At 46.3% G+C, this 142,366-nt stretch overlaps 4 protein-coding genes and 1 non-coding gene across 6 annotated transcripts; 3 read left to right on the top strand and 2 right to left on the bottom strand.

Moving 5' to 3' along the window:
* Positions 1-1,366: 1,366 nt before the first annotated feature.
* Positions 1,367-47,213, top strand: Erich6 (glutamate rich 6). Its single transcript, XM_047565209.1, has 14 exons — positions 1,367-1,993; positions 2,754-2,811; positions 10,791-10,882; positions 14,503-14,565; positions 17,318-17,373; positions 17,470-17,586; positions 30,476-30,589; positions 33,005-33,162; positions 33,672-33,745; positions 34,359-34,504; positions 38,275-38,360; positions 41,749-41,904; positions 43,587-43,815; positions 45,684-47,213. Exons 1-14 carry the CDS (start codon positions 1,627-1,629, stop codon positions 45,945-45,947), a joined length of 1,980 nt encoding a protein of 659 aa, XP_047421165.1. The 5' UTR covers positions 1,367-1,626; the 3' UTR covers positions 45,948-47,213.
* A 16,766-nt stretch (positions 47,214-63,979) lies between these two features.
* On the bottom strand, positions 63,980-83,385 carry Selenot (selenoprotein T). Its single transcript, XM_047565072.1, has 6 exons — positions 83,161-83,385; positions 70,072-70,182; positions 69,304-69,430; positions 67,036-67,123; positions 65,168-65,321; positions 63,980-64,694 (listed from the first exon to the last, which is right to left on the bottom strand). Exons 1-5 carry the CDS (start codon positions 83,295-83,297, stop codon positions 65,197-65,199), a joined length of 588 nt encoding a protein of 195 aa, XP_047421028.1. The 5' UTR covers positions 83,298-83,385; the 3' UTR covers positions 63,980-64,694; positions 65,168-65,196.
* On the top strand, positions 71,652-71,725 carry Trnad-guc (transfer RNA aspartic acid (anticodon GUC)). Its single transcript has one exon. It is a non-coding gene; the product is annotated as a tRNA-Asp (tRNA).
* A 10,727-nt stretch (positions 83,386-94,112) lies between the features above and the next one.
* Eif2a (eukaryotic translation initiation factor 2A) lies at positions 94,113-124,885 on the bottom strand. Of its 2 annotated transcripts, none has more exons than XM_047564047.1 (14): positions 124,068-124,885; positions 116,511-116,580; positions 113,634-113,708; positions 110,725-110,843; positions 108,867-108,966; positions 108,457-108,539; positions 105,517-105,590; positions 105,234-105,378; positions 104,986-105,102; positions 101,826-102,397; positions 100,453-100,566; positions 96,142-96,270; positions 95,115-95,180; positions 94,113-94,503 (listed from the first exon to the last, which is right to left on the bottom strand). In XM_047564047.1, exons 1-14 carry the CDS (start codon positions 124,093-124,095, stop codon positions 94,438-94,440), a joined length of 1,758 nt encoding a protein of 585 aa, XP_047420003.1. In that variant the 5' UTR covers positions 124,096-124,885; the 3' UTR covers positions 94,113-94,437. The 2 variants fall into 2 exon arrangements, with proteins under 2 accessions (XP_047420003.1, XP_047420002.1); XM_047564046.1 differs by lacking the exon at positions 124,068-124,885 and adding an exon at positions 123,574-123,994.
* Serp1 (stress associated endoplasmic reticulum protein 1) lies at positions 124,352-127,940 on the top strand. The gene is made up of 3 exons (XM_047564048.1): positions 124,352-124,809; positions 124,881-124,956; positions 125,967-127,940. The coding sequence occupies exons 1-3, from the start codon at positions 124,726-124,728 to the stop codon at positions 126,005-126,007; spliced, it is 201 nt and encodes a 66-aa protein (XP_047420004.1). The 5' UTR covers positions 124,352-124,725; the 3' UTR covers positions 126,008-127,940.
* Positions 127,941-142,366: the final 14,426 nt, after the last annotated feature.

Raw genomic sequence — 142,366 nt, 5'->3', positions numbered from 1 at the left:
GCACCTGAAAGACCAGGAGCGCGGGGCAGCCGCAGCCAGGCCAGAGCGGCGGCAGAGCGCCAGGCACTGCCCTGCTCTCTCCGTGGGCCTGGCGGGCGGCGGCTGGGGAGCCAGGCAGCAGGAGCACGTGCCTCCTCCCGAGCCAGTCGCCGCTCGCTGGGCTCCATGTGGAAGAGCTTCCGGCAGGGGTGCTGGGGAGGCGCACTCCGGGCTGTTACCGACCACAGCAGGACGGGCTTCGCTTGCTGCGGCTCAGCACCCACGTGCCCTCCCCGTGCCAGCTCTCCCGTCCCCGTGTCCAGCCTCCTTCCCAAGCAGCCCAAAGGTCCCAACTGCCCCGCCAGCTGCAAGCCTCCTTCTTTCACAAGGGCCGTGTATGCCCTCTCTGCCCCAGGAGTGCGGGCAGCGTGCTGCCCCTCACTGCCCAGTCCTGCCCTTTGCCTGATGGCTCGCTGGACTCCTGCCGGATGCTCAGGTGCGGCCCTCAGTGAGGCCAGGGCTGGCTCTCCGTGCCCAGCACGTGGAGGCCTGGGTCAGGCCGTGCCTGGTAGAGTGTCTTCAGTGTGACGTCCCTGTCCCTCAGCCCTCTCAGCACCCTGTCCCCTGGGTGGGAAGCGGTGGTGGAAAGCGCCCTCTTGCTGCACCTCGTGACACAGGGCTGGACGCTGCACAGAAACCTCCCCAGGCAGTAACAGCTCCGAGAGGTGGCGTCCACCCTGGACACCCTGTCCGGAGGCACCTGCTCCGGCAGCGTCCTGCTGCCCAGCGCACTCCCACGCCATCCCAGGAACCCTGACTCCTCCGACGGGATCTCTCCCGCCCCTCCACCGAGACGCGGGGCTGCAACAGGGAAGCTCTCCCTGCGCCGGCTCGCAGGGCCTCTGGGTGAACGGCGCCGAGAGTCACAGGCGCCAGGCCGCGCTCCTCCGTATCCACACGTCGCTGTCCAATCTACACCCGGGACGCTGAGGCCGAGAGAGGTCCAGGGACCACCCGTCACCTAATGGAAGGTCAGCGACTGTCGGGCCACTCTCCTCCTGTCACCTGCGTGGACAAAGAGTTCACAGGCGGGGATGCGGCTGGGGTAGAGCTTTCCCAGCTGGTGAAAGGCCCCGCGTTCCATCCCAGAAAGAAAAGGAAAAAAAAGAGGAAGAAATGGAAAAGGTCGGTGAGCTGAAAGCCCAGGTGGGAGGAGGGTCCGGGTGCCCAGCGCCTCGGCCGTTTCCACCACCAGGAGGGACGGCACACGCGTGCGCGGGATCAGGACTCGCGCAAAAAGCAAGGGACGCCGAAAGAGCCCACGGCAAGATCACAGTTCAGGCGACATCTTAAAATACCAAATGGGCAAACGACGCCCGCGGGCCGCCACCTGTCTTCGTAAGCGGGGTTCCCCTGAAGCTCCCGCGCGCCTGTCCACTCAAACCAGGCTGCGCACGTGCGTCCCGACGCCGCCCCTGCACCTCCGCCCCAGAAAAGGAGAAAAAGAAAAGAAAAGAAGGCCGGGCTGCGGGGAGCGCGGGGCGGTCCTGCGCGCCCAGCCGGCTCGCGGGCGGCGCGGCCGTTGCCCCGGCGACGCGCACAGCAGCGGCGCCACCCCCGGCGGCCACCGCCGGCTCCCAGCGCGCCATGGCGGACATGCGCTCGCGTCGCAGACTGCGAAAGAGGAAGGAGGGCCCGGGGTCGAAGAGGGCCTCGGCGCCCGAGGAGGAGGAGCCGCAGGAGGAGCCGGAGGAGGAGCGGGTCCTGCTGGGCCCCTCCGCCGAGTTCTGCGACGACGACCTCTGGAAGGTCGTGGATCTCTTTGACAGCAAAGAAGGCTTCCTGGTCTCGCAGCCCCGCTTAGCCAGCGTGGTCAGCCCCAGTCTGGGCTCCACGTCCACGCTCACCCAGCAGTCGAGCGCCTCGGAGAGCCAGGCGTCCAGCTTCGGGACGCCGCCCAGCGAGAGCCGCACGCCGAGCCAGAGCCCGCTCTCCAGCACCTCCTCCCGGAAAAGTAACGCCCCGGCCGTCCTGCCCTGGGCCTGCCCCTGCCCCTGGCCCTGGGCTGCCTCTGCCCCTGGCCCTGGGCTGCCCCTGCCCCTGGCCCTGGGCTGCCCCTGCCCCTGGCCTTGCCCTGGCCCTGGCCTTGCCCCTGGCCTTGCCCCTGCCCCTGTCTCTGGCCCTGCCCTGGCCCTGGCCCTGGCCCTGCCTTGCCCCTGGGCTGGCCCTGGCCCTGGCCTTGCCCCTGGCCCTGCCCCTGCCTTGCCCCTGGGCTGTCCCTGCCCTGGCCCTGCCCCTGGCCCTGCCCCTCCCCACGGGTCGCCCCCGCCTTGCCCTCTGCTTTCAAACGCTGATGGCTCCCCGCACAACCAGCTGGCTCAGGTCCATAGGCCTGTTGTGAGGACTCAGGGTGTGGACAAGTCGCTTGGCCAGGGTGCAGCCAGGGTGCCGGGCTCCTCCATTCCCGGAGCCGTGCCGGAGGGCACCGCGCTGGCTCTCAGTGGCTTAAATTCCAGTACCAGAGGTGCTCCAGCCATTTCCTTTGTAAGAGGCGGAGCAGTTGCTCAGAAGAGGGGTCCCGAATGCCCAAAGTCGACATCTTGGCCAGGGTGACGCTCTGCTGGGCCAGTCCTGTGCATTCCAGGATGCGTGCTAGTAGAGCCAGGCCCACAAAGAAGTGTCTCCAGACAGTGCCAAGCGTCCCCTGGGGTAAAGCGCCCTTTCAGGAACCCCTGATTTAGAGTGGCTAAATTTTTAAATGTTTCATTCAACAGGTTTTCCTAAAATATTCGAAACATTTAAGAAAGACACATCTGAAATAAATTTAGATAGGTAAGAAAATGTTTTCAACCTTTATATTTTTAAGTCGATAATGTTTACCTTTTGGATAAATATGGTAGGTAGAGTAAAAGAACCCAGAGCACTTACAACTTATTCAAAACTTTTTTTTAAAATCTAGACACTTTGAAAGGGCTTGACAGTCCCTGCCTGTCTCCAACCGTAGGGCTGCCTCCTCACTTGCCTCTGTAAATGCAGTAAACATGTCGTGTACAGAGTAAGTGCCCTGGAACTTAGGACACAGGTCCCTCTTGGTTAAAGGAAAGAGTACCAAGGACGCCTGGTGGAATTTACAACTCTCTTGTCCTCTTTCTCTTTTAGACTTAAAGTGGTTTAACTATAATAGGGACGTGCAGAGAAACATCTTCAGAACATCCTTATAAAACGTCCCTAAAATTTGGCACCAAGGCTGGTCCATAATCTTCAATTACTGCTCACCTAACTTTGCTTTTATTAAGCAGCTTTGAAATTCTTAAGTGTAAGGAGAATTGTTCTGTCCCACTATGTTTTTTTTATTTATCCTTTTAGTTCCGTTTTTAAATGAAAGATAATATATGCATGGCTAAGAAAAGCATAAACCGGGTACAGTGGTGTGCTCCTGTAATCCCAGTGATTCAGGAGGCTGAGGCAGGAGGATCACAAGTTCGAGGCCAGTCTCAGCAGCTCTGGGAGGCCCTAAGCAACTTAGTGAGACCCTGTCTCAAAACAAAGCATAAAAAGGGCCAGGGATATGGTTCAATGGTTAAGCACCCTGGGTTCAATCCCTGGTACCATTAAAAAAAAAAATAGAATTAAAGTACACAAAGAAACAAAACTGAACCTCTCCACACCCCTTTGCCCCAGTTCCACTCCTCAGAGTTAGCACACTGTGAAGTTTGTTTCCATTACAATTTCAAATAACATTTTTATTCCTTGACTTATCCATTTCTTTTTTGGGGGTTGGGGGGTACTGAGGATTGCACTCAGCCACTGAGCCACCTCCCCAGCTCTATTTTGTATTTTATTTAGAGACAGGGTCTCCCTGAGTTACTAAGCGCCTCGCTTTTGCTGAGGCTGGCTCTGAACTCACGATCCTACTGCCTCAGACTCTGAACCGCTGGGATTACAGGTGTGCACCGTGGGGCCCAGCTGATTTATCAGTTTCTGATATGACTATTGGCTTCCTACCTCTTCATGTTTGGCAGTTATATTATTTTTAGTTTTTCTATGCTTAGAACTTTTAAGTATTTAAAACTTTTAAGTATCAGTTTTAGTATCTATCGAATGTATTATAAAAAATCAGTTCATTAATGAATTTCTGCTTCCCTCCCATCTCTCACCTCATTTCTTCTAATTACAAATTAAATAGTATGACAGATTATAGTAAAATACAAATTCATGTGAAATTATATTACTTTATTATGTTTGTAGGATATTTTTCTTTATTACAATTAACCCTTAGAGCTTTGGGGAACACCTTGATTCAAAAATTGGAAACCAATAGAGAGCTAGGCATGGGTGCACACCTGGAATCCTGGCGACTTGGGTCTGAGGCAGGAGGATCACAAGTTTGAGGCCCAGCTCAGCAATTTAAACCTGTCTCAAAAAATATAAGGGGCTTGGCATGAAGCTCAGGGTCAGAGTGCCCCTGGGTTCCAGCCCCAGGACCAAAAAACAAATACATAAACAAATGAAAAGAAAAAAGAAATGAACAATACTCAATTTCCTATTAAGAAAGCAATGTGATCAGACCTGTGCACAAGAAAATGTGACCCCCGCTCTACGATCTGCCTCCCGAGAAGGGGGATTTCTTTTTTCTTCCCCACATTTGGGCGTTGGTGCACTGCAGTTGCACATAGGTGGGATTTGCTGCTACCACGTGACGATACGATCTGGCCACTGCCGCTCCTTGCTCTTCCCCCCTCCATTCCTGTGACCCGGAAAGCAGGCTGGGGGTGTCCTTTCCTCTCGTCCTCTGACTTCCCTCTGATTTTCACTGGACTCCCCCCCTTCTCTTCTTTTCTCCTCTGTAGCTTCCACATGAGAGAAAATGCACGACCCTTGACTCTGAGTTTGGCGTCTTTCGCTTGTCATGTCTCGTGTTCCATCCATTTTCCTGCAAAGGACATGGTTTCATCTACCTCTGTGGCTGAGGAGAACCCCACCGTGTAGACGCACCCCATTCTCTTTATCCATTCGTCCCTGGTGGACACGGAGGCTGGCCCGGCGTCCGGCTGCTGAGATTGGGCTGCTGTACACATGGGTCGCGCATCGCTGTAGCACGGACTTTTTTTTTTTTTTTTTTTTTTTTTGGGTGCTGGGGATCGAACCCAGGGCCTTGTGCTTGCAAGGCAAGCCTCTACCGCCTGAGCTGTCTCCCAGCCCCATTCTTTAGGACAACTTCCAGGGAGCACTGTAGCGGGTCCTGCGGGGTTCCATGCCTGACTTCCATGCTGATTTCCACAGTGGTTGTACTGATTTACAGTCCCACAGCAGCGTGGAAGTGTTCCGTTTCCTTCGTTCCTTCCGCGGCATCTATTGTGTGTGTGTGTGTGTATGTGTGTGTGTGTGGTGCTGGGCATGCACTCTACCGCCTGAGCTGTCTCCCCAGCTCAACAGCCTCTATTATTGTCAGTGTTCTTGATGGCGGCCATTCCCACTGGAGTGAGATGAAAGCCCAGTGTGTTCTGACTTGCAGCTCCCTAATTGATGATGGCGTTGAACATTTTTTCTTGTATTTTTTGGCCATTTGTATTTTTTTCTTTTGAGAAGTGTCTGTTTGATTCATACATCCATTTATTAATTGGGTTACTTTTTATGTTGAGTTTTTTGAATTCTTTACATATTCTAGATAACAATCCTCTGTCAGAAAAGTAGCTAACAAAGATCTCTACTTTTCTGTAAGGCTCTGTCTTCCCATCTTTAATTGTTTCCTTTTCTGCGTAGCAACTTAAAAAGTGGAATTTTCAACTCAGTTGATTTCCGTTTATCTTTGTTTTGTTGTTTGTTTTCTTTTGGGTACTTGGGATTGAACCAGGAGCACTTAACCGCTTAGCCAAATTCCCAGACCTTTTTATCTTTTTATTTAAGACAGGGTCTTGCTAAGTTGCTGAGGCTGGCCTTGAACTTGAGATCCTCCTGCCTCAGCCTCCTGAGTGGCTGGGATTCCAGGCTTGCTCCTCCAAGTAATGAAGTCATATAACCTCAATTTTTTGTGCGTTGGGCTCAATTGTCACCTTTTCTTGATTCCCATCTTACTTTTTTTTTTTTTTTTTTGCGGTGCTGGGGTTGAACCCAGGCCTTGTGCTTCTGAGACAAGCACTCTACCACCTGAGCTACATCCCCAGCCCACTTTCTTTTATTCCATTTCCTTTGCTGGAGAAATCCCTCAGGTGACTTTTTCATATAGGTCTCACGGGGAGCCAAATCTCTGAGTTCCTGCCTGGAAGTTTCTCCATTCTGCCCTCATACCTTATTTATTAATGATATACCTTAGCAGAAAAGCAGAGGCTCAAAACTCCTTTCCCACGGCGCTCTGAGGACCTTGCTCCCTTCCCTCCCAGTGCCGAGTTGCTGACCGTCAGACCTTTCAGAGTTGGTGGCCAGCGCCCCGTCCGTCTTCTTCCCCTTTCTGGTGTTACTACGTAGCCCTTGTGCAGAGCGTTTTCCTTTAGTGACTCATACTTCCCTTTCTGAGAACCAGCTGTTCTCTGCTGATATTCAAAGTCGTTTTTCGAATCTCCTGGCGGGCACTGCTGCCCTGTGTATCAAGGGCGCCTGACGCTGTGCCCCGCGCTCCGGGTCAGCTGCTGTGGGAGCCCATTGCTCATCCCTCAGTCACTGGAGGCCCTTGGTCTTCCCGTCTCCTGTGGATGACCGGCGGTGGCTGAGAGGCCCGCCTGCCCGGCGGTTCTGTTGCCTCTCGGGGTTGCACGGGGTCTCGGGGTCTCGAGGCCGCTGGGCAGCTGGGGGGCGCTCCTGGAGTCCCATCCAGGGTGGAGTGTCCAGGCAGAGAGCGGTCAGGCTGAGGAGCCCCGCCTTTCCTGGCGTTGGACAGGGACGCCCTCCCTTCTGGCTGAAGTCGGGGGCGTCCTTAACGACCTCCTCTTGGGGCTGACACCTCCCCAGGCTCGCTAGCTGAGAAAGCTGCTCTGCGGTTCCTGTGGAAATAAGGGCTGCCAGTGGCCCTGCTGGAGGAAGGAGAAGGGGCTGCCTGGCCGGCTCCAGGCCACTCTCCGCGCAGCCCCTCTGGCCTGCCCTGCAGCTCGAGGGAGAGGCTTCTGCTCCCTGTCGGAAGACTTTCTCCACTAGCCTGGGGCTGCAGGAGTCTCTGCTCTGGTCTCCGGGCTCTGTAGGCATGTGTGGCCTTCCTCCTAAGCACTTCTTCAGCTTTACTTACCCACCCGTCAGGCCTTGCTTTCCAGGGGTGGTTTCAGTAAGATCCTGGGAGGGAAACAGGGCTCTGTACTCAGCTGCCATCTTGACCTGGGATTCCTATGCGTCATTTCAAGTCCATGTGAATCTCTCATTCCTGGGTCAGAATTTTAATTTCTCCTCATAAATATTCCTAAAAAGATGCTTTTAAAAATATATATTTTTTTTCCCAGAAGAAATCAAACCATTTGCTCATGACATGATTCTATATCTAGAAGACCCCAAAACCCCACCAGAAGACATCTAGAGCTTATAGATGCATTCAGCAAAGTAGCAGAATAAAAGATCAATACCCATAAATCAATAGCTTTCTTGTATTCCAACAGTGATTCAGTTGAGGAAGCAATCAGGAAAACCATCCCATTCACAATAACCTAAAAAAAAAAAAAAAAAAAAAACCACACCTTGGGAATTAATGTAACCCAGGAGGTAAAAGTGCTCTACAGTGAAGACCTCGGAAGATGGGAAGCCACCCTGCCTTGGGACAGGCAGAACCAACATGGTCAAAATGGCCGTGCTTCCAAAAGCAATGTGCAGATTCAATCCCCATCAAAATGCCCATGACATACTTCACAGAACTGGAAAAAACAATTCTTAAATTCATCTGGTAGAATAAGAGATCCAGAATAGCCAAAGGAATACTAAGCAAGAAATGTGAAGCAGCAGGCAGCAGAGCACCTGATCTGAAGTCACACGACACAGCGGGAGTAACCGGAACGGCAGGGTGTGCCACCAAAATGGACTGAAGACCAATGGCACAGAACAGAAAACAGACCCACAAACCTGTGGCCATCTGACACTTGATGAAGGTGACAAAGACGTATCTTGAAGAAAAGTCAGCCTCTTAAACTGGGAAAACTGAAGAGATAGATGTAGAAAATGAAACTCGACCCCTACCTCTCACCCTGCTCAAAACTCAAATTAAAATGGATCCAAAACAGGAATCTGACCAGAAATTTCACAACTGCCAGGAGAAAACATAGGGTCAGCACTCCATCATGTAGGAACTGTATGTACCCACGTGGCCTCCTTAACAAGACTCCTGAAGTGCAAGAATAAGACCAAGAACCCGTAAGCGGGAGGCCGTCCAGCTAGACACTGCTGCACAACAAGGAAGTGGTCAGAGCAGGGAGAGCCCACAGACGGGAGAGGGTCTACACCAGCCACTCCTCTGGCAGGACAGTAGGCAGCACATGTACAGAACTCACAAAGCAACAGCCAGGAACAAACAACCCAGTCAATAAGTGGCGAAAGAACTAAACAGAAACTTCTGAGAAGAAACACAAACGGCCAACAAATATATGAAGAAAAGGTTGCACATCTCTAGCAATCAGGGAAATGCAGATCAAAACTAAACGAAGAGCCAGGTGAGGTGGTGCACACCTATAATCCCAGCAGCTCGGGAATCTGAGGCAGGAGGATGGCAAGTTCCAAGCCAGCCTTAGCAAAAGTGAGGCACTAAGCAACTAGTTGAGATCCTGTCTCTAAATAAAATACAAAATAGGGCTGGGGATGTGGCTCAGTGGTCGAGTGCCCCTGAGTTCAATCCCCAGTACAAAAATAATAATAAGATTCCATCTGACTCCAGTCAGTATAGCAATCATTAAGAATACAGGTGGGGCTGGGGAGATAGCTCAGTTGGTAGAGTGCCTGCCTCGCAAGCACAAGGCCCTGGGTTCGACCCTCAGCACTACATATAAATAAATAAAATAAAAATTAAGAATACAGATGGCAACAGAAGCTGGTGAGGCTGTGGGGGAGAGGCACACTGATATGCTGGTGGGCTGCAGACCAGTGAGACCTACCTGGAAAGCAGTTTGGAGGTTTCTCACGAGAGTGGGCATGGGACCACCATGTGGCCAGCTCTCCCACTCCTAGTTATCTTCTCCCCAGAAGACCTAAAATCAGCTGGCTACAATAACACAGCCACCTCAGTGCTTATAGCAGCTCAATTCACAATAGCGGAACTATGGAATCAACCCAGAAGTCCCTCAGTCAATGAATGGACGAGGAAATTGTGATCAACATACATATATATTCATTCTACTTAGCCATTTAAAAGAACTGCTGGTAAATGGATGGAAATAAAGACTATCATCCAAGTGAAATAAGCCCACCCAGAACTCAGAGGTGGACAGTTTTCGCTCACATGCAGAAGTTAGGGTAAAATAAAGGAAGGGGAGGGGCCTTCCCGACGGGAAGTCAGTGATGGGAGGCCACCGTCCTGTGCCTGTGAGTGCACAGGCAATCCCACCTGCACGTGTGAGTATCAGGAAGCCACTGGACATAAGTGAAGAGGCCAGGCCAGCGGAAGGAGGGTGGTCAGGCAGGGGGAGGGACTGACCCGGTGAACAGCTGCGCTGTGGACTGCCGGACTCCGATCTGAGAAGTAGAATGTGTCCCCAGGGCACCCTCCGGCGGGCTGGACGAGGCTCCTAACGCTTTGTGGTTTGCTGTTTTCATTTTGTTTTTAAAGAAACGCAACCTGTCACCGAGCTCACGAGCAGAGGCCTGCAGGGAATCACGGCTCTGGGTGAGAGGTGCCCTCATGGCCTCGAGCCCCGGCTTCCTTGCCTCCCAAGTGTCCTCTGCGCTGGGCCGTGCTCTCGGGGACGCTGCCTCTGGCTCCGTCCTCCCTCTTCACAGAGTCCAGCAGCAGTCTTGGGACTTGGCTGAAGGGAGAGGGCTCTAAATGAGCGCTGGGCTGACTTCTGCTCACTGTCGACTGGAAGGAGACCCAGCACCACGCTCGCTGCACCTGGGGACTGTCCACCATGGCTCTCCTCCTGGTCCCCAGAGCCTGTCGCTCAGGAGGCAGGTAAACAGGGCGCCCCAGAGGCCTGCGCAGGTGGCCTCCGCAGAAGTCTTTGCCTGGAGCAGGGCACAGTCGGCTCAGAAGCGAACAACCCAGCACTTCCTGGTGCACTGGCCAAGGAACAAGCCATCAGAAAGGAGGGCGGAAGTGAACTTGAGACCTGGACAGGCAGGAAGGTGAACTTGACCACATTGTCCGAAAAAAGTTGTCGTGTTACTTTAAAAGATCTAGCAAGTTACTCTGTGAAACTGACAGTCAAAGAGGCGAAGGATCGCAACCTCGCAACAAGCAACCTTGCTCCTTGTTGCCAGTCGGGCCTTCTGTCCATGGGGCTCCAACGAGGGACCCCACGACTCGGGAAGAACAGTCTGCTCCCCTGGGGCACCTGGGCAGCCCCAGCCCTTCAAAGAGCTGGACGATGTTAAGCTATTGAAGATGACACCTTGTGTGTACCTCAGCTGGAGGAGGTGTTCACAGGCTCACAGCACCCCTGCCGCAAGCTCGGTGCACGCTCCACCGGACGCAGCGCTAGGGAAGCCACGGGGGGAGAAAGGAAGACCTTCCGCGGGATGGGCCTGATGGCCCCGGCCTGACCGGGGGAGCTTAGGAGTGGAGGAACACGTCCCAGGTGGAGTGAGTCAGGCTCTTGTCTGCATCTGTCGTTTGACCGTTGGGCATGCCGTATGCGGTGGACCTCCTGGCCTCCCGCAGCTAGACTCGACCCTGACATCCTATCTCATTTCAGGAGCATCTACCAAGATCTGTACTCGGGTATTCCGATGTCGGTGCAGACGGAAGAGAGCTGGCTGCAGGACATGTCCAGTGCAAAGGACGAGGGTGAGGAGCCGGGCGGGGGCGCGTGGGAGGCCACGCAGGGGAGACGGCCCGCTGGCCTTGAACCCGAACACTGCGGTGTTGGCAGGTCGCTGACCTCGGTGAGCTGTGTCCTCCTCTCTCCGTGACAGTCATACAGTCACAGGGTCGCTGAACGTTGAAGCACCTTGGCACTTAGCGCTCACAGATGGCAGCGTTTGTCCGCATTACGGCTTTTGATGTCTGCCTTCATCTTTTTGTTATAGAAGTGACATGCACCTGTTTTTAGATGTCACACCACGAAGCAACAGACAGTGCAAAACTGAAGTGGTGACTGTCCTTAGAAGGAGTCACGTGGAGAGCTCTTCCTTCAACTTCATGGGCGGGTCTCTGCCCTGTCACCTCCTCCTCTGAGGCCCACCGAGCAGCTGCCCCTTCCGAGCCCACCACGGGCCGAGCTCTGTTCTAGGAAACAACAGGGCAGGAGGCTCAGACCCCGTCCCGACCATCTGGTGCTGAAGCGTGGGAGGTGGAGGCGGTGGTGAGGTGAATCACCGATGAAACGGACACGTGCAGACAGCACACCAGGGTCGGGAGGGCCGGGGAGGAGGACCAGGTGGAGAGGGGAGGCCGGTGGGAGGCGCACCTGCGCAGACACCTGCCGGTGAGGCGCCCTGGCCTCTCCGAGGGAAGACTTCCCCGCAGAGGGAAGAGTGGACGCCACCTTTCTGGAGGAGGAGGCCAGAGTGACTGCAGGGAGAGGGCAAGGGGGCCCGGGGGACGGGGTCGGCTGGTTCTGGGGAGACCCGAGAGCCAGCCCGCAGGGAAGCCTCGCTCTTCTGAGAGGATGTCCAAGTGGTCACGATGTGTCACTGGACCATGAAGGAAAGCGCCCTGTTATAGGCACGACCCCGCGTGCCGTGGAACACAGAGCTGGAGCGGGGACATTGGGCGGTGCGGAGGAGCGGTGGGCTTCCTTTGAGGGCCCGCAGAGCGTGAGAAGGGAGGACCAACTCAGCTTCGTTAACGGGGAGGCAGAACTTGACATCCGGAAAACTCTGTCTCTCCACGCTGAAAAAGGAGCTCGCCTGCTCAGGAGGGCGAGGTGGCCAAGTCCAGGAGGGAGGTTCTGGACAGCGCAGGGGGCCTGGAAGAGAGCCGGGGCGTTTCCGAGCCGGCCAGGCCCGCCCTCCACAGCCCGCTGCCCTGGGCGGCGCAGGCCTGGCTCTGGCGGTGTGGTGCAGGGGGAGGCGGCTGCCCCTCTGGAAGGCACAGGTGGTCCCTCAGCAGTGTCCTCAGGGACACCAGCTTGCAGAGAGCGGAGGCAGGGGCTGGCTTCCCCACCTGGACCTCAGAGGCCAGAGCTGCAGGAACCCTGGCTTCCTGACCTCGGCCAGGAGCTTCCTGGAGGGCAGGACCACTCCCCGAAGGTCGGAGGGGAGCTCCACCCGGCAGGTTCACCCACAGGGTGGCCGTGTGTGCTCCCTCAGGTGGCAGGACTCAGACTTGCTGCTGAGGCAGAAGGGAGACAGGGTGGACCCTGGATGGGCAGAGCAGGCTTGGCTGCCTGCAGGCGTGGGCGAGATTCCGGGGCCTTCCCTTGGCAGTGGACCCTCTCCTGGGGCTCTCTCTATGGAGGGTCCTGGGCGGCACTTCAGCCTCCAGGGGGCTTAGGGTTAGACCTGGGCCACTGCCCCAGCTCTGCCTGCGGATAAGGGCGAGTTGTTGGCGCTGCTAGGAGGACACAGGTGGCACCCAGGTTGTGCCAGGGACACACCAGGGCCCATCGACTGCCCAGGACTGGCCAGCTCCTCCTTCCTGTGGTTGTCTGGAGAGCCTGGAGGGGCGTCCTGGCTGTGCCCATCCGTGGCTCCTCATGCCCAGTTGAGCGGCTGGGGTCGGGAGGCCCCTGGAATGTGGGGGCGGAGAGCACAGAGCGGCTGCCTGTCCACATCCACCGCAGCAGACTGTCTGTTGGCCCTGGTGGACGCCGGCCTTCCTGGGGACCTCACCCTTTACTCCTTCCCACTTGTTCCTTCTGGGATGGGGACATCTTTCCAGTGCAGCCTCACGGGTGTCTGGAGGCTGCGTGCTCCATCTCCCAGCTGGCCTCTGCATGGATCATGGCTTGGGACTCTGGTGTAGGTGACGTTTAGATGAGACTCCGCGCCGGGCTTTGCGTCGATGCTGGAAGAGCGGAGCCTGGGCTGCTGGGCGGGGTCTCTGTGAGGAGTGAGCACTGGTGCTGCTCGCGCCCCACTTCCTCTGCTCAGGGTGCTGCTACTTGACTTGGGAGTCGTTTGGTTCTCCCGAGTGGGAATCGGGCTCTTGTGGAAGCACTTCTCAACACGTGAGACCCTGGACTCGACCCCAGCCCCGGGGGGCACCCAGAGAGCGTCCCTCCCCTTCCACCACGTGAGGACGGGGCAGCTGGAAAGCCCATCTATGAACCAGGAAGCGGCCCTCAAGTACCGATCCCTCGGCACGGGCCTTGGCCTTCCCAGCCTCCGGCTCGGGGCTGTGCCACAGGTCGCTGTCCCATGGTGCTCTGTTCTGGTGGCCCAGTCGGGCTGAGGCCGCAGTGCGCCGGCCTCTCTCGCTTCGGAGCAACCCAGCTCATTCTCTGAGCCGACCGCACAGCACCCTCTTGTAGCGGCTATCAGGCAGGTGCGGTCTGGTGGCTAGACTTGTGCAGTTTTTCTTTTCTACCACTGGCTACGTCCCCAGTCCTTTGCATTTTATTTTGACCAGACTCTTGCGAAACTGCCTCAGACTCACGACCCTCCTGCCTCAGCCTCCAGGGCTGCTGGGCTCACAGGCACGCGCCCCTGCACCAGCAGGTTGCTGGACATAGTAAGGCTGGGTCTTTGTGGTTTTCTTTCTTTGTTGGGCCTTTTTGTTTCTAGTTTTTCTCTGTAACAAGTTATGCTCTCATGGGAATCTTCGTGCATGAATATCCGACCCTGTGCTGGCATTTCTACTGGACAAAATGCCTCAGAACATATTTAGCATTGGTCCAGACACCCCGCCGTGCCCCAGCCCAGACAGATGACCCTCTGAGCCCCTCTCTGCCCTCGCTCAGCAGCCCCCTGTGCTGCCTGCTGGAGGGGTCTCTGCACCTCAGTGCCCCTCGCTCCGCCTCGCGCCTGGGTAGGTTCTCTGGGTGGGTTTTCTGCATTCTGATCCTGGCTGCTTGAAGCCGTGTGGACCTTTGCTGAGCTGCTGGCAGGGTGACACCTTCCCTGCTCTGTGCCGCCCTGGAGTCCGCAGGGAAGGGACCTGGTGGTCAGTTCCCGTGTTGACCTGCACCCGACTCCCTCTCCCCTGGAAGACCCCCAGGAGAGCAGGCTCAGGTGACAGAGGCACTGCAAGCAAGCAGAGAGCCCAGGTCCTGCCCAGCCTGCTGACACCAAGGCAGAGCCAGCTCGCAGGCTGCCAGGCCTGAGGGCCGGGCAGGCGGTTCCGAGGCCAGCAAGGCGGGAGTCTGTCTGCGTTCCTCATTGTAGACACAGTGCTACTTGGAAAAAGACCAAAACAAAACAAAACACAAGGTGAAAGCAGACGGGGGTCCCAGGGGCTGGTACTTTCCACGGAGCGGCCCGTTTCTGCCTGTCGGCCGCTGCTGACACCTGCTTCTCTTCAAGGGGCAAAGACGGACCTGGACGCACAGGAAGCAGAGGCGGGGCTGCTGGCGTCCAGGGTTAGAGGTAATGCTGAGTGTGGGACTGCGTGTGTGTGACTGTGTGTGACTGTGTGACTGCCTGAATGTGACTGCCTGTGTGTGACTGTGTGACTGCGTGTGTGTGACTGTGTGACTGCGTGTGTGTGACTGCGTGTGTGTGACTGTGTGTGACTGTGTAACTGCGTGTGTGTCACTGTGTGTGACTGTGTGACTGCCTGTGTGTGACTGTGTGTGACTGTGTGACTGCCTGAATGTGACTGCCTGTGTGTGACTGTGGGACTGCGTGTGACTGCCTGTGTGTGACTGTGTGACTGCCTGTGTGTGACTGTGTGACTATGTGTGTGTGACTGTGTGACTGCGTGTGTGTGACTGCCTATGTGTGACTGTGTGACTGCCTGTGTGTGACTGTGTGACTATGTGTGTGTGACTGTGTGACTGCGTGTGTGTGACTGCCTATGTGTGACTGTGTGACTGCCTGAATGTGACTGCCTATGTGTGACTGTGTGACTGCCTGTGTGTGACTGTGTGTGACTGTGTAACTATGTGTGTGTGACTGCCTATGTGTGACTGTGTGACTGCCTATGTGTGACTGTGTGATTGCGTGTGTGTGACTGCCTATGTGTGACTGTGTGACTGCCTGAATGTGACTGCCTATGTGTGACTGTGTGACTGCCTGTGTGTGACTGTGTGTGACTGTGTGACTGCATGTATGTGACTGCCTGTGTGCGACTGTGTGACTGCCTATGTGTGACTGTGTGTGTGTGACTATGTGCCTGCGTGTGTGTGACTGCCTATGTGTGACTGTGTGACTGCGTATGTGTGACTGCCTATGTGTGACTGTGTGACTGCCTATGTGTGACTGTGTGTGACTGTGTGACTGCATGTGTGTGACTGTGTGACTGCATGTGTGTGAATGCCTATGTGTGACTGTGTGACAGTGTGTGTGTGACTGTGTGACTGCCTATGTGTGACTGTGTGTGACTGTGTCACTGCGTGTGTGTGACTGTGGGACTGCCTGTGTGTGACTGTGTGTGACTGTGTGACTGCGTGTGTGTGACTGCCTGTGTGCGACTGTGTGACTGCCTATGTGTGACTGTGTGTGTGTGACTATGTGCCTGCGTGTGTGTGACTGCCTATGTGTGACTGTGTGACTGCGTATGTGTGACTGCCTATGTGTGACTGTGTGACTGCCTATGTGTGACTGTGTGTGACTGTGTGACTGCATGTGTGTGACTGTGTGACTGCATGTGTGTGAATGCCTATGTGTGACTGTGTGACAGTGTGTGTGTGACTGTGTGACTGCCTATGTGTGACTGTGTGTGACTGTGTCACTGCGTGTGTGTGACTGTGGGACTGCCTGTGTGTGACTGTGTGTGACTGTGTGACTGCGTGTGTGTGACTGCCTATGTGTGACTGTGTGACTGCATGTGTGTGACTGTGTGACTGCGTGTGTGTGACTGCCTATGTGTGACTGTGTGACAGCGTGTGTGTGACTGTGTGACTGCCTATGTGTGACTGTGTGTGACTGTGTGACTGCCTATGTGTGACTGTGTGTGACTGTGTGACTGCCTGTGTGTGACTGCCTATGTGTGACTGTGTGACTGTCTATGTGTGACTGCCTGTGTGTGACCGTGTGACTGCGTGTGTGAGTGTGTGTGACTGTGTGACTGCCTGTGTGTGACTGTGTGACTGCGTGTGTGACTGCCTGTGTGTGACTGTGTGTGACTGTGTGACTGCGTGTGTGTGACTGCCTATGTGTGACTGTGTGACTGCGTGTGTGTGACTGTGTGACTGCCTATGTGTGACTGTGTGTGACTGTGTGACTGCGCGTATGTGAGTGCCTATGTGTGACTGTGTGACTGTGTGTGTGTGACTGTGTGACTGCCTATGTGTGACTGTGTGTGACTGTGTGACTGCATGTGTGTGACTGTGTGACTGCATGTGTGTGAATGCCTATGTGTGACTGTGTGACAGTGTGTGTGTGACTGTGTGACTGCCTATGTGTGACTGTGTGTGACTGTGTCACTGCGTGTGTGTGACTGTGGGACTGCCTGTGTGTGACTGTGTGTGACTGTGTGACTGCGTGTGTGTGACTGCCTATGTGTGACTGTGTGACTGCATGTGTGTGACTGTGTGACTGCGTGTGTGTGACTGCCTATGTGTGACTGTGTGACAGCGTGTGTGTGACTGTGTGACTGCCTATGTGTGACTGTGTGTGACTGTGTGACTGCCTATGTGTGACTGTGTGTGACTGTGTGACTGCCTGTGTGTGACTGCCTATGTGTGACTGTGTGACTGTCTATGTGTGACTGCCTGTGTGTGACCGTGTGACTGCGTGTGTGAGTGTGTGTGACTGTGTGACTGCCTGTGTGTGACTGTGTGACTGCGTGTGTGACTGCCTGTGTGTGACTGTGTGTGACTGTGTGACTGCGTGTGTGTGACTGCCTGTGTGTGACTGTGTGACTGCCTGTGTGTGACTGTGTGACTGCGTGTGTGTGACTGCCTGTGTGTGACTGTGTGACTGCCTGTGTGTGACTGTGTGACTGTGTGTGTGTGACTGCCTGTGTGTGACTATGTGACTGCCTGTGTGTGACTGTGTGACTGTGTGTGTGTGACTGTGACTGCGTGTGTGTGTGACTCTGCGTGTGTGTGACTCTGCGTGTGTGTGTGTGCGGGTGTGCGGGCGTCTGGGCACAGGCGTGCGGTGTGTGCCACGTGCCCGTGGCCGGGGAGGACGGGTCTGGGCAGCCTCCCGAGGCTGAACGCGCTGTCCGCAGATACGTGGGTCATCAACCCGGAAGAGACCGACCTGGGCGTGCTGTGCGAGCTGGAGGTGAGCGCTGGCCCGGCTGGCCTGCCCTGACCCTGACCCTGACCCTGACCCTGACCCGCCACAGCGGCACGGCCTCCCTCCTGCCTGTCTCCGCAGTTCGGGGAGGACTTCACCAAGCTCTTCCAGCCTCCCCTGAGGACGCTGCCCAGCGTGGGGCCGCCGGCCATCTTGGCCTACAAACAGGAGCATTCCAGCGTGGCCACTGACCTCAAGGTAATCCCGGATCACACTTCAGGACTGTCACAGTCAGCAGGGGCATGAAGGCCCGAGTGACCTGCACACCTGCAGGGGACACTCTGGGAACAGAACCGCAAGGGCCCCTTTCCTGGGCGTGGCTCCCACGTGGGCCCCGAGGCGGCCCGAGCCACACCCAGGCCTTGTTCTGTTTTATGCAGAGACAGGGTCTCCTGAGCTGCTTGGGTCTGCTGGGCTGCTGAGGCTGGCTGTGCGCTCGGGACCCTCCTGCCTCGGCCTCCCGAGCTGCTGGGACCCCAGGGATGTCCACTGCACCTGGCAGAAGGGCGCGACCTCAAGCCAGGGAAGCGCAGCCTGAGGTCGTGCAGGGCGGGGTCTGAGGTGGGGGCGCTGGGCCAGCTCGTGCTCTGGGTGGTGTGTCCAGCATGGCCGCCCAGCCTCCGCCAACTCTCTCTGGGCTCTCTGGGCTCTCTCTGGCTCTCTCTGCTCTCTCTGGGCTCTCTGAGCTCTCTCTGGGCTCTCTCTGGGCTCTCTGGTCTCTCTCTGGACTCTCTCTGCTCTCTCTGGGCTCTCTCTGGGCTCTCTGGTCTCTCTCTGGTCTCTCTCTGGACTCTCTCTGCTCTCTCTGGGCTCTCTGGTCTCTCTCTGGACTCTCTCTGCTCTCTCTGGGCTCTCTGGTCTCTCTCTGGACTCTCTCTGCTCTCTCTGGGCTCTCTCTGGGCTCTCTCTGGGCTCTCTGGACTCTCTCTGCTCTCTCTGGGCTCTCTCTGGGCTCTCTGAGCTCTCTCTGGGCTCTCTGGACTCTGCTCTCTCTGGGCTCTCTCTGGGCTCTCTCTGGGCTCTCTCTGCTCTCTCTGGGCTCTCTCTGGGCTCTCTCTGCTCTCTCTGGGCTCTCTCTGGGCTCTCTCTGGGCTCTCTCTGCTCTCTCTGGGCTCTCTCTGGGCTCTCTCTGCTCTCTCTGGGCTCTCTCTGGGCTCTCTCTGGGCTCTCTCTGCTCTCTCTGGGCTCTCTCTGGGCTCTCTCTGCTCTCTCTGGGCTCTCTCTGGGCTCTCTCTGCTCTCTCTGGGCTCTCTCTGCTCTCTCTGGGCTCTGGGCTCTCTCTGGGCTCTCTCTGCTCTCTCTGGGCTCTCTCTGGGCTCTCTCTGCTCTCTCTGGGCTCTCTCTGGGCTCTCTCTGCTCTCTCTGGGCTCTCTCTGGGCTCTCTCTGCTCTCTCTGGGCTCTCTGGGCTCTCTCTGCTCTCTCTGGGCTCTCTGGGCTCTCTCTGGGCTCTCTGGGCTCTCTCTGGGCTCTCTGGGCTCTCTCTGGGCTCTCTCTGGGCTCTCTCTGCTCTCTCTGGGCTCTCTCTGGGCTCTCTCTGCTCTCTCTGGGCTCTCTCTGGGCTCTCTGGGCTCTCTCTGGGCTCTCTCTGGGCTCTCTCTGCTCTCTCTGGGCTCTCTCTGGGCTCTCTCTGCTCTCTCTGGGCTCTCTCTGCTCTCTCTGGGCTCTCTCTGCTCTCTCTGGGCTCTCTCTGCTCTCTCTGGGCTCTCTCTGCTCTCTCTGGGCTCTCTCTGCTCTCTCTGGGCTCTCTCTGGGCTCTCTCTGCTCTCTCTGGGCTCTCTCTGCTCTCTCTGGGCTCTCTCTGCTCTCTCTGGGCTCTCTCTGCTCTCTCTGGGCTCTCTCTGCTCTCTCTGGGCTCTCTCTGGGCTCTCTCTGCTCTCTCTGGGCTCTCTCTGGGCTCTCTGGGCTCTCTCTGGGCTCTCTCTGGGCTCTCTCTGCTCTCTCTGGGCTCTCTCTGGGGCTCTCTCTGGCTCTCTCTGGGCTCTCTCTGCTCTCTCTGGGCTCTCTCTGGCTCTCTCTGCTCTCTCTGGGCTCTCTCTGCTCTCTCTGGGCTCTCTCTGCTCTCTCTGGGCTCTCTCTGGCTCTCTCTGGGCTCTCTCTGCTCTCTCTGGGCTCTCTCTGGGCTCTCTCTGGCTCTCTCTGGGCTCTCTCTGGCTCTCTCTGGGCTCTCTCTGGCTCTCTCTGGGCTCTCTCTGGGCTCTCTCTGGGCTCTCTCTGCTCTCTCTGGGCTCTCTCTGCTCTCTCTGGGCTCTCTCTGGCTCTCTCTGGGCTCTCTCTGGCTCTCTCTGGCTCTCTGGGCTCTCTGCTGCTCTCTTCTGGGCTCTCTCTGGGCTCTCTCTGGCTCTCTGCTCTCTCTGGCTCTCTCTGGGCTCTCTCTGGGCTCTCTCTGTGCTCTCTCTGTGCTCTCTCTGGCTCTCTCTGGGCTCTCTCTGGCTCTCTCTGGGCTCTCTCTGGGCTCTCTCTGGGCTCTCTCTGGGCTCTCTCTGGGCTCTCTCTGCTCTCTCTGGGCTCTCTCTGGGCTCTCTCTGGGCTCTCTCTGCTCTCTCTGGCTCTCTCTGGGCTCTCTCTGCTCTCTCTGGGCTCTCTCTGGGCTCTCTCTGGCTCTCTCTGGGCTCTCTCTGGCTCTCTCTGGGCTCTCTCTGGGCTCTCTCTGGGCTCTCTCTGGCTCTCTCTGCTCTCTCTGGGCTCTCTGAGCTCTCTCTGGGCTCTCTCTGGGCTCTCTGGTCTCTCTCTGGACTCTCTCTGCTCTCTCTGGGCTCTCTCTGGGCTCTCTCTGGCACTCTCTGGGCTCTCTCTCTCTGGACTCTCTCTGCTCTCTCTGGGCTCTCTCTGGGCTCTCTCTGGGCTCTCTGGTCTCTCTCTGGTCTCTCTCTGGACTCTCTCTGCTCTCTCTGGGCTCTCTGGTCTCTCTCTGGACTCTCTCTGCTCTCTCTGGGCTCTCTGGTCTCTCTCTGGACTCTCTCTGCTCTCTCTGGGCTCTCTCTGGGCTCTCTCTGGGCTCTCTGGACTCTCTCTGCTCTCTCTGGGCTCTCTCTGGGCTCTCTCTGGGCTCTCTGAGCTCTCTCTGGGCTCTCTGGACTCTGCTCTCTCTGGGCTCTCTCTGGGCTCTCTGGGCTCTCTCTGCTCTCTCTGGGCTCTCTGGGCTCTCTCTGGGCTCTCTGAGCTCTCTCTGGGCTCTCTGGACTCTGCTCTCTCTGGGCTCTCTGCTCTCTCTGGGCTCTCTGGGCTCTCTCTGGGCTCTCTCTGCTCTCTCTGGGCTCTCTGGGCTCTCTCTGGGCTCTCTCTGGGCTCTCTGGGCTCTCTCTGGGCTCTCTCTGGGCTCTCTCTGCTCTCTCTGGGCTCTCTCTGGGCTCTCTCTGGGCTCTCTCTGGACTCTCTCTGCTCTCTCTGGGCTCTCTCTGGGCTCTCTCTGGCACTCTCTGGGCTCTCTCTCTCTGGACTCTCTCTGCTCTCTCTGGGCTCTCTCTGGGCTCTCTCTGGGCTCTCTGGTCTCTCTCTGGTCTCTCTCTGGACTCTCTCTGCTCTCTCTGGGCTCTCTGGTCTCTCTCTGGACTCTCTCTGCTCTCTCTGGGCTCTCTGGTCTCTCTCTGGACTCTCTCTGCTCTCTCTGGGCTCTCTCTGGGCTCTCTCTGGGCTCTCTGGACTCTCTCTGCTCTCTCTGGGCTCTCTCTGGGCTCTCTCTGGGCTCTCTGAGCTCTCTCTGGGCTCTCTGGACTCTGCTCTCTCTGGGCTCTCTCTGGGCTCTCTGGGCTCTCTCTGCTCTCTCTGGGCTCTCTGGGCTCTCTCTGGGCTCTCTGAGCTCTCTCTGGGCTCTCTGGACTCTGCTCTCTCTGGGCTCTCTGCTCTCTCTGGGCTCTCTGGGCTCTCTCTGGGCTCTCTCTGCTCTCTCTGGGCTCTCTGGGCTCTCTCTGGGCTCTCTCTGGGCTCTCTCTGCTCTCTCTGGGCTCTCTCTGGGCTGTCTCTGCTCTCTCTGGGCTCTCTCTGGGCTCTCTCTGCTCTCTCTGGGCTCTCTCTGGGCTCTCTCTGGGCTCTCTCTGCTCTCTCTGGGCTCTCTCTGGGCTCTCTCTGCTCTCTCTGGGCTCTCTCTGGGCTCTCTCTGCTCTCTCTGGGCTCTCTCTGGGCTCTCTCTGCTCTCTCTGGGCTCTCTGGGCTCTCTCTGCTCTCTCTGGACTCTCTGGGCTCTCTCTGGGCTCTCTGGGCTCTCTCTGGGCTCTCTGGGCTCTCTCTGGGCTCTCTCTGGGCTCTCTCTGCTCTCTCTGGGCTCTCTCTGCTCTCTCTGGGCTCTCTGGGCTCTCTGTGCTCTTTCTGGGCTCTTTCTGGGCTCTCTGGGCTCTCTCTGGGCTCTCTCTGTGCTCTCTCTGGCTCTCTCTGGGCTCTCTCTGGCTCTCTCTGGGCTCTCTCTGGGCTCTCTCTGGGCTCTCTGTGCTCTCTCTGGCTCTCTCTGGGCTCTCTCTGGCTCTCTCTGGGCTCTCTCTGGGCTCTCTCTGGGCTCTCTCTGCTCTCTCTGTGCTCTCTCTGCTCTCTCTGGGCTCTCTCTGCTCTCTCTGGGCTCTCTCTGGCTCTCTCTGGGCTCTCTCTGCTCTCTCTGGGCTCTCTGGGCTCTCTGTGCTCTTTCTGGGCTCTCTCTGGGCTCTCTCTGGGCTCTCTCTGCTCTCTCTGGGCTCTCTCTGCTCTCTCTGGGCTCTCTGGGCTCTCTCTGCTCTCTCTGGGCTCTCTCTGGGCTCTCTGGGCTCTCTCTGGGCTCTCTCTGGGCTCTCTCTGGCTCTCTCTGGGCTCTCTCTGGGCTCTCTCTGGGCTCTCTCTGGGCTCTCTCTGCTCTCTCTGGGCTCTCTCTGCTCTCTCTGGGCTCTCTCTGGCTCTCTCTGGGCTCTCTCTGCTCTCTCTGGGCTCTCTGGGCTCTCTGTGCTCTTTCTGGGCTCTCTCTGGGCTCTCTCTGGGCTCTCTCTGCTCTCTCTGGGCTCTCTCTGCTCTCTCTGGGCTCTCTCTGTGCTCTCTCTGTGCTCTCTCTGGCTCTCTCTGGGCTCTCTCTGGCTCTCTCTGGGCTCTCTCTGGGCTCTCTCTGGGCTCTCTCTGGGCTCTCTCTGGGCTCTCTCTGCTCTCTCTGGGCTCTCTCTGCTCTCTCTGGGCTCTCTCTGGGCTCTCTCTGGGCTCTCTCTGCTCTCTCTGGCTCTCTCTGGGCTCTCTCTGCTCTCTCTGGGCTCTCTCTGGGCTCTCTCTGGCTCTCTCTGGGCTCTCTCTGGCTCTCTCTGGGCTCTCTCTGGGCTCTCTCTGGGCTCTCTCTGGCTCTCTCTGCTCTCTCTGGGCTCTCTGAGCTCTCTCTGGGCTCTCTCTGGGCTCTCTGGTCTCTCTCTGGACTCTCTCTGCTCTCTCTGGGCTCTCTCTGGGCTCTCTCTGGCACTCTCTGGGCTCTCTCTCTCTGGACTCTCTCTGCTCTCTCTGGGCTCTCTCTGGGCTCTCTCTGGGCTCTCTGGTCTCTCTCTGGTCTCTCTCTGGACTCTCTCTGCTCTCTCTGGGCTCTCTGGTCTCTCTCTGGACTCTCTCTGCTCTCTCTGGGCTCTCTGGTCTCTCTCTGGACTCTCTCTGCTCTCTCTGGGCTCTCTCTGGGCTCTCTCTGGGCTCTCTGGACTCTCTCTGCTCTCTCTGGGCTCTCTCTGGGCTCTCTCTGGGCTCTCTGAGCTCTCTCTGGGCTCTCTGGACTCTGCTCTCTCTGGGCTCTCTCTGGGCTCTCTGGGCTCTCTCTGCTCTCTCTGGGCTCTCTGGGCTCTCTCTGGGCTCTCTGAGCTCTCTCTGGGCTCTCTGGACTCTGCTCTCTCTGGGCTCTCTGCTCTCTCTGGGCTCTCTGGGCTCTCTCTGGGCTCTCTCTGCTCTCTCTGGGCTCTCTGGGCTCTCTCTGGGCTCTCTCTGGGCTCTCTCTGCTCTCTCTGGGCTCTCTCTGGGCTGTCTCTGCTCTCTCTGGGCTCTCTCTGGGCTCTCTCTGCTCTCTCTGGGCTCTCTCTGGGCTCTCTCTGGGCTCTCTCTGCTCTCTCTGGGCTCTCTCTGGGCTCTCTCTGCTCTCTCTGGGCTCTCTCTGGGCTCTCTCTGCTCTCTCTGGGCTCTCTCTGGGCTCTCTCTGCTCTCTCTGGGCTCTCTGGGCTCTCTCTGCTCTCTCTGGACTCTCTGGGCTCTCTCTGGGCTCTCTGGGCTCTCTCTGGGCTCTCTGGGCTCTCTCTGGGCTCTCTCTGGGCTCTCTCTGCTCTCTCTGGGCTCTCTCTGCTCTCTCTGGGCTCTCTGGGCTCTCTGTGCTCTTTCTGGGCTCTTTCTGGGCTCTCTGGGCTCTCTCTGGGCTCTCTCTGTGCTCTCTCTGGCTCTCTCTGGGCTCTCTCTGGCTCTCTCTGGGCTCTCTCTGGGCTCTCTCTGGGCTCTCTGTGCTCTCTCTGGCTCTCTCTGGGCTCTCTCTGGCTCTCTCTGGGCTCTCTCTGGGCTCTCTCTGGGCTCTCTCTGCTCTCTCTGTGCTCTCTCTGGCTCTCTCTGGGCTCTCTCTGGCTCTCTCTGGGCTCTCTCTGGGCTCTCTCTGGGCTCTCTCTGGGCTCTCTCTGGCTCTCTCTGGGCTCTCTCTGGGCTCTCTCTGGGCTCTCTCTGGCTCTCTCTGGGCTCTCTCTGTGCTCTCTCTGGCTCTCTCTGGGCTCTCTGGGCACTCTGGGCTCTCTCTGGGCTCTCTGGGCTCTCTCTGGCTCTCTCTGTGCTCTTTCTGAGCTCTCTCTGGGCTCTCTCTGCTCTCTCTGGGCTCTCTCTGGCTCTCTCTGCTCTCTCTGGGCTCTCTCTGGGCTCTCTCTGCTCTCTCTGGGCTCTCTCTGGCTCTCTCTGGGCTCTCTCTGGCTCTCTCTGGGCTCTCTCTGGGCTCTCTCTGGGCTCTCTGGGCTCTCTCTGGGCTCTCTCTGCTCTCTCTGGGCTCTCTCTGCTCTCTCTGGGCTCTCTGGGCTCTCTGGGCTCTCTCTGGGCTCTCTCTGGGCTCTCTCTGCTCTCTCTGGGCTCTCTCTGGGCTCTCTCTGCTCTCTCTGGGCTCTCTCTGCTCTCTCTGGGCTCTCTCTGGGCTCTCTCTGCTCTCTCTGGGCTCTCTGGGCTCTCTGGGCTCTCTCTGGGCTCTCTCTGGGCTCTCTCTGCTCTCTCTGGGCTCTCTCTGGGCTCTCTCTGCTCTCTCTGGGCTCTCTCTGCTCTCTCTGGGCTCTCTCTGCTCTCTCTGTGCTCTTTCTGGGCTCTCTCTGGGCTCTCTCTGGGCTCTCTCTGCTCTCTCTGGGCTCTCTCTGCTCTCTCTGGGCTCTCTCTGTGCTCTCTCTGTGCTCTCTCTGGCTCTCTCTGGGCTCTCTCTGGCTCTCTCTGGGCTCTCTCTGGGCTCTCTCTGGGCTCTCTCTGGGCTCTCTCTGGGCTCTCTCTGCTCTCTCTGGGCTCTCTCTGCTCTCTCTGGGCTCTCTCTGGGCTCTCTCTGGGCTCTCTCTGCTCTCTCTGGCTCTCTCTGGGCTCTCTCTGCTCTCTCTGGGCTCTCTCTGGGCTCTCTCTGGCTCTCTCTGGGCTCTCTCTGGCTCTCTCTGGGCTCTCTCTGGGCTCTCTCTGGGCTCTCTCTGGCTCTCTCTGCTCTCTCTGGGCTCTCTGAGCTCTCTCTGGGCTCTCTCTGGGCTCTCTGGTCTCTCTCTGGGCTCTCTCTGCTCTCTCTGGGCTCTCTCTGCTCTCTCTGGGCTCTCTGGGCTCTCTCTGGGCTCTCTCTGGGCTCTCTCTGCTCTCTCTGGGCTCTCTCTGCTCTCTCTGGGCTCTCTCTGGGCTCTCTCTGCTCTCTCTCTGCTCTCTCTGGGCTCTCTGGGCTCTCTCTGGGCTCTCTCTGGGCTCTCTCTGCTCTCTCTGGGCTCTCTCTGCTCTCTCTGGGCTCTCTCTGGGCTCTCTCTGGGCTCTCTGGTCTCTCTCTGGTCTCTCTCTGGACTCTCTCTGCTCTCTCTGGGCTCTCTGGTCTCTCTCTGGACTCTCTCTGCTCTCTCTGGGCTCTCTGGTCTCTCTCTGGACTCTCTCTGCTCTCTCTGGGCTCTCTCTGGGCTCTCTCTGGGCTCTCTGGACTCTCTCTGCTCTCTCTGGGCTCTCTCTGGGCTCTCTCTGGGCTCTCTGAGCTCTCTCTGGGCTCTCTGGACTCTGCTCTCTCTGGGCTCTCTCTGGGCTCTCTGGGCTCTCTCTGCTCTCTCTGGGCTCTCTGGGCTCTCTCTGGGCTCTCTCTGGCTCTCCCTGGGCTCTCTCTGGGCTCTCTCTCTGCTCTCTCTGGCTCTCTCTGGGCTCTCTCTGGCTCTCTCTGGGCTCTCTCTGGCTCTCTCTGGGCTCTCTCTGGCTCTCTCTGGGCTCTCTCTGGGCTCTCTCTCTGCTCTCTCTGGCTCTCTCTGGGCTCTCTCTGGCTCTCTCTGGGCTCTCTCTGGCTCTCTCTGGCTCTCTCTGGGCTCTCTCTCTGCTCTCTCTGGCTCTCTCTGGGCTCTCTCTGGCTCTCTCTGGGCTCTCTCTGGCTCTCTCTGGGCTCTCTCTGGCTCTCTCTGGGCTCTCTCTGGCTCTCTCTGGGCTCTCTCTGGGCTCTCTCTGGGCTCTCTCTGCTCTCTCTGTGCTCTCTCTCGCTCTCTCTGGGCTCTCTCTCTGCTCTCTCTGCCTCTCTCTGGGCTCTCTCTGGCTCTCTCTGGGCTCTCTCTGGGCTCTCTCTGGGCTCTCTCTGGGCTCTCTCTGGGCTCTCTCTGGCTCTCTCTGGGCTCTCTCTCTGCTCTCTCTGGGCTCTCTCTGGGCTCTCTCTGGCTCTCTCTGGGCTCTCTCTCTGCTCTCTCTGGCTCTCTCTGGGCTCTCTCTGGCTCTCTCTGGGCTCTCTCTGGCTCTCTCTGGGCTCTCTCTGGCTCTCTCTGGGCTCTCTCTGGCTCTCTCTGGGCTCTCTCTCTGCTCTCTCTGGCTCTCTCTGGGCTCTCTCTGGCTCTCTCTGGGCTCTCTCTGGCTCTCTCTGGGCTCTCTCTGGCTCTCTCTGGGCTCTCTCTCTGCTCTCTCTGGCTCTCTCTGGGCTCTCTCTGGCTCTCTCTGGGCTCTCTCTGGCTCTCTCTGGGCTCTCTCTGGCTCTCTCTGGGCTCTCTCTGGCTCTCTCTGGGCTCTCTCTGGGCTCTCTCTGGCTCTCTCTGGCTCTCTCTGGCTCTCTCTGGCTCTCTCTGGGCTCTCTCTGGCTCTCTCTGGGCTCTCTCTGGGCTCTCTCTGGGCTCTCTCTGGGCTCTCTCTGGGCTCTCTCTGGGCTCTCTCTGGCTCTCTCTGGGCTCTCTCTGGCTCTCTCTGGCTCTCTCTGGGCTCTCTCTGGCTCTCTCTGGCTCTCTCTGGGCTCTCTCTGCTCTCTGGCTCTCTCTGGCTCTCTCTGGGCTCTCTCTGGCTCTCTCTGGGCTCTCTCTGGCTCTCTCTGGGCTCTCTCTGGCTCTCTCTGGGCTCTCTCTGGCTCTCTCTGGGCTCTCTCTGGCTCTCTCTGGGCTCTCTCTGGCTCTCTCTGGCTCTCTCTCGGCTCTCTCTGGGCTCTCTCTGCTCTCTCTGGCTCTCTCTGGGCTCTCTCTGGCTCTCTCTGGGCTCTCTCTGGGCTCTCTCTGGGCTCTCTCTGGCTCTCTCTGGGCTCTCTCTGGGCTCTCTCTGGCTCTCTCTGGCTCTCTCTGGCTCTCTCTGGGCTCTCTCTGGCTCTCTCTGGCTCTCTCTGGCTCTCTCTGGCTCTCTCTGGGCTCTCTCTGGCTCTCTCTGGGCTCTCTCTGGCTCTCTCTGGCTCTCTCTGGGCTCTCTCTGGCTCTCTCTGGGCTCTCTCTGGCTCTCTCTGGCTCTCTCTGGCTCTCTCTGGCTCTCTCTGGGCTCTCTCTGGCTCTCTCTGGGCTCTCTCTGGCTCTCTCTGGCTCTCTCTGGGCTCTCTCTGGCTCTCTCTGGGCTCTCTCTGGCTCTCTCTGGGCTCTCTCTGGCTCTCTCTGGGCTCTCTCTCTGCTCTCTCTGGCTCTCTCTGGGCTCTCTCTGGCTCTCTCTGGGCTCTCTCTGGCTCTCTCTGGGCTCTCTCTGGCTCTCTCTGGGCTCTCTCTGGCTCTCTCTGGGCTCTCTCTGGGCTCTCTCTGGCTCTCTCTGGGCTCTCTCTGGCTCTCTCTGGGCTCTCTCTGGCTCTCTCTGGGCTCTCTCTGGCTCTCTCTGGGCTCTCTCTGGGCTCTCTCTGGGCTCTCTCTGGCTCTCTCTGGGCTCTCTCTGGGCTCTCTCTGGCTCTCTCTGGGCTCTCTCTGGCTCTCTCTGGGCTCTCTCTGGGCTCTCTCTGGGCTCTCTCTGGGCTCTCTCTGGCTCTCTCTGGGCTCTCTCTGGGCTCTCTCTGGCTCTCTCTGGCTCTCTCTGGGCTCTCTCTGGCTCTCTCTGGGCTCTCTCTGGCTCTCTCTGGGCTCTCTGGGCTCTCTCTGGGCTCTCTCTGGCTCTCTCTGGGCTCTCTCTGGGCTCTCTCTGGGCTCTCTCTGGGCTCTCTCTGGCTCTCTCTGGGCTCTCTCTGGGCTCTCTCTGGGCTCTCTCTGGCTCTCTCTGGGCTCTCTCTGGGCTCTCTCTGGCTCTCTCTGGGCTCTCTCTGGCTCTCTCTGGGCTCTCTCTGGCTCTCTCTGGGCTCTCTCTGGGCTCTCTCTGGCTCTCTCTGGGCTCTCTCTGGCTCTCTCTGGGCTCTCTCTGGCTCTCTCTGGGCTCTCTCTGCTCTCTCTGGGCTCTCTCTGGGCTCTCTCTGGCTCTCTCTGGGCTCTCTCTGGGCTCTCTCTGGCTCTCTCTGGGCTCTCTCTGGCTCTCTCTGGGCTCTCTCTGGCTCTCTCTGGGCTCTCTGGGCTCTCTCTGGGCTCTCTCTGGGCTCTCTCTGCTCTCTCTGGGCTCTCTCTGCTCTCTCTGGGCTCTCTGGGCTCTCTGTGCTCTTTCTGGGCTCTCTCTGGGCTCTCTCTGCTCTCTCTGGGCTCTCTCTGGCTCTCTCTGGGCTCTCTCTGCTCTCTCTGGGCTCTCTCTGGCTCTCTCTGTGCTCTCTCTGGCTCTCTCTGGGCTCTCTCTGGCTCTCTCTGGGCTCTCTCTGGGCTCTCTCTGCTCTCTCTGTGCTCTCTCTGGCTCTCTCTGGGCTCTCTCTGGCTCTCTCTGGGCTCCCTCTGGGCTCTCTCTGGGCTCTCTCTGCTCTCTCTGTGCTCTCTCTGGCTCTCTCTGGGCTCTCTCTGGCTCTCTCTGGGCTCTCTCTGGGCTCTCTCTGGGCTCTCTGGGCTCTCTCTGGGCTCTCTCTGCTCTCTCTGGGCTCTCTCTGCTCTCTCTGGGCTCTCTGGGCTCTCTGTGCTCTCTCTGGGCTCTCTCTGGGCTCTCTCTGCTGTCTCTGGGCTCTCTCTGCTCTCTCTGGGCTCTCTCTGCTCTCTCTGCGCTCTCTGGGCTCTCTCTGTGCTCTCTGGGCTCTCTCTGGGCTCTCCCTGGGCTCTCTCTGGGCTCTCTCTGTGCTCTCTGGGCTCTCTCTGGGCTCTCCCTGGGCTCTCTCTGGGCTCTCTGCGGGCCTGTGCGAGTCGCTCCAGCAACCTCGTCTTGATCACCTCTGGGAGGGCAGGTGAGTTCCCAGGGACCAGGGGTTGGGACTTCAGACCTTTGGGAGGCCAAGAGTTCACCCAGAGCAGTGGCCGTGATGCCCAGAAACAGCAGCAAACACTTGTCTGTTTGATTGCGTGAAGTGGCTGGTTCATGCCTGAGCCTGACCAGCGAGCCCAGGTCACACCAGCAATCCCACCAGGACAGTGGTCCCCAGGTCACACCGGCGATCCCACCAGGACAGTGGTCCCTCCCCCGAAGCAGTGCAGGAGGGAGGTGGGAGGAGGGGCTTCCCGGCCGGCTGGAGCGGCTCCTGGTCTGAATCCCCTGAGCACGTCCTCGGGGTCACGGAGGTGCAGGTGTGCGGGTGCCTAGGAGGCCCCTGCTCCCCATGCCGTCCTGGGGCTGAAACCCCCACCTTTTCCCCTGGAGCCTTTCTTGTATCCGGAGAAGTCGTGTGAGCTGGGGTCACGCTCTTCCTCCGGTGCCCCTCCAGGGGCCCAAAAGTGAGGACGGCATGGCCTCTCCTCCAGGGGCACCTGGACAGGCTGGCCCCTTGGCTCCTTGCCTGCTCCTCGGGCAGACCTTGACCCAAACCTACCTGAGGGCAGCCTCCTCTCCAGCCACCGCGGCCCCAGGTGCCACCCAGTGCCCATCCTGTTCCCCATACCGGGCAGGGGGAAGGATGGGGGGCCGAGACATCCACCGCCAAGCCCTTCTGTGGGCAGGCGGTGGGCGCCTGGCCTGGCTCCCTCTGCCCTGCTGGGTGGTGGGCTGCCCCCGAGTCTTCGCAGCCTCTCTCGCAGGCCTGACCTCTGACGCTGCCTTTGGCAGGTGGGGTGCGGGCTGTGCTGTGGCTGGAGACGCGGGGCTTCCCGGGGCCGGTGGAGCCCTGTCCCTGCAGCGCCAGCCTGCGCGTTCTTGCCATCTCGGAGGGCGGCTTTCAGGGCCCACGTAGGTGCCTGCCCGAGAGCCTCCGCGGCCCGTGGAGCCCCCAGAGCCCCACCGTCCCTCCTGAGTGCTGCCTCTGCTGTCCGCTCCCTCGCTCCGACCAGTGGCCCAGCAGTGAAGTCCACGTTGTCGGGATACCTGACACATTCCCACAGAGCCGAGTGCGTGGGCCGTGCCTGCAGGGTGCACTCGCACCTGCGCTCTCCCAGCCCTGCGAGGGCCTCGGGGCCACGGTCATTCCTGGAAACCTTCTCTTACTCTGGGGAGGCGCACCAAGGACCTGTGCAACTCCTGAGGTGCCAGCTCTGCTGGGGTCAACCGCACAGTGACCCTCAAGATGCGCCCGGCTCCCATCCTTGCCGGCCCCTAAGTAGGAGCCATGTCACACTTTGGAACACTCTCGCTGGCTCTGTGCTTGCCTGTGGCACCTCAGCCCCTGGGAAGTGCCCCCGCGAGTCTCTCTGGGAGCCCGGGTGGGCTGCGTTCTGGGGATAGTGCACAAGCACACAGTGCTCCTGCGGCTGCTGCCCGCTGGGCCTGCCCAGGGCGCTCCTGCACTCTGAGCCCGGGCCCCTCTCTCTGCAGGAGGAAGAGGAGGATCTCTCGCCCAAGTGTGAATTTTGTGGAAGTGACCTCCACTCGTTTTATTCGCGCGTGGACATTTGCTCTGACCACGTCTCCTTGGGCCCAGAAGGACAGGTGAGTTCTAGGAGGGCCAGGCCGGGGAGACGGCGTCACGTTCCTAGTCCTCCCCTCTGTCCTCTGCGTCGTCCCCGTGCAGGGGCCTTAGCTGTTGGGGAGCCAGATCTCAGCACGATGGCACGCCCTTGCCCTTCACCAGGGAGACCGTTGGCTGACCTGGGAGTTAGACCCCATCCACTGCGGTGGCCAGTGGTGCAGCCTGTTAGAAACCAGTCTGGCGGTTCCTTGAGGACCTGAGTGTACAGTCACCACAGGAGCCGGCAAATCCTCTCCTACGTTCACGCCTAAGAAAACGGACAGCTGGTGTCCACACTGAAACCTGTGCACCAGCGTCCAGAGCACAATCCTAGGCAAGTGCTCTGCACCGAGCCACATCCAAGCCTCCTGGTTTTTTATTTTAAGACAAGTCCTGCTAAGTTGTGGAGGCTGGCCTGGAACTTGAGATTCTCCTGACTCAGCCTCCTGAGTAGCTGCGATTACACTGCACCTAGTGGGCATGATTTTTTTTCGAGATGTTGCATGTTATTTTATTTTCTCACATTTATACATTTTTAATTTTTTTTATTTTTACAGACTGAATTTTTTTTTTTTTTTTTGTGGTGCTGGGGATTGAACCCAGGGCCTTATGCTTACAAGGCAAGCACTCTACCAACTGAGCTATCTCCCCAGCCCTACAGACTGAATTTTGATTCATTGTACACAAGTGGGGTACAACTTTTCATTTCTGTGGTTGTGCATGATGTAGATTCACACTCTTCATGTGATCATACGTGTACATAGGGTAATGATGTCTGTCTCAGTCCACCATCTTTCCTTCCCCTACCCTCTCCCTCCCCATTTCCCTCTACACAATCCAAAGTTCCTCCATTCTTACTGCCTGCCCTCCCCACTCCCCTCCCCCCTGCCCTTATGTGTCATCATCCACTGGCCACAGAAAACATTTGGCCCTTTGTTTTTTGGGCTTGGCTTATTTCACTTAGCATATTCCCCAACTTCATCCATTTACCTGCAAATGCCATAATGTTATTCTTTATGGCTGAATAATATTCCATTGTGTATATATAGCACAGGTTCTTTATCTGTTCCTCTATTGAAGGGCATCTAGGTTGGTTCCACAATCTGGCTATTGTGAATTGAACAGCTATAAACATTGATGTGGCTGTATCTCTGTAGTATGCTGATTTTAAGTCCTTTGGGTATAAACCAAGAAGTGGGAGAGCTGGATCAAAAGGGGGTTCCATTCCAAGCTTTCTGAGGAATCTCCATATTGCTTTCCAGAGTGGCTGCACCAATTTGCAACCCCACCAGCAATGTATAAGTGTGCCTTTTCCCCCGCATTCTCACCAACACTTATTATTGCTTGTATTTTTGATAATAGCCATTCTAATTGGAATTAGATGAACTCTTAGGGTAGTTTTGATTTGCATTTCTCTAATTACTAGAGATGATGAGCACTTTTTCATGTATTTGTTGATCACCTGTATAGCTTCTTCTGTGAAGTGTCTGCCCAGTTCCTTAGGCCATTTATTGATTGGGTTCTTTGCATTTTTGGTATAAAGGTTTTTAAGTTCTTTATAAATTTTGGAGATTAGTGCTCTGTCTGAAGTGTGTGTGGAAAAAGATTTTCTCCCACTCTGTAGTCTCTCTTTTTACATTATTGATGGTTCCCTTTGCTGATCATCATACTAGACAAAGGTGCCAGAAACATACAATGGAGAAAAACAGCCTCTTCAACAAATGGTGCTGGGAAAACTGGAAATCCATATGCAGTAAAATGAAATCAAACCCCTATCTCTCACCCTGCACAAAACTCAACTCAAAATGGATCAAGGATCTAGGAATTAGACCTGAGACCCTGCACCACATAGAAGAAAAAGTAGGCCCAATCTCCATCACATTGGCTTAGGGCCAGACTTCCTTAACAAGACTCCCATAGTGCAAGAAATCAAAGCAAGAATCAATAAATGGGATGGATTCAAACTAAAAAGCTGTTTCTCAGCAAAGGCATGATTCTTAATAGTCAAAAACAAGAAGCAACCCAACTGTCTGTCAGCTGATGAAAGAATAAACAAAGTGTGGCTTATCCATCCAATGGAATGTTATTTGGGCAGAAAAAGGAATAAGGGGCCCTGAAACGTCTTGGCGATGGCGGGGCACCACGGGCTGACGCTCCCACACACGGGCAGCGACAACCAGGGAGGCGGCAGAGAGCAGAGGCCTCCAGGGTTGGGCAGGGCAGGTGACTGCTGCCGGTGGGTTTCAGGGCAGGCGAGCTGTGCGGCCAGTGGGCGAGCAGCCCCTACTGGCCATGCGTGCTGGGTCTTTGGTAGAAAAGGAGGGTGCCCGGCGGCCAGCGAGCCCGGCTCCGCCCTCCAGGGCTGGGGAGAGGAACACGCCCTCCCTGCCTTCCAGACCCCCTGTTGTCTCCATTTCCAAAATCTCATCGACTACATCTACGAGGAGAGTCAGGAGGTCAAGGGCTCCGCGTCCGAGCTGATCAGGATCGAGCCGCACGCAGCCCACGGCCCCGAGGCCGAGCGCCTCAAGGCCAAGGAGAAGGCGCAGCGCAGGTAAGGCGGCCGGGTGCTGGGGCTCAGGTGGACGCCGCGCTGGCCTGGCCTTCCCGACGCGGGGCTTCCAAGATGCGCTTCCCGCGCCGAAGTCGGACTCGGCCAGAGGAGACCTGCCATGGTCCTTCCTGGCGGGTGGCGCGGGAGGCCAGTGAGCTGGCTGACGTGACGTCGGACTGGACGGGCCCGCTGGGAGGGCAGTGCAAGCTGCTGTCTGGAGAAGCCGCCGGCGGGCGGGCGAGGGAGGACATCCGGGAGGGAGGACGGCCGGCAGGAGGACGGCCGGGAGGGAGGGAGGATGACCGGGAGGGAGGGAGGACGGCTGGGAGGGAGGGAGGACGGCCAGGAGGGAGGACGGCTGGGAGGGAGGGAGGGAGAGAGGACGGCCGGCAGGGAGGGAGGACGGCCGGGAGGGAGGGAGGACGACCGGGAGGGAGGGAGGACGGCGGGGAGGGCGGTGCTGCCCAGCAGCCGCCACGTCCGCGCACACGCGGCGCGCTCTCTCCTAGGAAGCAGGAGCGGATGGCGGCCAGGCACTTGGCGATAATGGCCAGAACCGAGCAGACGAATATCTTCGAAGAAGGTGAGTCGGCGGCGCGTCCGGGCCTGCTGGGCGCCGCGGGAGGCTGGGTCCAGGAGGACAGCGAGGACGCTGGCTCCGAGGGTGCGGGGTGCAGAGAGCCTGCGTCTGGCCCCGACTCGGGGGACCCGGTCTGCGTCTCGCTGTCAGTGGCCGGAAGCTCGGTGACCCCTGTGGGCGCTGCCCTCGGCCCGGACCCCTGACCCCTCCAGGCCCCGGCTGGGGTGGCTTCCTCACCTCCCTGGGCATCGAGCCTCCTGTCACTCAGAACCATTGACAGGCACCAGGGAAGATGCCTCTTCTTTATGCTTCTGTAATTGAATAATTCTGCATGAAGTTTCTTGATCCCCAACTCTTTCTTACTGAAATAAGGACCAGAAAATTCCACTTCATGTTTTTCTTTTTTTAACAAAGAAATACTTTTCTTTTTTTTTTTTTTTTAACTAAAATGCTCCCTGACTGACTTAATTAATGAAGGCCCTCATTTTCCTTCTTTAAAGAAAAAAAGTCTAATAAATCAATGTTACTTGTAATGGGATTGGAATTTTATTTTAGAAGAATGGTTTTAGAAAATTTAAAATATGTAATTACTTTCATGTGTTTCTTCTCCCCTTAGATTCAAAGCGCTTAAAAACAATTTCTTATCAACTTTCTGTGGATGTTCCAAAACCAAAGCAGACTGAAGAGCCACTGTTTGATTTTTATCTAACACACAGCAATATATCCATTCTTTGTTGTGATTCTAGGAAAGCATGTGGAAAGGTAATTATCTTGTATTTTTTTTTCTATTTAAAAAATTAGTTTTACCTAAAATTATAAAAGCACTTTTGAAGCTTGGCTGCATGACACATTTAACTGTTGGTTTGGCATTTCAACTTCCGCTAGACTTTAAAACAATGTCTCCAAATTTTTTAGATAAAGCTTTTTTATCTTAAAATGTGAGGGTTGTACATTAAAGAAAATTAGAACCCTTGGAAAATTAAAAAGAGAGGGAGAAAATCGCCAGGCCTGCAGACCACTCCTCCAAATGGTGATCAGTATTCCAATATTTCTGAGGCTTGTGCTGCACCACGTGCACCAACCAGATAGCCTCAAGTACGATTAAGGGCAGCCTCCCCCAGGCCTGAGGCGACCCGGCCACTGCAGGGCAGGGCAGAGCTTCTTACTCCAGCCAGACTTTTCTTTCCTTTCATAGGTTTTTGTTAACATGATTGTAATTGTATCATATACTCAGTCTTCATCTCTTTAACCTTAATTGTAAGAACATTTTTCCATTATGTAGGTGACACAAACATCATTTGCAAAGCTAAGTGATTCTTCTTTTTTTGGTACCAGAGATTGAACCCATTGGCTATTAACCACTGAACCACATCCCCAGCCATTGTGTCTTATTTTGAGATGTTTCTTATTTTGTTTTTATGTTTTATTTATTCTTGCTAAGTTGCTTAGGACCTTGCTGAGTTGCTGAGGCTGGCTTTGAACTTGCAGTCCTCCTGCCTTGGCCTCCTGAGCCACTGGGACTCTGTGATTTTTCATACAGCAATTTAACCATCCTGTTATTAGACATAGATGTTATTAACCTTTTATTTGCTATTATAAGTAACATCACTTTGAATAGCTTTGTGTGTATTTGTATATCAGTAGAGTTCCTCAGAATAAATTCTCAGAGATTAAATTACTGAGAGCAAGTTTGTTTCTCTTGAATGATGTGGAACTCCAGGGGTGTCAATAAGCTCAGGAAAGCACATCCGAATCCTGCCTGGAGGCAGGTGATTCCTTCAACCTTCACATTCCTCCCACAGGATATTTTTCAAGTTCAGTTACCAGTATACAGTGAAAAGTAACCAAGAACAAAAGAAACTTCACAGCAAAACTCAAAATCCAAGAGGAACAGCATTCAATAAGAGAACCACAAAGATTTAGAAATCAAGCAACTTCCTGTGTTCATGACAATGAAAGATCAGATGAAAGACGCGGAGGGAGGAGAAAACTGTGCAGTGACACAGAAGAAATCAGTGAAAAAAAAAAAGACCGAAATGGAGGCTTATGAGTTAAAAAAACAGGTAGACCCAACTAAAAAAGAACTAATGGATAAAACAGAGGTAAAAAGAAAAAAATCAAAATTCACCATAAGGACAAAAAAGAGTGTATGATGCAAAAAGTAAAATGAAAGGTTCAAATTATATTTATCAAGATGCCTTAGAGAGTAGGAAAATGATAATTATGCAGAGGTAATATTTAAAGAAATGATGGATGGTAATTTTTCAGAACTGATACAAAAAGAGACCAATCCACAGATTTAAGGAGCCCAGTGAATCCCAAGCAGCATAAAAAAACAAAATCAAACAAATAAAAACCCAGACACATTACTGTAAAGAAAATCTTAAAATCAGTAGAGGAAAAAACTAAGTTGCATTCACAGTTAAGGGAGAAGAGACTGGCAGGTGACCTCCCAGGAGCAGCAATGGCAGTGAGAGGACAGTGGAGCGAGGCCAGCGTGTGCGAGAAAACAGCGGCCAGCCTGGAATTTCATATCCAGCTAAGGTGGTTCCCAATAGACCAGAAGGACGTTTTCTGGCAGAAACAGACCCAGCAGCCCCTCATGGAGGCTCTCTGGAGGCTGTGCTGTGGGTTAGATGGTCTGAGACTGCAGAGAAATGAGGGCAAAGGGGACGTGGCAGACAAGGAGGCTGCAGGCTGCTGGTGAGGCCGCACCGGTGGCGCGGGGTCTCTCGCAGGCCTGAGGAACAGAAGGCCAGACGTGGAGTGACCTGGAAGAAGGTCAGTGCCATCAGAGGCGACCCTCAGTGTTCGTGGGGACACGCCCCAGGCCCCGCAGAGAGCAAACTCTGGATGCTGAAGTCCTTCGCCACATGGTGCAGGTTGAACATCCCGTATCGGAAATGTTTGGGGCCAGAAACGTTTCAGGTTTGGTTTTTTTTTTTTTTTAATTTTGGAATATTTTCATATATATAATGAGATACCGTGGGCGTCGGGCCCACATCTAAACATGAAATTCATGTGTTTTTATATAGACTTCCTCCACAATAGCTAAAGGTGATTTTCTGTGATATTCTCAGTGAGCCTGCATTTTGACTGTGACCCACCACCTGAAGTCAGGCATGGGCATGGGATTTTCCTCTGGTGGCATAACGTTGGTGCTCAGAAAGCTTCAAACTTTGGAGCATTTCAGATTTCAAATTTCAGATTGGAGGTGCTCAGTCACAGTTGCCTGGAACACACATCCTCCTGTGAACGCTGACTCTCTAGGTTGCTTCTGATGCCTAATGCAATGTAAAAGCTGCGTAGACGGGTTCTTACTACATCAGTCAGCAGGAACAACAAGGGACAAGGTCGGCATGTGTCCAGTACGGACACATTTTTCCCCAAATACTTTGATTCTGTACTTGGGTGACTTCCAGGATGCAGAGACTGGCTGGGTCATGTCCTGAATCCTCGGTTCAGAAGTGACGCTACAGAACATTTGAACGACCCGTCTAACAAGTCTGCCCTCCTGGTCCGGGTCTTCCCTCAGTGACGCAATGCAATCTCAGACGAATTCTAATACGGTGGCGGGTTAGTGTACATTGGGGAGGGCAGTCTTGGTGACTTGATTGTAAGACTGTGTTAATGTGAAAGGCTGGAGCTGCCAGGACCCCCTTCAGGACCACGGGAGGAGAGCGCTCTCTACCCTATGCCAAGACCCACCACCGGAGAGCAGCTCGCAGAGCGCACTGTTGCTCAGTGAGGTGCAGGAAGGATCGTCTTTCCTTCTGCAGGTCTGGGGCCACCTCGGATCCCTGGGTTTTACTCATGGATCAGAACTACGACCTCACCCACGTGTAAAAGCCAATTTCAGGAGGATTCCAGACCCACACTGAAGTGCAAGCTACAGGAGTTTTTAAACACTGGAGAAGCGCTCCATGACCCAAAAGCAGGCTCCAGAGGATCCGACACTCTGGAACTGAAGACAAGCCCAGATCGGAGGGGCATCCGAATTGCATATGAGAACGAACTTCTTATGTCCTGAGCGTCAAAATCAACATGAAAAAGGTCAATCTTACAGAAAAATGGGCTCAAAAAACAAAACCTTGAACCCTTCTGAAAGGAGAAAACACAGGTGACCAATTAGCATATGAAAAGGTGCTCAGCCTCATTCTCCACTAAGAAATGGAACCTGAAACCACAGTTAGGGGCCAGCACATAAAATCATACTGGCAAAAGTGAAGCCTGAGCCTCGGGAGATCACCCTGGCACTCTCCAGGACCCGGGTCCGTCAGTCTCACCTCTGGATACCAGAAGACATGCCCAGCGCAGGGCACAGGGGCACCGCTCAGGAGGCTGAGGCAGGAGGATCACAAGCTCAAAGTCAGCCTCAGCAACTCAGGGAGTAATTTAGAGAGACCCTGTCTCAAAATAAATGAATGAATAATAATAATAATAAGGGCTGGGACGCCTCCGCACCTGCCCTAGCTGAGGCCGTTTCTACCTGAGCCACTGACCACGGGCCTCCCTTCTCTCCTGGGGTGCAGGTGGTGAGTGACGAGCTCCTGGAGAAGCACTACAAACATGGGGGCAAATTCCTGACTTCGTTTCCAGACGGGAGCACACAGATATTGTATCCTTTCCTTCCACAAGCCATTGCTATTTCATTCATTCATTCATTCATTCATTCATTCATTCATTCATTCATTTTCATTAACTTTGACAGTGATTTTTTAAAGGATTCTTTGAATTCTTTTCATACATGTATATAAGGTAATAATGTCTGTTTCACAATCTAACATCCTTCCCCTCCCCATCCACCCCATCCCTCCCTTCATTCCCCTCTGTACAAGCCAAAATTCCAATAGGTGTTGGCGAGGATGTGGTGAAAAAGGAACACTCATACATTGCTGGTGGGGTTGCAAATTAGTGCAACCACTCTGGAAAGCAGTGTGGAGATTCCTCAGAAAGCTTGGAATGGAAACACCATTTGACCCAGCTATCCCACTCCTTGGCCTATACCCAAAGGACTTAAAATCAGCATACTACAGAGATACAGCCACATCAATGTTCATTGCTGCTCAATTCACCATAGCCAGATTGTGGAACCAACCTAGATGCCCTTCAGTTGATGAATGGATAAAGAAACTGTGGCATATTTATACAATGGAATATTACTCCGCAATGAAGAATGATAAAATTATGGCATTTGTAGGCAAATGGTCGAAATTGGAGAATATCATGCTAAGTGAGATAAGCCAATCTCAAAAAACTAAAGGACAAATGATCTCGCTGATAAGCGGATGAGGACATATAATGGGGGGTGGGAGGGGCTAGCATTAGGTTTAGGGTTAGGTTTAGAGTTAGGCTAAGGAGAGCAGTAAGAATGAAGGAAAGAAGGACTGTGTAGAGGGAAAAGAGGGGTGGGAGGGGTGGGAGGGGTGGGAGGGGTGGGGGGGAGGGGAAAAATATAATAAACATCATTACCCTAAAAAAAAAAAAAAAAAAAGAGCAAAGTCAAGATTTAAAAAAAAAAAAAAAAAAGCCAAAATTCCTTCATTCTTCCCTGCCCACCCCCCACTATGGATCAGCATCCGCTTATCAGAGAACACATTCAGCTTTTGGGTTTTTGAGATTGGCTTACATCACTTAGCATGGTATTCTCCAGTTCCATTCATTTCATTCTTCTTTAAGGCTGAGTAATATTCCATTGTGTGTATGTACCACAGTTTCTTTATCCATTCATCTGTTGAAGGGTATCTAGATTGGTTCCATTGTTTCACTATTGTGAATTGAGCTTCTATAAACATTGGCGTGGCTGTGTCACTGTAGTATGCTGATTTTAAGTCCTTTGGGTTTAAACCAAAGAGTGGGATAGCTGGGTCAAATGGTGGTTCTGTTCCAGGTTTTCTGAGGAATCTCCACACTGCTTTCCAGAGTAGCTGCACCATCTGCAGTCCCACCAGCAAAGTATGAGTGAAAATTTTCCCCACATCCTCACTAACACTTATTATTGCTTGTATTCTTGATAACTGCCATTCTAATTAGAGTGAGATGAAATCTTAGAGCATCAACAAGTGATTTCTATTTCATTTTCAAAAAAAGAAAGATAAACACTGAAAAGTATAGAGAAAAAATATTACCCCCCATATCCACAACGCAGAAAAAACTGGCGACATTAGAGACAACTTTCTATACTTTTATTCTGCTTATACACATGTATATAGTTCTTTAAAATAAGTCATTCAACTACTGTATTCCATAACTGGCACCTTTACTTGGTGAAACTGCCATAAATAACGTCATGAATATATACTATGCAAGAAAGGTCGAGGCCCGAGGCCCCTTCCAGGACCAGGCAGCACTTCACTGTGCGTGCCCACTGTGTGTGCCCACCGTGTGTCAGTGTGCCCACCTTGGTGTCCTGCGCCACGGCGACGGGTCAGCTGTGGCACACACCTGCCACTCACCCCTTTGAATTTACTCCTCGGGGTAAATGAACTGGCCTCCAAATCTCAGCCTCCTACTTAGAGCCTGGACGGGTCCTGCTGCCCAGAACACGTGTGTGGTGACACACCTGTGAGTTCGTGTTTTGTTTTGTTTGGTTTGGTGCTGGGGATGGAACCCAGGCCTCGTGCTTGCAAGGCGAGCCCTCTACCGGCTGAGCTGTCTCCCAGCCCTCATGTTATTTTTAACGTCCAGATCCAGTGTCCGTTCCAGGGAACACCAAGCTGTTGATCACTTGGCCTGCCAGCCTGATGGCCCGGCCTCTGGTTATTTTTTGACATAAAAGCTGCTTGTTATCTCTAGGAAGGTTTTCTTTTTAATGAGGACTTTTTCATGAATAAGGAGTCTCCCTTTATAAAAGATAATCATTTTTAGTCATAGTTTCCCAAATGTTTAGCCAAATCCCAATGATAAACCAGAAAAATTACTTTCATAGCATGAAAATGATTCCATCATAATGAAGTCTTAGTCCCGTAGGTCCTGTGAGAGTAGGTTTTGTTTAATTATACCATTACATTTTAAACAACTTACCCGATACTTATTATTGTCATTTAATGCCCTGACTTTAATTCTTCTCAACTCTCTTGAGGACTGTGACTGATTTCCAGAATGATTCAGCATCAATCTTGTGTTCTCTTCATCTCTGGACTTCTGATTGACCTGGATGTGGACCCAGCATTCACACTTAGTGAACTGTCCTCAGCATGTCTCACCCTTTGATGCCACTGTAGATGGAATGGTTTATTCCACTTTCAGAATGTTCACTGCTCATGTACAGAAATGCAGCTATTTTCCTGTATTGATCTGGCAGCCTATGATTCCACTGAACTCCTTTATTACTGCTGATACTTTTAGGGTTTTCTATATACAAGGTTATGTCATCTGCAAACACAGTTTACTTCCCTTTCTAATCTGGATGCCTTTCATTTCTTTTCCCTTCCAAACTTTCCATGACCAGACCCTCTGGTGCAACACTGAGTGGAGAAGCGTGAGCAGAGTCCGTGTTAACTCTGGTCTTAGGGAGAGCATGCAGCACTCACGATTAAGCACGACTTCAGCTGGAGTGTTTCTGTAGATGCCTTTATCAGGTGGAAGATGTTCCCTACTATTTGAAGACGGTTGAGTCTTGTTATCATGAAAATGTGTTGCAGTTCGTTGACTCTATTTTCCTGTGCCTAGTGAGATGCTTGTGTGTATTTTGCTCTTTTTCTATTAATGTATATTACATTAATTGATTATTCAGATGTTAAACCAACCTTGCATTCCTGGATTAAGCGCCATTTCACCATGGTGCATAAATTTACATATATATTCTGTTGGCTAGGGATTTGTTGAGGAATTCTACACCGCGTAACTATTTTGATCCACATAAAAGGCATAAAATCCTTTGGTACTAACAGTAACTCCCATGTCAGAATGCTTTATCATTTTAAACAGCTCTTTCATAAACTGAACTTATTCCCAGAGTGGCCACAGACCATCAGAACAACTCACATGACCTTATCTGAGCTCAGCTATCCATCTGGAAATCTAGCCATCATCCAAGTGCCTAACAAGACCAATGGTTCCACTTGTATCATCCAAGAAGACGTACCCACGAACCCTGCCATCCTGGCGCTGCTGGATTCCTCGGGCAGAAGCTCCTGCTACCACCCCAATGGAAACGTCTGGTAGGCTTCTGGGTTCCTTCTGTCATCATTTTGGATCTGCAGTTGTTTGGTTGATTCTGTGACTTTTTACAGTGATCTCAGTTAGTGGTCTTTTGATGACAGTGTTCAGCACAGACCTTTTTTTGGTTTATGCTCTTCCATATGCTTCTTAGGAAAATCCCACCAACTATCAGAAACCGAGCTCGTCCTATTCTTTCTACCAAGACATGAACACAGGAACGACACGGTGTGGTCACCCTAGAGACTGGGGAGGGAACCTGGGCATCCTGGGCGCCCGTGCCTGAGGGTGGCGTGCTGCCCATCTGTGGAAGCGGCTGGTCAGCGGACAGTCGCTGCGGGCACTGCCGCTGCTCACCGGGTGCTTCTTACAGCACAGCCACCCAGAGGGACATGCGGGCGGTTCCCTGAAGGGCCAGGACCCTGACCCTGACACCAGAGTGCTTCGTTTAGCTGACACAGTGAAATCTGGGCTCTAACTTCAGATACAACTGAAACAGCCTGAGCTTTTCAGAGAGAACTATTCTCCTGAAATCATTCAGAGGCATGACGATCTCCTCTGGGAGGCTCTGCCTGTAACTGGCAAAGTACAGACGCTGCCGGTGCTTGGGGAGGTTCGAGCGTGAGGAGCCGTGTGTTTCCGGTGCACAGAGCAGCCCGTCCATCCCCACCAGGCCGGCTGGGAAACGTCTGCTCACCCCGAGGCTCTGATCGACAGTCTGTGACATTTGGTGGAGTGCTCTAGTAATCGGCACCACCTCAGCTGGCCCTGCAGTGCGCGGAGCCCCAGCCCGCCAGCTGGCTCCCTTGTGTGAGGCCTGGTCCTCTGTGCGCTTGGCCTGCCTACCTGAGGTTCCTCCAAGGCACATCCTGAATCTTTGCCATTATACATATCCGTTCAGAGTACAGACTCAAAGAATGTTTGCTAAGAAATAAAAGGACTGATTTATCCAGATATTACCAGCTGGATATTATTTTCACTCCCATTTCAAGATAAAACTAAATCTCCCCCTTTCCAGATCAAAAATGAGAATTGCCTCCATTTTTAATGTGTGCTAGGCACTAGATTACCCCAGTAAGTGCTGTGGGAATGACAGGTTAGTTGCCTTGCCCCTTTGGAGGCCTCATGGGCAATTCATAAGAGTTTCGAAAAAAATAAGTGACTGAGTAGAGTGGCATGGTAGTCAGTGCCACCAGATCTGAGACTGCACGTGGTCAGACGTGGGCGCTGCTGATGGCAGAGGGCAGAGAGGCTCAGCACTCTGAGACTGGAGAGGTGAAGCCCATCTCTGTTTTTTGGCACTGCAGAGATCTCTGGGCGTTCCCTGAGCCTGACCAGACGTCCCCAGAGGGACACCTGGCTCTTAGTTGGTGGGCACTGTGAGAAACCAGCTTTCTCACACTGATCAGACCTTCCCCTGGTCTTCATTTGCTGTGCCCTTCAGGAAGCGCCTCCTCTCCTGCACCCGCTCTCTAGACCATCCTCCCGGCTCCATCTCCACCCCTTGCCCCTTGGGACCCTCGTCAGACCAGCACTGGTCATCCGTGGAGGCATCCGTTCGAGTGTGGCTGCTCCCACCGCCGCGCCACCCGCAAGCAGAGTGCACGGCATGGTCAGCAAGGGGCAGGGCCAATTCCAGCCCTGACTCTAGTGTGACCAGCGATGGCTTTTCGTTTCCTCCCAGGGTGTGCATCAACCTTTTGGGAGGTCAGTATTCAGATCAAGCTGGCAACAGGACAAGAGTCTGGACCTGGTCAAGTTCCCTCACGGCCTCGCCCTTGGTTTCATTCAAGCCTGTCTTTCTGGCTTTGAATCATCACGTTGGAATTCGAATCTTAGAACAAGACAAGATCACCATCACCTTTCTAGCAATGGGACAACAGGCAAGAATCAGCATGGGAACCAGAGTGAAGGTAGGCACGTCTCTGAAGATGGTCTCAGCGTTCCGACCTACAAGAGTGATAGATCACACTCGTGCATGATCCACCGTCCCCACGGGACCGTGGAGTCCAGTGAACCCACAGTGGGCGTCTCTTGGGAACGGAGCAGCCTTATTAACTGCTTCTTCTCTCCTGAAATCCCGCTAGCCCAGACTTGGATCCCAGTAACACTCGCAGCGTGTCTGTGACTAAGCAGTGCTGCTGGAGATTGGGTTTAGGATGTGTCTGTGTCTCTCCCTGCTGTGGTGGAAGCCCTGGGCTTGGCCAGAGACCTGGGCTCTGGTTGTGATCAAGACCAAGCATCAGCCCACCTCCTTGGAGACACCCCGAGCTCCTTGGCCTTCGCGCACACTGACCACTTCCTTCTCCGGGCTTCCTGTGGACTTGCTCTGTCCCAGCCTGGCCGACCCAGGCTGGCTTACTTGCCCCCTGCTGCTTTTCCTCCTGGAGAGTGAGCTCCCCAAGGATGGACCTCCTGATGTCCTCTCACCGTGCTCCCTTCTTGTATCACTGCTTTATTTCTAAGAAATGAATGGAAGTCTCTGCAAATGACTGAATTCTCCAGTTTTTCTGCAGGAGTTGCCCTGCACTTTGAGGCTCTGGGGCTGGAGTCCGTGTGGACTGTCCCCCCAGCCGCTCCCTTGCTCTGCAGCGTGCCCAAGCCAGGCCTGCATCGGCGGTTCTGTCTCTGCTGACCGTGAAGCAGCAATACCGTCACTGGACAGTGCCCCCAACTTGCCGCCCCTGGAAGGTGCTCAAGACCTCCATGTCCAGCAGCTCCCCTCCCGGTAGCTTTCCCTCGATTGCTTTTTCATCCTCTGATTCTCAACCCTAGTACGTAGTTTTGAGCTACATGTGTCTCTTGCAAACAGTGTGTGGCTGGACTCTGTCCTTTCCTTCACCCTGCAGACGCCTTTTAAGACATTCTATTTTTATGGTCTTTTAAGCCCCCTAACTGTTTCTTTCCTTGACCATAATATACTCTCAAATCCCTCAGGAAATACACATTTGATACACATGTAGCACTTGTATGTATCTGAGCGGAGGGAAGCTGCTGCCTGCGGGAGTCCCCCTCAGGTGCACAGCCCGGGCGAGCGCCGGCCTCCTCGGGAGCCCTGGTTTCTTGACAGGCAGGTCGCTCATTCTTGTTGTCCTGCATGTCCCTCCACCTGCTGCGGAGGGCAGAGACAGGTCCCTCCCACTTCTCATGCCTGCTGGCTGGAGCTGGGAGCGAGCGGGTTTGGGATCAGTGGGTTCATAGCCACGAGTCCGCACAGACAGAGCCTCAGCTGCTTCTCCATTTCCAGTACTTCTTACAATCACCCCTGCGGAGATCTTAACCAGAGCGCTCCTTGTAGTGACCTCTGAGTGGCCTCGGTGGCGGTCCGCAGGTGGACGGGAGGTTGAAGACCTCCCCACCCTGTCCGCGCATGCTCTCCTCCCTCCTGCCTGCCTTCCTGTGGGGCACGGGAGGCGCACCTGCTGCAGGGATGTGGCTCCTCGGCTCCTGGGGAGGTGCATTGGCCTGGCCTCCAGAGGCGGGATGCACCGAGGGAAGGAAGGGGGTCTGGGCGCCCAGTTCCGCCTTCTCTGGTCAGGTGTCCCCCTCGGCCCTCCGCCTAGCGCGGGCACAGCCCCCACGGGGCACCTTCCAGGAAGGTGTGCACCGGCTGCCTGGGCGGCCTTCCGAGTGGCCTGGTCGAGGTGCAGCGGGTCTCAGGCCTCCCCGGCCTTCCAGTCCGCCCCAGTTCGCCCCAGTAACACCCCGGTCCCGCGCGAGCCTTACTCGGGTCGCAGCGCCACCCCCGCGCTGACCCCTGGGCCTTTCTTGTGTCCCGAAGGTGCTCCGCCCCGAGGAGATCCCGGCGCTGTGGCACGTGAGCGCAGAGGACCTTCTGCTGCTGGCCAGCTTGATAAAGATCCGCAGGCTGTTCCACAGGCTGGAGGGCGGCACGAACTTCCCCTCCAGCCAGGTGTGGGGAAAACTAAAGCCGCCTTCCTACCTTTCTTCACTCTCGCTAAAACTAATTGCCCTCTGTCACAATTCAGGTGCCAAGAAGGACATAATCACAACAATCAGAGACAGAATAAAGGAGAACATTTAACTGGAGTGTGGCGCTGTCCTTGATTTTTGCTGTTTTCAAATGTTGACTTTGCATTTATTTATTTTCTGTTTTTCCGTACCATTGTTTTGTTAAGGGATTTTTGGGGGGCACGATTGGGAAATCTCAAAATAAGTGTGCCACATGACTAGAACGTGCCAAGAAATACGCTGTTTTATGAGTCCTAAGTCCCAAACATCCTGGGGGAAGCCGACCCGGTCAGAGCATCCCGGGTCGGAACTGTCAGGAAGGCAGAGGGCAGGGAGCGGACGCTCAGAGCTGCCCTGGAGGGGCGAGGAGGGGACAGCCCTGCCACCTCCACCAAGTCCAGAGCTGACCACCGCCATCGATCGCAGCTGCCTGCAGCACCTGTGTGAGGGGCTCAGGACGCTCAGCGTGGCCCAGGGAGGGCAGGAGCGGTCATCTGCCTGACACGCAGCGGCTGCTGCAAACTCTGGCTGTGGCTTTGGCGGGCAGTCACCGCGCCGGGCAAGGTTGTGTGGATCCCGTGTTGGCCATTTCCTGTGCTCTGGGGAGGGAGGGGGCCTTGCAGACTCCGCGATGGCAGTCAGCAGTGCCCTCAGCTCCGTCAGGCTCATGAAGCACAGAAAGCAGAGCCCAGCCGGGGCACCTGGACCCACAGCGCCTGGACTCCCGGCTCAGTGCTCTGTTCTGCGAGGGAGGGAGCAATGCAGTCTGGGGCACATCCTCAATTCGTAATTTGGCATTAATGTGCAACGTGAGGGGTTAAGCCTACCCCGTTTGAAACTTAGCATCTCCTCTGACAAAGCCTTTGGTTAGCTTGCTCTCCAGGAACCTGGTTAACAGTGAAGATTGCGGATTATTTTAAAATTCCTACTCTTGGAATCCCCATTGCTGTCTTTGTGAAAAACAAGTTGCTAGACTCATCTCTCAATTGATGCTACACGTCCTTGTTGTTTTTGCCTTCAGATGCTTCCTTGTGATTGCTGAGTGAATTTTTAGTTTACATTAAGTGAAACAAATATTGATTAAGCTGGAATGTATTGCACAGCTCATTGTATCAAAGCCCTCACTGAGATCTGATTTTGTACATCATTAAAAACGACTTTAAGGGTGCCAGAACCACAGAGATGCCGCACAAGGTCGGGATTCACTGGGTTAGCAGAATAATGGACATCATCTTTCACCCAGTACTTCACATTTCATGCCAGTGTGTTGTCTTGAATTAAACTTACCTTTCGTAAGTTAACAACGCTGCATATAATAAAGGGAATTATGTTGCTCTTTTAAATTTATTAAAAGTGAAAAGGTTTCCTAAGTGATGAGCACTTAGGGACAGCCCTGACTCACAGTGGCCCGACTGGAGATCTCAGCCTTGTGAGGACTCAGGAGCCACGCGCCTTCTGCAGAAGCTGCACTTCAGCCCTTGGGGTTGCTCCTCCCCTGGGCTGCAGCAGGCAGCATGATGCCCTCCCGCGGTCCCTCAGCGTGACCCTGAGGGGAAACGGCCGCTCTCCAGGACGGGCTGGGCTGCTGCAGGGTCTTGTGTGTCCAGGTCCTGTCAGGCCTGCGTGCCGCCCTCCGCGGGCACACACGTGCTACCAGTCCTGACGGTAACGGGCCTCGTGCAGGTGATTTCGCCCAAGGAGAGACACGCATCCCGGGCTGCGGCTCACTGGCTGAGCGGGGCTGTCTGCTGGGCTGGACGGCTGAAGGCGGACTCGGGCTGGGAACATCACAGGTCAAAAAGTCTCACACCTGTACCTGCCTAATAGTGTCACATTTCAAAGCACTTCTATTTATTTGAGGACTTAATTATTAAAAATAATGACGATACGTCTTAGGCTGAGCATCTATCTATACCAAAAGTGCATTGGGTATGCCTTGAATTTTATATAGAAAAATCTGCTTTTCTGTATGTCTGTTCTGACATATGGCTATAAAGTTGTCATACAGTAACACTGCATTAACTGAGGGGAAAGAAACATTTTAACTGGGTAGGTTTTTACAGATGTAAATGTTAAAGAAGTTGCTAATGTTCTTAAGCTTAAAGTAGTGATATGGAACCACTGTCTCCTGATCTCAGGATTATGATTTTATCATCATTTTGTTCATCTATAGTAGATTTAATTTGTGCTTTTTTTGTACAGACAAAGTGATGGTCTTTTCAGTGAGCATAAATGCCCTTCAGTGTAACTGATGGGCAAAGCAATAGAAACGCTTTCTTCCAGGTAAACCCAGCAGCAGTGTGTTTTGCAAGGCCCTGTGGGGACTGAGACATAGAAAACACCTCTAGTGGATTAGCCTACACAACTCTCAGAATAGACAAGCAAAATGTTTTAGAGTACACATCGCTGGTAGCTTTTCCCACTAACAAAAGTACTGCCAGCTCATTGTAGAAAATGTGGAGGTTTCTAATTTCAAGCAGGAGAATTAGTCATTGCCAATAAAAATTTTGAAAGATAAAAAGTAAAATGAATTTCTGCTCCCAAATAAAGGCCCTAGAAAATTACACTACTATAGAACTACAGAACAGGCCAACTGAGTGGAAAGCCCACTGTTCATTGGTAAACTAGAAACAAATGTATTGTGAAATTGTTAGAATTTCCATTTCACTGATAAATTTACTACCAGTTTATTAAAAATGAATGAACAAGTTAATTCAGAAAAAGTTTTTATAGTCTAAGTTGTTTTAATAGATATATTTAAATAACTGGTAGATATGGAATGCCAATTATGAATTCAGAAGCAAATGTTACACTTTACTAATAATTTTTTTTTTTTCTGTACCAGGGATTGAACTCAGGGGCACTTGACCACTGAGCCACATTCCCAGACCTATTTTGTACTTTTTATTTAGAGACAGGGTCTCACTAAATTGCTTAGCACCTCACTAAGTTGCTGAGGCTGGCTTTGAACTCGAGGTCCACCTGCCTCAGCCTCCCAAGCTGCTGGGATGACAGGTGTGTGCCACCACACCTGGCTAATAATAATATTTTTTAAATCATGAAATGCACTGCATTTTTCCTCCAGGCATGTTAGAAAGTACATTGTTGCCGCAAAAATCCCGCAGGAATTTATCGGAGGTGGACTGGGAGTAAACTACTTCTATTATCTTTATCTGGGCTACTTCCTTGCTTATTTGCTTGTTCGCTAGTTTATAGAGGAAAAGAGGCTTTGCTTAGAGGAAAAGAGGCTTTGCTTAGAGGAAGAGAGACTTTGCTTACAGGAAGAGAGGCTTTGCTTACAGGAAGAGAGACTTTGCTTAGAGGAAGAGAAACTTTGCTTAGAGGAAGAGAGACTTTGCTTAAAGGAAGAGACACTTTGCTGAATTTTAGAGGTGTTACACTTTCAGAGAGCCTACGCTTTCAGAGGAGCTATTTCTAAGAGTTCTGCTGCTTCTTCTTAGAGGTGCGGGGTGTGGGGTGTGGCAACCTGCGACCCCCACCCAGGTGAAGAGCATGTCTTATATACCTAAGGCAGCCAATCAGCTTAGGATTAGTATAATTGAAGCACGCCCCACTGTACCAATAATCAAGAAAGAATGAGGAACATCTGTTGACCACTAGCACAAAGGAGATATTAACTAATTAGGCAAAAGGTCATAAGAGATCGGGCGTATTAACACTAATTATGCGCCACCTCTTGGCTCAACGCCAGCCGCCATCTTAGAGCTGTTTAAACATGTCTCTGCAGTACATTATGGGCAACTAAAAAGTAGATGTGACTTCAAGTCAAGCAGTTTTTATCCTGATCATTCCTTGTTCCATTTCCTCCACACACACCTTCACACTCCAAGTCTGGACAGTCCATTCTCCAAGGCATTGATCAGAGATGGAAAGCATGACCCAGTCCCCAACTGCACGTGATCAGAGAAAGTTCTGGAGACTACTCCATGGCTCCAGGTAATTTCAGGATGTTTTGCAGATTCTATAACAAAATAAGAGTCAGGAGGTAGGACAAAATAATCCTCCTTCATCCTCGTTTGCTCCCAGTCTCACTGTAACCTGCTCATTTCCAACAGACGCCAAGCCTGAAAGACGGTGCTGGCGGGTAGCTCGGTGGTGGAGCGTGTGTCTAGCATTCACAGGCCCTGGATTCCACCCCAGCAGCACACGCAGGGTTATGGTAAGGGACTCAGGTCTCCCAGCTAACAGGAAACGGAGTCAGCAAGCGAGCCCAGGTCTTGACTCCATCAAATGTCCTTCCCTCCATTCTCTGCCAAGGGCCCAACCCCAGAGGCCAGTGTGCTGAAGAGGATGTGGCCTTCCATCAGACGGTCTGGGGCCAGCCCCGGCCCTCGGCTGCCCGGCTGTTTGCCCTTTGGCAAGCTGCTTGACCTCCTGGACCTCAGTCCTTTCTGCTTCTCCCACGTGCAGTGTCTCACTCAGCTGAAGCTGCTCTAGCTACGCGAGTCCTGGAGCCTGGAAATCAGATCGAGGGGCAGCAGGGTCAGGTTCCAGGCCCCTCCTGAGCTGCAGACGACCACCCTCTCATGCATCCTCCCTGGGTGGGAGGACAGTGGGCGCCTCCCCTGGGCTTTCCCGTCACAAGGAAAGGAATGGTCCCCAAAAGCCCACCTCCAAATGCCATCACAGTGGGGACAAGCATTTCAATTCATGACTTTTGGGGAATGCCTGGAGTACCCACTGAAAGGACACGGTGCAGGGCCTCGTCTGCGGTCACTGAGCTCGTGCACGGGACACCCCAGCAGCAGACACGGTCCTCGAGAAAGCAGGGTGTGAGCCTGCCCCTTCTGAGGATCACCAAAAGTATAGACAGATTATAGGGTCAGGCTGGATAATTAGATGAAAGAATTAATAGCAATCAAAAAGTGACATCAGGGGCTGGGCATGTGGCTCCACGGTAGAGTGCTGCCTCGCACGCACGATCACAGCACCACACACCAGTGACATCAGAATAGTCGCTACTATTAAATGAGCTGTATTAGTAAGTACTAAGGATGGACGCAACTGTTCATTACAAATATGTTTGCTTCCCCTTCACCAATGGAAAACAGAAAACATACCCACACAATTGCTATTAGCACACATTTAAAGTTTTGCAGTCTATATTAATCTTAAAACAGATGAAATTGCAAAGTATGGATCAGTTTCTGCCTCAACGCATTTTCCTATTACCGTGTCCAGGAAAACAAAGACCTGGGTTAAAATAAATGACATGCTAGTGGGGGGTCCTTGGCCCCCAGGAGGAATCAACGCCATCCATCCAGAGCAGTGGTCCATGACTTTGTCCTTCTCATGCCTCACACCCCTGCACATGCCTCAGCTGACATCTGTGATCCAGCCTAAGTGCAAGCAGTTCCAAAAAGTGCAATTTCCAAGGTATTGTAAACCTTGACATTTTGAGACAAAACATTACTTCTAAAGGAATCCAGTGGGATCCGAATGCCACAGCACCAGGACACCTATCATCACCCACTGCCAAAAGCTACGCTGCAGCCAGCTCTACAGCCGGCCCGGTCGCCTGGTGCTGCTCTGCCTTCCGACTTGGGTTCCGTCATCTGTTCCTGAAGGTTTGCCACTGAAGATCTCAGAGGGGGACTACAAAGGTGCACTTACATCTGAAAGTTTAACTTCACTATGACCTCAAGACTGTAAGCATTTGAAAACAGTATTTTCAGGTGACAGAGTTATCAGTAGCACAAGATCAAAATAACGTGAAATTTTTGAGTAAATCTAAGTAAAATGTTAGTGAACATTTACAATCCACTCTCCTGGAGTGTGACTCAAAGCAAAGACTTGCCAGCCACTTAACCCCAACCAAGGCCCAGTCACAAGGGTCACTGGGACCCTTGGGTGGCCCCGGAGGCTGCGTCACAGGCACCCCAGAAAGATCACTGAATAACTCCTCAGGGGCAAAGGCTTCAGCTGAACATGCGCAGTGTGAAGGCATGGCAGTTGCTGTTCTGATCAGGGAGCAGGTCCCTCTCTCTCTCTCACACACAGCCTGCTTCCCCACCAGAGCCCAAGTTTAACTAGGCGAGGATGGAAAGAGACGTCCACAGCTGTTCTGTCCCCCTTGCTCTTGGAACTGACATTAACACACTGTATGCACTGAAGCGCAACCTGACTTACGGACACACACACATACACACACAGTGTAATAACCATGATCAAGAGAGAGCACACTCACTGTTAAATGGTCTTGTGAGAACATTTAAAAGCTCTCGCCACACCGGGAGGGTTTGCAGTACTCTCCACCCTGGCCGTCCCTCACCTCACCCCTGAGCGTCTGATTCTTCCATGAGCGTCTCCCCATCCCTCCAGCCCCCCAGTCCACACTGTGTCCACCAGTTTGACTTTTCTGGGCTCCACATTGAACACAAAGCTCATTTCACTTAGCAGAAAACCCTGAGGTCCATCCATCTTGTTGCAAAGACAGTGCGGCCTTCTTGTTGACAGCTGAATGACATCTAATTTCTTCATCTTCTCACCTCTGACAGACAGGATGTCTGTGTCTGGGTTATTGTGAAGGATGCTGCAGTGAACATTCCTCTTCAGGATAGTGACTTCCTTCCCTCAGATATATTCCCAGATGTGGGGTTACTGGATCAAAGAGTAGTTCTATTTTAATTTTTTTAAGGAAACTCAATACTGTTTCCATTTTCATCAGTGGGGCACAGGATCCCTTTCCTAGATCCACTTCAACACTTAGCTCAGCTCTTTGTTGCTAAACCATCCAAAAGGATGTAAGGTGACATTGAGAGTGTGGTTTTGATTTGCATTTCTGTGAAGCTTGGTGACAGTAACTTTTCACATACCTGTTGGTCATTTGTACATCTTCTTTGCAAAAAAAAAAAAAAAAAAAAAAAAAAAAGGTTTTTTGAAGACCTTTGCCAAATTTTATTTTTCAAGTGCTGGAGATGAAACCCAGGGCAAGCTCTCTCCCACTAAGCCATCCCCCTGCCCTCTGGTCATTTTAAAATCAGATTATTTATAGGGTTTTGTTTTGCATTTGCTATTGAGTTATGTGAGTTCTTACATATTTTGGACATTAACTGTTTATCACACGTATAATTTGCAAATACTTTCTCTCATTCCATAGCTCACTTTTTCCTAAGGTTGACTGTTTCCTTTGCTATGCAGAAGTCTTTTGGTTTAATGGTTCCACTTTAAATTAGTCAGCTCTTTGTCACCGTGGCCAAAATACAAGGCAAGAACAACTCAGCCAGGTACGCCTGCAGTCCTAGCGACTTGGGAGGTCAAGGCAGGAGGATTGCAAGGTTGAGGCCAGTCTCAGAAATTGAGCAAGTCCCTCAACAACTTACAGAAACCCTGTCTCAAAATAAAAAATAAAAGGGACCGGGGACGTAACTTAGTGGTAAAGCACCCCTGGGTTCAACCCCCAGTACCACCCCCACAAAAAAAGAAAAAAAACTGAGAAGGAAAGTTTCGATTGAGCCCAAAATGGCAAAGAGAAAGCAAAGAGAAAGTGAACGCAAATACAAGGAGCCAGGGACAAACTACAATCTCAAAGGCCCCAGTGACCTGCTTCCTCCAGCCACACCCTACCTCCTACAGCCACACCTCATGATCCATTCAAAGGATGAAGCCATCAAACGTACTGATTCACTACTGAGGTCACAGCCCTCGTGACCTAATAGTCCCACCTCTGAACATTCCTGAATGGCCTGGCCCGAGCCTTTCATCTCAAACCCTAACACACCTGTTCATGTTTGTGGGCTTTGCTTTCGGTGTCATAACCCGAAAATCACTTTCAAGACAGTCAAGGAGCTTCTTCCCTGCGTTTTCTTGTAGGAGTTTGGAGATTCGGGGATTTTACATTAAAGCCTTCAGTGCATTTCAAGTTACTGGTCGTGAATGGTGTAAGGCAGGAGTCCACTGTCACTCCTGTGCACGTGGCTTCCTGCTTTTCCCCATGTGTGCCCGCCAGATGTTAGTCAGCCATGGATGTGTTCACTTCTGGGCTCTCAGTTCTGCTCCACTTCTACGCCCGTGCTGCCTTGAGTGGATTACCACACTTCGAAATGCAACTGGGAATCAGGAAATGTGCTACCTACAGCTCTGTTCTTTTTCATGATTGCTTTGGATCTCTGGATTCTTTTATGGCTCCACATGTGTTTTGGGACTATTTCCTTGAAAAATGCCAATAAAATTTTGGTAAGGACTTTTGATAATATTGAACCTACAGATCTTTGAGTAGTATGACATTTTAAGAATATTAATTCTTTCAGTCTAGCATTGGGGTACACGTCTGTAATCCCAGTGGCTCAGGGTAAGTTAAGGCAGGAGGATCACAAGTTCAAGGCCAGTCTCAGCAAGTCAGCAAGACCGTAAGTGACTTGGTTGGACACTGTCTCAAAATGAAATGTAAAAAGGCCTGGAATGTGGCTCAGTGTTTAAGTGCTCCTGGGAACCTTTCCATCTCCTTGCATTTTCCTTGATTTCTTTTATTAATGTCTTACAGTTTTCAGATCTTTTACTTCCTTCATTAAGTTTATTCCTATTTTATGGTTTTTGATACTATTATATGAGACTGGTTTCTTAATTTTTTTCAAATAATTTGTTGTAAGCATACAGAAATGCCGCTGATTTTTGTGATTTCTTTTTTTTTTTTTTTTTTTTTTTTTTGGCGGTGCTGGGGATCGAACCCAGGGCTTTGTGCTTGCGAGGCGAGCACTCTACCAACTGAGCTACATCCCCAGCCCCTTTGTGTGATTTCTTTATTCTGCAACTGCACTGAATTTTCTAGTAACTCTTTTTTGATGGAGTGTTAAGGGTTTTTACATATGAAATTGTTATGGCTTACATGAGATATCCCCCAAAAGTTTGTGAGAGATAGTGCAATTTCTAAAAGTTTTCTTATTAGCTTATGAGAGGTGTGCCCTAATCAGTGGATTAATCTACTGATATGGATTAACTGGGTAGTAGCTGCATTGCTGGAGTAGGTGGGTCCCTGGGGGTTTATATTTTGTCCCTAGAAAGCAGAGCTTGCTCTTGGTTTCCTGGTGCCATACCCTTCTGCCATGATGTTCTAAACACTATGTTGGTTAGAGGTGATGAGAGTTATCTTTCCATGAAATTAGGGGAAAAGCTTTCAGGTCTCCACCACTGAGAATGAGGTCAGCTGTGGCTTGTCACTTATGGCCTGTACCATGTGAGGTGCATTCCTTCTGCACCCACCGTTATTGAAAGTGAAAGGGTGTTGAATTTTGCCAAATGCTTCCCCTGCGTCTACTGAGATTATCCCTGGACTTTAATCCTTCATTCTATCCACGTGGTATGTCATATTCATTGGTATGCACATTGAACCACCCTGGCACCCCAGAGAATCTCACTTGATCATGGTGAATGGCCATTTTAATTTGCTGGGTTTTGTTTTGTTTTTCAGGATGTGTGAATCATGTTCCATTAGGGATATTAGTTTGTAACGTTTCTGATTTTCTTGTAGCATCCTTCTTTTAGGTATGAGGGCAGTGCTGGCCTTTGAGTTTGAAAATGTTCCCTCATCTTCATTTTTTCCCCTTCCTTGTGAGTTTTGGAAGATCAGTGTGGAGTCTTTGAATGTGTGGTAAGATTCACCAGCAGAGAGCCCGGGCTCAGCTGCTGGTCACCAAGTCCGTCTCCCTGCACACTGCTGCACTGTCCGGTGCTCTATTTGTTACGGTTCGGCCCTGGCAGGCAGTGTTTCTAGGAACTTATTTCTTCCAGGTTATCCAATTTGTTGGCAGGTGATTGTTCTGAGCGCTCCTTCATTGATCCTTTGTATTTCTGTGGTATTATGTGTCTTCTTTCACTTCTGATTTTAAGTCTTTTCTTCTTAATCTGGCTAAAAATTTGTCAATTTTTAAACTTTTTCAGATATCAACTCTTACTTTAAACCTTTTCTATTTTTTTTCCAGCCTATTTCATGGCTTCTACTAACTTTGGGCTTTCATGGTGCTTTTCCTATGCCCTTGAGACATAAAGTTGGGAGGTCTGAGATCTGTTTTGTTTAGGCAGGTGTCATAGTCTGAATATTGCGCCCACCACCAAATTCATGTGTTGAGACCCAGACAGCAATGGGGTGGTGTTCGGAGGCCTTGGGGAAGTGATGAGGTCACCAAGCAGGGCCCTCACGAGTGGGATTAGAGACCCCAGAGGGTAGCCTCACCCCTTCCATCGTGTGAGGACACGGAACAAAGCTGTCATCCAGGAACCAAAAAGTGGCAGAAAACTAGGCATACAGATAATAGAAGGAAATTAAGAACCCAGAGCTGGGGATTCAGCTCAGTGCTGCAGTACCTGCCTAGCACCCATGAGGCCTTGGGTTTAATCCCCAGCATGGGGTGTGGGAGGGATTTTTTAATTTATTTTGTTTTTATCTTTACAAAAAACATTTTTGGTACCAGGGGATTGAACCCAGGGGCACTTAACTACTGAGCCACATCCTAAGTTCTATTTTATATTTTATTTAGAGACAGGGTCTCACTGAGATGTCTCACTGAGTTGCTCAGGGTCTTGCTAAGTTGCCGAGGCTGGCTTTGAACTCGTGTTCCTCCTGCCTCAGTCTCTCGGGTTACTGGGATTACAGGCCTGCACCACCTTGCCAAGTAGAAAAAAAATTTAAATTCTGGACATAAACCCTTATTACACTTATGGCAGTCAAGTTTTTATAAGGGTGACAGGACAATACTCTTGTTGGGCAAACAACAGTATTTTCAACACATGTTGCTGGTACAACTGAATATTCATATGCAAAAAAATGAAATTGGAACTCTCCTCATAACACATACCAAATGTAATATTAAAATGAATCAAAGACGTAACTTTGAGAAAAGTCCACAAAACTCTTAGAAAAAACACTGGCATAAATCTTTGTGTTGCCAGTTTAAAAAGTTATATGTAGAGCTGGGGATATAGCTCAGTTGGTAGAGTGCTTGCCTAACAAGCACAAAGCCCTGGGTTCAATCCCCAGCACTGCCCCCCCCCAAAAAAAAAAAAAAAGTTATATGTAAAAGATAAATTCATCAAAGTTAAAAACTTTGAGGCTTGGAGTGTAGCTCAGTGGTACAGTACTTGCCTAACAAGTACAAGGCCCTGGGTTTGATGTCCAGCTCTGGGAGAGGAAAAAAAAAAAAACCTTCCATGCGTCAAAAGACACCATTAAGAAAGTGAAAAGAATCCACAGAATGGGAGAAAATATCTGCAAATCATGTAGTTGATAAAATAAAGGACAGGACACAGTGTGCTGTCCCTAGGGTTTAAAGTCTGGAGTCACTGGGCCACAAAGGGCAAGGATGATTTCTCAGAAAAAGCAAGAAAGAATAACCATGCCAAACCACTGGGCATTTTAATTGCAGTGAATTTTAGGTTCTCAGACCAAGGAAGCAGGCTTCTTAGCCAATAAGCAGAAAATAGACAACAAAAGGAATTTCAACGATACTCAAAGGTTAAAAGCTAACCTGCAAGCAGGAGACTTTAGATTTGAGGAGGATAATTCTAAGGGAGTATACATCTTAGTATGGCACTGAATCTTAAAGTAAAAGAAATCTCAAGGAAAATACAAAGGAAATATGAGACCACAAAAGCTAACACTGATCAGAAAAAAAAAAAGCCAAACCAAAAACAATGCCAACAACAAAAGCCCACTTGAATAAATTACTTGTAAGCTACATATCTGAAGGTCTGTGATGTCTTGAGACAGGTGCTGCTAGAATTCTAGAACAATGCTTCTGTTGGAAACTGGTCTCTGGAGGACTCCTCCTGTTTCATGGCAACGTTTTTGTGGTTGCCTCCTCCCTGCACCATAAGCTCCTTGATCTCAGAAACTGCTTACTGGCCTTCACCAGTCACCCCACTATTCTCAGCACCCAGAAATCCCCCCAAAAATGCTAAGTGGAAGTGCATTTCTACAGTTAGATTGACTCTCAAGTTGTGCATTTACTTGGCCCTCAGTGCAGATTCCAAAGCTACCCCACCCTGCCCCAGGCAGCCTAAGGAAAGGTGGGGTCCTGGAGGACCAGCGCAGGTGGTTGACATGGTTGGAAGGCTTCCCTGAACTCTGGAAGGTCACTCACCTCTTTTTGCCATCCACTCATTAACACAAGTGCCTTGCAAGAAAAAGACAGACTGCTTGCCAGACAGTCTTTCTTTCTCTCCAGTCGTATTTCAAAGCTGCTTTGGGACACAGGTTCATGTTCCCAACAGGTTTCAAGAAAACAGGAACCTCCCTTGAAAATTCAGCCAACCTCTTCTCCATACACCCCTTTCTTTTCTCTGGGGTCCAGTCTCAACTTCAAGCCAATAGCTCTTCTCTGGCCTTTTTCTCTACTCAAAAAGAGAACAGGTCTTAACAAGCCTTTTCCCATTGTTAGCTCCTTGTCCTGGACAGTCTCTCCCAACCTGTCACCTTCACTTTGGTCTTTTATTTCATTACTAGAATGAAAGGCTTCCTCAGTTTAACTGGTATGAAGCACAAATATGTAAAAACTATTCAGGGAGGCAGAGACCCCTTGAAAGTACACTGTCTCCTTAATACCAATCCCCATCAAGCTGGCTGGAACCAGGAGCTGCCCTCCCCACCACACTCCAGCTGGGGACTGAGCAGGCCCATTATTCCACCCCAGCTCTCCGCTGCAGGATGCAGTTTAGAGGGTCCACTTCAGGGCTCTGACAGGCCACCGACAGAGCCTACCTGGTCTGTCTCCATCTCTTCCATCTTCCTTCTCCAGCCCTGTCCTGCACCTCTCCAGACCTTACTTGGGGGATTCTCAGGCAGCCCCACCAAGGTTCTGGACCTCTATCTTGCCCTTGGAGGATGTTCAGCTGCACTTTTAATCTACCTACCAGATGCCAGCAGCAATGCACCCCTCACCCCAGTCACAACCATGAGAATGTCCCCAGTCACTGCCAATGTCCCCTGGAAAGTAACACCCCAGTTGAGAACCACTGCCCTGACCAACCCACTCATTCACAGCACCACGCTGTCAGTCCTTATCAAGAGCCCCAGGAGCCTGATTTCAGCATGCTTGTCTTCACTTTTCCTTGTGCAATACTGTTTGGTATGTAACTTCACACGATGCTTTGCATCTCGAGTCTGTGCTCCCATGTTGTTTCCTGTGCACCTTCCTTGGAACATATCCTCTTCAACTGCTGCGATTTCTTTCTCGTGGTACAGGGACTGAACCCAGAGTGGGTGCTCTCTCACCTTTTGTGTTTTACTTTGAGAAGGCCTCACTAGGTTGCCCAGGCTGGTCTAGACCTAGTGATGCTCCTGCCTCAGCCTCCCAGTTGCTGGGATTAAGGGTGCACCACGATGCTGGGCTGGCTACAAGAGGCTACTCAGCAGGTTATGGACCAAGTCCATACAGGTAAAGGAAATGGCTCTCGGCCTGCCTTGTCCACATGCAGGGACAAGGCAGTGGAGCAGGGATTATGGGACCTGGTGAGAGAGAAACATGTTGCCTAGAGGATCAATTTTTCTTAAAGATTGAAGGACAATCCAACAAAATTCTAATGTTAGAACCAACAATGGACAATTTGAAATGAAAAATTTTTTGCATGAATTTAAAATTGAGACACCAACCGAATCATTCCTTGCCACAGTCCACGGCAGGCCAGTGCTGCAGCCACAGGACCAAGGCTGCCGGCCTCCTGCTCAGAGGCAGGGGAGGCATTTCACACCCTCCTGGTGTATGAGCTGAGTCTGAGAACCCGGCCCACAACACACAACTGGTAACTCAGTACGTCCCCCGCTCCCAGGCTCCCATCGTAAGAGGATCTATCTGTAAGTGCACTTTTGGGGAAGGATCCTTCCAGGTGGGAAAAGGCCAGACAACCTGTGGTGGGAATAGTTACATTAGGTCAAGAAATTGTCACGTAAACTTGCCTTCTCGTCCCCTGGGGTCCACTTGTACCCTTCCCTTTCATACAGTTAAGCTGATGTTAAAAATTCCAGGTCATTTTAGTTAAACAGTAAATAGAAAATGAAATTAGATTTCAGTTTTAAGACGGCTCTGTTACATCTCCTTTCCTGCCCTCTGGTGTAACTTCTGACAAAGTTCTCCGGCTCTGACTCTGTGCTCCCCGAGCCCACCCAGGGTGGACTTTCCTTTTTGTCATAAACCATATAACCAGGGCAAGATGATCAATCTTTCTTATTCAAAAAATTAAGAGTACTGAAGTAGAATTCAAAGTCTTTCATAATGCCAAATTTCTGTATATCTACATTATATAGAATTTTACTGGAAGAATATTTGTACATAACCTATGGCTTATAGAATTACATATTTTAATATCACAAAACCACCTCTTATTCCCAGACTTTACAGGGGGTAAGAGTATCTGGTATTAGAAGACAATATTCTGCATTAATGCATTTTTTTAAGCATTTAGGGAAAAATTTACAGCATGATTTCCTGCAAATAGACTTGCTCTTAGCAACTCGAGCATGGTAAACAGAGGAGCTTGGCTGTTTCTAGTCAGCTAATGAAGTTGCTAGCACACAGCGCAGATGCACACAGCCCAAGGGAGTGTTGGCAGCAACCTGCCTGCCCGGCTCCAAGTTCTTTCTTTCCTAACCAAGCCATCGGGCAGGTTAGCTCATAACCACAAAGCCACACACGGGTCTTAAACAATCACCCTGAATGGGAAGGCTGCGAGGTGGAGGGATAACCGGTAACGAGAGGAAAAGGAGGATTAACAGATGTCACACTGACCAGGGAGTGACTACCCAGTGAGGCAGAGAAAGAATCCAGACAGGAAGCCTTGGGACTGAGACTAGAGCCCAGTGGTAGAGCTGGTGCCCAGCATGCGCCAGGCCCTGGGCCCCATCCCCAGCACTGAAAAACAAAACCCACTAAGACAGGGAAAGTGACACAAACTGGGTCAAAATACACTGGGCCTCACCCACTGCCCCTCCTCCCCTGCTCTTCCTATGAAGGCTCATGTACAGAATAAGCCCAATTCCCAGGAGTGTCCTGACAATCCCACCTGAACCCCTGAGGCCACAGCTAAGCCTAGATGAACTTTTCTGCTCCTGTGTTTTTGGGGGTATAAAATAGTTTGCTTAGGTTTCCCTAGCCATTCAAAAGTGCTGTATTAAAGTTACTCTAGTAACAGCACAAGTAAGCATTTTCTCTAGTCATGACTTTAAGAATTCAACTATTTTTGTTTAACGTGAAGATCAAGGTCAGATGCCACTGTGAAGTGAGCGAACACTGGCTGCTGTCGCCTGTGTGCTCTGAGAAAACCCAGCTACTCAAACCAGTTTCTGTAAATTACACTTAATGCCAACCCAGCAAGACAGAACGAGAGATTAACTGGGACAACTATGCTGTTTATTATACAGAAAATCACGTTCCATCTCAGACTGCCTGAACAAGAACCTCTAGGGACAGGGTCAGAAACCTGCCCCAGTGATTCTTGGGCACATTCAAGTTTCAAACCCCCTGCTGCAGTATGTTTGCATCATCACCACTGATTCTGAAACTAATTTCTAATTTTCTTCAGGATACAGTTTGAAACTGGGTACAGTGGTCCACACTGTGATCCCAGCAACTCAAGAGGCTGAGGTAGGATGATCACAAGTTCAGTCAGCCTCAGCAATTTAGTGAGGACTTAAGCAACTTAACAAGACCTGGTCTCAAAATAAAAAGGGCAGAGGATGTTGCTCAGTGGTTAAGCACCCCTGGGTTAACAACAACAAAAAGATACCATCTGAAGGTGGGTCTATGTATTTATAAAATAAATACTTATTGATTACTATTCGCTTTTCTGAAGCCTGGGGGATTGAGTCAGGGATTGTCACAATTCCTGGGAAAGGCTCAGCTAAATTTTTTTAAAAGTACCTGATCTTTGTTCTTTCTTCTGAGATTGTCAAATTGATCACACTGGAGACACAGGAAAAGGATGCATTTTGTTTCTGTCCAGATCTGGGGATGTTAGAGTGTGAACGTCTCAGGAATGCTGGAGGATGGGAGCAATGATCACATCACAGAGTTGTTCACAACTGAGCAACACTGGGGCACAAGAGAGCCACGGGTGTAAAGAGGAGTTTAAGTCCCAGCACTGATACGACTGGAGCGCTGGCTAAGGGTGGGGCTGTGTGTGGACATGGCTGGGTTACGAAGCCACCATCAGAAAGCACACATTCCTGGAGGACAACCTTTACAATGCAAAACTACTACACAGTTACCAAATGAAGTTCTCTACTGTAGATTTAATTCCACAAAACATGGGTCCCTCACGTCAGTTTAATTATTGTCACACACCAGAGGTAAGTCCTCAAACTTGACAGTTCTTTATCTGTTTCTCTCAAGAGACTTTTCTTTTTAAAAAGCTTTAGAATATCAAACCATGTCTAAAAATCCTGTAGACTATTTTTAAAATCTGAACTATTTTAAATTATGATGATAGGATCCAGGCCAGCCCATCAGGGCAAGCTAACTAACACTGAAAGTAATAAAGAACCATCACTGGGATCCCTTGTATTTTAATAGCTGTACAGGCTGATCAACTGCTATCATTAATAATGTTAGTGCCACAAGCAAGTAAGGTCGTTTATATTCTGAAAGCTCATCTGTCTGTACATCTTACACAGTGAAGTATATAAAGTCATGTTTTACCAACTTTTTTTTTTTATTAACGTAACAAATAATTTCTTCCACAAATAGCAACTGTGGTTAAAAATGCCAATAATATTAGCCAACCTGCCAACACATCCTATGGTCTTTTAATTAATATAGTGCATAGACATTTATAAACTACACAGCCATACCAATTTATAAGCAACTAATAAATCTTGAAATGTTAGGAATATAACAAAGTTACACAGTAATAGTTTATTTTCCTCTTTCCTCATATTACTTTTTTCATATTCACATGACCCACACATTTTTTTACTAGACTCCATTAAATTCTAGATTTAAATAGGGCTAAGCATAAAACAAAATACAGATGAATGTGAACAAAATAGCTTTTATCAGTGTCTTAGCCACTTAAAGCTATTCTCTACAAACCAAGTTATTCGAACTAAGGCAAACATGGAGAAAGCTGGATCTAAAGCTTGCGTTCTTCATAGTTTGATCTGATAAACCCATGAGAACTTTCCAGACTCAAGTTTTGAATAGCTTCATGCCCTAAAGGGAACTGTCACTAGTGGAATGTCCACGTGCTAAAGACCCCCAGACACATCCAAAAGGATGTTCAACCTGCAGAATATGGGGAGTTTGGAGTGGTACGCAATCAGATTAACAAGTTTTTAAGCTCCAAAGATAAAATGATATTTTACCTAAATAGCAATCTCAAAGGAACCTTTAGCTTAAATCATATGAACTATATAACACCCGAAGAACTTGAAGGTTAACATTCACACTGAATTAAAATGCTAACCATTTAGTCAGTTTTCCACAGTGAAGCCAGGCTGACTTTCCAGTCAGAGACCACAGTGATCACGATCATGGTCATCACCTGACCCGAGCTTCAGCAACACTCAGTGACAGCAAAACAGGTCAGCTGTTACCACACGTAAGGTCGGGTCTTGCGACTCTCAGGTGTTAGTAAAACCAATGCTGACTCTTCCTCATAACTTTTCCTTACACCTACGCCTCTTCTGGGCGCTCACACTTCCAGCCTGTGTGGAAGCTGCAGCATGCTGTCTCTGCGGTTGTACAGCTAACTCGTTTTCTACATTATGGTCCTATTTCTGCTGAATTCTTCTTCAAGTCTTTGTCAATTTCAGTTTTCGAAAAAAAACCTATCTTTTTAGAACACTGGAACTATCAGTAAAAATTAAATTTAAAAATTTTTCAATTTTATTCTTCAAATACAACAGAATTCTGATATATCACTGATGTTAAGTGATGTCTATTCACTTAATATCAATGTTGTACAGAGGTTCAACTGAACTTTTATTTAGTGAGGTGAGTTTCAACTACCTTAAATATGGTAAATGAAACTCTTTTTTGTGTGTCAGTCTAAAGTGTGTCCCTTAGGAGATTATCTTTAAGTTAAAAAAACAGAATTAGGCAGGCGATGATTAAATACAGTGTTAACAAGTACATTTAGCAATAAACTGAAACTTCTTCATTTAACTGACATCTGCTTAGTTTTTTATTAAGTTAAGTATAAAGGCCCAGTTAATCAACTCATTAGACTGGTCAAGGCAAGACACTTGAACTACACAACAGAATTTAAAAAGCAGTTGGTTTTGTAGGAGTTCTCTGGTAATCACACACGCGCACACACACACACAAATTGGTAGAGTACTCTGGATATTAGATGCCCCCCATAATCTTGTTCACAATCTGTAGTATTTTGAAAATTATATAAATTGGACATGACCAAATTAGAGATGACTGATAAACTCATAAATATTTGGGAACTTCAGCTGTATTCCCTAAAAGATTGACTTTAATTAAAAAAAAAAAAAAAAAAGGACTCATATAAAAACACAAGATTTAACAGACACCCTGGAGAAAAAAAAAAATCAAATTGTAACTCAATTTCCTACTTCTTAAATATGACTAAGAAAAAAGTTACAAGTAGTAATGTCTACATTTAAAAAAAAAGAAACTATTAACTGGTGAATCTGGGCTGGGGAAAGCTATACAGCATTATTGCACTCCACGAATGTGCAGAATGCCAGAATGTGCCAGCACTGAAGAACTATCTTGCACTGAGGTTTTCCAAGAGGTACAACGAGCCTGCCAAAAAAGCATCTGGTCTGTACTAACAGCTTGCTGTCTTCAGTACAGGCCTTCATAGTGTCAGTCACGCTGCTCTTGCAAAGATCCCTTAATGTCTGAAAAATACACAGAAAGAACACTCCAATTACCATCTTGCAAAAACTCTTCTAGAAAGTCAACTCAGAAAAGAACCAAGAACAATTCTGCTGAGAAAAAATTAATTAAAACTCATCCTCCATATTCACACTTGCTTACAAGTTTCCTATCTTGAAGATGCTAGGAAATATGTATACTCTTAGACACTGATTATCTGAAGGTAAGGAGAGGAGATATGTATACGCTAATATATCAATTCTGGCTATCAGCAGTTGAGAGTTTAAAAATTATCATAAAGGCCTTCAAGATAAAATTATTAACAGCCTTACTCTGGCAGGTTCAAACTCCCTTGATATAAATTTTAATGAAGGACACATCAATCTGTTTAACCTTGAATCAGAAACTTAAGTGATAATACATGTAATATGTAGTAACAGTCGTGATAAGAATTAACAAAAACCCATACAAAGCTAGTATATTTTTAACTACTTACAAAAGAGTTTTCAGTGCTGATAGGTGGGGCTATGATCGATGATGTGGAATTGAATCCATATGCACATTGAGCTTCATTTCATTGTCAAGAATTTGAACAAGTTGTTGCATGGATGGAAGATGACCAGATTCCAGCTTAGACCATACAGGTACGTCTAGAAAAAGGAATGGTACCCAACCCCAAAATTAAAGATTCTGTAAGACATTCATTCCATAAGTATTTATCAAGTGTCTATGTACACAACTGGGGATATGAAAGTGAGCAAAAGCTTCTTGTCTTAGGGAGTTTACACTCTGGAAGAGGAAATACCAAGAACTATCTAAATAGCTACAAAATCAAAAGTGCAGACTAAAAGTAGAACTAGGAAGTGCTAGAGTGCTATGAGAGGCACGAACACAGGGTTCCACTGCTGCCAGTCAGAGAAGTAATACCACTTAACCTGAAATCTAGAAATGAAGAAAAGTCACCAGGACAAGAGTGAGGATTCATGAGAGCAGGAAACCTGAGACAGAGAAGTGTCAAAACTGAAAAGAAACCTGGCACAGGGAATGAGCCAGAGTGTAGCTGGAATGCAGGAGGAGGAAGACGGGAGGGGAGGGAAGAGCTGGACGGGGGCCAACAAACTTCAATGAGACAGGAAATCAACCATTTTTTCCAGGACTATCGCTTCTGTCATAACTTTTCAACTCTCATGGTAGCCTGAAAACAGTTCTAGGTGATATGTAGAATGGTACAACTGTGTTCAGATAGAACTTTATTTATAAAACGGGCAGCAAAGAATATAAAACACAGATCCACAGTTTGCAGACCCTTAGACTAGATTGTGCAGAGACTTTTGGTCATATTAAATATTTTGGTCTTTATCGTGGGAAAAATAATAAAGCCATTTAGTGAATTTGAGATATTCGAGCAACAAGATAAAATCGGCATTTAAAAAAAAAAAAAAAAGAAACTCTACTTTTTAGAGCAGATATTGGCAATTTTTTTCTGTAAAAAGTCAGATAGAAAACATTTTAGCTTTATGGACCAAGAAACAAAATTAAGGGTATTATATAGGTGTAACTGTAAATCTACAAAAAACAAATTTCCACCATTTTTCATTGATGAAACCAAGAACATAGTTATGAACACAACTTTGAATTTCATATGATTTCCATATGTCATAAAACATTCTTGTTTTTTTCTTTTTTTAAAACTATTTAACAATGTAAACACCACTGTTAGCTAATGGGTCCTATCTGCCAACCCCTGATTTAAAGAGGGAGGGCAACAAGTTAATTGCAGCATGAACTAGCATGATGGCAGTAAAGATGAACACAGATTTCTGAGCCATTTAAAAGACACAACTGAGAAGACCTGGTAATTCACTAAACACGGGGAGTGAAGAAGAAGCTGATATGATCCTAGGTTTTCGGGAACTCAGGAGACAAATGATAGTGCCATTAAAAGAATCAACCATGCGAGAAAAGCAAATTAACAGCATACAGGAATTGCAGGAAGCAGAAATGATCAAGAGTCTACTCTGGAGCAGGTCATATTTAAGATTCCTGAGTACAGCATTGAGACAGATTTAGAATTCTCTAGAGCTTCATGTTCAGGAATCATCCCAAAGACTTTAGATGAGGACCAGACAGAAACTTAACACAAAAAGGAGGGCCAACTCTTTAAGAAATTCTAAAATTTCAAGTAAAGGTAAAGACAGAATAAGTTAAAATTTTCTAAATTGTTTCTTGAATCTTCAGTTTTTATCAAATAAACTTCTTTTACATGAACATTAGAGAAGTTTCTCTTATGAAAAACAGAAAAGGTTCTTGCTCATTAGAAATCACTTAAAGTTTAGCACAACATGCAAACTATTCAAAACTTACCATTTAAAGTTATCTCAAATGCCCCCGTTGACATACACTGGTTCTCAATCATGTTGCTCAAGAAGAAAACCATCATGCATGCATAGACCTAAAAGAAAATATAATTAAGTACAATAGGCAACAAAGTCATTCAAAGTTAAAATGTGGGCTGGGAAGATAGCTCAGTTGGTAGAGTGCTTGCCTTGCAAACACAAAGCCCTGGGTTCGATCCCCAGCACCGCAAAAAAAAAAAAAAAAAAAAAAAAAAAAAAAGTTAAAATGTGACAACTTAGGACACAGTGATCCTTTTAATAAATGATCTCATTCTTTATTTGTTCAATGCTCTTTTAAAATCTGCTTTAAGAGTTTGTGCACGGGGCTGGGGATATAGCTCAGCTGGTACAGTGTTTGCCTTGCATGCATAAAGCCCTGGGTTCAATCCTCAGCACCACAAAGAAAAAAAAAAAAAAAAGAGAGAGTTCCTGCACAACTACTTCTGCTATTCCGTAGGTTCAGGTAACACCCACAGAGCAGGGAAACTGGAGCATCAATTCACAGTCCTCCACATGCTGAAGAACTCACATGATGTTCACATGGTACACAGAAGTCCTAAGAGGTGGCATAACAACCAGTTAAACAAAAAAATGCCAGTGTAAGAAGGGTTCATTTTGACACTTTTATAATGCAACATATGAATTCCCAAGAGACTAGTGATGCCACGATCAGTAACTTCAAGCATCCAAGACAACCATTTATGTTTCCATAAAACAAATCATTTTAAGTCAAAGTAAGGAAAAGGCAGGACAGAAAGCATGGACAGATTAGTTATTCACTGTGAGAAGACAAATCTATGCTCCCCCAAAAGAGTCTAGAAGCTCTTTCTTATACACATAAGAGTTTTAATTTAGCAAAATCACTAAACTAAAAATTGGATATAGTGAGGATGCCAATTCACAGCAAGTTGTTTCAGAAAAATAAATGTCCACTGCAGACAAGAAAGAGCTTTCCCTCCTGCCCCACTTGAGTTAGGTGGGTTCTAATTTCCTAACATTTGGGAACATAAATCTACTTTCATAGAAATAAAACACAAGGAATTGTCATAACGGCTACAGCTTGTAAGTGTATTCTTTTTCCACAGTATATCAACAATGGTGTGTATATCTACTGAGGTAAAATGCACAAAGGACAATCTGGAATCAATTAAGTACAGCACAAAACATTATCAGCAGTTAAGTACTCTACTTCCCATTCTTAATCCTTTGCAAATTAACATTTTGTTAATGACAGGGCAGACACACCTGAATTAGAGACAACACTTGAGGACTCTGTTAAGATCCCTGCCTGTTCTTGGAAGCAAGTGGTTCCCTAGGAGAAGGACAGCTGTGTAGGAGTCTGGTAAAGGAATTCAGCCTACAGCTAAAGGACAAACTGGACAGAGGGCTCCACAAGAGAACTTGCCCCTGAGGAAAGCATCTAAGCAACACCCACAGAGATAAATAAAAATTAGACCCATTTCTGGTGATGTAGATGATTCAGAAAAAAAAATAACTTTAAGCAAAACAGATGAAAACAAACATACTCTAGCAAGAATATCTGCTATAAGACTACAAAGCAAAAGAGAAATAGCAAAGAAACTCAAGATTCTTAAGTGTATTTACATTTATTCTTTCTGGCAATTTGCCAAACAGATCCCTACAAACAGGAAGTCAAAGAACAAATAATTCAAAAGAAAAAGGAGTTTTAATAAGAACCAATCAACAGAAACACACTTTTTAATGTGGATCAATGCACTAGTGGTATATCAGCTGATATAAATGTATATAATTGTATTTTGATGACTATGACATGACCTAAGTGATGTAATCAAAATCAGGTTAAAGATTATTTTCTGCCCAGGTTCTAGTAATAAATAATATCTCCCTTTATGCCCCCTAAATAAAAGGGTAAAACCATTACCCTTAAATATATATATATATATATTTTTTTTTTTTAAACAATTTTTTTTTGTGTGGTACTGGGGATCGAACTCAGGGCCTTGTGCTTACGAGGCAAGCACTCTACCAACTGAGCTATCTCCCCAGCCCTAAATATATTGTTTTTAAGGCATAATGGAAACTGAAGCCAAGTGAAGCTAAGTACTTGCCCAGAGATAAAATGACATAAGTTGAAATAATACACATTAATATGTAAATCAGTGACAAGTACCTTCTGCCAAAAAGAAAAATACATTAAAATCTTTTAACTGAAAACCTAAGAACCTACAGTAACCACAGTTATTAAATTACTTACCTTATTCTCTTGGCCCCACTGCCAGATGCTAGGAGCTTGCATGCCAAAGAAAGCAAAAGGATCCTTGCCAACAATTATTAAGCCTATTAATACTAGTTTGAAGATTGACAGGAAAGATGCTATGTGTCTATCAAAAAAAAAAAAAAAAAAAAAAAAAATCAGAAGCCATAATTTCTCATTTACTTTAAAGTTTCCTAATTCAAGTACATGTATATAAACATTTTCTAGATACCAAATCTAAAAAAGTTACTAATCATGAAAAAGCAACCAAAATTTATTATACGGTTTTAAAACAAAATGTTTAATCTTTTAAATCAATTCAAAAATAAACTTAAAAATCATATAAACTGGCCTTTAACAATACTATCACTTTAAGACGGTACAGAACTTAGTATCACTGATCCTCTAAAATGTTGGTAATCTGGGGGAAATTCAGTGTTAAAGAACAAGCTTAGAATTGTGTGAAATCCTGAAATGGGTTCAATCTCTAGCATCAAGTGAGGCGAGGGAGTTCTTAGTCTATTTCTGCATTAAAACTACATTAGAAAATACCACTTTAAAAGGACTGTCATCTCTGAAACAACCTCATTCCTTTTTAGAGAAAAACTCTATATTTGAGCCAAACTTGCTATTTATAAAGTAGCATTCTCTGTATATTACTGTAACCAATTAAATTACAATAACCAAGAAAGGTAAGTGATAATAGTTCACAGAAGCTTGTGAAGTCAAATAAATTGTTTCCCTTTTAAGTTACTGAAATTTACTTACCTATAAATTGGTTGAGGGAGGTAATTCTCTCCTTCGATTCGGATGTCTGGGTACCGCTGACTAATAACCCGCATGTACTCCTCAAACACCCGCCTGTAACCTCAGGAAACACTGCAGAAAAATAAGTGTTTCCATAAGTGGTTGAGATACATAGATTAATTCTGTAGTCAGAAAAAGGCTAAAAATTATTACTGACATTAAATTTTTTTCTCAAAATCACAAATTAATGACAACCCAGATGAAGCATACAGGGAGTTTTCTTCCTTTTTACAAATTTCACAAATTTCCCCTCAAATAACTGCTCCCCTATTATAAAAAAAATAATAATAATTATTATTATATATATGTATATATATCTCAACCTTTTAGCTTTGGGCTTTTGTAAGACAACAGCAAATACCTATATTCTCTCTCTCTCTCTCACGCACACATATTCAGTATATCTTGAACTCACACACTGATTTGGCCTTTAAAAAAAAAAAAATCAGTGATATGAAAACAACTCTCATTCATCTGAAATAGAAACTTCCAAACTGGGGTGCAAGAAGCTTATAAAGAATATCAAGGTGTGAGACGTGAAATGGGTTTTCATTCCACTCTGCCTCCACCAGGGTAGGTTTGTACGATCATTATAGGAACTTAGACTGGACTATTAGATCCCTTCTGATGCTAAAATTTAAATCTACTTTGTGAAGGAAAACAAAGATTGAGAGGATAACTCTCAGCAACATGACATGACTCTGGAAATTATGTCAACGGCATCCAATCTTCTCCATGACAGTCTCTAAACGACTTACTTTCAGCTGTCCCAACAAGAATAGAATATGCCACCAAGAGCACATCTAGAGAAAAGGATCAACAGAAGAGCTTGCAAATTCAGGCCAAATTGTGCAGCACTTAAGTTCACTAGGTTCTAAGGAAAATAAATATCATAAAGTAACAAAATCAACAATGGTACAGAGGAAGCCCGGTCAGTAATTAAGCTACAGTAGAGTAAAACAAGGTGCCAGCTTTGTCAATCAAAGAAAAACAACCCATTAACCACCAGTACCAACCCAAAGGAAAAGCAGAGTTTACACTGAGATAGGGTGAAACAGCATAAATGTTAGCAGATTAGTAGATCCCTACTTAAGAAAACCTGCTTTAAAAAAAAAAAAAAATAGGTGTGGTGATGCACACTTGTAATTCCAAATCCCAGCAACTCGGAGGCTGAGGCAAGAGGATAGCAAGTAATAAAACAAAAAGGGTGAGATTGGGGATGTAGCTCAATGGCAGAGTGCTGGCTTACCCTGTGCAAAGCCCTGGATTGGATCCCTAGCACCACAAAACAAACAAGGCTGGGGGTGTGGCTCAGTGGTAGAGGGCCCCTCAGTTCAATCTCCAGCATCAAAAAAGAGTGAGAGAATTTGACAGTCATTCTTTAGAGAAAATATTTATTTCCTTTACTGTTAGAATGAAATTTTCTCTCTCTTTTTTTTTTTTTTTGCAGTACTGGGGATCGAACTCAGGGCCTTGTGCTTGCGAGGCAAGCACTCTACCAGCTGAGCTATCTCCCCAGCCCTAGAATAAAATTTTCAGGCTGGGGATATAGCTCAGTTGGTAGAGTGTTTGCCTGTCAAGCACAAGGTCCTGGGTTCAATCCCCAGCACCACAAAAAGATAAAAAAAATTATATTTTCAAGAGTAAATCTTTAAAACATATAAACTTTTTCAGGAATAAACCTCTATATAGCTAAATATTTAAACAAACTTACAAATTTTCAGATGCCTTCTTTAATATCCATCTAGTTTAGCATTTTATTATTACTTTTTTTATTCTTGTCAATCAACATTTGGAGCTTTTCAGAGTTCATATTATTAATCTGATGAAATTCCAAATTTATAGAAGAGTTGTAAGGATGGTGCGAAGATCTTACATCCTAGGATTAGTAGTTCACCATAACTCTCTATAAGAAAAGTTTAATGTTACTTTTGTCCTGAAGCTATTACAAAAATAGTAAGTCAAACCAACTTAAAATCAAGAAATGCCATTTGATTTCAATGCCCAAGTTGGCACCAGTGTCTATAATAAAACTAATTATCTAAAATAAAAGTATTTAAGCTTTTTTTTTCTTTCTTTTTTTTTTTGTACCAAGGGTGCTTAACCACTGAACCTCACCCCCAGGCCCTTTTCTATTTTTAAATTTTGAGACAGGTTCTCACTATATTGTTTAAGGCCTCACTAAGTTGCTGAGGCTGGCCTCAAACTTTCAACCCTCCTAACTCAGCCTTCTAAGCCCCTGGAATTACAGGTGTACACCGAAGTATTTAACTTTTTTTCTTTTGCAGATGTAGATGGACAACATGCCTTTATTTTGTTTATTTATTTTTTATGCGGTGCTAAGGATGGAACCCAGTGCCTCACATATGCTAGACAAGCACTCTGCCACTGAGCTACAGCTTCAGACCAAAGTATTTAATTTTTTTTTTTTTTTTTTTTGTGGTGCTGGGGATTGAATCCAGGGCCTTGTGCACTCTACCAACTGAGCTATCTCCCCAGCCTAGTATTTAACTTTTAAAGCAATATTTGAGAATGAGCCTGGCTAATTTAGTTGAAACTTCTTTTTCATAGATGAAAGGGGAAAAAAATGAAGCCCAGAGAGATCAAGTAACTTTTCCAAGGTTACACATTCATGTAAGATTTCACTTGTTCAATATCTATGGAATGCCTATCACACATCAAGCGTTGTATTAGGCAGTGAGTGACACTGACAGAGGCTGCCCTTAGTGTCAGGACTGGACTACAGCTGGACTTCAGACTCTCCACACAGGACAGTCAATGTTGTGAAACAGCAGTACCTGAAGGAAAGACGCTCAGCTGGAGAGGCATGTCTAAGTGCAGGCCACACTACTGGTCAGACTCGAAACAGTGACCCTCTTTCCCCACAATGTGCTTAAAAGCCTAAATTTACCCTTTGTTTTTCTAATCCCAAGTCCAGTTAAGTTTCGGACCTCGTGTGAAATTCCAAACAGAACTGGCCCACGATCTCACAGTCCAAAGGGCCTTAAACTTGCACTCCTCTATTTCTGAGAAACGAAACGCTTACAGACTGCCATGGCATGCTTCAGACAAGCACTCACACAGTTCCTCTACATTTGCCTTCAGGCGTGTCAAGAAAAACCAAGGAACTTTTTTTCTAGTACAACTGTTTTCACCCCAAGTAATTTTTCTGTCTTGAAAGCACTAATCACTACTACAAACAGATGTTTTCCAAAATGAAACATACCCAGGGCTTGTTGAGGTGGCAAATGCTAAGTTAGAGTCACTTATGGTGAAGAGCTAGCACCATGCCACCTACGTCAAACCCAGCTCTTTCTAGGTACCCCACTCTCCAGCTCAGTGAGCACATCTGATCCCAGCGCGTCTCCAACTGGTAGGTGTGTGAACATCCTAAAAACACACCAATGGTTGCCTACTTCTTGAAAAGAAGTCTTAAATTTAAGTCTCATCACTTTGCAAAACCCTTTTCTAGTAATCTAGTAATCCAGAGATAACTTACTACAAGGACTCAACTATTGAATTGTTCGAGTTAAAATATTTTCCACACAGCACTTTTCCCAAAGATTTTGCAAACATATTAAATGATCTATATGTAACCAACAGAAAAGAAATTTGGGGAACAGAGAAAAATCTCTTGTCCATGATATTTCAAACAGATCCTGTGCTTTTAAAAGTCCACCATGCATATAGCCTCCTCATTCACAGTACCAACCAGTTCACTTCTCTCTACTACATCTGCTGCTAATTGAAGTCAAATGTCTACTTTTACCAAACCCAAGCCTGTCACATAGGCCCACCTCTCCCAGCCCCAGAGTAAAAGAAATATGGGGCTGGGTGTGGGGTGCAGAGGTAGAACGCAACCAGCATCATAGGCTCTGGTTTCGATCCCCAACATTATAAAAAAATAAAAGAATACCATTAGCAAAATCTTAGACGTTGATTGCTATGAAGTAAATACCTGTGATTTTCTGTTTTCATTATCTAACTCACCCTCCCCTTTTATGAGCAATACCCACCCAGCCCCTACCCTGCTACAGGATTGGGTCCCATTTATATGAGACCAAACCCTTGCCATAGCATATGTTCCAGAAAGGCACCCTTCAGAAGAAGGTCCAGAGCTTCTTTTCTAGAAAAGAATGTGGATTTTAAAATGTGACTGCTAAGTGACATTTAACGCTAGACCTGCTGGGTGGAGGAGTCAACCTATCCATAAGACTAAGAAGAGGAGATCCAGCTGAACTTCAGAGAAGTATACATTTTACTGAGTAAAGTAAAAATGTGAATCAGAAGTGTGAACAAAGCCTGCCCAGGTTTCTGAGTTTCCCATTTCAGTCTCTGAGGCCCTATTGCTTCTGCCTTTGGATTCCAACACTATTCTTTTAGAAATCTTTAAATGCATTCCCAATGCACTGTCTACTCTCATTCAAATAGGTTTCTTCTACTTGAATCCCAAAGGTTTCAATTAATATTTTTTGTACCTCCCAAAGAAAATCAGAAAGATGTTTTATAAATACTGGTTTCTGTCTACAGCACTGATCATCCCCAGCAGCTCCCTGGTTACTGAAAACTGACCACTACATTTTTAGATGTGATCTTCTCCTTGCTCTGTTCACCATGAGGTAGTAACAGACATCATGAGTTGCATCACCTGTTCTTAGCGTCTTAAGCAATTAAATATGAACAAGATGCTCAAGGAGCATGGAATAAGCTAATCTGACCAACGACTTTTTTTTAAAGATTCCGGCTGGGGGAAGGAGATCAGAAGGGCAGCAGAATTCATTGGTCCTAACTAGCCTTGTATTTATACGCACGACCAGGGTAATCCCACATCAGGCACAACCACAAGAGTGGAAGCCTAATAGAGTAAGTTATACTTTTATGTATGTATATTCTGTCACAGTACATTCTACTGTCACATATAACTTGAAAAATGATGCAAGCAAGATTTCTCACACACTTCAGACCAAGACTGAAAACCATAGATCAGAACATGTTCTTTTCTTATTTTTATTTTTTTCTAAGAATTGCAACACTAAAGAGGCGGCAGCTTATCAGGGTAAGGAACTGTGTTACAAGACCAACTGACTTCCTTTCCAGTGCCCACCACCACAACAAAACGAATGGCTTTGAAGAGGTTCCAAGTCCTGGCTGCTGCAGCAGTGTACCCAACTGTCACCTGAAATGAGTCCACAGTCAACAGGTGAAAGTACAAAAGGAAGAGGAAGACAATAAACAAAGCACCCAAAAGAGCTTCCTAGTTTGGCCAATGAATGAACAGGGAACACAATAAATGTTATTTTCTCATTAATATAATAACTTACTAAAATGCAACAGGAGCAAATTTTTTGGCATGTGGATTATATCTTAATTTTTAAGTGTACTGAAAAAGATAAAAACTGTATGTAATACATGTAGGAATTTGACAACAGACAATTCCTTCAAAATGCAGATAAATCACTGTTTATTGAGTATCTTTATCAAGTCACCTTTATTGAGTGGCTACATAACTCCATTCATTAAAAATATATATATATATATATAATATATATAATATATATATATATAATATTTTCCAGAGCAAAGAGAAAAAAAATCCTTCCCCAGGAAGAACTTAAGCAATTTATAAATTTGGAAGGATAGGTTGTCACAGGGCCAACCACAGTAGCCTACAACAGATCATACCTTTTTTTTTTTTTTAATTGACTGTTGACAGATATTCTAAGCTCCAGAGATAAGCATCAAGCATAAGATAAAAATCTATGCATTTCTGCCACTGGTAACATTCTAATGGAGAATAAAGCTATAGTTTGTTAGTTGATAATATCTGAAGCTATTTCTCTTGTTTTGTCTTGTCTTGCTTGAGGACAGAGGGAAAAGAAAAAAACCTGAGGGTTTATGAGAAAATGTCACAAAATTAAAGAGCAGAAGCGTAATCAAAAGATTAAAAATAAGAGCGACAATCAAAATCTGTAATAAGGAGAAAAAAAGAGATGTGGAAGAACTGCAGGAAAACTCAAAACCAAAAAGCAGAATTAAAACATTCTGAGGATCTAGCAAATCAAAACCATAATGAACTGTGAACTTACATGCACTAGGATGGCTACCATCAGGAAAACAGAAAATAACAAGTGTTGGTGAGGGGCTGGGATCCCTATTTGTGGTTGGTGAAAATATAAAATGGTGCAGCCATGATGGATAACAGTATGGAGGTGCCTAAACATTTTAAAAATAGAGTTACCATATGATCCAGCCACTGTGGTTTGATTATGATTTGTTTCCTTCGAATGGCATGCTGAAATGTGACTGCCACTGTGGTAGTGTTGGGAGGTGGACTTTAAGAGGTGGTCCAGTCTTGAGAGTGGTTCATTCTTCTGGAAGAGAGCTGGCTGTGCTCCCTCTTCCGAGCTCACTTGCCCTTCTGCCACCGGTGAAGCAGCATGGGTTTCGCCAGATGCAGAGCCATGCTCTTAAGACTTCCAGCCTCCAGAACCTTCACCAAAACAAACTTCTTCCTTTGTTAATGACCAGTCTCAAGTATTGCTTCAGTAACATAAAACAAGCTAAGACACAGGCAATCCCACTTGTAGGTATACATCCAAAAATAATTCACCAAAGCAGGATCTTGAAGAGATATTTGCACACCATGTTGATGACAGCATTATTGACTACTGTGAAATAAAATGTCCATCAGCTGATAAATGGATAAAGAAAATACATTTACTTATCTACATAAAATGGAATATTATGTTGACTTAAAAACAGGGAAATCCTGCCATTTGCTACAACATAGATAAAATTTGAGAATACACTAAAAAAAAAGCCAGTTACAAAAGGACAAACACTGTATGATTCCATGCACAAAGTGTCTAAAGTGTTCAGAATCCCGAGGAAGAAAAGAGGGGGAGTTAGTATTCACTGGGGATAGGGTGAAGGTGCTCAAGATGAAAAAGTTCTAGATTTGCTGCACAACAAAATGTGGATACTCAACAATAATGAACAGTGCCCTTCAAAAGGTTAAGATGTAAATTTAATGTTTAAAATTTTTACCACTATTAAAAAAAAAAAACAGTTTGAAAAACATATCTTGAGGTTCTAAGGAGAAAATGATGTGGCAGAAAACTGAAACCAGTAACAGGAGACCAATAAACAAAAATTACAAAAAATTTGAATAGTAATAAATGGATCACAATATACTGATCAGATTACATATCCTATCAGAAACAAAAACAAAAAACTTTCTGAGAGCCCACCAAACATTTGCAGCTGTTGACCACCATTAGGTCACAAAGAAAACCCAATAAGCAGAAAAAGCAATTGTCATTTTAGAACAAAATAAAAAATTTAAAAACCCACTTTATGAAGTTCTAGAAGTTTTAACCAATCCAAGTATGTCAAATTTTAAAATGTGATACCTTTGACTTAGTCACATTATCCTTCCATGGGTTTATTCTATGGAAATAACTGAGTAAGTATACAAAGGTATTTAAGGATATTTATCTCAACAAAGTAACATAAATTCAGGCCAACATAAATGCCAATCAGTCAGGCACTAGTTAAATAAAGGCATACTCATTCCGTGAAATGTTATGCCTGTGGATGGAGATCTGCATTTACAGACACGAAAAGGTTTAAGTATGGGGGCATGGTTTTTAAAAGCATACAATCATGAACTTACGTAAAATTACATTGCACAGTATGTGTTATTTTGAAGGAGATGCTAAACACACACGCTGCACAGTACGGGGTGCTTTATGCTTCCATTTTGCCCCACGGCTAAGTCAGCTTCATCTGCAGTAGTTTTCAGTTGGTGAAAGCCTTTCTCTCTGTCTCCTGGAGTTCCCCACTCCTGCCTCTGCTCCCCTGCAAAGTCTCTGGCTCCCGGAATAAAGGTTCCTTCTATCCCCTAGTCCTCTATTTCACATCTCATTTAGAATACTTATTCTCTTTACTATAAACACTGGTATGTCTGTCTCTCCTACAAGAAAACTGGCTTTTGAACCTTACTGTGAAAAAATCACATCTTCCTAAAAATTGAACAAAAAAGGGGGAAAACAAGTGGCATGGGAAAGCGGGGCATAACAAAAATTTAGAGTATGTCACTATCACTACAAGAACTGATTATTAGTGGTTCACCTACATAAGGGAATCCTTCCTCATCAATTCCAGGCTGCACCCATCATGGTAAGGAATGTGAAAACATGACTGCCCTTTTAGGAAAGCAGGGAAGGTGACCATCAGAGAAGCCCGAGGGCTCGTCCACAGTCTTGACTGACAAAGACAGAAATACATGAAGATAAACAAATACATGTGCTTTCACTTTTTTCCTTTAAGTCTTCTAGCAGTGCAACAGAGAGTATTAGGGGTAAATGGAAAGCAACCAACATTCTCATTATGCAGATGAACAAGCTGAGTGCTAATGAGATGACTCATTCACCAAACTCACCAAACGTTACTCAGAGCATAAGGGGTAGAAAGAACAAGAACCTGGTCTCCAAACTGCTAGTCCAGTAAATGAGCAGTTCCTGGTCAAGAAGACAGTCAAAATGTATAGGGTTATCTTGGATTTTTTAATGATATATATGACTTGATTTTCTACTAGTCATCTAATGTTTCAATTTTCTACAAGAGGATATAAAACCTTTAAAATCATTCAGTCATGTTTCACCTACGTCTAAAAGCTTTGAACTAAGTTCTTCATTTATTATTAAGGAGAGACAACTATTATGTGCACAATATTCAATTAGATGTTGCAGCTTTCTGTTCTTTAAAAAATGGCAAAAAAAAGACCCAAAACACAAACAAAATGGTAAGTTCCATCATTATAAACTTGCAGAATTTAAAAAATCTAAACCATCAGTAGGTGTAGCTCCCACCATTTTATTTTTTCTCTGACATTTTACTAATAGTCTGATGTATGCATCAACTTCTTCTGGCTACTTCATTTCATTGATTCCAAGATGCATATTTTCCCATAGTCAGCATCTCAAAAACAAGAAACAAAACAACAACAACAACAACAACAACAAAACCCCACAGGATTTATCTTATTTATCTTACTAGGCTATTAATGGTGTATATTTTCTTTCTAAGTGATATATAAAATAACGATGCACCCAACAAGTCATTGTATCTGTGGTTTAGTGAAATACAGCGTCTGCTAATTTAACTTTTTAAGTTTCACTTACTACAGGTATTCTGGAATGATTAACATTTCTTTGTGGGGTTTTTGCTCTGGCTACTGTGTCTTTGGTTTTCAAAGTTCAGGATTCCAAAACCAGGTACAGTAGTGCACAGTTGTAATCCCAGCTAGTAGGGAGGCTGAGGCAGGAGGACTCAAGTTTGAGACCAACCTGGGCTACTGAGCAAGACCCTGTCTCAAATAAAACAATTATTAAAAGGACTGGGAATGCGAGATTTGCCCAGCAGGCGCAAGGCCCTGTAAGAAATAAGCAGATAAACACAAATCAGGACTCCCTCCCTTCCTTTTCTCATCACAACACAATCCATAGAACTTTGTCTGCTCTCACTGTTTACTATTCTGGGAAATGGCACACCATCATAGCTGAACTCAGAAGTCATCTTTGACAGTTCTCATTTCAGGATGTCTCTCCTTACCTCCAAGTATACATATAGTCCCCAATACCCATGGGGGGCTGGTTCCAAGACTCGCCCCCCTATGCCAAAATCTGTGGACACACAAGGCCCTTAAAGAAAATGATACAGGGCTGGGGAGATAGCTCAGTTGGTCGAGTGCTTGCCTTGCAAGCACAAGGCCCTGGGTTCGATCCCCAGCACCAAAAAAAAAAAAAAAATGATACAGTATTTGCACACAACTTCCACACCCTACTGTATAAGTGGAGTCACCTAACGGTACAAATGCCCTCAACAGTTACACTTTCCAGGGAACGACAAGGAAAACGTCTGTGTTCAGTACACACGCCACTTTCCCCCTCAGACATTTCTGATCCACGGCTGGCTGAGTCCACGATGTGGAGCCCTCAGAGATGGTGCCCACTGTAATCCATCACTCACAGGTGCTAAATTCATCTCCTAGAGAGCTCTCAACCCTTCTTTGTGCTCCCCACCAGCTCTGACCCAAGTTCCACATCTCTGCCTTGGACAACTCCAAAAGCCCCCACGTGCCTTTCCACAAAGAAGCTCTCTGGTCTCTCCCACGCAGGGCCTGCCAAACCCTCAAGGGCCTTGCCTCTTGCTCCTTGAAGTCGGCCAGGCCTCTCATGTAAACTATGTTCTTTCCTACTATATGTAACTATAGTTACATATTTACAGGGCCACTGCACAGTATTCCCCTTACCTGCAAAGGTCATTCCAAATAAATCTTACCACTTGAATCTTAGTTCAAAATCTGCTTCCGGATCTCAACTAGGTCTTTCTCATACTACCCAAACTGCAGTTAGAACTTGGCTGTCCTATAATTACAGCAGTGGATAATTAACAAAATTTGACAATTCTGCCATATTCTGCTTATGTTTTGAAATCTTAACTTCATTTAACCTACTTTTCTCGGGCTGGAGATATAGATCAGTTAGAGTGCTTGCCTTGTGCATACAAGGGTTCAATCTCCAGTACCACAAAAAAAAAAAAAAAAAAAAAATCTACTTTTCTCAGCAGTAATCCAACTGTCAAATGTTTAAATAAATATTAACTGTGAAAGGTTGTAATCAGTAATCTTTTTAAACTGCAGAAACTACAGATTTGATAATGCTAGATCACATACGTGCAAAGAATAAACACACGTGCCAAATATCATCCCTTTCTACCAGAATACACATATTAAAAGCAAAGCAAGCAAAGTGTAACAAGGAAAGTTTAAGCTCCACTAGAGCTTTATGTAGATGTGGTGCTCCGTATGGGCCTCACACATGGTAGGCAAGTGCACTACCACTGAGCTACATCCTAGCCCTTTCTATTTTATTTTGAGATAGGACCTCTCTAAATTGCCCAGGCTGGCCTTAAATTTGCAATCCTTCTGCTTTAGCCTTCTTAGGAGCCAGAATTACAGGTGTGTACCACTGTGTGGAGCAAGAACTTCCTTTCAATGCTTAACAATTCAAATAACCAGGACAAATTTTTCACAAATGTGATATCAATGCCAACAAAATTTCCAAATTCTATTGTTCCATCAACAAACAAAAAAGCCAAAAACTCAGATACAAAGAATACTACTGGACCATTTTTGCAAGTTTCATTAGGTATCACACCTGTCTCATTCACCATGAAATCTTTGGGTACTGAATAACAATTTATTCAAAAAGCATTTATGAATACGTAATAGGAAATGCTGTCACAAGCGTGACCTCTCCAGTTCAATTTCATTGTGCACTGCATTGCTATTTTGTTCCAGAATCATAAAAGTATAATTACCAGATATGTTGAACTATAGTTACATATCTAATTAATACAATTAATTAGTACATTAATACAAAACACGGAACAAAATCAATTGAAAGTAAAAGTAGCTCTTTCATAAATGTTAAGAAAAACTGCATTTCATAGCACTGAGATTTCAAATGAAATCTAAAACATTTCTCATGCATTTTATCCTCAACTGTATTAGCTTCCTCTACTTTCCCAAACTTGCAAATGAATGTTCAAGAGTCTATCAAAACCAGAAACCTAATATTCACTCTATTATAAACAGATTAATCTCTGGGGGGAAAAGCAACAAACAAGCAGCTAAATTTATATTCAGAAGGACATAATACAAGTGACTTCCTAGGTGTATATTAAAAAAAAATGGAAGCACTTTTGTTATGTAACATGTTCAGGGTGACAGCAAAAGAAACTCTTCTTACACGTCAGAGAAAAGTCATTTTTTTTTTAAATCGAAGAAAAACTAAGCATCAAAGTTTCAAGTTGTGAATTTTTAAAAAAGCTTAATAGGAGCCCCTCGCACTACTCAGAAGGCTGAGGAAACGGGAAAACAAGTTCAAGGCCAGCCCGAGCTATTGGGGAGACCACCTTAAAGACTTAAGAAGAGCTGGGGATGTAGCTCGGGGTATCGAGCCTGCGAGCGAGCACCGAGCCCTGGGCGCAGTCCTCGGCTGCGCCCGCCCTGCACCGGCTCACTCGCTCTCGAGACCTGCCGAGAGCACCTCGGGGAAGACGCACCTGCAAAACGCGGCGAGGACCCCGGCAGAGCAGACCCAGAGAGGGGCGTTCTGGGGCAAGAGCGCGGAGGCGGCGGCAGAAGGCGCGGACGCCCCGAAAGCGGGCCTTCCGAGCGGCCCTAACGACCCGCCAGACCCGGCGCCGACGGGTCGGGCCGCACAGCGACCGCTCGGTTCTCACCCTCGTCACCAGGAAGAAAGGGCGTTTTCATCCCAGGGTCTCACCATCTTGCTCCCTGACTCCGCTTTAAACGTCGCAAACTTTGCTTAATCCAAAGACGTCGTTTCCGACGGCGAAGCCACAGGCTGGCTGACGCAGCACCCCGCGGCGGCCGCTCCGCACCCCAACCGCGGCGGCCGCGGCAGCGTTCCGGAGGACCCGCGTTCCGAGAGGCGCAGCCGGACGCCCTTCAGGGAGCACGCCGCCTCCGGAGCCCGGCCGAGCGCTCCGCCGAGGACCCGCACCGCCGCGCGCGGGGCGGCGCCGGGCCCCGAGCACCGCCGCCCGAGGCCGAGGCGCCGAGCGGGCGCGAACGCCCCGCTCGCCGGAGCAACGGCTCCGGCCGCCGCCGCCCGCCCCACGCCCGCCGCTGTCATCCGCAGGCCCGGCGCTCCGGCTCGGCCGCCCGGCGGGTGACGGCCGCCGGCGTGGGCACCGCGTGACGCCGCCGGCCGCGCTGGTCCCCCCGCGGCGTTTAACCTTGTCGCGCCCTCCCGCCCCAGCCCACCTCCCAGCCCGCAAAAGGCAAGCAAGCGGTTGTGCTGCGAGGACCCGCGCCCGGCCGCGCGTCCAGCCGGGCCGACTACGGCGGGGCGCCGGGAAGGCGCAGGGAAGACGCAGCAGCTAGGCCGCGAAGCCGGGGCCTCTCCTAGGGAGCGGCGCCGGGCGGCAGCGCGGCGGGGCGGCGCGCCCACTCACCAGATCTGGAACTTGAGCAGCGGCCCCGTGGCGTACTGCATCTTTAACCTCTTGCTGGGCACGCCGCCCAGGTTGGCCGAGGCCTCGCCCCGGGCCACCGCCGACGCCGCCACCAGGAGAAGCAGCAGAAGCCTCATCTTAGACGAGACAGCCGCTCCGGCCGCCGTCAGACCCAGACTGCGGCCGGCCCAGCGCCCAGCCGCCGGCGGCTCCCCACGGCGCAGGCGCGGTCCGCCGAGGGCGGGAGGGAGGCCGCCCCGCGCCTGCGCGCCGGCGCCTGCGCCCCGGGAGGGAGCGCGGGGCCGCGCGGCCGCCTCGCCCGCACCATCTTGGACGTGCGCAGAGGCGGAAGCGGGCGGCAGGTGCGGCGGGCTGCGGACCCTCCAGCCGGCCACCCGGGACGAGAGCGCCCTCTCTGTCCAGCCCCTTCCCTGCCTGTTGCCCCTACTTGCTTTCTTGACCCGCGTCAGGTTCTGCCTAGTGACCTAGGAGACGCTCCCTCTCCCGGTTTCCCCGCTCCTTGTTAGGTTTCCCAACAGTGAAAATTCAGACCCAGGGAAAGACAGGACCAGTAATTTGCTTTTGTAATAAGGAACCAGTATCTAGAAACACCAACGCAACCCTAGCAATCTCCTAAAATTTATTTTTTGCTTTTTCTTTCATTTAGATCTGGTTTTTCTAAAAACCTAGCAAACTTTCAAAAAGAATTCGTGTTCGAGTTTCTTATGCTTGAAGGGTTGAGAATAGTATTCCTACAAGACAGCCCCGGGGAAAAGGGCAAGATGGTGTGGCTCCGGAGGAGAGGGAAATGAGCAGACCATTAACCCTCTCCCAGTACCTCCTTTCCAGTAGCAATGGGCCCCCGAGGAAAAGAAGGCAAGCCCAGCGCCCAGCCGTCCCCAGCAGCCCCACCAAGGCGGACGTCCCCAGCAGTCCCACCAAGGCAGATGTCCCGAGCAGCCCCACCAAGGCAGATGTCCCCAACGGACCCACCAAGATGCGTCCCCAGCAGCCCCACCAAGACAGACGTCCCCAACGGCCCCATCAAGGTGCGTCCCCAGCAGCCCCACCAAGGTGCGTCCCCAGCGGCCCCCCAAGACAGACGTCCCCAGCGGCCCCCCAAGACAGACGTCCCCAACGGCCCCACCAAGACGGACGTCCCCAGCAGCCCCACCAAGGCGGACGTCCCCAGCGGCCCCACCAAGGTGCGTCCCCAGCGGCCCCACCAAGACAGACGTCCGCAGCGGCCCCACCAAGGCGGACGTCCCCAGCGGCCCCACCAAGGCGGGCGTCCCCAGCGGCCCCACCAAGGCGGGCGTCCCCAGCGACCCCACCAAGGTGCGTCCCCAGCAGCCCCACCAAGGCAGACGTCCCCAGCAGCCCCACCAAGGTGCATCCCCAGCAGCGGCCCCACCAAGACAGACGTCCCCAGCGGCCCCACCAAGGTGCATCCCCAGCGGCCCCACCAAAACAGACTTCCCCAGCAGCCCCACCAAGGTGCGTCCCCAGCGGCCCCACCAAGGCAGACGTCCCCAGCAGCCCCACCAAGGCGGACGTCCCCAGCGGCCCCACCAAGGCGGAAGTCCCCAGCGGCCCCACCAAGGCGGACGTCCCCAGCGGCCCCACCAAGGCAGACGTCCCCAGCGGCCCCACCAAGGTGCGTCCCCAGCAGCCCCACCAAGGCAGATGTCCCCAGCGGCCCCACCAAGACAGACGTCCCTAGCGGCCCCACCAAGACAGATATCCACCCCTTCCCAACCACAGTGGGTCCTGAGGGTAGGAGGGGGCACTGAAACCTGGGCCTCAGACTTTACCCTTTCCCATTGTGGGTGAATCCTGGAGGAAGAAAAGCAAATGGCGAAGCTCCAGGTAACAGTGCGTCCCAAAGGAAGGAGCTAAGCAGTGAGTGAACACGGAGTTCTCAGCTTTTCCCAGTGACAGTAAATTTGTGGCTTTTTACAACTTCTTTCCTGGCCATCGAAACCAATATGTCCTGCTTCAGTCTCCAATAACTAAACCACTTTTATCCTGAGCTGTAATACTCAGCCCATCTGTAACCGTGGCCATTTTTCTACCCAGAAAAGGAGCCCCTTTAGTGTGTGTTTGATTGACTCCACCGTGGAAAAATGGAAAACTTGCTGATTGTTTAAGGTCTGCTGCCCTCCCGGCTGTGTTCTCATAATGTTATCAAAAACCATGTTGGTTATTTTTGCTTACAATTCCGTCATTAATTTTTAAACATTAGACTTTTTATTTCTTTAGCAGTTTTAGGTTCACAACAAAATTGAGCTCAAGGTCCACGTTCCCTGTAAGCCCACTGTCCCCATGCATGCATAGCGCCCCACTATCATAGCCCCTCATTATCATAACCCCTTCTAGAATGGTAGTTACCATGGACAAACCCACGGTGACAATTATCCCCTAAGGCCAGGTGGGAGAAAGAAAAAAACAGGTAGAAAGAAATCAAGAAAGGGCAAGGGGGCTGGGGAGGTAGCTCAGTCAGTAGAGTGATTTGCTTTGCAAGCACAAGGCCCTGGGTTCAACCCCCAGTATGGCAAAAAAAAAAAAAAAAGGCAAGGAAAACTAGTTTTAACCTGAGGCTCTGCCTACCTTTCCAAGCCTGTCACTCCTGAAGCCAGGCTCTAGACCAGACCTGTCACTCCCAAATTTTTCTGGGACATCTGAACATCTTGTAACCATAATTTCACTTACTTATAATTACTTCATGCAGTACTAAGTAGCCCACTAATAGATCAAGCAAACAGTGGATAATTTAAGAAAATCTAAAATTTAGGGGACTTTCCAGTGTATATTGATCAGATAATGGAGACCATATCAGCCTAAGTATGATCAAGCCATAAACAATCTTGTGGTCACCAGACTGATGTCATTCCTACATGCCTTCCCATAGGTAGCCCTCACCGACTTCCCTTTAACAAAAGGAAGTGGAAACCTCAGATGCGACACACTCTTTAGATGGCCCACATTCACTTCTTCAGTGTGTGTTTCTTGGTTTATTCCAAAAGATCTCTCCCCTGGAGCAGCGCACGTTCTCCCTTGAAGGTGTGCCTGCTTTCTAAGTGAAGCGCCGTCCGTGCCTCCACTGATACGTGCTCAAGTTAGTGTATCAGGAAGGTCAAGCACTCCACTTGTCCTGAATTGAGCTCTCACCTTCTCCAGGAATCCTTTGAGTCCCTCTTCTGCTGATTTCTCTGGTGACGACCCAAAATTCGAAGTTTACATTTGGGTTCATTCTCAGTGTTGTATATTCTGTGGGTTTTGGCAAATGTAAAATGACATGTATTTAGCATGACAGCACCATATCTAAAAGTCCTCTGTGCTCCTTCTCTCCTGTATGGTCCCTGGGAACAACTGATCTTTCCATTGTCTCTGGCCTGCCTTTTCCAGAATGGCACATAGATGGAATTGTAGCATGTAGCTTTTCAGCTTGACTTCTTTCACTTTCTAGCAAGTTTCTTCTATGTCTTCCCCTGGCTTGATGCTCATTTCTTTTTAGCACAGAATACTATTCCATCATCTGGACATTTATCTATTCGCCTGAGGGATATCCTTATTGCCTCCAGGTTTTGGCAATTATGAATAAAGGTGCTATAAACATTCATGTGCAGGTTTTCGTGTGGACCTAGGTTTTCAACTCCTTCAGGCAAATACCAGAAAGCCCCATTCTGGGCTGGATGGTATGTTGTTGTTTTTTTCAGGGGGCGGTGGTGGAGGGGCACTGGGGATTGAACTCGGACACTCAACCACCGAGCCACATCCCCAGCCTATTTTGTGTTTTATTTAGAGACAGGGTCTCACTGAGTTGCTTAGGGCCTTGCTAAGTTGCTAAGGCTGGCTTGCGATCCTCCTGTCTCCCACTTTGGCCCATTTTTTTAATGAGGCTTTTTTTTCTTACTATTGAGTGTTAAGAGCTATGTGTATATTTTGGATAACAGTCCTTCATCAGTTCCAGCTTTTACATTTTTTGTATCTTTTCATTCTCTAAGATGAATTTTTAAAGTGCACCTGTTGAAGGTTTTCAAGGGTCCACCTCAGCACAGTGACCATTGATAGTATTCTCTCTGCGGGAAAACACATTTTGTTTTGTAAATGCTTGACTTAAAAGTTCTTGGAACGTGATTCGTACGCAGCCACCCAGAGATCACTGAGAGAACAAGCTCAGGGGAAGCATGGCGGGCGAGGGGCTGATGCAAGGATCCTGACATGGAGGAAACAAAGGCCAGTAGCCCTGCTGCTAAAACAGCAGGTTTTAAGTGAATGAACAGATTTTCCAGATATGCTCTAGGATTTCTAATTCCTGGTTGATTTCCCTATACTCCAACCTTTGGAACCCTCTAGTGGCCAGATGAGGACGTGTGAATATAATGCTTTTCATTTTCAAATTCAGTAAAATATTTTTTTAAAAAAACAAAACCTTTAGGAGTATACGTTTTTGACTTCCAATTTAAGGTAAAACAATAAGCACATATATTTTCCTCTCTCTTCTCAGATCTCAGTGATGTGACAAAAAGTGCCATGCAATATATCTGTGACCTCAAAGAAAAGGCAAGGGCTGGCAAGGCCCAGAGAGGCTCCAGAGCTCCCAGAACCCAGTGGAGTGGGAGAGCAGCACTGGCCGTGGATCTGCTCAGCAGGGACCTTCCCTGTGAAGAACAAAGGGCTGCAGCACTTCCTGAGCCTGCCAGGTGCTCTCTCAAGACTAGACTGAGCGTCCGATGGCGGCAGACCCTCTCAAAGTTCTGAAGAGGAAAAGGAAGCTCCTCGGAGAAAGAAGCATTTAGTTTGGAAACTGTGAGGGTCCCGTGCCATCCCACCACGTCTGACAGGACCCCTGCCTGTCCCAGGACCCGCCAGGAGGCCTCTGGTGTGCAGGGGTCCTCACACTGCGGCAACCCGGGGCTGACACCCACCCTCATCGACACCAGGGCTACTGTCCCTGCAGGCATGATCCTACCACGGCCGCTGATGGACCCTGGCCTCTGGAGGGATGTCTATGGTCCCCATGGGACTACGGCTCTTAATGGGTTGTATCTGCAGGTGAGAGGAGAGGAGCAGAGAATAAAGTGCTCACCTTAGAATTTATATTTGGAGAACTCGACATCTAACTTCTTTCATGTTTTTGGATCACAACACAAACATCATACTTTCTGATACAGAACTGTCAGAACTGTTCTTGGGACTTGTGCAAACCTTTTTTTTTTTTTTAATTTGTCAAGTGTCAGAAATTAAGGAAGTATTCAATTCAGTTTTAATAAAGTTAGTACAAGTTTTTCTGAAGTAGGATGGTGACCCATGATTTCATTAATCTTTTGTGCAATGTTTAAATGGTTCAATCTGTACCTAAATCAAATGGGGCCACTGCCTTATTTTAATTTTTTCTTTCAGTATTTGGGATTGAACCCAGGGTCTTCAGAAGGCTGGGCAAATGCTCTATCACTTAGGTACACCCCCTGCCCATTTTAAATTTTTATTTACTCATATTTTTTTAATTGTCAATGGACCTTTTATTTATTTACTTATATGTGGTGCTAAGAATCGAAGCCAGTACCTCACACATGCTAGGCAAGTGCTCTACCACTGACCTACAACTCCAGCCCCTTGTTTATTTTTAATTTTGACACAGGGTATCACTAAGTTGCTGGCCTGGAACTTTCAGTCCTCCTGCCTGGGCCTCCCAAGTTGCTGAGATTACAGGTGCATGTGGCCACACTGGCTCCATTGCCTTATTAAAAATAAATAAATAAATAAAAACAAGAATAGGTATTAGAAGGCTGATTTGTAGAGTCATTCACCAGTGACTTGACATTAAGTAACTTGATTTTGCCTCAGGGTGGTGGCAGGACCAGGAGATAGCGGCGGAGGAGGTGAGTGACAGAGAGCACACCGTGAGCCAAGCACCTGAACTCCAGTGGACCCAGCAGTCTCGCTTCAGGGTGGCTGGGTGGAGACCTCGCGAAGCACACCTGACCATGATTATTTTCATGTTATTTTTCATCCTTCATTGGGTAGGTTTTTCCATAAAGGACCAGAGAGCAACTGCTTCAGGTTTTGCAAGAACTCGATCTGTTGCAGTGGCAGGAGTAGCGTGGACAGCACGTTCTGGAATGCACCGCTGTGTCCCCCAACCCCTCACAGACTGGGTCCCAAGTCCACTCAGTGGTCCTCATGTTTCAACCATTTAAAGTGGACATCTCCTCAGGATTTGCACAGGGCTGTAGTCTGCCGAGCCCTGTTCACAGCATCATCTTCTAGAGGCTGCATGGTACCCCATTCTGTCCTGAGCTCAACACCACTGAACAGTGACCACTCTACCTGCATGTACATTTTAGACTGGCAGAATCAAAATGTCAGGACATACGAAGGGAGGGCAACAGGACCACAGAGTATCCGCCACTTCCACACGGGGAGGGTCTGGTCTGCACAGTGTCTTCTAGGTGCCACTCATGACAAACGAGATGACCCTAAACAAAAGCCACTCTTCTTCTTTTCAGAGCACCCATAACACACATGCCACATCTCAGGTTCTCACTGAATCTTATAGTGATTAATTGGTTGTCCTTGACCTTTAAACTATCTAAAATTTATACACCCTGTATGAAATCTGCCATAACAAAATACCATAGACTCGGCGACGTAAGCAAAGGGAATTTATTTTCTCACAGGTCTGGCGGCTGGAAACCGGAGCTGAGTTCTGAGTTCTGGTGGGGGCTCCCTGGGCCTGCAGATCATCCGTCATCTTCCTGCTGTGTCTTCACGGGCAGAGGAAGCCTCCTGATGTCGCGGAGGCAGTAACCCACCACTGTGACTTCATCTAACCCCAGTTATCTCCCAAGGCCCTGTGTTAGTCAGTTTTTTTGCTGCTGAGACCAAAGACCTGAGGAGAACAACTTTAGTGGAGGAAGTTTATTTGGAGCTCATGGTTCCAGAGGTGTCGATCCTTACATGGCCAACTCCACTGCTCTGGGCCAGAGGCGAGACAGGACACCATGGTGGAAAGGTGTGGAAGAAAAGGACTCAGGACATGACAGGCAGGAAGCAGAAAGAGAACCCCCAACAAGGGTCAGAATGTGAACCCAAGAGCACGCCCAAGGGCCCCTCTTCAGCACCCCTGCCTGCCTGCAGCCACCACCCAGCTACTCCCCGTCAGTGGCTGCTGCGCTGATTAGGTTAAGACTCCCAACACTCAGACATCTCAAATCTAGGCTTTCTGGCACTGTCTCACACCCGAACTTTTGGGGGACCAAGTACATCTAAACCCTAATAGGCCCCACCTCCAAATGTCATCGTATTGGGGCTGGGCTTTAAGGTGAACTTTGGGAGTGTACACTCCATCCACGAAACGCCCCAAGGCCTTTCCTATGCCTACTTCATGTTTACGTGCCCTGTGGACAAAGAACATTCTGAACAACCAACGGTGCTGCTCTCTGGCCACCAGGACGCTGCCTGGACCCACTCACAGTGCGTCTGCACGAGGAACAGAGGAGTGAGGATGCTCACAACTCAAACCTGAGACGAGAGGGAACTGATCAGGCTCACCAAAAGCAGACAGCACTTAGTCCCAGCTGCATCCTAGGACTGAGGTTTCAGATGGAAACGAAGATCATGCTAGGAAATACTGAAACACAGGTACCTTGAATTATGATTGGGGCACATCCTGATAAACATTTTAAGTGGAAAATAAAGTAAGTTGAAAAAACGTTTATGTCCCAATAAACCCATCATGAAGTTGAAAAGTTTTAAGCTGAACCATCTTAAGTCAGGAACTTTCTGTACAGTGAATAACATCCATAAGGCAGGCTTTAATGTATGTGTATTTTACACTTTCTAGGGACAAACATACCCCACAACAGAAAAGATGTCACTTGATTTTATCTCCTTTTCAGGATGCACCAACACTGCAGGAATCTGAATATCACAGGCTCCGACTCGGGTTCTCAAACTTTGCTAGCACACTTGAATCCACTGGGGAATCTTTGAAAAGCACAGATCTCTCTTGGACACTAGATATTCTTACTGAACTGGCAAGGGGGACTCAAGCATGAGGAATCATGAAAGCTCCCAAGTAATTGTAATGTGCAACAAAATTTGGGACTCACTGGGCTGTTAGCCTGGGGATAAAAAACATCTCCAAATCTCATTGGCCTAAAAATCAAAAATACATTTCACATTCATGCTACAAGTCCAACCTGAGTCAGAAGTGGATGTTGCTTACCGGGGTCACTCAAGACCACCATTTAGGACACTTGTCTTTCCAACCCCAGGTCTCAGGGCCCTGCACAGCGGGGAGAAGGCATGAAGAGCCGAGGCTCAAGACACTTCTGCTTGGAAACAAGACACCTCACTGCTCCCTCACGTCACCGACTGAAGCTCCTACCTGCGCCTACCTTCAGAGGGATGGGAGCTGGACTCCGCGTGCCCAGGAGAGGAGAATAAGAACACTGGTGAGCACGGGTGTCCCCTGTGTTTCGCACCACCATCCACTGAGTGTGTATGTAGGATGTTCCCTGGCCACACCTTTTTGTTCCAAGTCTCGAGTCTTGCCTTCTACTTCATCATGAACCAATTTATAAATCTACAAGTATATCTACAAATAACCTGACATTTCTAAATGATAGATATCTCTAAAAGATACCCTGTATTCCTTTGTGACCTATACTGTACCAAATAAACTGCTGACAAACTGATCCACAGAACCTGAACAAAACACCTGGCTGAGGCTGGCTCGCCTCTGTGGTCTGGTCGCGAGTACGACACGGGCTTGCTCCTCAGCCCTCAGAACTGGACAGATGTGTCCAATAAGCCAGGAGCACACGGCTGGCCGGTCATTCCTGCCACTTGACCACTAAGGAATCTTGTGTGTGTGTAGTGCTGGGGACTGACCCAGAGGCTCGTGCGAGCAGCAAGTGCTCTACCACCGAACCCCCAGCCCCCCTACTTACAAACTCTTCCAGTTTGCCCGTATCTGGATACTAATGCATTTAAACAGGTGGATAAGCCCAAGAGTTGGTTGAAATCTTACTTGAATGAACGCTTTATATATATTTGGTGCTGGGGATTGAACCCAGAGGCACTTTACCACTGAGCTTTATCCCCAGCCCTTTTATTGTTTGAGACAGGTTGTCTTTGCTAAGCCTTCACTAAGTTACTTGAGGTTGGTATCTAATTTGTAATCTTCCTGCCTCAATCTCATAAGTCCATGGGATTGTAGGCTAAATTAATTTTTCAAAACTTGGGATACAGCCAGGCGAGGTGGCCACAGGAGACAGGAGGATCGCAAGTTCAAAGCCAGCCTCAGCAAAAGTGAGGTGCTAAGCAACTCAGCAAGACCCTGTCTCTAAATAAAATACAAAACAGGGCTGAGGATGTGGCTCAGTAGTTGAGAGTCCTGAGTTCAATCCCCAGTAACCACACCATCCCCCAAAAAAACACCTTGGGATACACACAATTTCAAAATACAGATAAGCACCTATACTTTGTTGCTGTGTAAGCATGTGTTTTAATGTTTAACTGAGTTTTAAAACCTAAATGTGCATTAGTGTACACCAGGTTAAATGACACATTGCATACAATGTATTATTATGAATTGCATATATATATATAAAAGGGAGATGTACTGATATGGAATGATCACTAAAATACTTTAAGGGATAAAAGGGTATGTACACAACAGAGTGGATATACCATTATTTGTTTCTTTAACGATGTATGTGTATTTGAATATAGATATGCCACCTAGCTTTAGAAACACAAACAATTAGTCATTGTTGCTCTGGAATACAGTGAGACACTTTTCACTGTATGCCTTTTTGTATTGCTTGAATCCTTAAATATTCTACACCTGCCTTTCCTAATTAAATTTTTTTTTTTAAATGACAATGTGTTCTACATAGGACACACTTACAAACTAAAAAGATGAAAGGCAAACAATCAAACAGAGAAATGCCAAAGGAAACAGGCAAGCAACTCATTAACAAATGCAAACAACCCACCACAACAGCTCACGCCTTGTGACTGCCGGAACTCGGGAGGTTGAGGCAGAAGGAACGGCAAACATGAGGCCGGTCTCATCAGTTTAGTAAGACCTTGTCTCAAAATAAAAAGGGCTGAAGATGTAGCTCAGTGGTAAAGAGCCCTTTGGTTCAATCCCCAGCACCAAAAAGAAAGAAGAAACGTAGGTAACGGTAACAAAGACTCATTTCCCCTTCTAATCTGGCAAAAAATCAAGTCTTACAACATTCCACGCTGATAAGAACGTGGACAGCCTTCGTTGGTGGCTGTGCAAACCCTGAAAGAGGGTGATCTGGCAGTACCCGCAAACATTAAATGTGCAGCGTTTACAACCCATCAGTCACACTGCCTTCAGCGACACCACACCAGAGTGTACGAGGATGTGGCATCTAAGCAGTGCGTGACAGCAACCACAGCACCCTGAGTCAGACTGCCCGCATGGAGATCTCATGTCCTAACCTTGTGGCACTGGCATCTCACAGTCTTATTGTGAGAATTAAACAGTTTAATACTTGCCTTGTAAATTAACAAAGAACTCCCTTCCTCCCTCCCTGTCTTCCTTCCTTCCTTCCTTCCTTCCTTTGTTTTTGTACTGGGGATTGAACCCAGAGATACCACCACTGAGCAACATCCCCAGTCCTTTTTATTTTTTTCTTTTGAGATAGGTCTCACTAAGTTGCTTAGGCCTCACCAAGTTTCTGAGACTAGCCTCAAACCTGTTATCCTCCAGCCTCGACCTCCCAAGTTGCTGGGATTACAGGAATGTGACACCACGCCACGCTATAATTACTATAGGGCTGTTGTTTCCGCAGTGCAAGAGGTTGAAACCACAGCCTCAAACATGTTAGTCAAGGGCTTTTTGCTCTACCACTGAGCTACATACTAGCTCAATAAAAAACTTAACTAACAAATTCAAAGGCAAAAACAGTTAAATTTAAAATGTCTTTATTCATTTATATAGCAAATACTGTCCCTTACTAAAAAAAGCTTTCAATCTGTCAACTTAGCTAAAAATCTCATGTATCTTTTCTTCATCACGTATTGACATGATACAGGATGCAGGATATATAGAAGTCAATTTAATAGATATTAAATAATTTCATACATATTCAGACTCTTGCATAACTCATTAAAATTACAGACCAACATTAAATAAGGGCACATGGATATTCCATGAACACCAATGGGTTTGACAGAAAATGTGTTGGCACTGGTTTATGGTAGTAACCACCTTGCTTTCTGTGTACTTTAAATACCCAATTCCAAATCTTCCAGCTCCTGGAGAAGGACTTTCTCTTTTTGAATTTTCTCCAACTAGAAAAGTTTAAAACAGTGAAGTTATTAAATAAGAAATAAAACAATTAATGGCTATGTAACTGAACAAACTTAGAGAAGGAGATTAGGAGAAAACAGAGAAAGAATACTGCTTATACTTTATCAGGCCTACTGGAGAACAGACTGAAAAAGGTGAATAAGAGACAAATTCTAATCTGGTATCTGTGGGAAATCAAGGGCAAAGGACAGAAGTTGCCTTACTATGTCCCTTTCAGCCCAGTACAATTCCCATTCCCCATTCGGGTTTGATCATGCTGAAGGAGGAGGAGGCCACAGGACAGTTCAGCTTGAGCCACGGGAAGGAAGAGACTCCCTTCGCACCACCTCTTCTCTTCTGAGAACTGCCCTTATTCTTGGCAGCTCCAGCAGCAGTGTCCCTTTGGGGACAGTGACTCACTCACCATGATCTACATCAGATCTTCCCTACTAAGTTTAAAACTGGTTCAAAGTAAAAGTTATTCAAAGAATATGGCAGACGGCTTCCAAAACAAGTGAAATCCACATGCTCCTTTTCCTGATTAAATAACTGCTTATAATAAACGGGGAAGGATGATAATGACTAAGAGCCCAAAGGAAAAGGCAGAAAGTACCTGATTTTTTTCTAGCTGCTTTCCAGCTGCAGCTTGTTCTTTCAGTTGTTCAATAGCTTTCAGTTTCTGTAAGTGTCAAATAGGGGTCAAGAGGAAGAAAAGTCATGTCCTAATGCAAATTTTCTTATTAACAACTAATCATATGAATATGAAACTTGAACCAGGAGAATTATCTTACATTTCTATCAAGAATGGCCTGTGAAAATGCTGGAGTGAACTCTTTTCTTAAAGTTAAACCTAAAACTGTGTCTACCAGGACACAGAGCCTACCAGGCATGCACAAGGCCCTAGGCTCCATCCCTAGCACCGCAAGAGTAACAAAAATAAAACTGTACCAGTTAAAAACATGAGAGCTGGAAAAAGCCTTTTTCAAACTCTTGATCGAGTTATCACTATACTAGTTCCACCATTTGTTTTGACACCCACTGAACCTGGACGATGACAGGCTTTGTGTGAGGGGTACTGGGCCTTGAGCTGGGGCACATCCCGACCCCTTTGGTTTCTGATTTGAAACAGTCTTGCCAAATTTCTCAGGCTGGCCTTGAATTTCCAATCCTCCTGCTTCAGCCTCCCGAATCCCTGGGACTGCAGGTGTGTACTACCATGTGGGACTACGACCGAAGCTTTAAGAGGAACCTCCTAATACAGCTAGGAAAGCCTCTGGAGACAGTTCACCCACAGGGTGAATTTTATGAATTAATAAACTTCTTTTTGTCTGTTTCTTCAACTTTAAAACTGAGACAAAATATCATGGGTCTTTAAAGAAATATTAAGGTGTCAACACTTTCTGTACAAATGTACATTATTTCTTATTATTCAAAAAATTAATAAAAGTAGTGATAGTCTTTAAGCATTTGTAACAAGAACTAAAATGAGTGCCATTTCTAAATCACAGTACTTCAGTGAGAAAACAATGCAAACTTCTTAGCTGCCTGTTTAGAGGCAGTTAAGTCCTACTACTTTTCTCGATATAATTCTCAAATATATTCCTTTCAAGATACCCGTTTTTCGCCCAGCAGGCTCTTACCTTCCTCAGGTTCTTAACTTTTCTGTCTACTTCGGGGTCACCGGAAGAGGCCTGAGAGACAGGGTTTCGTGGTGTGCTCTGTGGAGGAGGAGGAGGTGCCACTTCTGGACTCTTGTCACTTTTTGCTTCCTACAGGAAATATTTTTAAAAATTCAATCTTAAAAATAAAGACATTAAAGCATTTTAGTCAGCACTGCCTGACAGGTAACGCAGGAAGCCAAGCGTCTGACGGCACCTCCCTCAGTCACGTGAAGAATTTGGATCGAAGGCCTGGAGGCACTCAGTGCTCCCTAGTGACGTCCAGTGCACCAGGAGTGCTCCCGACCACTGCACAGCACTTCAGATTCCTGAACCCTCGGCATTCACGCCTCGTGGGTGGTTTGGAATTGAGAGAGGGCTTTTCTAATCAAGGTGTGTCAAGTTCTGCTCAGCGTTGCCTCCCAAGGAGCAGGGTGGGTGCGAGCAGGTGCGTAGGATGGACGGTGCAGGGAAGAAGAGCAGCATGCTCCTCACCTCAGACCAGCTCCGCTCTGCAGCAGAGCTCCATGAAGACTTCCCGTTTTCCCCTAAAAGGGATGCTACGCTGCTTCCAGGATGACCAGACTCTGATACCCTGTGGCCTCCCTCCCCCTGCTGAAGGACACACCCAGGGTGCCACACACTCCTGCCTCCTGCTTCTGAGTGCACTGTCCCTATGTCTAGAACACTTGCCCCTACAAGTCACCTGGCTGACCCACCCAACCTTTAGGGCCAGGCGCCCACACTTGGCAGGTATCCCGCAGGACAGCTAGCTCTAGCCCAGTACTTGCCTAACTGCATATGCTAAATACATGAAAAGGGCAAACCCACACCTCCTCTGTAACTATAAGACACATGCTTTGACAAGAGGAGGAAAGGGCTATTCAGGTCTTCCCTGCGAAGGCTGAACTGTTCCTTCTTCCTCTGAAGTCTGGCGGACGGAATGCCCCGGCCTTGGAAACCTTCTGGATGGGAAATTCTTAACTCCCAATGAGTCCCGGGGACACAGATAGGGTGTCACTCTAGGTCGTCACCCTGAACAAGTCTGCCTAGGGTCTGTGAAGAGGACAGGACTGCAGTCGTTTTAAGAAGTCACGCTGGTGTCACTTTTGTGCACCACAAGAAATACTGGCCCTTACCTATGACATGAAGGCAGACTCGTGAGCACTTGCGGTACTCAGAACAAAAATACTGAGCGTCTATTTTCAAAAATGTCCCCCAGCGCTGGGAGCGAAACCTCGGGCCTGGCGCACGCTAGGTCCACACTCTGCCACGGGCTACACTCTCACTGCACTCCTGCCCTGGCTTTGACGTAAGAGAGGATCTCCCTGAGTTGCCAGGCTAGTCTCAAACCCGCTATCCTCTTTCCTCTTCCTCCTGAGGAGCTGGAATACAGGTGTGCTCCGCCATGCTCGGCGTTAGTTCCTGTTCTTAAGGAGCCTCTACATTTTGATAATAAGAAGTCTGGTATTTTTCATAATATAAAATAGAAGACAGGAGTGGCTAAGAGAAGAAGAGGGACATTTTGCCCATCGACATTTACTTCTGGCCAGGCACAGTGGTGCACGCCTGGAATCCAAGCAACTCCGGAGGCTGAGAAGGAAGATTGCAAGTCTGAGGCCAGCCTCAGCCACGTGGCAAGACCCTATCTCAAAATATAAAATAAAAATACAGCCAGGCCAGGCCTGGTGGCACACCAGGTGCACATGCCCATAATCCCAGGCTTGGGAGGCTGAGGCAGGAGGATCGCAAATTGGAAGCCAGTCTCAGCAAAAGTAAGGCGCAAAGCAACTCAGTGAGGCCTGTCTCTAAATAAAATACAAACAGGGCTGGGGAGGTGGCTCAGTGGTCGAGTGCCTCTGAGTTCAATCTCTGGGAGCCCCGCAAAAAGGGGCCAGGGATGGCGCTCAGTAGTAAAGCAACCCTGGGCTCAATCCCCAGTACCCAAAAAGAAAAGAAAGATATCAATTCTGATGTCAGATAAAAATCTAAAACTTCAGTTATTTGTAATGAGTCCAGCAAGAATGTATTTTTAATAGGAAGATTAATATTATAAATGTGAAAAATTATTAAAATTAGGTAAAATATTAAATTCAATTTTCTACCACAAACTAATAAAAACTAAGTTAAAATGCCTGCATTATTATTCTTAAATTCTGGTCATGTGTACATGGAAAGTTTAAATTCTTAAGTCTCAACTCTTTATGGTGAAGCTGACAAAATCATCACAGTTCATTACCTACATACTGGACTGTGCTATTTTTGGTTATTTAATCCAGTCAGGATTGGAAGATCCAGGCAGGGCCCAAGATCCTGTCTCAGGTCATCAGCTTCATTCAGTCCCAGAGCCATAACTTTTACTAAGTCTGGCCCATCATCTCCAGGCGCACCTTTCACCTGCAAGGTGAAAACCCTCTGCCCTCCCTTGAAACACAGAGAGCGACTCTATACTGATGGGCTGGTGGCACCAATCCTTGTAACAATGCTCTGGGTGCCCGTAGAGCTTCACCAGGGGCACTGGGGGCTTCTGTAACTACTGTACTCTAAATTAATGGCACTAATTTTTCTTTTTTTAAAGAGACACAAAGACTATCTTTAAGAAAATTAACTATTTTAAAATTAATTTTTCTAAACAAGACATACTGATTCTATAATTCCCCCCAAATTTTATGGGCTCAAATATCAGAAAAGCATACAAAATAAACAACTAATATTTTATCATAAAGGAATCTTCATCAGCAATGGTCATATTAAAAATAACTTTTGAGAAGGAGGAAGAAATTTTGCTTATGAAAATAGGATTCTAAGTTAAGTATGTTTCCGGGAAACCCTAAATCTCAAGGAAGAGGGAGATCTGATCTACCAGTAGTTATGAAGATAGTAATTTCTGGTAATATCCAGCACAAGCAGAGATCCCCAATCACACTGACAGAAGGACAAGTCTTGCTTCTATACAAGCTAATGCATGGAATAGATCTTTTTACTTGAAATAACTAAACCTGACCTATTAAAAGATATTTCTGGGATGAAACATATTAACTACAAAAGAGAACAATGATGTTTTTTAAAAGCCCAGATTTTAGCAAAATATGGTTACATAATGTAATTCTCTTAAAGCAGTTATCACCTACCAAAACACTTAAGCAACCCAGACCGGTTAACATTCAAGTATGACCAGCAAGACTGTACCAGTGATACGGCACTAGCTGTTAAGATCCACACACCTGCTGTGGTCTGAATGTTGGTGTGGAGGCTTATGCCAGTGAGATTGAGACAGGGCTGTGGCAAGTGACTAGGTCATGAAGATCCCACCCCATGAGTGGATTAGTACCCTTATAAAGCCCTCAAGAAGCTCCCCTGACCCTTCTACCACGAGGACACAAAGACTTGGTTAATGAGAAACAAGTCCCCCCAGACACTGAAACTGCTGGCACCTTGTTTTTAGGCCTCTAGAAATATGAGGAATTTCTGTTGCTTAACAATACCCCATATAAGGTAGTTCCTTCCAATACCCACTCTGTCTGAACCTAAAAGTGCAGTCACTATGACCTCACTAAGCAGACATTTCCGGCCTAGCTGATTACTTGACCACCATGAGCCATACAGGATCACAATTTGTCAATTATTGCCCTGGTATGGTTTTTCAACTATAAAAGCACATAAACATATAAAGAAAGCAAACTGGATAATTTCAGTTTCCACCAAAAGGCCTACAACAAGGAACATGTCACATAATCCCAGACTCTGAGCTTTTAGGTTGAGATCTTATATGTCTCCCAGAGGTCCACGTGTTGGAGACTTATGATCAGGGTGATGCTACTAGGAGGCGGGAGAGCCTTTAGAAGGTGAGGTCAAAGGGAAGGCTCTCAGGCCACGGGGGAACCCTTGCTTAGGAAGTGAGCAGTTTTGCTCGACTACAAGTTTCTACCATGATGTGCTACCCACCACAGGCCCAAAGCCATAGGGCCAACAGATCTTGGACTGAAACTCTATAACTGTGAGTCAAAATAAACCCTCTGTCTTTTAAGGTGATTACCTCAGGTATTCTGTTACAGTGACAGAAAACTAATAGTTACCATCATACAGACTGGATTACTTAGAAATTCACAGGCAAACAAAAAAGAAATTCTGGTTATTTAAGTCTCAACTACAACTTTAACTCCCAACTACATTTTATAACATATCAGTCAAATCGTCAAGACCACAGATCATTAAACTTAAAGGTTCAACAATAAATTTAACTGGTTTACTTTTTGGTTTGTTTTATTTTGAAGAGATTAGTACCCCAAATACCTGCTTGGCAGCTTTCTTAGCCTCATGCTTCCTTTGATTTTTAAGGGCTGTTTTTGATAATGGTTTATCATTTCCTGGTTGTGGTTTCATATTCTGAGGCGGTTCCTCTTCATGCTATGGAAATATAAAATGAACAATTGTGAAATGGAGTCCATGATTTTAAAAACACATACAATAACAAATGATATGCTTTTGTTAGTACAGGATAAGTTTATTCTATCATTTTATTTTAAGATCACTGACAAAGATCATTGCAATGCTTTTATTAGCAGTGGCACAGACTAGCTGTCAGAATGGATTTAAAGAGGGTCTTCCTATTTGTTCAGATGTACCTCTCCATTCTCTAAAAGCTGGCAAAATTCACTTTAGTTTCATTTAAACAATGGAGTTTTTCTTGGTACAACTAGAGACACAGGAATCTTAGGAAACTGGATACCAACAGTAGCTTCTTCTGGAATCTTCTGTCCTGACTGCTGTCAACAGAAACCCAGGTGCCTCCCCTGTTTTCTTCGCACAAGGAATCAGCTGCCAGGCCTTTCTTTATTGTAAAGCCAGAGATTACAAAGACCAAGCATTTTCCCCTGTGCTGGAGCTGGAACCCAGGGCCTCACAGATGCAGGCAGTGCTCGGCCACTGAGCCACGGTCCAGACCTAAGCCATGCTTAAACAGAAGACTTCAACACAAGCTGAGCAGCCACAGACACTTTGCGGACCCAAGGGGAAAGGGCCGGGCTTTTGCTTTTGTAGCGTGGGGACTGGCAGAAGAGAGGTATGAGAATACTGCTCCCCAGTGCCACCTGCACAGACGGTTCACGGCTCTTGTAGAGCAAGCTGCGTGACAATGACACCACCACCAACACTGCTGCTTTACTTCTTAACACCACCACAGAACCCCAGGGTGTTCACCAGTGCTCTTCCCCGAGCTCTGAAATACAGACACTGTTTTAAGATATCAGAATCTGACCCACACCCTGGTCATAACCTCACAGTAAAAGTGGGTAACTCAGGGCCTAAAGACAAAAACTGTGTTTTTGACTAACAGTGTCTTTAAAACTCAGAAATTTCACATAGGCATTGAGATCCACGTATTCTTGAAGTTCAAACACTTGGCCAACTTGGACCTAGAATCCCCCGGGGAAAGCAGCAGCTCACCACTTCGCCCACTCGCCTTGCTCACACCACTGTCCTGGCCTGCATTTCTAAAAAGTGACCTCCTCATCAGCTTAACGCGCATAGCTCACTTTCTTCAGCGTAGGTCCTTAACCATCTCGGCTCTGGAGCCTGGACTCTCATCAGGTACTAAGAAGCACAAACATACTTCACGTTCCTTGTCTTGGGTGGAGAACTCTACCAGACAGCAGAGCTTCACTCACCAGCTTGGAATTGGTGACTGGTTTATTTCTCAAAGCTGGAGGTCTGTAAGCTGTGGAGACTTTAGGTTCCTCACTGGGCACTTCACTTGGAACTGCTTGATAAGTTATTCTTTTTGCTGGAAATATTCCATCCAAAAATGGCTGCCAAGAGACCTGCCACAACTCCGCATTTGATGGCACATCATGCTTGTGCAAGACAGAGCCCGTGTAGTGCCAAACCTTGTACCCATTGTTGACACGTAACCTGGGAGCACACGTGGCTGTTAAAATATGCTCACCATCTGGGCACCACGCAAAATACGTAGAATCAGAAGCCACTGGCTTAGAAATCAGTTTGTAGTTTTTAACATCCCACACTTCCATCTGTCCCCTCAGATTTCCAAATCCAGCCAGGACTAATATGTGGCCATGAGGGCTAAAGTAGGCTGCGTTGCGTGGCCCAGTCCCAAAGTCGAACACAGGATCACACTTCAGGTTGAAAACTGTTGCCTTGGCAGGCATGAAACCATAAACAGCACAAAACTCGGTGGAGCTAGAATTCCACGCTACGTCATAGATGGGGCCACTTTTTGCTAGAAAAAGAATATAAAACCCAAATTAGAGATAAAGAATTATATGAATATAATATTTGCACAAGTTATAAATACACAGAACTCATAAACATATCAAACAATAAAAAAAAAAACTCCAAAAACTTCAAGGCGTATTAAAATAGAATATTCTTACATGATATATTATGGGCATTAATATATAAATCATAAGTTTATTTAAGAACTCTTATGGAATCCTAATTTCTTTTAAACATTTTGGCAATGTGGGCTCACAGAAACCAATAAGTTTATTACTATTGATAAATAACAAAACAAAACACCACTTTACTGAAATGAGGTCTGGCTCCATTTCCCAAGCTGGTCTTACTCTTGGCTCAAGGCTCCTCTTGCCTCAGCCTCCCAAGGGCTAGGACTAGGACTGCAGGCACACTTTACCATGACGGGCAAATGTTCTTTATTCTGAAGGGGTAACATATACAATGGTAATAAAGGGGCTGGGGAGATAGCTCAATTGGTAAAGTGCTTGCCTCGCAAGCACCAATACAAACTATATAAAGATATGCAAGCCACAAAAATAAATCCCTCTATACAAAGGCAACCCCACCTCCGTTATATTTCTTGTATATCCTTTCAGAATATTTTCACTGAAATAAAACGTCTGTCTCCTAAACGTACACCAAGTGACAAAGCCCCAGACCATCATTCATTAAGTCCTGCTTGGGGTCTTTCAGCATGGGCATTCTGGGATGGTCACGGTCTTCCTCAGCTGCCCTGCATCCCCGAGCGCACCCATACCTGCAGGCACACAGCCACGAGCGACAGGCGCCCATCACTTGCCCCACACCAGGCTGCCCGCCAGTGGCTGGGCCAGGCCAGGCACGTGCCCAGCAACAGTGTGACAGTACGGGTCACACTGGCACTGTGCAGGCTCATGTTTTCATCTTTGCAAGTTTATTAAAGAAAAACTAGTATCTTGCTTGTATTTCTATTTCTTTTAATTGAAGCTAAGCCTCTTTTAATATACTTGCAAGCAATTTAATTCCTGTGGTTCAAGTCTTGCTGCCCCACACTTGTTTTTCTTTCCAGTTACTGACTTTTACTTGATATATTAAGAATATTCACCTTTTCTCATACTCATCCCTTATCTGTTTCTAAAAATATAATTTCCATAATTTTTTGCTTGCTTTGCTTAATTTACAAGCTCCTTTCCTTTTCCAATGTAGAAATCTGTAATTTTTACATATTCAAATTTATTTTTTTCTCTTACGACTTCTGTCTTACTTAGAAAGTCTTTTTCTACTCTATGATTAGACGAAGATTTTCTTTCATATTTTCTTCTAGTTCCTTTACAGTCTTCTAATTTTTTGGCCTAACTAGAATTCATTTTTGTGAAGAGGTAGAGATATGAACTTTTTATTTCAAATGGCTAACTAGTTGTCCCTAAATCACAAATGAACCAATTATTTTCTCCACTGATTCAAATGCTGACTTTATATTAATGCCTACAGAAATATACATTTCTTTTTGGACAATTCTATTCAATGGATCCATCAGCCTATCCATAAGTCAGAAACAAATTATCTTAAATTATTATTGCTTTACATTATACTACCTCCTCTTCTTTTTTTTTTTAAATATATTTTGTTGTTGTTGATGGAGCTTCATTTTATTTACTTTTATGTGGTGCTGAGGATAGAACCCAGTGCCTCACACATGCCACAACCCCAGCCCTACCTGCTCTTCTTTTACAAAAGTTCTCAAAATATTCTTGTACGTTCATGTTCACTATCAACTTAAGGACCAGCTCATCTAATTAGACAAAATCAATCATCGTTTAAATTTAATTTTTAGACTAACTGGGAGAAAAAAAAACCTCTCTAAAAAAACACTTCTTATGAAAGGTCATAATTTGTCTTTCTGAAGAATTATAAAGTTTCCTTCCATAGTCCCATATACATTTTATTTTTGTTGCTACATCTGGAAACTTTTCTTCCATTATTTAATTAGCTGCTTTTTATACTTCATCTATACAAGCAGAGGTGATTCAGTTTTCTCCTTTCAATATTCCATGCTCTACTTTTTTTGACCACTTATATTTACCATGTATTTTAGCCATTCTTGTTTTGTATCTGACTTTAATGGGAATAGTTTTTGTATGCAAGGTTATTCTACTTACACATGTTCAATTCAAAATTTTAAAAAAGTCAGGGACCTGCTTGAATGTTATTATTAATTTAGTTCATCAAAACGAGAGATTAAGTGGTGACATTCTTGGATGTCATTCACAATTCTGAAGATAATACTAAACTCACTAGCATCGACTTGCTGTCATAATTAGTCAAGTAAATTGCAGAAGAACTAATACAATGGGACTCCTCATTCAGGGAGTTATAACTATCAGCATGCTGACATAATGCAAATGAATTAATTGGGTTCTGTCAAAATTTGGTATGTCTAAGAATAATTTTAAGTTTCTTCATTAAGAGGAACTATATCTTAAGTTACCAAAGAATTCGAGTTCTACTACCTGACCAAGATTTAGATTATAGTATCTTTGAGGCATGTTATTTTTTTACACTGTTGTTTTATCAAAAGAAGACAATACTTACGTAACTGCACTACAGCGCTCTCTCCGTTGGTTGCAATGTAGTGCAGTGTTTGTTCTCCATAGTATGACGCTCCTGTCTTGTCAACATCTGTACTAGCTATCACCAGCACAGCAGTAGCTGGAACAGCAAACACTTGAATTAGATTTAAAACACAAATCATCACTGATATCCCTTTGTTTATATATGTAAGTGTCTACACCCAATTAACACATGATAAAAAAAAAAGGAATAAAATATATTTATCATACCTTTTTTATTCCATAGCATTGTAACCTTATCAGCTTTAAAGAAACTTTTATTGGCTAAAGCTGCATGAGGTCCAGCAAAGTTGGGATACTGATACAATCTAACAAATGAAGGTGCACCTTTACTTCCTGGAACATAGACAGCCACCTAAGATACAAATAATTAAACCACCACTTAATCTTTTGAAGTATATCAAGTAAGATGGATGTGTTCTTACATTTACCAAAATAACTAAGAAAAGGGTAACACACATAATATTTCACAACCAACAACAACAGCAATTACCTTATATGGTTGTGGCCCAGGTGATAAAACAAAATCATTAATTTTCTGCAAATGTAATTTATTTGCAATTGTGTCTGAAAGAAAAGAATAAATGGTGTTAGATCGATGAAAGCCACTAAGAGGACTGGGTCAAACTCTGCCTTCGTTATAAAAGGTCGCTGTGACTACATACAAGTATTGCTCCTGCCTGTGGGCGAGGGGGCGCAATACAGTACAGAAGGCCTAGGGGCACAGCACAGACGAGGTCATTTACCAGCTGTCCAGCTCGGGCTGTAACAGCACACTGCCTCACTCCTGGCGACTGTCTTCAAGAACAGAGCGCCAGGCACAAGGTATGCATTCAGTAAATGCCAGTTCTCCTCTCTTCAACCTCTGAAATAAAGTAGTCTTAGAATCTATTAGATAGGAAAGACTGATCTTGGGCTGCTATGTAGAATGTGAATATGGAAATTCTGTAACCAATGTAATAAACAGATGCATCATAATCATGACCAAAACAATAGTAGCAATGACTGATATTTATGGAGCACGTCCTCTATGCGAGGCAGGTGGAACCCACATTTTTAACAATACTGCTACCCTAGTTAGTGGGATAAAGAGTTATTACTTTCTTTATTCCATTCAGAGGTCAATGGGTGTTCAAAAGTAGCACACCAAACCGCCTAACTGGTGACTCTCCTTCCTTTGGCATGCTAACCAAGAGGCAAGCTGGGAAAGCAAGCTAAAAAAAAAAAAAAAAGAGGGCAGGAGTGTGAAAAGCAGGCAGATGAACTGCATGCTCCACTGCGGGACACTGCTGGAAATCAGCCCACGTGAACAGACTTAAAACTCCCATTCTATGATATGCTCACAACGCACAACTGTAATGTAGTACTCGATAAACAAACAAAACTGAAATCTTTTTTCTTTAAATTATTTTTAGGGGCTGGGGATGTAGTTTGGTGATATAGTGGTTGTTTAATATGTGTGAGGCCCTGGATTAGATTCCCCGGCACTGCAAAAAAAGAAAATTGTTCTCAGTAATCACGTTACTGGTGTTACAGTTGGTATAATTATTCTAAGAATACTATGTGGATAATGTGAAGCAAAGCAAATGAATACTTATGTGAATGGGATATTGCAACTCTCACTCCTGCTATCAAAGAGAAACAGGATTCTTGGCATCACTAAAAGGTAATGCAGGTAAGGTTAAGTAAAACCCTTGTACTCTTTCATTTAAATGCAAGTATTTTATAGGTTTAAAAAAATAAAAAAAAAATAAAAAAATTGAGAAACAATGATAAACACAGTAGCAACGAGAACTCCTAGGACCTAGATTATAGTTTCTACCATGGAACTAGGGTTTCTTGCAGGATTATCTGACCCTAGCTGTACAGCAGGAAGCATGTGTTAATCCTAGAATGGCTTAACACAAAGCAAAGTCACTGAAAACCAGTTAACAAGGATGGAACAATTTAAGCATCAGTAAGAATACTAAGTACAATGGATAGAAACACATGTATTTTAAACACACAACTCATTAGGATGGGAGTGAAGAACTAAATGGTGGGGCTGGAGCTGTGGCTTAGTGGTGGAGCACTTGCCTGGCATATGTGGGACCCTGGGTTCAAAAGGCAACACCACATATAAATAAATAAAATAAAAAATAAAAGATCCATTGACAACTAAAAAAAAAGAAAAAAAAAAGAACTAAAGGGTTACAATGAAGGTGCTAGAGAACATATGATGTTAAAACTGCTCAAGGACATGAAGATCTATCCTGTCTTTTCTACACAAATGCCCCAAGGGTAACCAAATAGTAGACTGGGGGACTTTTCTTTGCAGAATAAGTTTGGCTAATAAATAAGAACAGCAGGAAAAAAATGAGAACATCACCAGCTTGCAACCACGGATCTAGGTACTAAACACAAATGTCAGCTAATCCCATAAAAATAGACAATCAAACATTACTTGATAAAAGAACACCAACGCACGATGAACTCTACCCTTGCCACCAAAAGACCTTTAAATCCAAAAGGCAATTTACAGTGGACACATGAATATATAAACTATACCATGAGATATAAAAGCAAAATTCAAACTACAGGAAAATACATAAGACAAATAACTCTGATTTTTCCTTCTCTCTCTTTTCCAGTACTGGGGATTGAACCCGGATGCTCTACCACTAAGCTGCTGAGGATGGGCCTAACTCGCAATCCTCCTGCCCCAGTCTCCTGATTAGTCGGGATCATAGGTTGCGCTACCACGCCCTGCCTAATCTTGTTTCTTAAATAGTAAATTACAAGAGGAAAAAAGATGTGATCAAGTATGGATTAAAAGAAACTTAAGATATATCAATTAACTACAATATGTGGTAACTTACTTAGGTCCTGAGTTTTAAAAGAATCACATTTGCAGTTGTTGGAAATCTCAATTCTGAAACAGCATTTCATGATTGGTGTAAGAGTACTGTGGCTGAGGTTTAGAAATTAAGGGTCCTAACCTTCAGAGATAAATAGTAGAATTTTTACTGATAAAATGATACGATGTCTACAGTCTGTTTTAGCTTAGAGATGACAGTTGGACAGATGTATGTCTGGCTGTAGGCTGACGGTTACTGGGGCTAGGTGTCCATTTTTGTGTTTGAAATTCTATACAATAAGACATTTTAAAAATTAGGGTCACAGAATTTCAACAGCAATTAAGCTCAGCAAGAGATACTCTAATCTCTTAATTTAACACCAATTATCAAATAATAAAAAGTTATAAAATAAAATTTTTGTGTTATTGAATTTCATTGGCATTTAAACTTATAAAGAATTATGCAAGTGGATATAATAGCAATTATTGATTAGCAAATTAGTAGTGTTTAAGAGAACCCTTTGATGCCATATAAGATAATGAAAATGTCATACATTTAAAGTAAATAATAAAATTATTTCATAAATCTTTCCATACCAAAATTGTTGTTTTCAAAGAAGTGAACTTCATTGTTAACATTTCGGGCACAAATAATTTCATCTTCTGACCAGGATGGACACCTATGTCAAAATAAAAACAAAATTAGAGGACAACATTATGTTGCCATGTTATGTCTGTGGCACTGTTCACTAGTTAAGGGAAAATACCCATCATGTCAATTACTAAGAGTCTTATTAAACAATGTATGTACAGGAAAGTATTGTTCCTTTCCTTTTAAAGATAAAATAAAGAGCACATTTTTACTCTTTTATTTTCTTACATTCAAAATCCTTAAAAGACCTATATTTTGTTCTAAGTATTTTCCAAATCAATATCAGGGAAACAAATATTACACCAGGATATTTAAAATATTATGTAAATAATTAGTACTTTAAAGCATTTATTACCAGTTTTGCATTTTTTTCTGTATGAAAGATTTCAAACATGTGCCAGTGTTCACATCGTAAAGCTGTAGGTTAGGTAATCCAGCCGTGCCATCTTTAGAAGCTGCAATAAAAACAAAAAAGAAAAAGTCTGCAGTAATTGTCTCCTAACAGCTGTAAAAAAATTTCATACTTAGAAAAAAATTGAACAGGAATATGAAGATCAAATTAAAACCTTTCCTTAAATCAACTTTCTAGTTTATCTCTCGGAGTTAATCACTCATTCCCCAAACAACGGCAATGCAGTGACAGCTGTTCAGCAAAGCCCAGCCCCTCTGGTAAAATCCTTACTGTAGGTCTTAGAATACTTGAGACTTCTCACTTATTAGGTTTGAAATGGATTTCTGTTAAACAGATGGATTAAATCATGAAAGTTTGAGTTATGAAAAAAAGTTACATAGAATCATTCATGAGTCTTAATTTCCCTTTTACTTACTTGGAACAATAAGATTCATGAGAGAGTCTTTTTTTTTTTTTTTTTTTTTTTTTTTTTGGTGGTGGGCTAGCGATTGAACCCAGGGTCTTGTGCATGCTAGGCAAGCACTCTACCAACTGAGCTAAAACCCAAGGCCCAAGTTGATGACTCTTAAAAGAACAACAACCCAACTATTGTTACTTATTTGTAAAATGACATTGACATTATTAGAAAATGTTTCTTAATATAAGCCCCTATACCAGTTTTCAATACTTATTACTAATTTTTAAAGCACAGTTTTATATAAAATGTTCATATAATACTTTATCATAAGATATCTAAATGTGTTAGAAAATAGCACACCATTTCCAACTGGCATATAACACCCACCTCTTAGATTTTATGTCTATGGTGCTTCCTTTCACTTAGGATATTCATTGTTTATTACCATTGCTAATCTTCAAGGATCTAGTTCTCTAGTCAGCACTTATTTTCTTTTTAAATTTTCTCTTGAACTTTTCCTCTATCTCATGACACATCTTTCTGCTAACTTACTATATACAGTAGTTCCCCCTTATCTATTGTTTCAGTCTCTAAGGTCTCAGTTATCTGTAGTCAGCCAAGGGTCAAAATTATTAAGTGGAAAATTCCAGAAATAAACAGTTCATGAGTTTCGAATTGAGTGCCATCCTGACTAGCATAATGAGAGGCGCCAGCCCGCTCTGTCCAACTCGGGACATGCGTCACCCAGGTGCCTAGGGTGCTCACACCATAGCCATGCTACCCACCCACGGGTCACTCAGGACCCGTCCTGGCTGCCACAGTGACCACTGGAGCACACAGCACTGGAGTTCAAGGAACGATGTACTGACACATTAATGGCTGAGACCACAAACACAGCAATGCTGAAATGTGGGTATGCACATACAGCACTTCCTTTAAGTGAGAAGCTGGAGAGTTCCCAACTACTTAATGTGAGTCAGAAGAAACACTGTGTGCTTCAGGCACTAAGATCTCCAGTACGAACAAACCTTCCATCCATGAAATTGTGAAAAAGAGAGAAAGTCATGTTAATTTTGCTGTCATACCTCAAACTATAAGAGTCATAACCTCGATGCATGATCAGTGCCTAGTTAGAGGGAAAAGGCGTTCGGTGCAAAGATGAAGTACTATCTGCAGTTTCAGGCACCCTGTGGATAAGCGGAGTGACCTTACCTTAAAATTACTTTCAGTGTGTTGTGTTGGGAGAAGAAGACATTACTTGTTGATTACAAATACAAACAACACTTATAAACAACACGTACTACTATATAGGCAAACACTATCTTATAAGACTATAAGTCTCTATTTTTTCCACTAGATTTAATTGTTCCTGCCAGAATAGATATACAATGGGAAAATACTTACTAGTGTAAGGCTGCCATGTTGCCAGAACAGTGTTTTTTGGTGAGAATTCAAGGCAAACTGTCTTTGGGAGGTCGAAGGAATGCAGTAGTCCCTTGTTAGTGATACTGATAATATTTACTCTGGTTTCAAGAGAAATTACATCAGCAATGAATACCATTTTATGATATTTTTTAATAGCCATCACTAACCAAAACATTCATACCTCTTTTCAAATACACATCACTTCAAAATGTTTATTTTTCATAAAAATCAATTTTCACTTAATTCTAGAAAATATCTAAGAAATACCTTAATTTAAAAAAAAGGACATTTTACAAAAAAAGCCCCTAAGGCAGGCTAATGTTGGGAAATAATATAGAATTAGCAGAAAGATAAAAGATGATTTTATTTCTGAAAAGGAAACAAGTCCTGTAGGTAAACACAGAGTAAGCTGCAGACAAAAAAAGATGGGAAAAAAAAAAGAAGAGAAAAAGCTAAGCCCAGAGAAGCCAAGGTATTTCACACTAGGAGGAGAGGCGCACGGACTAGCGGAGAAAGTGTACTGTCTTCCTCTGAGTGGGTGGAAGCCAGAGCTGCTAGGGAAGTCTGTCTATCAACATGGCAAAGTAGTCTCCAAAGACATGCGAATCATGACAAAAATGATGATAACCATATAATAAAAGTAGTTCCACATTTAATCCTCACAACAGTCTCATCAATTCTATTTTTAAAATGGTTTAGTTTAGACTTAAAAAAAAAAAAAAAATCAGCAGGGCACGGTGGTGCATGCCTGTAATCCCAGTGGCTCAGGAGGCTGAGGCAGGGATCTCAAGTTCAAAGTCAGCCTCAGCAGCAAGGCCCTAAGCAACTCATCGACACTCTTGTCTCTAAAACAAATATAAAAAGGGCTGTGGATGTAGCTCAGTGGTTAAGCACCCCTGGGTTCAATCCCCAATACAAAAAAAATCAAACTGATGATTTGTGCAAGATCATACTACTGATAAATGTCAGAGCCAAGCTTCTGAAATAGTTCGGCTGACTTTTCTGTTCATTAATTTTTAGAGTTAAAAAAAAAAAAAAAAAAAAAGATATTCCATTTTATTCCAGAAATTGCTGAAAGTAACTTTGTTCTACTCTGGTTTGAAGAAGACACAAAGGTTAGAATAAGCAGTAACTGGTAAGAATGAAAGATTATGGCATACTGTTTACACACACAATTCTTTGTAAATTACATATTTTTAAATGACAAGAGAATATGTAACAAGAAATTCCACCATTATGTAAAACTACCAAGCTCCTATTTAAAAATATGGAAAAAATAAACATAAAAATGACATAAAGTTTTTTTTGTTTTTCCCATTTATTTATTTATTTGGTACCAGGGATTGAACCCAGGGACACTGAGCCACTGAGCCACATCCCTAGCCCTTTTTTTTGTATTTTATTAAAGACAGGGTCCCGCTAAGTTGCTTAGGACCTCACCAAGTTGCTGAGGCTGGCTTTGAACTTGTGATCCTCCTGCCTCAGTCTCCTAAGCCTCTGGGATTATCTACCATCTCACTCAGCCTCTTGTTTTTACTTGTTGACAGCTTTTAACCGTCATTCCGAGTTTAGTGAAAGGTTTCTTTTGAAAATTCTATTTAAGGAAAAATCAGTTACAGATGAATAGATAAAGAAAATGTGTTACATATACACAATGGAATATTACTCAGCCATAAAGAAGAATGAAATTATGGTATTTACTGGTAAATGGATGGAATTGGAGACTATCATACTAAGTGAAATAAACCAATCCCCAAAGAAACAAAGGTCAAAAGTTCTCTCTGATATGCGGATGCTAACACACAATAAGGGTTGGGGAGGGAAGAATAGAAGTACTTTGGATTAGACAAAGGGGAATGATATGTGAATGATGACTCACAATAGGGGGTTGGTTCCCTGGAGTGGAGAGCCAGGAAGGGAGAGGAGATGGGAATGGGAAAGACAGTAGAATGAATCAGACATCACTTTCCTACATTCCAACATGAATGCATGAACAGTGTAACTCCACATCCTATTCAACCACAAGAATGGGAAGTTACATTCCAAATAGGTATAATATGTCAAAGTACGTTCTACTAACATGTATAACTAAAAAGAACAAACAAAAAAATTTAAAAACCTAATGGTTTATACATGGTTAAACAACAAAAATAATTTACACAAAGCAACAAATACTTGAGCATATTCCTGATCTGTGAGACAAAAATGTAGTGACTTTTAGAAAATTAAAAAGGACTGATTTTATAAGTAAAATATGAACATTTAATTATGGTTTTGTAAGACCAATCTTGTGATTTGGTAGTTTATGTACTACAGATTATACTAAATATTCTTTTAAGTGATTAATATGCTTTAATATGTAATAGGACTAATAGTTATGTTAACTGCAGTTAATTTAACATCAAAGATGAAGTTTATCTAAATCTAAAATAAACAAGCAAAGATAATTATTCTGTCAGTGTAGAACTTAAGAAACGCTAACCAATAACTAGAACTCTATTTAAAATAATTTCTCATTTCTTTTTTTTTAAACTTTATTTTTATATGGTGCTGAGGATCGAACCCAGTGACTCATACGTAAGAGGCAAGTGCTCCACCACTGAGCCACAGCCCCAGCCCGACTTCTCAGATCTTTAGTATTGAATCCATCATTTTTTTCACATGCTAATTTTTAATTCTAAGTAACTAGATAAGTAAGTTAGGCTAAATTTGCAGTGTGGCGTATATATAGGAAAACCTTTGAAGGTGTTCAAAGTTGTCTTACTGCATCATGACATCAGAAGATTGGCTTTATTAAGGACACCCAAACACATGTTATTCAAATCATGCCAGTTACATTTATACCCATTACACACATAAAACATGACGTTATATAAATGAACACTGACTTGTCTCCGTTGCCCCAGGCAAATAAGGTTCCATCCTTGCTAAAGGCATAGACTTTGCAATTTTTCCCAGATTCCCTGAAAACAACAAAAAGAGTCTAAATTAGTAAGCTTTGGTACTTTTCAAAAAATCCGATTATAAAGTGTATAATCTATTAATTTAAATATTAAAAATTTACATTTTATAAAATAATTCCAAAAGGCTTTATTCTGCCAAAAGCATTCTCTGAGAATTCAATGCCAACAACCACTGTTAAAGTAAACTGGAAATCAACCGCATACCAACAGGTGGATCTTGAAAGAGAAACAGAGCCCTTTTGGGTGAACCCACAAAAGGCAACTGAACACACAAACCCTGATCTTGGAAGGTGAAAGGATCTCACACAGAGGCTGCGGATATGCCCCAGACTACCTGCACAACAGAACAACAGAGGACACAGCATCCTGGGCTTGAAGGACAAAGGCTGTCCATCAGCTTTTCCAGTACAGAGACAGGCTGTATAATAAGAGGATCTTCACATGTAACAAAGGAAGCAGGATTCTGGACTGTATCTGTGGAAATTCAGTTACCTGGCAACGTTCTATCAAATAATCCAAATTTTAAGTACCGTATCTCTCTACCAGAGATGACCACTGTGAATACATCTCCTAGCAATAGGGAAGACCCGAACTGAAATGTGTATTTGTGTACACTTAAAGTGGACATTATCTTTACAATGACTTATCAAAAATGACATCTGTGCTTCTGCAAACCAATAATGGTAGCTAACACTCAATTTATAGTTAATGAAACTTTTTATAAAAAAATTTTTCCCATATAAACAGCCATGAGCAAGATGTCCCTGTTCTATATTTGTGCAACTCACTTCCAAACCTGAAGACAGAATTTTATAATTGTCCTTATTAAATTCCTCACAGGTTTTGGTCTAATATTCTAGCCTACTAAAATTTACTTACAATTTGGTTTGCTCTTTTAAAATATTAGTCATTTCTTACAAATTCATGTAAAGTGAAAGTTAAAAGCATTCTTTCTAAGTGAGCATCTGAATCATTTATAAGAATGTTGAATGGAGAGCTGGGGCCGTGGCTCAGTGGTAGAGCACCTGCCCAGCACATGCGAGGCCCTGGGGTTCGACCCTCAGCACCACATAAAAATAAGTAAATAAGTAATATAAAGGTATTGTGTCCATCTACAACAACAACAAATAATCATTAAGAAAAAGAATGTTGAATGGAGCTAGACATGGTGGTGCACACCTATAATCCCAGTGCCGTGGGAGGCCAAGACTGGAGCATTGTATGTTCAAGGCCAGTCTCAGCAACTTAGCAAGACCCTGTATCAAAATAGAAAATAAAAAGGGCCGGGGATGTGGCTCAGTGGTTAAGTGCACCTGGGTTCAATCCTTGATACCAAAAAAAAAAAAAAAAAGAAGCTTTCTTTATCAATTATTTGGTTATTCTGAAATTCAGCTTGTACAGAAAAGGCAAGTTAAATGCCTGATTCCTGATTCCTTATTTCAGTCTTCAAAGGGATGAGCAAGGACTTAATCAACCACCAATGCTAATGAATAAGGTTTAGGAGGGGTTTTTAAAGTTATTTAAATACTTAACCTGTTTTATTCTTTTAGTTATAATTTTTAACACTCAAACTGTTCCATCTGGGGTTGGAGTTAAACCCCTTCCTTCCTAATGACTCCTATGACCCTTTCACAAACCTCAGTGGTCTTCACTGCCCCCTTGCTTTCTGACACAAGATGTTCCTACCTCAACTGTACAGTTTCTGCTCTAGACCTAGGGTTGACCAGTCCTCCAAGGAACTGATTCCACTTAGAGAGGGATGGTATCTGGAAGGCACCGTCTGTGAGGCAGGGGTATTCACTGCTCTTGGGTCATTATGCTTCTCCGACTCTTCAATGGAAAGAACTAGGAAATACAAATGTTTTCATAAAAATGTACGAGTTCATATGCACATATGCAACTCCCTTTCTTCACACTCAGGCTAAAAATCTTGGTTCCTACTAACATTGATATAATTAATCATTTACTTTATCCTGTAGATTGAAATGACAACATCTGGGGGCTGGGGATGTGGCTCAGTTGGTGGAGCCCTTGCCTAGCAAACTCTGGGCTTGATCCTTAGCACCACAAAAAAAAAAAAATCTTCAAAAGGTATCTATTTTCAGTTAACAATAAAATACTGACTGCATTTAAGAACTTTGCAGGACTTCACATGGTTATACCACCAACTTGATACAGAGCTAGGTCACTTGTTTCAGTTTTCCGCCTTATTTAATTTTATTATTTAAAATAATTACACGGTTCAAAGACAAAACTAGATATACCAAAGTCCATTCACAGATACATCTCCAGCATCCTGTAACTCTTTCCCTCTCAAAGAAAATCATTTTAATTAGTTTTTGGTTTACCCTTCCATTGTTTCTTTTGGGGATAAATATATCTCTTTAGTTACATATTAGACACATATATTTTATTTTATTCCTTTTTTAAATACCATTTTCATTCTCTAAATTCATGAAGATTACTGGTAGTAGTTGGACTATCATAGTTGCCAGTTTTTCTCCTTCTCCAAGATAAAACTCTGGTTCCAAACTAAAGGCTTGACTCGATTACACAGAGCATCTGTACTTTTCCTTACTATCGTTCCCCGCCTCCTAAACAGGCTGACACAATTACTTTCAAATCTGAAGACCATGTTACCTGATAAAGAATGTGTACACTTTCCATCTTCTGTTAATATTACACAGTATGTTCCAAGAAACTAGCTTGTCTGTTCTCTTTCTTGTTGAAAATACTACAACAAAACCCATTTACAATCAACTGTATGCTCCCTATAACATCACTCAATACAATAAAACATACCTTGGAAACACTGTGCTTTCTGTAAAATGCGGTGGTCCATTCACCATGTACAGCCCTTCTGATCCTCGGACTAAAGAAAAACATGGAAAAAACCATCATTACCCTTTGATAAAAAAGGATAAGTTATATTTGTAAATGTTTTTGAAAACAAAAGTTTTCAAAATATTAAGGAAATCATTAAACACCTCACTGTACCATGGAGTGTTAGCATTAAAAGGGTACACATTCTTACACAAACCACCGAACTTCTGAGAAATAAACAGGTAACTTTTACAAACAGAAACTTGACAGCGTTCACTGCCATCAGCAAGACAGGCAGTTGTGGTGCACTGAAAAGGCACTCGTCAGAGGCGGACAGATGCGTGACAGCGGAGGAGCATGGGATGCATCACTCTCTCAGTCTCTCTTAATCTGTAAAATAGAAATACTGGAACACGGGAGAGCTGCATGCTTTATAACAAAGTACAGCACATACTTAAAGTTCTCAGAAACATAAGGTACCGTTCATCAACTTATGGTTTCTCAAATTAGGAGAACAAGTAGAATGAGACACTCATTCACTCACCTCCCAGTAACAGTAATATTCTAAAGAGTTAAATGGGAACAAAGTTCAAGGTTAAGTAAGCAAATGAAACATTTAGAGCACTAACTAAACTTTTCTAAAGGCTGAATTGGATGCATCTAAAGCCGACTCAAATAGATTGATCCATTCAACGAATGTTTACTAGAAGAACATACCCGTCCCAGGCTGTATGCTGAGCACTGGAGACACAAGAGGGAGGAAAACCAGTCCGTGCCTGACTTCACGGAACTTCGCCTGCAGCAAGCAAACAATACAGAGTTGCAAGACCGCACTAAGCACCACAAGGAAACTTTGGTACCGCAGAGTGTACAACACGGAGCTCTGACCCCAAATCAGAAGATAGGGAGAGTGTCCTTGAGTGACTTGTAAGCCAAAACCTAATGGATGAGCAGCAGTTAACAAGTAGAGCACCTCCATGCAAGAGAAAGGGCAGTGCATCACAGGAAGGGAAGGGGCAGCAGAAGGCAGGGCTCAGACCCAAGGAGGACGCAGGCCTGAGGCAACGGCTGCATCATAAGAATGCTGGGAAACCAAAAGGAAAAAAAAAAAAGGAGGCAGGGAAACCTCCAGAGTGTTTTAGGTGGATCATGAAAACAAGATTTGCATTTTGAAAAGGTCAACCTGGTACACTGCAGAAAGTGAACAGGAAAGGATTAAGAGTGGACTGGACAGGAGAAACTGTTTTAGATGCTTCTGTAGCAGGGGCTGGGGAGACAGCTCAGTCGGTAGAGTGCTTGCCTTGTAAGCACAAGGCCCTGGGTTCGATCCCCAGCACCCCCCCCAAAAAAAAAAAATGCTTCTGTAGCAGCCCCACATGAGATCAGGGATCTCTAGACCCTGGAGGGGCAGTACATGACAAGTGGTATGCAATATTTAGGAGAAAAAAACTAGCAGGACTTGGGAACAAGTTGGTATTTTAACTAGAATCCTTCCTAGCAGCAGCAGTATAACAGCTGAAGAAAAGAAGGTTGCCGAGTCCTCTGGCTGCCACTCATCCAGCCATTCAGACGCCTCCCACCCTTCTGTGGTTACTGGGAAAGCAGCAAAGTTGGTAGACTTGAGGCTCTAGTTCTGATTCCTATTGCCTTCCCCTTCTCAAGAAGAGCCAAAGCAGTTATCAGAAAGCTAGTATTCTCCCTAGTGATTAACTATCTCCAATTTCAGGGATCCAACAGTCCCAAAGCCTACTAACGAACAAGACAAAACCTGTGTCTTCCCAGAGCTCCCCGTGTAGTGGAGGGATGGTAAACTGGTAACACACGCAGAACCAAACAATGACGCCATCAAGCACAGATCTGGATGCCCTACTTCTTCACGCACGGAACTCGACTGGGCAGTGTTCCTCTGCGAGTGGTCTGCCCTAGAGCAGAATGGAGCCTAACAAGGCATCTCTACACTGCAGAACCCAGACTCCCCACACCACGGTTTATGAGACCCTGTGATGTGGCCCCTGCACAGCTCTACTGTGTGCTCAGCACTGGGGATTAAAAATAAGTAAGAAAGACAGCAAGGTGGCGCACGCCTGTGACCCCAGCTTCTCAGGAGGCTGAGGCAGCAGGAGGGGTTCAAAGCCAGTGAGACCCTGTCTCTAAATAAAATACAAAACGGGACTAGGGATGTGGCTTAGTGGTCAAGTGTCCCTGAGTTCAATCCCTGGTATCGCCCCCCCCAAAATAATAAATCAATAAATAAGAACCCATCACTGCCCTCAAGAGAGTGATTTAGAAAAAGCTTGGTCTCTTGATACAACTTTAAACACTGAAGATATTTACTCTAAAAATCTCTAATGACATTTGTAAAATATCTTGTGCCAAAAATATTTTCCTAACCTTAAGAACTATAAAATTGCTTTTTCTTCCTTCCTTCCTTTTATTTAATTTTTAAAACATTAAAACTTTTTAACCTTTTACTTCTAATTTTTTGGTGGTACTGGGAAATGAACACAGGGCCTTGCTCATGGTAAGCTAAGCACACTCTACCTTGCAGCTACATTCCCAGTCTAAAATGTTTAGTTCTGTAGCATTAAAATTCTCTCACCTGGGCTGGGGAGATAGCTCAGCTGGTAGAGTGCTTGCCTTGCAAGCACAAGGCCCTGAGTTCAATCCCCAGTACCGCAAAAAAAAAAATAAAAATTCTCTCACCATATGGGCAAAGAAGTGCTATTTCTCAACTCCAAATCAGTCATCTGTTGCAATATTTCATATGATACATTAGGATTAGAAGAGACTAGGCCATTCTTTTCTTAATACTATAAAGTTCTAACAAACATTTAGAAAATTAATCAAAGGTAAAACTTTCAAATTAGAAAGTTCATAATTATCAGATTACACCCTATTCCTATACTACATATAATTTTGCCAGCATAATGAGGGTCCTCTCACAAGTCATAGTGGAACCAAACACGTCAAGAGCTCTCTTTCAGAATTCACATGTGGGTCCAGGGTGCCTAAATGGCACACTGTCAGTGTAGACCCAGTGAACTGCCACGTAATCAGAAAATGCTCATGAAAACAAATCATGTTCTAAGGACCTAACTACTGGCACCAAGAACGCAGGCCTGAACAGACGGGCAAAGAGGACAAGGCCAAAAGCTTCTCCCCAGCTCATCTCAGCTTCCTGTGTTCTAGGGGTACTTAAAACTAGTAGTCATTTGATGATTTTGATGTCACATAGTGTTTACTTGGGGAAAATTCAAAGATTTTATTCATTACTAAAATGGCAGCGACAACCCAGAATTCATGAAGATTGTTTCTAGCTACAGCAGCGGGAAATCTGGGGCTGTTCAGGGCAAGCAGTAGGTTTCCCTTTTCTAAGATTTGTGTTTCAGACTTACATATCCCAAACTAAGACAAGGACAAAATCCCAACAGAGTAGTGAGAAAAACAAAAACACGTGAGCCGCATTTTCTTATAGACTATTAACCCAAGTCTTAGAAGGCAACACGTGACATTTTTAAAGCCAGTGTTTGAAAAGTGCCATGTCTTTCCCACTCAAGTAACTAAGTTTCATGTGGTCTCCGAATTTTGGTTTTGCTATGTTTCTGGAGAAGCAAAATCCTAAGTCAAATTAATCAACTGCTTTTCAACATTCATATGTTCACATTCTAAATAAAATCAGCTTTAAAAGCAAAAATCCAAAGATTATGTTTCTATAATTTTATTTACACAACATTCATGAAATGACAAAAGCATGGCGACAAAGGACAGGTCACCAACGTCAGGCATCAGTGCTGGAAGGAGGACCTGACTGTGAGGGTGCCACAGGAGCTCCTGCTGTGACAGAGCAGTTCTATATTCTGACAGTCGTGGTGGTTCCGATCTACACGTGATGAGATTTCTCAGTACTACACACACACACCATCTGAACAAGGAGTGTCGTTTAAAGACTAGTACCGTACCAGGGTCAAATTCCTGGGTTTGATATACACTAGTTATACAAGCTATCATTGGAGAAAGCAGGGTGAAAGGTACATAGAACTCTCTACTGTTGTTGCAACTTCTCTGAGTCTTAAATTACATAAAAATCTAAAAAACTTTAAAAAATGCAACATCATTTTGGTAATACTGTGTTTATAATACAGCAAAAAATCAAACCAAATGAAAGTTTAAGTTTTTCAATATTTCCCAAGAACGATTTTGCTCAGAAATACAGGATAAAAATGTAGAGCTATGAATCAATTACTGAAAAGACCAAGATTTTTGTACCAAGGTAAAAACATATCCTATGAGACAACAACACAAACCAAAGCTACTACAAAGTTGATGATGTGGGTCTCCCATCAAACTAGACATTTTCTTGCACAAAGTACTTCACAGGTGAATTCATAATAAAAATCATATTGGGTTATTATAGTTTTGTTCATACATATAAACCATTTAAAACAACTACTTTATTTCATATCTTGCCATATTGAAGCCTAACATTTTGAACCTATAAGAAACTTTATTAAATAACCAGTTTGTACAAGTTCCTCATAAAAATGTGAATAAATGGATTCACAAAGTTTACTAGGAAAAACAAAATCAAGTTCATAGGAGAACATAAGCTGTTTTACAAGTTAATAAAAGCAAAAATAAATATGGATGTAAAACAAACTTTTCCATAACTGCAACAAGTTTTTTCTACACATAACTTTCTAATAAAGAATCAATTTGAATTAGTAGTGTCTGAATGTGAAACAGTGAATAGAACGTGAAATTAGCTTAAGACAGTATTTTCACACTTGATGTGATCTCTTGTTTTTGATAATTTATTTCAAGTAAAAGAGAATCGGTAAACATAGAAAGGGATAGTTCTAAAACAATAAACTGTTGACACAGTAACTGTTTAAAAAACAATAATTACAACAATTACAGTATCTACATAATCTTTCCTAAACCTACCAGTTTTCTTAGAGACTCACACAATTTATTACTCTAGGCCTGAGTTAGAATTAGAAAAACACTGGGTTTTAACAAGCAGGGGTCATATGTCAGGGATATGCAGATCTTTAAAATATACTTTTCCCAACCCTTTTATTTGCTGAACTACATATCAATTTAGGAAAATGACTCAGTTTTAAGTAAATTATTTCAATGACCTCCTCTAGGCAAGCTGCTCAGACATCATGAATTTCTTGTAAAGGAAGTTGTCATCTTACATACCCACTACCAAGCTCCTCTTTTGTGGGACACACTAATGCAAGTGAGCATACAATTTGTTCCTGACCTTCTGATTAAAAGCTGACTGATAAAAAGATGAGCAAGAGACAAGTCAAAGACCGCAGCCTTTTGACTTTGCTGGGACCAATAGCAAAAATACTGTCTTTCCTTTGGAGGTGCTGAGTTGGCTGATGTTAGCCTGAGAACAAACTGAATCAAGAAGGAAGACACGGTCTATGGATGAAGACAGATTTTTGGAGTCATGGGACTAACTGAATCCAGTAAAATGGAAGCTATTAGGTTCTATGGGTTTTTAAATTTTCCCTTTCTCACCTTTTTTTTTTTTTTTTTTTTTTTTTTGCTTTACATCATTTCCAACTAAAAATTGTGACTAACGAAATATCCTAGATAACCTCCAAATTATTCACAGTTCTCACATTCATGAATCTAATTTAACAAAAGATTCTGGAAGCAAAAAAATCTATTATTAAATGAAATACCAAAACTGAGAATGTTTACAGTATTAAACAGTGTGTTTCAGTGACAGAAAATGCAATACGGAGTGGAATGATGCATGTACAATCCTAATCCAGCCCATCTGCAGCATGAATCTGATGAAGTAATCCCTCTGCCTCCAAGAATATGAGCATATGAGGCAAAATGAATAGATAACCTCTAAGTTCTTCCAAAGTCCTTGAGTATTGTAAGAAAACTGTCATTCTTTATTAATTTGACAAGAAAGGAGCTCCCCTTCATTAATCAAGAAATAAAGGAGCAACCCTTCATTTAGAGTGCCTATTGCTTATCAGGTTATGTACTAGGTACTGAGAAGGCAGGGATAATTAATACCCTGCCCTTGACATCAAGAAGCTAAGAGTCTAGCACAACTAGGTAATTATACTATGTGAAAAGTGGAAAAGAAAAAATTTAAGTGCACATGGAATACAAAAATGGCCCAGGGAGTGACTATTTGGGAAAAGCGAGAAAAGCCTTCACAGACCAGTGATATCTGAAATTAATTTTAACAGAAGAAAAGGTTTGCCAAATTAACAAAAGAACAGCATAGTTCTAAGCTATTCTGGGGTTCTGAAGGGATTTTAAAAGCAATTCAGTATTGGTGGAAGACAAAATAAGATACAATAGCAAGGAAATAATGTCAAGTGCTGTTCCGAGGTTACAAAGGGAAATCATATGTTGTGCTAAATGGAATTTACATTGTAAGAGGTAAGGAACCACTTTTCAGATTTTTAAATCTACTAACTTTTAATTAGAATTCAAATAGTCATTTAATATACAAAAATTGTTCAAAGTTAGTTTTGTGAAGCTAGAGAAACCATTTAATTATATGATCATGCCATTTAAATATTCTCAGCGTAGCATTTTATCTATTAGACTATGGTCAGCATTTGGTAAATGAGTGAATGAACTGAGGTACTCCACTGAACAGGAGTGGGCATGAATCTTAAAATATAGAATGGCAATAAATGCAAAAGTTGTTTTTTTTTTTTTTTCCCTTTTTGGTACCGGGGATTAGGCCGAGGAGCACTCTACCACTGAGCCACATCCTCATTTCTTTTTCTTTTTTATTTTGATACAGTGTCTTGCTAAGTTGCTGAAGCTGGCCTCCAACACGCAATCCTCTTTCCTCAGTCTCCTGAATCGCTGGGATTATGTGCACCATCGTGGTCGGTCGAGCAAAAGCGTTCTAAGGTTCCTTTCGGTTCGGGGAAATAGCCCCCTTCCTCAAGAGCACACTACCTTCTCTACGCGACTTCTCCTTTCCTCTCCAGGGTGACCATGACTTAAAGACGCCGTTCCCCTTCCCACTCCCTGTCCATACCGATGGAGTCTCCGGTCTTCCCCAGCACAGCCCAAAACTTCATCTTCAACACCGACAACTGTTTCAGCTTCGAAATCCCAGAGGCCGTCTAGCATTCTACTTCCCAAATGCTCACAACCGTCCCAATGTCCGCGCTGCCCTCGGCGACCACAGCGGACCCCATCGCTGGACCCCACATTCCCGAGCGCCCCTCTCCCGCCTCAGCCCAGACCGGCCGGGCAGGGAGCACGTAACCTGGAACTCCTTAAAGCTGCCCCGCACACCAGCAGAGCGCTCCCGCTCCCGCGGAGGACGGGCTGCTGGGAGGACGACGGTCCGCGGGACGGGGCCGCCGCCTCGCAGGCCTGATTCCGACTGCCCGCGGTGTGCCCAGGGGCCCGCGCGCCGCGAGGACAGACGGGTCGGAGCCCACGGCTCGCCGGGCAGTTCTCCAGAGCAAAGACACCGAAGGGAACCACTCCCAGGAAAGGAGTCCGCGCCGGTTCGGAACTCACCTGTCAACAGCGGCGTGGACGGCGCCATCTTGTCCCGGAAAAAGAAACCCGCGCGCCGGGGTGAGAGTTCACGAGGGCCGAACCCGGCCCCTACACGTCGGCCCAGGCGTGCAGACTGCCAGCGGGTGCTTCCGGGGCCGCCAGCGTCGGGGCCGACTCACTTCCGGCGGCGGAGCGCGCACGCGCAGCTCGGCGGCGCCTCGGGACTGAGCGTACGAGGCCCGGCCGCGCCTCCCTCTCCCGCGGGCGGAGCCGCACTTCCGCGGGGCGGAGCCCGCCCAGTGCTGACGTTGGCAGCCGAACCCGGAGTAGTTCGAGGCGGCGGGCTGCACCGTCCCGTTGTTGCGTCTGCTTCCTCTTTCTCTCCGCGCTCCCGGCGGCGGCCAGAGCGGCGGCGCGAGGACCCCCCTGCGGCCCGCTCCGTGCCCCCGCGCGCCCCGCCGGCCCGGCCCGCCCGCCCGACGCCGTCCGCCGGCGCCCGGCGCCCCGCCAGCCGCGCCCCGCGCCCGCCGCGCCCAGGCCCAGCGGCCGCCGCCGGCGCCTGTCCCGAGCGCCTCCTCGCCGCGGCGGCGCGGGCTCCGGGGGCCGAGCCTCTCAGCGGCCCGGCGGGCGAGCGAGCGCGGCCGAGGGCCGGCCGGCCGGGGGCGGCGCCGCGAAGATGGTGGCCAAGCAGCGGATCCGGATGGCCAACGAGAAGCACAGCAAGAACATCACGCAGCGCGGCAACGTCGCCAAGACCTCGGTAAGGGCGCCGGGCGCGGGGCGCGGGCGCGGGCGCGCGGGGCGGCCGCCTGAGACGGTTTCCTCTTGCAGAGAAACGCGCCCGAGGAGAAGGCGTCGGTCGGGCCCTGGCTGCTGGCGCTCTTCATCTTCGTCGTCTGCGGCTCGGGTAAGCGGCGGGCCCGCGCTCGGCGGCGCGCCACACGGCGCCCGGAGGCGGGAAGGGAGGCCGGGGCCGGGCGAGGATGGCTGCGAGGGCCGGGACCCAGGGCGAAGAAACCGAACCAGAACGCGGAACGTCGCGCCGCGTGTCCGCGCCTTCGCCCGGCACGCGCGACCTGCGCCCGGGTGCGGGCTCGCCCGGCCCGTCGAGGGCTGAGCTCAAGTCGGGAGGTTTACAAGAGCAAAGCTGGTCCGGAGCTTAGCTGCAGCGTGCGTGTGGGTCAGAGGAGCGTTTGACATATGGCAGGAAACTGTTACCAGAGCGCCTGCCCTGGAGTGGACACTGACCCCCCGGGTTGCAGAGTGTCTGTCCTCCTCCACTTCGCATCTCACGGTGCGCGCGTTCACGCTGGCAGACGGCCTTCTTTTCCACGATCTAGTGTCACGGACATCTCTGTGAACACTGCCTGTCTCCTAACCCACCAATTGGAAGCGTTCCTGATCAGTGGCCGAGAGCCAAGCAGTTTATGTAACCCAAAGATGATTGAATTTCAGCTTTGTGAGAATGAGGAAGCATGCGTGTATTATTGGCCATGCCTTTAAAGGATGCTTAGTTATTTAGAGATAAACTAATATTCTGTACTAGAAAAACCTGTTTACATTGGCTTTTTCAGTTCTTTCTAGAATGATTCCTTATGTGCAAGCCCTCTTGGACACAGCACATAAATTTTAGGGAAGCAAGGATTAAAAGAATAAGGAGTTGGGAATGTAGCTCAGTGGTAGACTACCTGCCTAGCATGTGGGAGACACTCAGTTCATTTCCTAGCACTGGAAAATAATTGTACTTTATGGGCATTTAACTTTTTTATTTGTTAAGATAGATAGTGAAGCTAGTTAGCTTTCCCAAATGATTATAAGAGTATCCTCAAATTCTTAACTACCTTAATAGATAATTTTACAGTTGCCAGGTATATTTTATTCAAAACTTGTTTTAACATTTGTTCTTTCTCTTCACAGCAATTTTCCAGATCATTCAGAGTATCAGGATGGGCATGTGAAGTCACTGACCTTAAGATGTTTCCATTCTCCTGTGAATTTTAACTTGAACTCATTCCTGATGTTTGATGTCCTGGTTAAAAACAATTCAGTAAAGCATCCTGCCTCAGAATGACTTTCATATCATCCGTCATGTGTCATTCCAAGGTTTTTTCACAAGTCATTCCAGGTTTTCTAGTTCATACCACAGTGCCTTGCAAAAAGCACCACATTAATAAAGCAATAAAATTTGATTGTTAAGCTACGGTAGTGGACCCTACTTAGTAAAGAGTAAGTTGTTTTAATGTGGTTGTTAAAACAGTATGCAGTATGAATAATTAGATTAAATCTGTGTAGACAGGGTCTAGATTTTGTTAACTCTAACATGTCAGTGTAGTTACATAATTTAAAATTTGGAATCGTAAGGTTTTTATATAGCTAGGCACTTTATTACTCTTGAATTGAAAGCACACTCCATTATAGGGTCATGTAACTGTCCTGTAATAAGGTGCTTATAAATGGAACACGGCCTAGTTTTACCAAAACCATTAGTACCTAAAATTTTTGAAAAGCTTCTGAATGCATAATATAAGCAGAGAAGCTTATATATAAGCCACATCTATTTTAATGATTTTATTTCTATTACACTACCTTGGATTTTGCATGAGTGAACATAACCTAAGATCCCATTTTTAGGAGGAAAAAAAAAAATTGGTTGAGCATTTTGTAACTCAGTCAGGTTTCACTAAAAGCTACCATGGTGGAGTGAAGTCAGGGAAGGTTTATGTCACATCGGTTTCACCAGGATTATTTTAATATAGCAAAGGGGTTTACTATGCTAGACAAATTTTAGGGGAAAATACTACTAGAAATGTGCACCATCAGGACAGACGCCGAGTGCAGTGTGCCCGAAGACATCTTAGCATATTCATAGCACTTCTTAATACCAAAAAAAGGCACATCAACTAAAAAGTCACACTTAAAGGTTTGAAAATGTGTTTTCTAGGTTTATAATTAAAATGCCCTTAGGATGGGTACTAGATATATCAGTCTAGCGTGGTATTTGAAATTAAATGGACTTTCTGGTAAGAATCAGTCTTTAGTCTTCCCTCATATGATTTTATAGGTTAGGATTGATCAGATCTTCTTCTAATAGTAAGGGTGAGGGTGATAAGGCAGATTTGGGTTTTCTAGTACTGTTGAAAACTGCAAGTCTTGGCTGTACTTAAGCCATAACTTGGTGCAAAAGCCTGAGCAGCGAGTGTGTACTGATGAATTGGTAGAAGGCTGCTTGTGTTCGCTTTGTTAATTGCCTCAGGATACCTCTTTTAAAATAAGCTGTTTTAAGAGGAACAGAAGGGAAATCTGCTACCTAATATATACACAGCGCGAACCTCACGTGGGACTTCCGACATACCCTCCTGTAGGGAGGAGAGTGGAGGAGACGAGTGGTTCTGAGCGTCTGGGAACTCCTCCCACAGGAAGGAGTCGGCCGGCCTTGGGCCAGCAGGTTTTTAACTGAACTGTTAACCTGCCTTTCTCACCCAGTAAACCAATCCCTGTACTTGTTTTTCTCTTTGAAACAAGTCTTGGTTACCTAATTCTATTTTATTGTAACTTTAAAAATGAAAGTTATTGCTCTAAATTCATAGCAGGTGCCTTACTCTTTGCTTCAATCAAATCATTCCATATCGGACTTGCCCTTGGTTTGCTATAGATAATTGGCTTTAAGGTGGTTTTTGTATTTGTTTTTTAATGTACAATGTTTTTAATTTGACTGTTAAATTACTGTAGCTGGCAATCATTTCACATGTGAAATTGCATTCCCTTTGTATTTCATGTGTAATTTGCCAATTGAGTGCATTTTATATTCAGGTTGGATTATGCATGTTTGGGTAAATGAAAGCTATGTCTATTTGATTTACCATTTAAAAATAAAGTTCCCTGAATATTTGATGCTTCTCTTCTAAAAGAAAATGATTTTACAGAGTTCTTACCTGAGCGTATTTTCTTACATTTAAATTAAAAGAATAATACCCAGAGGCACAGCTGTAAGGTTTGTAAGGAAGTGGGTAGCAAGAAAACATATGTAAGAAGTAAAACAAATTAAAAACTTTCTACTCAGGGTATGTTCCTTCGATTTGCCTAAGTTCGGTTCAAGGAAAAGTACTGATTCTTTGATCCCCTTTCTCGGTTCAGTTTCGTAGGTCATCCGATGTTGAGCACAGCACGAGAGCGAATGCTTCACTGAGTTGTCTCCCTTATCTAACTACTCTGATTTTAGCTTTGATATTTCAAGGATGTCAGTTAATTTATTGCATCTGTTGGATTATATATAATTTTGCTCAAACTAATTGGGCTTCCAAAATAAGATTCTCATTGTAACAAGATGCATGTACTGGGCTTTAACTCACATTAAAGAAATGTGTACCTGTACATTCGTTCACCTGCAGGGCCAGGTGAATGTACTGAGGTTACTGGAGTTCTGGTGCCCAGAGGACTAGCAGGCACAGCTGCACTATGGGGCTCAGTAGTCGATCCACTGACAAAACTCCCACGTGCTTTAGCATTTAAAAATCTAGAATATCAAATTCTTCATTTAGAAATTGTTCTTAGGTTCGATTTGACTTCACCTACCTTTTTAGGTGTTTTTTTAAAATTGTTTTTGATTCACACCATAGGAGTTGGCTTAAACAACAAATTCTGTCACTCCCTTGGGGCTTTTCCTGTCGAACATAGTTCCACTCTAAGACATTTGATGCTTTATTAGCAAGTGGAATTAGGACGTGTCCATATCCGGAAGAAATATTAAGAGCAGTTAAAGACTAAAAACTGAAAGGAAAAATTAACTGAGCTTTGATAATTCAAATTAAATTCATACATTTCACAGAAACAAAAAGGTAGAAAGGACATGGGGAATTTAGTCCAACTGCTTCAACTTACAAATGAAATATGCGTTTATTAGTGGATACTTAGTAACAAGCTAGGAGATAGAGCTGTGAATAGAGTCCCCATATTGGAGTATCTTTTTAGTCTAGTGGAGGGAAGGGACAACCAGAAGCATAACCATAACTCTTTACTTCAAAGGAAGAGTGAGCTCGGATGACATGACCTTGTGGGCACATAGCTACTGGGGAGCAGAAACTAGAAGTGACATTCTCAACTCACTGAAGGAACCCTAGAAATTGCAAAACACAGAGCACTTCTGTTTTCATGAGCATCTTGCTTCTACTTTTAGACAAGTTCTTATTTTTCAGGTTGGTAATCAAAGGAAGCTTTGTCCTTTAATGGATATAATTTTTTTCCTTTTTCCACTTTATTGGTGCATTATAGTTATGCATAATAGCCGTGGGGCTTATTGTTACATATTTGTACATGCACACAATATAGCATAATTTGGCCAATATCACTCCTCAGCACTTGCCCTCTCTCCCCATATGGTCCCTTGGGTGCAATTTCTTTTGAAAGTGAATCTAAGTGACATTTACTATTGATGTTTCTTAGCAGAAAAATCAAAGATCAAATTAGTAATACATTGAATATATTCAAGAGTACATTTTAAGAATGATTTTGCTACAATCTTGTTTTAAATTTGTTCTAGTTAATTATACATGACTGCATTTTGACACATTGTATGCAAATGGGGCATAACTTCTCATTCCTCTGCCTGTGGTGCAGAATCACACTGGTTGTGTAATCATACGTGTATATAGGGTAATGTCTGTCTCATTCTACCATTCTTCCTATCCCCACCACCCCAACCCTTCCCCTCACTCCCCTCTGCACAATCCAAAGTTCCTTCATTTTTCCCTACCCACCCCCGCTGTGGTTCAGCATCTGCTTATCAGAGAAAACATTCAGCCTTTGGTTTTTTGGGATTGGTTTGTTTCACTTAGCATGATATTCTCTAGTCCCATCCATTTATCTATCTGCAAATGCCATAATTTCATTCTTTAAGGCCGAGTAATATTTCATCATGTATATGTGCCACATTTTCTTTATTTATCTGTTTAAGGGCATCTAGGTTGGTTCCATAGTTTAACTATTGTGAATTGAGCGGCTATAAACATTGATGTGGCTGCTTCACTGTGTATGCTGATTTTCTATTTTTTCCCTGAGAAACTAAATTTTTAAAATTTTTTTTTCATATGCTGATTTTAAGTCCTTTGGGTATCTACCAGGGAGGTGGACAGCTGGGTCAAATGGTGGTTCCATTCCAGTGTTTCTGAGGAATCTCCATACTGTTTTCCATAGTGATTGCACTAATTTACAGTCCCACCAGCAATATGAGTGTACCTTTTTCCACACATCCTCACCAACACTTATTGCTTGTATTCTTGATCATGGAATCCATTGCTAGAGAAATTAGGAAATCTACCCCATTCACAATAGCCTCAAAAAAATAAATAAATAAAATAAAATACTTGGGAATCAATCTAACGAGGTGAAAGCCTTCTACAATGAAAACTACAGAATGCTGAAGAAATAAATTGAAGACAGAAGATGGAAAGATCCCCCATGCTCTTGGATAGGCAGAATTAATATTGGCAATATGATCATACTATCAAAAGTGTTAAACCGATTTAGTGCAATTCCTACTAAAATCCCAATGACATTCTTCATAGAACTAGAAAAAGCAATGATGAAATTTATTTGGAAAAATGAGACCCAGAATAGCCAAAGCAAGAAGAGTAAAGCAGGATGCTACGCAATACCAGATCTTAAACTATACTACAGAATAATAGTAACAAAAACAGCATGGTATGGGCACCAAAATAGACATGTATCTTGTTTTAAATTTCCTATCTGTGATGTTGAAAAATAATCCTAAAATAAAATTATTTTTAAAAATAATTATTAGGTAGTCTAGTAGTTCAAGAAATGTAGTCAAGTGTTCTCTGTAAGTACTTTTGATATCAAAGTTCTGGTGCATTTCCATTTTGGAATGCAAATAGAATTAAATGAATAAGTAATTAAAATGGTTTCAACCCAACTACTGTGTATTACTATAAAACTAATAAGAAATTAACACATTTATAAAACTTAGGAAAAGAATAAAAAAGCACCTTGTGAAACTCAAAAATAAAAAAAACTCAGTGTCATTAGATGGACTAATAACAGGCTTTTTTCTCACTGTTAGTCCCACAGAAGGATGAGAATAATTTATTTAGAACTGGAATAATTTATTTAGAAGCTTTAGAAATGATCTTGACTGGCCTTTGTATATTTGAGGAAATTACAGTCAAGAGAAGCTAATCTTTCTCACTACCAATGACCCAGTAATGGAACAAAATTAGAACAAAAATGGAACAAAAATTAGAAAAGCCAAACTGGCCAGTCAGCATGGCGAGCATGCGCCCGAGAGTGCTCGCCTGCGGGCGAGGCCCCGGGTCCCACCCCGCGCCGGGAGTCGGCCCCAGGTTTGCACAGAGGTAAAGGCGCAGGGTTCCTGAGCATGCCTGTCCCCTGGCCGCCCTGTGCCTGTTAAAGTGTTCTGCTCGCCCCCTGCGTTACAGGGCCACCCATCTTTGCAGACCCCGCTTTTGTCTCCCTCCCTCGTTTCCCTTCCTCGGTGAAGCTTCCTTTCACTCCGGAAACCAGAGGCACTCGGGTTGATGACCGGGCAGTGGGCACTGCCGTGCTGACCCATTGTGCCTGAGTTTCTCAGATGGAGCATGGAGAGGCGCCTTGTCTTTTCCTTTTTTTCTTTCTCCTTCTCTCACCACCCCCAGGGCTGGTATGGAGCTTCATTCACGCAGGGGAAACTCAGCATACTGGCTGAGTAAGAAAAGGAGCAACGAGCTTCTAATAAAGTGATCTTGAAGACACGAGTCGGGGCTGGGCTGCGCTCGGCATGGAGCGCTTGCCTCTCACGTCCAAGGCACTGGTTTGATTCTCAGCACCGCATAAAAATATGTAAATAAAGATACTGTGTCCATCTGCAACTAAAACATGCTTTTAAAAAAAATGTGTCCTGTAGAATCCCCTGGCCCTGGGGTCACCACCGCCCTTCCAGCCCAGGGGTCTGGTGAACCTCTGGTCTCAGCACCGCACTCCAATCTCTCCTGAACCAACGTCACCCAGGATAGGCTTGATATTTGGAAATACCCACAGTGTGATATTTGTCTTTTGGTCACACTTAGAACACTCAAGCAAGTGTCATTGAGAAACCCCAAGTGCCTTAACTAGGAAAGCTAACACTGCCACCCAGCCAGCCCAGGTAGGAGGAAAGCCATAGCTGTGCCGGTCCTTCAGAGTGGGTGCCTGTGAGCTGACCGCTGCCCTCTGCGGGGCTCCACCCCAGGGTGCAGGGAAGCCAGGCCGCCACCAGGCTCCTCTTATCCACGCAGGCCTGTGCAGACCCAGCCCTGGGAGACCGCGCCCCTCGCAAGCTGCCTCAGCAGGGTCACGCCACACTGACTAGCACTCAGGATGTGGTGTGGTTACAAACCAGATCACACATTGCACAAGAGACACTCCCTGGGCCCTCGCGGGAAAGTGCCATCCATGGAGCCACACAAAGCACGGCATCAGAGCTTCCGCCCCTGGCACCCAGCAGCGCCTCCAGACCAGAGCACACTGCTTCTGTCTGCCGCACCCACACACGCACAACCGCGGATTCCTGAGGACAAATGCATCTAGGATTAAGACACGGTTTCCCTAAAGGCCAGTCATAAAGGCAAATAGCCATTGGGAGCATTCAGGCATGCTTTCACCTACTCCAGCCCTGGTCAGGAGAGCACGGCCCACCTGCTAAGTACTGGTGGATCATGTGGAGAAGGAAGGTACCACAGGAAATGAAATCCACCCCCAAATCTCAGCCATTTGTTCTTGCATGAGAACAGTATTAAGATGTTTTTTGAAGCAAGAACCATTTCTTTTGCAAAACATGCTGTGGATATCCATTTGGTGCCAAGTATGCACAGGATAGCTGACCAGTGAAATTTAATGCCCGACCTGGGCTGATCTACTCAAGTGTGTGCTGGGACCAGCGGAGCCCTGGAGGCGGTGGGAACACTGCGCCTCCCATGCCACCCCAGGCCATTGGAGCTCAGTCTTCACAGATCCCCGGTGATCTGCCTGCAAATCCAACTCTGAACACTGTTAACAAGGGCTTGGGTTTCCATCCAGCTCTGGCACTAACTAGCTCCAGCGGTAAATCCAACGACCTCCTTGGGTTTCATTTTCTTTGTGGAAAAGGAAACACCCCCTGTCCCAAGCAGCCCTTGGGAAATCTAATGATTTAAAAATACTCTGCAAATAAGATACTGCTGGCTTTGTGAACTGCAAAAACAAAGAGATCTGTGGTGGGGCAGAGGGCTTCCCCACCGAAAACTGAAAGGAATAATGGCCTTCATATTTGACTTGGCAGGAAGTCACCCCTCTTCTTAGCATCACTTGCTATTTACAGACCCCAAATTATAATCTTACCTTTCCAAAGCTTTGCCTTCTGAAGGACCACTGAGAGCTTGTAGGACTGTGAATCATGTCCAGCTATGAAGTGCCTTCCACACACAGGTCCTCAGGGAAGATCTGTCGGCATTTGGAGAAGTGAGGAGAAACCAGGGAGCTTCTTGGTCCCAGAGCTTGCTTCTCTGTAATTTCCTTGATTTAAGGTTCTACAGCAAGCAAACAAAAAATTTAAAAAAGCAGGCCATAAAGATGGCTCCTTCGCAGCAGCCAGCCCCGCTATGCAGATCCTTATGTCACCTCTTCTATCACCTTACAGCCAAGCCACCCACTGGGGAGGGGCAGCGATGGCCCCTGCCCAAATACGTCGGCTCCCAATCTTGTCCTTGAAAATGCTTGGGTCCCCGTCAAAACAAAATGGAAAACTATTTAGGGAAAATGTGTGGAATTTGATCTGATACCTTTTTAAATACACTTAGATTTACAGAGAAGTTGTAAAGATAGTACAGAAAGTTCCTGTATATCTTTTACTTGGCTTCCAAGATGTACACCTCACAGAATTAGTTTCAGATTTCTGTTGTTTTGTTGCTTGTACCTATGTGACCTCAAGCAATCTATCTCTGTTTCCTCATCTATAAAACCGAGACTAAATGGCTAATTCAATGGAGAGCATGCAGAAATGAGGCGGGCATAACAAAAGCCCCAGGTTCTTCTGAGCTATTTCCCCAAGGAAATCCATCAGAATGTGGATTTAGAGATTCAATCTCTGCTCTCGCACAGCTTCTAAGACTTTAGTAAGCAAAGCTTTTATTTTTGTTGTCGGTTAGTGGGATTGAACCCAGGGCCTTGCACATGTTACTGAGCATATTCTCCATGACTAAGCTGTCCCTACCAGAACATATGTTTTTAAAGAGAAATGTTCCATGAATTTACACTGATACTGTCAGCTCGAATTTAAAATGACAGGTCTTCTCTTATGTCCTTAACCTTACATTTGTATCCTCACTTCTAAACTACATTGAAAATCTTGGTTCCTAACATTAAAGTCATTACTTAGCAGTTTGATCTTATTACCATGTTTGCAGAATAACAATACCAACTTTATCACTAGCAATGCAATTGTGAAAAGTTTAGTTTTTAAAGTTTCTTGGCACTCCTTTTTGTCCCTGGGCAATGTTTCTTGAGGAACATAGAGTCAAATTCCTGATTTTAAGTCACCCAAAGTTTCTGTGTGGTTATGACACTAACCAGATACATGGATTATTTGTTCCATGTGATTTTTATATTTAGGGTTTCCATTTTTAAAAAATTTTATTGAGCCAGGCGTAGTGGCACACACCTATAATCCCAGTGGCTTGGGAAGCTGGGGCAGGAGAATCGTGAGTTCAAAGCCAGCCTCAGCAAAAGTGAGGTGCTAAGCAACTCAGTGAGACCTTGCCTCTAAATAAAATACAAAATAGGGCTGGGGAGGTGGCTCAGTGGTCGAGTGGCCCTGAGTCCAATCCTCAGTACCCTGCCAAAAAAAAGTTTTATTGGGACGAAATTGACATACCATGCAATTCACCATTTAGATCATTTAATTAATTGGTTTTTAATGGATTCATAGAGGTACACACCTGTCACCACAATCATAACGTTTTTATCATGTTAAAAAGAATCTACAACTGTCATTGCTCAGCACTCACTCCTCACACAGCCGAAAGCAACCAAGAAGTTCCTTTCTGTCTCTGTATTTGCCTCGCATGGACATCACAGATAAGAGGAATGATTTACGTCGTGGTCTCGGGACTGGCTGCAGCCTGTTGCAGCACGAATCAGTGCTTAATAGTATTCCATTATGTGGCTATCCCATACTTTGTGGGTCCACTCATTAGTTACTGGAGATTTGGGTGGTTTCTACCTTTGGTTTTCATGAAAATGCTACTGCGAACATTCGTGTACAGCTTTTCTGTGAGCCTGTTTCCTTCCTCTGGGTACATACCCTAGGAGTAGGACTGTGGGGTCAAGTGGCAACTCCGTCTAGGCTCTGAGGACGACAGATGGCTTGCACTCCCGCTAGCAGTGCGGAGGGGTCCAGCTCCTCCTCAGTCGGTCAACACCTGTTATCGCCCATCTTTGGGGTCCGAGCCATCGCGGGGCACGTGCAGTGGTATCTCATGGTGGCTCTGATTCCTTTCCCTGAGGGTTGATGATTTTCATGTGCTTGCTGGCCGTCTGTATCGTCTTTGGTGAAATATCCATGCAGATCCTTTGTCTGATTTCAAAACTGAGTTATTTATCTCATTGAATTATAAGCATTTAAAAATATATTCTCGATACGAATCCTGTATCAGATACTTGATTTGCAAAATTTACTCCCAGTCTATGGATCGTCTTTTCATTTTCTTGGTTATATCTTTTAGATTACAGAAGCTTTTATTTTTATTTTTCTGTCACCAGGGATTGAATGTGGGGGTACTTTTCCACTGAGCCACATAATGAACACTTTTTATTTTTTATTTTGAGACAGGGTCTTGCTAAGTTGCTTAGGGCCTCTCTAAGTTGTTGAGGTTGGACTTTAACCTGCCATCAACCTCCTGCCTCACCCTCCGGAGCTGCTGGGATTACAGGCATGCACCACTGCACCTAGCTCAGATTTTTAAATTTAGATGCAACCCAATTTACCTTTTCAATTTTGTTGCTTTTGCTCTTGGTGTTAAATCTAAGAATCCATGGCCAAATTCAAGGTCAAGAAGATGTTCCTCTGTTTTCTTCTAAGAGTTTTACAGTTTTGGTTCTTCATTTAAGATATGTATATCCATATTGGCTCTGGGGATTAAGCCCAGGGGTGCTCTACACTGAGGCCCATCCCTGGTCCTTTTTTATGTTTTCACTTTGAAACAGGGTCTTGCTAGACTACTGAGGATCTCACTAAGTTGCTGAGGCTGGCCTCAAACTCGTCATGCCCCTGCTTTGTCCTCCTGAGTGCTGGGATCATAGGTGTCCACCATGTCTGGCTTTTTGATACATTTTGATATATGTATATGGTGTAAGGGCCCGTTTTTACTCCTTGGCGTGTAGCTTCCTGGAACAATTTGTTGGTGTCTACTTTTCTCCAGTGAATCCCTGGCATTCTTGTTGAAAATCAGTTGACCCCCCTGCAAGGGTTGATTTCTGAACTCACGGTTCTAACCCATGGATCTTCGCAGCTAGCCTGCATCCGTCTACAGTGCCTGGCTGCCCTGGCTTTGCATTAGGTTTTTGAAGTCAGGAACCCTGAGTCACACAGACTGGTTCATTTACAAGATTGTTTTAGCTGTTCTGGGTCCCTAGAGCTTCCATATGAATTTTCAGATGGGCTTGTTGATCTCTGCAAAGAAGCCAGTTGGTATTCTGATAGGGATTGTGTTAAATTCCTATATCAGTTTGGGAAGTATTGCAGTTTTAGTAATATTGTCTTCCAATTTATGAGTGCGGATTTTTTCATGGCAATGTAGAAGACACTACATAGACACTTTGTCTTGGTTTTTGTAGATGCTTATGTTTTTCAGTTAGATATTTTGGTTTGGTAGCATATTGTTGAGGATTTCTGCATATATGTGTGTGTACATATAATGTATTATATGTATATTAAGAGATCTCATAAGCAATCCTGGTGCAGTTTTATCTTTTTAAGGTGTAGGTCTTTGTATGAGGGAAACAGTAGCCTCTTAGAGTGAATCAGGAATGATTTCCTTCTCTTCTATTTCCTAGAAGAGTTCATGAAGAACTGGCATTCATACTTCCTTAAATGTTCAGCAGAATTCACCTGGGAAACCATCTGCCTTGGGCTTTTCTTTATGGATCGCTTTTTAATTCTTTTGTACAAATTAAACCTTTTTACTTGTTGTTGGTCTACTTGGATCTTCTGTTCTTGACTTGGATTTAGCAGTTTTTGTCTTTTTAGGAATCTACCCATTTTTCTAAATTATTTATTCATATTTATATTTCTCAGTGCTTATATAATTTATTGGCTTACAATTGTTCATAATATTCCTTCACAATCCTTTTTTATTTCTAAATGTCAATAGTAATGTTCCCTCTTTCATTTGAGACTTCTCCTTCTCTCTCTCTCTCTCTCTCTCTCTCTCTCTCTCTCATTTATTTGATTAACCTAGCTCAAGATATACCAATGTTGATGTTCCAGAGAACCAGCTTTCGGGTCATTACTTTTCTCTCTCGTTTTTCTGTTCTCCATTTCTCTAATGGCTACTCTGTAGCTGCTGGTATTCTGGGCTTCCCTGTCCTGGCATGGAACCTGTTTGCTTTATGAATGAACTTGGGTGAAGGAAATTGGACTAGATATTCTTAACACACCTGGCCAAAGACAAAGCACCCCCGTCCTGGCCGACTGCCCAGCGCTCAAGGAGCTGCGGACTGCCCACCGCTGTTGGCGAGGACACTGTAGAATACTACTCCGTCAGTCAGGGGCTGCGGGCAGGGCCCTGTGCTCTCAGCTACCTGTGTCCTGAGTAGTTTCCCTCGCTCTGGGCGGGAGGGCTAGGAAATGACCAGGGTTCTGATGCCACAGACTCCTTATTCTTGCCTGGTTTGAACGGCTGCTATATGGCCTCAAGACAATTTCTGGAGAATTCAATTCTTTTTTAGATGCTTTTCAGCAATTTCACTGTGGAGTAGGCCCAGGGGGGTTCACACTGCCACCCAGAGGTAGAATCTTAGGAGTTGTCTTTAACTTCAGTTCCACCTAACTTTATAGCTATGTGCCTTTTTCAACTTGATTCTAACTTCATATGTATTAAACAAGATATATTCAGATGCTCTTTTTTCACCCTCGTTCTTCCGCCCAAAATATGTCCTGAAAAAGAAAAGCAGAAAACAAAAAACAAAACAAAACTCCCACCTGGGCCTCAGGCCACTTGGGTCCGCAGAGACCCCGGGTGGTTCTGCAGCTGCGCGCCCAGGCTGTTCCGGCCTCGCTCAACCAGCCACGGTTCGTGGGCACTTGGGTCGGTTCCCGCCTCGCGCTTCTGCAAACAGACATGAAGGAAATGGCCTGGGGTATTATGTCTTTTCATATTTTTGCAAGTGTATTTTGGGATGAATCCTCAGAAGTGAGATTTCTGAGTCGAGGCTGAGTCGAGGTTTCGTGGAATCGGCTCCATCCGCGTTCCCGGTCCCAGCGCGGCCTGAGAGCGCGCTGTCCCCAGCGTGGCCTCCAGGGTCCCTCCAGGGTCCCTCCAGGCGCCGGTCTCGCCTGCACCGCACTCTGATCTCTGGTGTTCCTTTGCTCGTGCTGCCAATCATGTCGTTAGGACCTAGATTCTTACTAATCTTTTTAACTTCAGGGATACTTTCCCTTTTCACGGTGTAATATCCATCCTGATTTCTAATAATGCTTTTCCACTATATTTTCTACTATATCTGATGTGGGGTTATATGTATATTCAGTCTTTAAGATATATATTCAACTATATTTTTATTCAAAATGCATAATCAACCATAGTCCTCTGTGTCCAAAATGGCATGCACTACATGCCATTATCTTCAATGCTGCTCCTGTACCTTCTGTCTCTCTGGAGGTTGGATCTTTCTATGTGCTTATGTTTTAAGTGTCTAATATAAACACCTAAATTTTGATACATTTTATGTGGCTTTAAAAATATTGTTTAGATCATTAACATGTACTATAATTAGAGATGTTTTGGATGGATTTCTATAATCATACTTATTATTTCCTATTTACCATGTGTTTACAAATGTATTATTTTGCTTATTTTTCACTTCCTACTATTGGATTAATAGGAATTTGAGATTTTTAGGGTTTTTTTAAGGATAAAATATATCTCAACAGCATAACGTTTTCTTATTATTTTTACCAGTGGCTCTTCTAGTTCAAAAATTGATCATCTTGGGTTGTTGGGGTTGTGGCTCAGTGGTAAAGGGCTTGTCTAGCATGTGTGAGGCACTGGGTTCGTTCTTAGCACCGCATCTAAATAAGTAAATAAAATGTAAAGATTCATTGACAACTTTAAAGAAAAATGCTCATTTAAAAATTATGGCATTTGCAGGCAAATGGATGAAATTGGAGAATATCACGCTAAGTGAGATAAGCCAATCTCAAAATTCCAAAAGGCAAATGATCTCACTGATAAGCAGATGATGACACATAATGGGGAGTGGGAGGGGGACAAGAATGGAGGAAGGAGGGACTGTACAGAGGGAAAAGAGGGGTGGGAGGGGTGGGGGGGAAGGAAAAAATAACAGAATGAATCAAACAACATTACCCTATGTAAATGTATGATTATGCAAATGGTATGCTGTTACTCCATGTACAAACAGAAACAACATGTATCCCATTTGTTTACAATAAAAATAAAATAAAATAAAATAAAATAACAAAAAAAATGCCCATTTAAAAAAACTTTTAAAAATTGATCATTTTCTCATTAAGTTACAGTTAATTTTGCTCCCCTAGTTTAGGATTTAATTCAAGAAAGGCTTACTTTGCAGAAATTGAAATGAAATTGTTTTTACATTTATAAATCATGATTTAAGTTTACATAAACACATAGAACTAGAGCTTACAATGTAGTTTTTTTTTTTTTTTTTCAGGAAAATGACATTTTAATCATAATCTTTTGAACTGTAAAAATATTCTCTATGATTCTTAACCACTAAAAGAATACTCTTGAGTACCCCTGTTTTGAAGAAATACCACAGTAAAATATGTAAAGACCCAAAATATATGCTTTATCTGCACACACACACACAAAGTGAATGGTCGCAAATAAGTAATCTGGGTAAAGGGCATATAGTTGTTTTAGTACTATCTTTATTTTCACAATATTTTACAAGTTTGAAATTATTCCCAAACAGAAATTTCGGAGCTGGGGTTGTAATTCAGTTTTAGAGCATTTGTGTAGATATACAAGGCCCTGGGTTTGACCCCAGCACTTAAAAAAAAATAAATTAAAACCTCAGCTGCAGCAAAGGACTAAAATGATAATCTCTTTTGCTTGTGGAATTTTCTGTTCACATTATTTTAAAAAAGGACCATATTCGTATTTTTGATAGTGGTCGGGTGCCACCCAGAGTTCAATTTCTGCAACTTACTAATCTTACAAAATCAAAGCCAACTTAACTCTCTGGAATATGGTCTTGTTCATTTCCTTGTGGTGACAACAGAAGATTATGAAGGGGATGTGTGTGAGATCACTAAAAATAACCGCAAGCCGGGCCTCAGGCAGGGCAGGATCAAAGGTTTCTGCCACCCTTCAAAGTCGTCAGGATCTCAAGGGGACAGCTGAGGAGCCGGAGCACACCAGACTCCTCAAAAGAAGGATTGGTACATCATCCGCCATCATTTTAGGGCCCAGAATCTATTCAGAACACAAGTTTACTAGAGGTGAAGTAGATCAGGAAAACTAGCGACGCATCTTTCCCCCTTTCTCTCTAAAAACAGATACTGCGGTCTTTTATCCAAGTAAATTTCATGACAACACAAGAACAAGGTGGGTTTAACATCTGACTTAAGACGCTCAGCATTTCCTAAAGAAAGTACTTTAAAATGGACTTTGAAACTCCATCGCCGACAAGTCGCACTCACCGTATCAGGGTTTAGCCCTCCTCCTGGAGCGAGGCCTCATCGGATCCTGCAGCAGCCCTGGAAAAGCTGGAGGTCAGGTTGAGCTGGATCAGGGCTGCTGAGTGCGGTCACCGCCAGCTCCCGGGTCGTCAGGCGTCATCTGCTGGAGCGCAGGGAACCTGCTGCCCATGCCCGTCCTGAAAGCCCTGGGCTTCCAGTGCCCACTTTGGCTGGCAAGGTGATCTTCCCCAGAAATCTCACCCGCAGCCTCCCAGCTCGCCCACGCTCGAGGCCTCCACCGACTTTTGTTTCACCGAAGCACGAAGCACGCTGCTTCCTCTGCCCAGCCTTCCCGTTACCTGGCCTGCTGGTCCGTCTCCTGGAAGGCCGTTCGGATGCCGGCCCCTTCTCACCTCTCCTGTGGCCCCAGCTCCTTGAGCTGTGCTTCGGTGGAGGCCGGGGTCTCCACCTCCTTTCAGAGGCACCACCGTCCAGGGCCGCCTGGGCTGCGTGGGGCTGAGGAGTCCCGCCCTTCTCCCTCTGGCCCTCTGACGACACAACTATTTCTGTGTTCCCAGCAAACACCCTTCCACTTGGCCAGTTGTAGTCGGTGAAGTCTCAAATCAATCTGACCTCTACTTTCTTCTTTTTTTAATTATGTATTTATTTTTAAATTTTTTACAGACTGCATTTTGATTCATTGTACACAATGGGGTACACCTTTTCATTTCTATGGTTGCACATAATGGATTCACACCATTCATGTAATCATACATATGTATAGGATAATACTATCTCGTTCATTCTACTGTTTTTCCATCCCCACCCTCTCCCACCCCGTTTTCCTCTACACCATCCAAAGTTCCTTCATTCTTCTCTTCCCCCCATCACCCCACCTCGTTATATATTGTCATGCACTTATCAGAGAAAACATTCGGCCTTTGGTTTTTTTGGACCTGGCCTATTTCACTTAGCATGATATTTTCCGACTTCATCTATTTACCAGCAAATGCCATAATGTTATTCTTCTTTATGGATGAGTAATAGTCCATTGTGTATATATACCACAGTTTCTTTATCCATTCATCTGTTGAAGGGCATCTAGGTTGGTTCCACAATCTAGCTATTGTGAATTGAGCTGCTATAAACATTGACGTGGCTGTCACTATAGTATGCTAATTTTAAGTCCTTTGGGTATAACTGATGAGTGAGATAGCTGAGTCAAAAGGTGGGTCTCTTCCAAGTTTTCTGAGAATTTTTCACACCACTTTCCAGAGTGGCTGCACCAATTTGCAATTCTGCCAGCAATGCATGAGTGCACCTTTTTCCCCACATCCACACCAACATCTATTATTGTTTGTGTTCTTGATAACTGCCATTCTGATTAGGATGAAATCTTAGTCATTTT

Source organism: Sciurus carolinensis, chromosome 9, assembly GCF_902686445.1.
Source record: "Sciurus carolinensis chromosome 9, mSciCar1.2, whole genome shotgun sequence".
NCBI lineage: Eukaryota > Metazoa > Chordata > Mammalia > Rodentia > Sciuridae > Sciurus > Sciurus carolinensis.
Note: the sequence above shows the minus strand (reverse complement) of the source record. Positions and strands in the feature narration are given on the sequence as shown.

What these genes read in the sequence shown, in the direction of transcription:
- Eif2a (XM_047564046.1), bottom strand. Translation starts at nt 123,616, where the DNA reads ATGAAGTTTTGGGCTGTGCTGGGGAAGACCGGAGACTCCATCG. An exon ending in CAGAAAAAAATGCAAAACTG is followed by an intron (nt 108,540 to 108,866) that starts GTAATAAATGCT and finishes ATTTTGACATAG; the next exon opens with GTGTCCATCCTGGTCAGAAG. An exon ending in CTGGGCCACAACCATATAAG is followed by an intron (nt 105,379 to 105,516) that starts GTAATTGCTGTT and finishes TTTGTATCTTAG; the next exon opens with GTGGCTGTCTATGTTCCAGG.
- Erich6 (XM_047565209.1), top strand. Translation starts at nt 1,627, where the DNA reads ATGGCGGACATGCGCTCGCGTCGCAGACTGCGAAAGAGGAAGGAGGGC. An exon ending in GCGTGCTGTGCGAGCTGGAG is followed by an intron (nt 17,374 to 17,469) that starts GTGAGCGCTGGC and finishes CTGTCTCCGCAG; the next exon opens with TTCGGGGAGGACTTCACCAA. An exon ending in GCATGGGAACCAGAGTGAAG is followed by an intron (nt 43,816 to 45,683) that starts GTAGGCACGTCT and finishes TGTGTCCCGAAG; the next exon opens with GTGCTCCGCCCCGAGGAGAT.
- Serp1 (XM_047564048.1), top strand. Translation starts at nt 124,726, where the DNA reads ATGGTGGCCAAGCAGCGGATCCGGATGGCCAACGAGAAGCACAGCAAG. An exon ending in GCAACGTCGCCAAGACCTCG is followed by an intron (nt 124,810 to 124,880) that starts GTAAGGGCGCCG and finishes TTCCTCTTGCAG; the next exon opens with AGAAACGCGCCCGAGGAGAA. An exon ending in CTTCGTCGTCTGCGGCTCGG is followed by an intron (nt 124,957 to 125,966) that starts GTAAGCGGCGGG and finishes TTCTCTTCACAG; the next exon opens with CAATTTTCCAGATCATTCAG.